Source organism: Carassius gibelio, chromosome B19 (assembly GCF_023724105.1).
Source record: "Carassius gibelio isolate Cgi1373 ecotype wild population from Czech Republic chromosome B19, carGib1.2-hapl.c, whole genome shotgun sequence".
In the NCBI taxonomy this organism is placed as follows: Eukaryota; Metazoa; Chordata; class Actinopteri; order Cypriniformes; family Cyprinidae; genus Carassius; species Carassius gibelio.
This window is the reverse complement of record NC_068414.1, coordinates 17,554,832-17,676,991: the sequence shown is the minus strand read 5'-3', so window position 1 is coordinate 17,676,991 and position 122,160 is coordinate 17,554,832. Positions and strand designations below refer to the sequence as shown.

Here is a 122,160-nt window from a genome sequence, read left to right as displayed (position 1 = left end):
TTTTTTTTTATGATGTCCATACCAGACAGAGATTTTGTTTTTGGTAACCAACATTTGAATAATGCATTTCAATTCTTTGTATTATTATTATTTGTTTTTTTATTCAGGATTTTCTGTGGGCCCCCCACATGGACAGTAAAGATATAAAACAGCAGAATCTGAGTTTACGAGAGGGGAGACAGTGTCTTAACATGTTCGCCTGTTTTGGTCAATCACAACTTCAGTTGTTTCCAAATCATTTTATTTTATATGATTGCTGACGAGCACAGACATCACTTTAAAAACTGCCGGTCAGATGTGACATCATCTGATGGACTTATTAGAATAATAGACCAAAGAATTTGTTAAATGAATGCCAGCAATTGAGTAGCCTTAAGAAGTTCATGCTAAATAACAGAACATCTTGCCATTGCTCTTGTATTCTGTACACCAGAACTTGATTCCATGCACACTTCATCCAAAGTCATATCCAAAATAAGTCCATCCAAAATATTTTCCGCCATGAAATTATTAATTACATATAATTCTGACCCAACTCTGTTTTGCAGATGGTTGTTAGGTGTTAGTCACCAAAACAAAATATTGAAATTTGCATCATCTTTTGTTCTGTGATAACTATTCCATCCGTTTTTCCTTGTGTCATAAGTACTGTATGGTTATTAAAGCAGTAGTTATTTTATATGGCTAAATGATCAATATATTGTGCAGAACATTCAAATATTCTACATAGTCTTTTGAGAATTAGTGTTATAAATATATGCTCTTTTAAATGTTCTTCCATTCCATTATGTTTTATGTTCATTTCAAGATTGTGTACCATTTTGTTGGTTGTTTTTATTTTTTTCATAGATGACAAATTGTAGACACTATGACAATAAACAAGACAAATAGAAACCTTTGTTCATTTTACTATGCAAGGATCCATTCGTGCTACACACATTAATGAAACCTCAAGTTATGCAACTTGAGTATCATGAAGGTAACATCTTAGCAACACATTTAAACAACAAAACAGCATGACAATCAAGTGTTGGTGACTTGAACAGCCCATCACACAGTCTATGTAATGGAGAAGACCACTAGAGGACGACATGGGACTACGTCTGCTTTATTCAGCATCGTGTGCCAGATCAGAAGACATAAGTTTTGAATGATTTTTTCAAATTGAATTAGACTGAATTAGACAAGGAAATATTAATGATTTTAATTAAAGTTTTGTAAATTAAAGTTTTCCATCTAATATTTGTATTCAGCTGTACTTCAATAACTTAAAATGATTTGTTTTACGATTATTTTTGTTTCAGTTAAATATAACAACACTTGAGAGTGAGAGCCTACACAAGATCACACAAACACTAATGAGATACATTAGCCAAATACAACTTTCAGGTACACAAAGAGAGTCAGAGATATAGTGCATGTACCCTGTCTGGTATCTAATCGCATCTTTTGTCCGAAGATGACTAGAATCGTGTTTCAATTCAATTGTATGTGTGTGCCCAGATACAGGCCATGGATAGGTGGTGCTCCCCTCGACTATGTGTCAGGGCAGCAGAGGGAGTTGAGTTCCCCTGACTCATGCATAAAATATAGATCTCAGGCAATGCAAACAGACTTGTTGAGACAAGAGATACGCAGCCAGAGAGAGAGGAAAGAGGCCACTTTGATAACTTGACAAAGACCCTCAAAGGGTCCGAAGTTTGCTTTGGATATGAGCTCATGTTTGGGGGACAAGAGGAAGAGTTTGGGCTGATGCCGGTCGATGACGTCCTGTGGGCACGATCTGGCGCACAGCCATGGAACTGTCACGAAAGCTGCACTGGATCCGCGAACGGCCCTGGAGGGCTCGGGCCCGTCACAGGAAGTTCAACAGTGAGTGTGATATCTTCATGTGTGTGTGTGAAAGAACATGCTGGAAGGGTTCATGAATACATCTTTTCTCAGTGTAAATGGCCTATTCTTGTATACTTTTAAAAATAAAGGTTCTTTTTGACATCTATGGTTCCATGAACAACCTTTAACTTTGATGGAGACTTTCTATTGGTTCTTAAAGTAGAAAAAGATTCTTTAGTTTTAGAAATGTTATTATCACAAAAGTTCACTGAAAGGTTCTTTGCTGAACCAATGCCATTACTTTCCTGATGGTATCGAAATCATTCACATGTGTCTGTAATTTCCCATATGTGTTTTGTATGGGCCTGTGTTCACATTTGTGTGTGAAGACGTGGAGGGAGAGCATGAAGTGAGTGTGAAGGTACACAGTGTCCACTTTCTGCTCAGAGATAAACACCATGGGTGTTCAGGATCAAGTGTTGGTCACACTCTGACTCATGCTGGGCTCTGATTGGCTGAAGGCCAGCGCTGCTGATTGGTTATGTGTTCTTCAGATTAATGTGTAGTCACTCGGAAGTGAAATAACAAGGAGTTTAATGTGTCTTAGTTTTAGCTCCACTTCTAACTCATACTGTTGGCCTTCCAATCACAATGTTCCCCTTGCTCACAGATTTCAGACCACAAGGGATCAAGGTTTAGATGCTTAGCTTAAGTAGTTTCTATCGGTAGATGCCACAACTACACCATTATGCAGCCAGGAAAATATATATATATACATATATATATATATATATATATATATATATATATATATATATATATATATTTAGAGGGCTCTTAAAACTTGGAACTTCATAATGGACTACTGGTCAATGCTAACGAATATTAACTGATCGCTCAAGGCTGTAGTGGAACAGAAGTAGTCCTTCACATTTTGATAGCCTGTTTAAAGAATAAAACCTTTCTCTTTTTGAATTAAAACCACTAGTTATCCAACACACTATATGTCTTTTGTATAAGCTGTAATGTTTGTTCCAGTATGTTCTGCTGTAATTAGACAAAGCAGCTGGTTTTTAAAACGTTTTTATCTTCTGGAATCACAAAAATAAGTGTGTGATTCAGAACTGTGTTCATTAAAACAATAGAAATTGCAGGAAAATAAAAAAGAGGTCTTAGGCCTTGTCATGGCTTGATAAACAACTACCCTTTTGTATGTTGGTTGACAGTATCATTCCTTAATTTAGTCTCTGATCTGTACTGGTGGATCTCTAAATATCTAATAAAGAACAAGCTTTATTTATAATTATTTAAAGTTTGAAAGGATTGAACACCTTGGGATTATTTTGTATTACACATTACATTAAGGATAGCTTTTGGTTGAAGGCATAGACTAGTTTAAATGTAGTTATTTGTGTAATTTGGTGCCATCCAAGTATTTAGAAATGCCTTAATGTCTTTTATTGTGACATTTAAGCATATGGGTGATAATTATGGCATCTGGACTGTGTGTCCAGACCTGTGTTACTGTGTTTTAACTGCATGGTTCGCCACATATTGAACCTAACAGTCCTGATTCGAGCACAATCCGGTAAAATTAATCAGATGTTTATTAAATAGCACATGATGCTGATTCACTGGTTCTTTTGTCTGGCTCTCACCACCCCCATGTCAGAATGAGTACAGCGCTAATGGTGTTTGTATTACCGCCAAGGAGAGGAGAGAGAGAAACGTGTGACAGAACAGATTTAGTTCAGGCTCATCAGCTGAATGCCCTGTGACAACAGAGGGAACCCATGTCCTCTGAATCCCTTTGCATAGCTAATTAACAACAGTCATTTTTTAGCTCTGCAGCTAAGGTGCTAATCATTCCTCTACAAAGCTAAACATAACAGCTACAGCTGCTGCTGCTCTGGGAATGTTGACCATGTGTCATGAATTCTGCCTCAGTCGCTCCCAGATTGGTATTCATTTCCGCCTGTTTTTCATTTGGGGAGCGTCTGATCTGAACAATGCTATTTATCTCAGACATGCTACGTAAGAGTTGGCTGTCTATTTCACAGATGTTGTCTCAGAAAAAGTGAGGGTGCATTCGAAATTCTGAATCTGAGTTCTGAAGTGTTATTTTAGGCCCTAAACATACTTCACACAGTGTGAAAATAGCCTGTGTGAACCCAGATGCTACTAGCTATGCTATAGTTATGGTGAATCACTACACCTTGCATTATTGCTAGATTAACCATACAATGTCTTTTTTTAATGGACAGTCTTAGTAAGGTTTATTTCTGTCATGGTGGAGCAATAGTTTGCAAATAGTCTAGCTAAGCAAGTCAGCTACAATCCAGATGTTTTTCAACTTTTGAGTCCTGAGGTTTGTTACCGTAAGACCAACATAGGAGCACACGTTACACAGGCTCCTAAACACTTGCTTTCACAAATGCATGTTTTTGTAGTTTACACAGAAATAATCACAGTACAGTTCTTGATTTTTTTTTACAACGTTTTTAAAAGTATGCATTTTCAGGCATGCATGATAATTGTATTGCCAAAATACATAAAAATGTTTCCAGATGTGGTTTGAAAATGGTTTTATGTTAATGACACCTTTCTGTTTCTATGACAGTGATTATCTCAGGTATTAATTATGTGCTTTATTTAATGTTGAAAGGGTTGTGTTGGTGCTGATAGCCTTGTGGGCAGCACACCGACATAGTGTTCATATTGTGCTTCAGGCGTCCTGAGTTTGAATCCCAACTTGAGGACCCTTGCCGAGCCTGCCTTCTTCAATCTCTGACACTTCACTTCCTGTCAGCTCTATGCTGTCCTGTTGTAATAAAAAGAAGGCAAAAATGCCAAAAAATCTAATTAAAAAAATTATCTAATGTGAGTTTGAATATCATTTTGTGTGATCTTCATAGTCATACTGAAAGTAACACTGGATCATTTACCTCTTATCATGAAAATAAACATAACATTTAAAACTCAATATGAATCAACAAGAGCATCCCATGAAAAGATTGTATCAGTCGATCAAATTGTATTATTATTTTTTAATTGGCTTAATATTTATGAATAAGATTATGTGCTTATCCATTGCACATTTTAAAGAGAGTATGTTTGGTAAAAGTTAACAAAGATAAGGTAGCAAAGAGAAAATATGCTTTTCATTACAGAGTTGTAAGCAATTTCATTAGTTTTGATAACTTCTGCTATTTTTACTCCAAAACCCAGATCCCCCAAAGATGTATCAGCCCAGCTGATGTTGCCAATCCCAATGTACAAAATGATTCATAGACAGACAGCATTTCTGATTGGCTAGGATTTTTTTTTGTGGAAAAACATGACACAAAAAAAGTTTGTGAAGCATTTGCATTCACATACTTTAGTAGAATATGCTACAGGCATACGGTAAAATGTTTGGTGATATTGAAGTGCTTGGCAAAAACTGTTGACAATTGGGTGGAAGCTCCCATATCTACTCTGTTCAGTTGCTTTAGTTGAGTCTAACTGATTTCACAGTGCATCTGTATTTCTTTTGCGTCCCAGGCTGAAGGCTCGCCTTGGACTGTAGATAAAAAGATAATCTGAGTGAATTGAACCCCACTCCACCCGTATTAAAACCAATTGTCAGGAACGTGCTGTTTTTTGAAGGATGAAACACACATGCATGCACACATCGCTTTGGGGGGCCTTATTTCATTTCAAAGATTCCTTTCATCTCTGTGAAGAGTGGATCTGGGTAGTCTGGACCATTATTTCTAGATTCACATATAGACATGTTGAAGAGGTGTTTGTACCAGCTAGACAAAAGGCAGTGCAGCGTGGGGAGTGAGGACTCTGTCCTCTCCACATGAGGGGCTTGAAGGTGTCTGAGGGGTGGGGAAGGACCCCTGAGCTCTAGCCTGTGGTGTCTCTGGGGCAAGAGCTGTCTGCTGTCTGACTTTACCTTCAGAGACTTGGCAGAGAACAAAAAATACTGCGGAGGAGGGACGGAAAAAGGATAATGGATGAAACACCAGCGGAGCATCTGATTATATGGAATCTATTGTTGCTTGAGTTTGGTTGCCTTCAATTTCCTCCAAGGCTCTTGCTGAAGATACGAATAAAGCCACTGTATTGATCCACGCTTGAAGCCTTTGTGAGCTGTAAAGCCATCTGACAAGACACCCCAAGTCTCCTCAAAGAGATGCCTGATTACAGTGATTTATCGGATGTGCTCACCATTGATTTTGCCCCTGGTTGTCCCCTGAGACTTCAAGGTCTTGATCAGTCTTTTAGATAAGTCAGGCAGACATGCTTGGTGATGACTTTCTCTAGTGTCAATGTATAGGCCTATGTTAGTCTGGCAGTGGCAAATATCAGAAAATGGACAATAAATTAAAGTTCAAGTTAAATATAAGTTCAGCTCTGTTAGTGGCACCTGTGGTTTTGGCTTGTCTTTCAATTGGTCAAAACAAAGGGATAAAACTATATCTGAAATCTTTAGCTTTGCTACATACACTTTTTTAAAATCACATACTGTACCATTCAAAGGTTTGGAGTCAGTATTTTTCTAAGTCTCTAAAAGTAAACTTTTATATCTTTATACACACACAGAGGCATCACAGGAATCATTATTAAATAAATAAATAAATTCTATAGTTATTCCTGTGATGCAAAGATGATTTTTCAGTATCATTGCTCCAGTCTTCAGTGTCAGACGATCCTTCAGAAATCATTCTAATATAAAACGTTGACATTTTTGAATGGTAGTTCAAAAACTAATATAATAAATATACTAAAGTACTAATATAGCAAAATAAATTAATAAAATGTCAGTAATTCACAGCATCAACCAGCAGGGGCTGACTGAGCCACGTTAGTCAACAAAACCAAACAAAAATGATTTGCACTTACATTGTAAGTCTAGAGGTCAACGAGTATTTAACCCTAAAAAAATGTTTTACAGTGACAAACTGATTCTTTGCCATTTTTCAGCTTTAAGCATAATGAACTCATTGCTCTCTCTGATTCTTTTAGCAGTGACATCTGTTTCATCAGAGCAGCTGTGATGAATCACTGAAGAAGTTCGATGCCAAAAATAGTCCTCTTTCTCCTTTGATAACCTGGAGTCTGAAACAGAGAGCGTTATTCTTAGAGTCCTATTTGACATGACTGTCTGTCTACAATCAGACAGATTAGTGCTGTGATCAGAGCCTGAAGAGTGTTTCCTCCCACAGAAACACTCCAGAGACTGCAGTGTGTCCACCCACTGCATGGAGCTCTTGCCCTGCTTGCTTGATAGTGGACAATATTTCGATAGCTAATCCTTAGCTGCACAACAATTACATGTTATGTTTTGTTAATGCTTTGTACGGTTAGGGTTTGCATTGGTTATCTGTTTCTGACCAGATGGGAGATTCATAGTGTCCGAAGATAATTCAAAAGTTCACACACACACACACACACACACACACACACACACACACACACACACACACACACCCACACCTACTTCAGGAAGGTCCTTTCAAGCAGCCTATGTACTGCCACATGGCAGCCGACTGTTTAACACTAGCTCGCCAACAATGACTGTTACTTAATATTGCCATTTGAGAGGCCTGACAATGAGGCACAAGAACCCCTAGAGAAATGACGCCTGAACATTAAACATGCCGCAGTGAAGTCTGTGGTGTTGCTAAGTGTTATTGTTGTCATATCAATATTCGAAGTGTCAGGTTTTCCACATTGTAAGGTTAGATTGCACTTCAGAGGGTGATTCAGTCAAAAGCCTGTCACTTTCAGAGAAAACAACATTTTGCAATGTCAAGATTGCACTTTTTAACCACAAAACTTCATCGAGGAAATGAAGAAAGCTTCCTGTTTCCTTGCACTGTGACGACGGCATATTTTGGTCGTTTTGAGTGCAATGGAAAAGGAAGTGCTAAATTGTATTATACAACAGTTTGTTCTCGAATTTGATTGGCTGAGAATGTCCCAACAACACTATGACATTACACTGTTTGTGTCACTGTGTATTTTTGTGTATGAACCCCTTTCATAGACCGTGAAGACGAGTAAATAGACAAGTTTTTATTTGCTATTGGAATACACGAGAACACACACAAAAAAAATCACATTTGTTGTAGCTTCACCACTGTAAAATTTTACCCGTCTATGATGGCTTTAGCTTCTTATAAACGTAGAAATATGAAAGATGTTAATTAGCTGTGGAGATTTTCAGTGACGCTTTCTGTCATTATGCTAGTTGGTGAACACAAGTGATTTTATGAGCAGGTCAGATTCATTCAAATAACACGGATTCATTCAGGAACCAGCATGCTAACTTAACTCTTCTCTGCAATATAGGCCTGTCCCAGTGACCACACTTGCAGTTTTGGGCTCCAAAATTGCACAGTGTTGAAGAAAACCTTCCAGTATAAGTGAAATGAATGAGATATTACACATAATTTGGAAGTAAAATGTGTTGAGATGACAAATTCTGTTATAGAAGATACTGAACAGACGTTTAGAATTTATTTCAAAGTGAACAGAAACTTGAAATGTGTAAATAAAACTTTGAGAAAACATAACTTGCACTTTGTTGTAAGTGTGTCCCATCAGATAATCAAAATACAGGAAATATGTCATGTAAGTACTGTAGACGAGTGGTGAAGTGCAAGTTGGGACAGGTCCATTGATATGGATAATATTAAAAAAGTATGCTAATATGCTAATTTGAACACAACAACTGTCTTTATGGGTGAGTCATATGATCATTCATTAAAATGAATTATTCAGGAATTATGTAACAACATAACATCATCTCAACAAATAAAAATATTTTACAACAAATAAAAATAGAAACAACATTTCAAAAATAAATGCCAATATTGTGTCTAGTACAGTAAGTTACTCTGTATATTGGTGTTTAAAGGAATAGTTCACCCTCATGTTATTCCAAACATGTATAAGTTTATTTCTTTTGTTGAGCACTACAAAAGTGAATGGGGAGCATCAACCGTCTGATTACCAGCATTCTTCAGAATATCTTATTTTGAAAAAAGAAACTCAAACAGGCTTGGAACGACTTGAAGTAAATGATGACATCACTTTCAGTTTTGTGGTGAACTATCCCTTTAACTGTATAAAATCAATATCAGTGCTGTTGGTGTGAATATCAGCAACGATGTGTTATCTGCAGCCCTGTTTTTATGGTAACCCATGCATATCAAACTTACACTCTAAAAAACACTGGGTTAAAAACAACCCAAATTGGGTTGTTTTTAACACAACTGCTGGGTAAATATAGGACAGAACCCATATGGGGTTAAACTAACCCAAGAAGTTGGGTTATTAATTTTAACCCAGCAAATGGGTTGTTTTTTCTACCCAAAAATTGGTTATTTTTACAAAAATAATAGGTTAATTTGATTTCATAAATGGGTTATATTTTCAAAGGAATTTTTATTCCTTTTAACATTAAATATACCACATAATAAACAAACAGGACAACATTGTATTATCTTTATTTTTATTTCAGCACATTACACTTTTTACACTTTACCTCAACCAAAAATTCAAGAGATCATACAAAACTAAAAAAATAAAATTCCATTTATAAACAGTATTTAAAACAATTTCTTTCATTTTTATGGTTTGCCTCTGTAACTTTTCTAAACTGTAAATGTTTAGAAAAAAACATTTGAATTCATAAACTCCAAAGAACCACAAGGTTTAGTAATACATTTAAAAAATAATTCATATTATTTTTAATCCATATGCTCATGAAATTCATGAACTCCAAAAAACCTTTTTTTTTAAATATACAAATAAATACTTATTTTTAAATAATCCATATGCACATGAAATTAAAACTAAAATACTTTACCTCAAGAACTGTTTGTTACAAAGCACATTTGTTTTAAGTCTACATTATGGACCTGTTGTTTTAAGTCTACAAAATGAACACAAAAATAAATCTATGAAATACAACGTATTGGCAGTAAAAGATTTCTACGTAAAAATGTAATTGATAATCATCAGTACGCATAAAGTAATACTCTTCCTCAAGCAATAAAACAGTTGTTTATACAAAAAAAAAAAAACAGAACAAAAATCTCATGTGCAAATAAAACTTAAACTAAAATGCTACCTCGTGTTCTTGAACCACTGTTTGTTCAAAGAACCTCTTATAATCTACTTGCAAGAATGTAGTGCCCAGTGCAAAAATTTCACTGTTGGGGATTCACTTCCCTCCAACTCAAAAATATTATGAATAAACTCCCTAATATAGAAACAATGTTTCGGTTAGTTTACATCAAAAACATAAAACGATTTGAAACATACATTTACTGTCCCAATGAAGTGAAAGTAATGTGACATTCAGCCAAGTATGGTGACCCATACTCAGAATTCACGCTCTGCATTTAACCCATCCGAAGTGCACACACACAGAGCAGTGAACACACACACACACTGTGAGCACACACCCGGAGCAGTGGGCAGCCATTTATGCTGCGGCGCCCGGGGAGCAGTTGGGGGTTCGATGCCTTGCTCAAGGGCACCTAAGTCGTGGTATTGAGGGTGGAGAGAGCACTATACATTCACTCCTCTCACCTACAATTCCTGTCGGCCCGAGACTCGAACTCACAACCCTTAAATTGCGAGTCCAACTCTCTAACCATTAGGCCATGACTTCCCCTTAAACAATAGTTCTTTGTTCCAAAGCTTCTCCTGCGAGGATGACAAATGCCCGCGACGCAATGTGTCCATTTTCAAGTTACAGGACATAAGGGTAAGGTCTTGATGCTTCAGCCTGCTGGAGGTACTCCACCATATTTGTTCCAACCTAAAGGACAGATAATGCAAATGAATAAAGGTGAAACAGAATGGGAGTGTCAGGGGTGTGGGTATGGGTGGTGGTGGGTTGGGGATTCATTCGAAACTGTTTATTCAATCAAGCAGTCTTTAGAAACAGTAGGTCTTGTATAGCCAGAGCTTTGGATGAGGCAAAATACCTGAAAATTATTACAGCTTGATCTGGCCAACTTTGACAAAGACACTGACAGGGATGCAAAGCAAGTCAAAAGAGTTTTGGTAACACTTGAAATACTTTAATTTTACTTAAATTTAACACTTTTAATTTCTACATTTAATATTCTGCCCTACAAAAGCAAAAGACCTTAACTTGCTAGAGTGTGAAACTGAAACTTTATTTGTCTAGTAAAATGAATTATAGCTAGGACACTAGAAATTTGCCAGTAAGATGTTTTAGTAATGAAAATTATCTACAGAAAAAAAAAATTGTGAGCTCAGACTTATTTATCCAAGATACATTATAAATTAAATTACAAAGTTCTTATGGAGCATATCTTGTCAACATGTTACTATATATAAGACTGGAATAACGATGTTGGACATTCAGCTTTGATCACAAAAAAAAATGTTCTTAATATATTCAAATAGCAAATATTAATTTATTGTAACAATATTTCACAACATTACTATTTTTGCTGTATTTGGATCAAATAAATGCCTTTGTAAGCAGAAGAGACTTAATTTAAAAACATTTAAAAAATCATACCGGTCCCAAATGTTTGAATGGTAGTGTATTCAACCTGGTGAAGTCATTAAATGATTGAAGTAAATTTCTGTAAGTCGTACTTACAGGCTGAATGTCAATGAAAGCTTTTTTGATTTCATCAATGCTGGGTTGGACTGTTTTTCTGCCAATTTTGTAGGGTGGAGGTAGAAGCAAAACAGGTAAATAGCTTTAGTGCAAGATTTCCCTTTGCATCTGTAGGAAAATAATATTACATTCATCAACACTACTAAAAACAGTAGCGAGTTGTCATTGAGAATATAAGGCCAGATTTACTAAACAGGTCAAATTAGCGTGAGTCCAAAATCCCATAAAAGTGTAGACTGAAGTGTAAAGTTGTGCTATTGATCCAGATTGCAAATAAAAAAAGACACATAATGACCAACATATCCTACCGAGAGCAGCAGAAATTAAAAGCAACGTCATAACATATTTGTCTGGCATTCTAAATAAATTAGATGAGAGGAGAAAATGCTGCATTTTCTAGCAGCAATTATTGCCAAGCACAAAAATGGGTTAAAATATATAAACTACCACAAATATGCAGTAATGTTAGTTGCAAAAAAAATGTGCCCAATTTTTCATCACTGCATTTCTTTAGTAATCCTGACAGTACTATGGTGCAAGCTATTAGTAAATCTGGCCCATAATATCAAAATATTGTAGAAACATTTTAACCTTCTGTCATTTCTTCAGCTGTACATGAAAGCTTTGCTTCTCGCTCACAAAAAGCAAGATCCTGTCAGTATACCAGCCATTTTTCAAACAGTTTTGGGGCTTCATCTTAATGTAAAATGTGAAAGTCCTGTGCAATCTAAAAGCAAAAATTACAAAAAAAAACTTCTCAAAAAAGACTTAATATAACTCATGTTACCATATGACAAAGGCATTATGTTAACATACCATGCCTGAGGTAGTTAGCCGAGGAAACTCATGGAGGACCTCAAACATATTTTTCAGATGTACTGTTCCACCTGGCTGATGGGCTGTGTGTTGTTTCTCAGCCATTGTTTAATTTCCTCAGCTCTCTCTTCAGATACGGTTGATTCTACTGGACAAAGAAATAACAATGCTGTTAATCAAATAGAGGATTATGAACATTTTTTACATGTAAAAGGATTAGTTTCCATAAAAACAGAAATACTCTTCAGAGCTTTTCAACACTTTAATTAGTAAATCCTGGATGTTTCTAAACTCCATGCAAACTGATTCCTGAATTATACTGCTTAACATTTCACTTTGCTCATAAAAAGTTGTTCCAAACCAGTAAGACCTCCGTTCATCTTCGGAAGACAGTTTCACGGTCTCAGGGGTTTGGAACAACATGAGGGTGACTTATTAATGACATAATTTTGATTATTTGGTGAAGTAACGTTAACCCTTTAACTAAACGGGTATAACCACAATAACGTTACCGGATCTTTTTAATAATAGTAACAGCTGTTTTTTATGGTTTATGGTAATTTTATTATGATCAATGTATGGCAATCATTCAAATTAGATGAGATAAAAGTGTCACCTCCAGCGAAAGGCTGTGGATTTGCCACCACGGACAGTCGAGAGCAGGTCTGAGGGGAAAAAACAATATATTTTAGTCCAAGATTAATTGACACTTACCTGGATTTCAAATAATAATACATTTATTAAATGAATAAATGATTAGAAATGTATTTTTATTGTGAAAAAAAAACCCGAAACGCATCAGACAGAAAAAAAATAGGTAACGTTATCTCTGGTGCTCGCAAATGCAGGATGCTTTATGATCTATCATATAACGTTAAGTGATATTTTAAAATCAGAATGGGACATTTTTGCCAATCGGTAACGATTCAATGATAAAAAGACCAATACAAACCTTTATTTCACCAGAAAAAAAAGGCTGAAGTCAGTTTGTTTTTAAAATATTTTCTCCTGTAACGATCCAAAATATGCCCGCGACAGATGACCCAAAAATTGGGTTGTTTTGACTTAGCACTGCATGCAGTAAGATGGGGGATAGGCAAGGCAAGGAATGCACGTTTACATCACATTGATCTCGTGGCATTGAAATTAATTTAATTAATGGACTTTGAAGTAAATTATGTCATTTAACAGTTAAGAAGAAACGTAAGACTTTGACAAAAGGGTCGTTTAACACATAAAAACTGAAGAAAACGTATTTACTATCCAGCAGGCATTACCAGCAAACCAAAACGAGCGAATCTGGCGGTGCATTTAATGACATGTAAACGTGACTGTTGTCGCACATTTCTTTGCCTTTTTATCGCTCGTTCGCTCATTATTATGTTATGTGTGTAAATATGTTTAAAAATACATGTCAAATGTATAAATATATTGATACGAACCTTATTTCTCCAAATATTACAGCGTGTGTGTGGCATCCACCTCCACCTCGAATTCAGTCAGCCCGCGCTGCGCTGATCCTGCGCGGAGTTGATTTGACCCAATGAGCTGGGTTATTGCGTCCGAGTGGGGGAGGGGGTGCATTGATTCAGCTCTCAGTGAAAACGACCCAGAAAATAACCCAGTGGTTGGGTTACATAGAACTACCCAAAAACTACCCAAGACTGAGAAAATAACCCAAAAAATTTACCCAAATGGCTCAACCCAGCACTTGGGTAGAAAAAATAACCCAGGATTTTTTAGTGTGTATGATAATTTAATACAGTTTAGATTAAGTTGAAAATATGCTTCATCTTGAGGACTCATTTGTGGAGCAGCAGCATTAAACAGATGAAATATCATAACGTATTGAGACCTATAGGTGTTTGGTTTGGCTTTATTTTCTGCTTTTCTTTTTCTACATTTATTGCTTTACTATGAGCTTTGGAGGCAGAGCAGCATCCTCCCACTCCATGGCAACACGCCTCTCTGGAGCTAATACAGGATCCTTCATATGGAGGTTAAGCACCTCAGAGAGGTTTAGGTTACAGAGATGTGATTCTTTTACACTGCTATTGCTGTTTCGTTTCCTACTCTTTATTTTCACCGTCTTGCTGTATGGCTCTAATTGGGTTGTTCTCAGAGTAAAGCTATTATATGAGGGATTTCGACATCCAGTTATGTCACTGGTATTCACCAAAGACATAATGACCACATGGCCCTGATATTATAAAACAACAGGGGCCGTTGAAGCATGCTGATGCAGGTAAGGGCCCTCGAACAGGGTCACAGCACCATCAACCATAGTGGGTCCTCTCAGGATTGAACAAACTCACAGTGTTTGATCACCATGTCAGTAATCCTGAATGCTCCCTGCTGGAAAGGAATGCATGTGCCTGCGTGCAGCATGAGTGCACCAGGTTCAACAACATTTAAGAAACATGGTAGGACAAAAAAGGGTCCTTTACCTTGTTGGCCTCTTGCTTGTTCAATTTTTCTAAGGGTTAGACTGACCTTTGTGTGTAATGAAGTATTCTAGTTTCATTGGTGGACATCTTTTAAATAATTCAGGGGCTTTTGAGTTGTTTTTCTCTGCGCAGTAGATGCTAATTCCAAAAGAATCAGCTGGAATTGAGTGAAATTAACCCGCAGATACAGTATGCTGCAGAGTTCATGTAAACAGGAAGTACAGGGAGGTGGGTGGAAGCTAAGGGTTAATGCTCTAAACACACCATTAACCCAAAGTATTACATTTCAGCATGTAACTCACTTTAAGTAACTCAAGGTCTATAATACCATTTGTGTGGCTTGCTGAGGCAAAAGAGTGCAATTATTTTTTTGTGATCAGATTATGGTTAAAATATGAAGAAGAAGAAAAATGCTATGGCCTTCCTGTGAAGGAGGGACCCAAGCCAAATGTAAAATATCTAATACTGTAATAGTGTAATACTTAAAACATGTTAGCCAGTGTTATTTTATTTATTTTAATATGTGTGTGTGTGTGTGTGGGGGGGGGGGGGCATGTTTTTGTGACATATCAGGACACGACTCTGTATAATGACATGGGTATGACACAGGAGGTATTACAATGAGAGGGTGACTTATGAGGACATAACCCATGTCCCCATTTTTCAAAACACTTATAAATCATACAGAATGAGGTTTTTTTGAGAAAGTAAAAATGCACAAAGTTTCCTGTGAGGGTTAGGGGTAGGGTTGGTGAAGGGCGATATATAATAAAAACCATTACGCCTATGGGATGTCCCCACTTTTCACAAAAACAAATGTGTGTGTGTGTGTGTGTGTATGTATGTGTGTGTATATATATATCTATATATTAGTTTATGTTTTTACTCATTTTATGTGCTTATGCAACTTTTTACTCATGTAATTTTTCATTATTTTTACTCAGCTTAAATATATATTTACTTCAGTTTTAGCTATTTTTTAACTTAAACATATTTGTTTCAGTTAGTTGCCAAGGAACATTTCTAACATTTTTTCTATTTATCTAATATTTATATTTCTTTTTTTTTTTCAGCTTTATTTAAAAAGGAGCTGAAAAAAATTAAACAGTTTAAGTTAACAATAACAACACATATACAACCATCCAGAACACTGTAATGTAATTGATTTATTGATTGATTGATTTTTATGTAAAATTAGTTTCGCACAGTTTTTGGATGCGTCTGATGAATATTTATCTGTGTTAACCTTATTAGCCAGACAACAGATGGCAGAATGCTGTGTCTTTAACAGTTTCATTTTGTCTCCAAAAAGCTGACGATCACAAATGAGTCATTCTAATTTATAAATTCGTAAAGAAACCAGCAACAGCCCACATGATTACAAAACAACCCTGACACATTTGAAGCCCATAAATCATGCACCAACAGGGTGACGATGCCTCATTTAACATTATGTTGTATTACAAAAGATGCTTCCCAACAGGTACACATTACTGGAACAGACGGGACAACAACATTGTGCAATCCTAAATGAGGGGTTCTCAAGAGCTCTCTGTGAGGCCTGGGGGTTTGGGGTTGGTGTTGATGGATTCTGGGATGTTACCATGGCTCATCGTTGTTTTAGAAGCAGGATGTGGGCCCAATGAGGAATGCCAAGATCCCTGGGTTGGCTAGGCTGAATGAGCAGAGGGTGACAGCCTCGCCAGGCATGCTGGGAAAGAACATTCTCATGTAGATAAACTGGAAAAGAGCTCCTTGTCCGGAGTTCTGGAACTCCACATGGGAATCTCACACTCAGTACTAGGATATAAAACTAAAAGCCCAGCACCAAGCAGTTCTCAGCATGTTCAGGGGTAAAGAGAATTACATTTTCAAACTGAAAAATTATTTTTAATAAGATAACATTAAATAAATAATGAATACATACTTTGTGGTTGTCTAAAGTTGTGTTTTGGGGGTTTTGTTGTGATTTTATTGTTGTAGTAATAAATAATATATGGAATTATCTATTTTTGTAATCTTACTAATAGCAACCAATCACTAATATTTGTATACAAATATTAACATTCAAATATTAAATTAAATTAAAATTATTTTATTTTCGTAAGGTCACAAATATAGCAAATCAATAACCAATCACTAATATTTATATTTTAAATATTAACTTATATTTATGTAAATGCTTATTTATTTACTTAAAATAAAATAAAATAAAATAAAAAATCAAATTAAATTATTCCTTTTGGTAATCTTACCAATAGCTAACCAGTCACCAATATTTACATTTAAATATTAAAGTCCTTTTTTTTGTTGCATTGTTTGTTTGTTTGTTTTGATAATCTCACCAAATACCAGAACAATCACTAACATTTTATTTAATCACTAACATTTTATTTAATGTATATATATATATATATATATATATATATATATATATATAGTTTGCTATAGTAATTTTTTTTTTATTCAACTGTTGTACTTAGTTTGCTCAACACCCCCCCCCCCCTCCCCTTACAAAATACTATACTAACCATATCATCAGTCATACAATACTAACACTGTTCCCATTTGTCAAGGCACATGATCAGGAATGAACAGATCATGTGTTAATAAATCTAATGGAGTCTAACAATAGCCTAATGGAGATATTATTGGTCTGACCAGCATTAATTCAACTTTGCTGTAAGTTTACCCCAGGTGCGCCATTTCACTTTTCTAGCTGTCCCTGAATTGCTTGTTTTTCAGGAAGTGGTAAATGTGCAAACTTCTGGCACAACTAAAGCATGACCAATATTGCTCTTAACCAACATCAGCATGCTAGAGATTATCTAGAAGGTGTGGCTCTTTTCCTTCCCTCTTTCTCTCTCTCCACCCCCTGTTGCAAACACATCCCTGCTCTCTGGTCACCTGTTTGTGTGGGAACGGATGTGATGCAAACCACAGAAGCTTCTCCACCCATAGCTTGTCCTGCTCATAAGACGATGTTGTATTGTTGCTTAAATGTCCCTTTAATTATCCACCTCCCATAATGTTTAGCAGTAATTCATTAAAGTGCAACAAATTGCTGATGTCAAGTACTTTGCATAAGATGATAGTAGATATTATATCTTCAGTGAATACTGAATTGTGATGGGAGCATTATGAGGATTTAAGACACGTGATTATTTATGAACAATATCAAACTAAATAGGAGTTCACTTGTATTTTCAGAGTCATTTTTGCATCATGAAATTACTGTTTGATACTATTATTATTAAACATCGTATCAGGAATATTGTGAAAATTATGCATTCAGTTTCATAAAATGAAGCAGGTTTTCGACTCACACTTTTTGCATTTGTCCTTTAAAAGCCCTTGGGATATGAAAAAGAGTTTAGTGGTAAAAACAGAAGTTATATTGAAACTGGCACAGGGTGTGGTTCAGTAAAACTGTTTGTCACATTGCTTGTGCCCTCTTTCCCATGCCTTCTGAGTAAGCAGTGGGGCTTTGCAAGTGGTTTTGGGTCACTGAGAGTTTAAAATCAGAAAGAAAGCAACACTCCTCCCCTTATGGTGGAATCAGTAACCTTGTTTTGAAGCTTTACTGTTTTGAAGAGCTTTTAGGAAGGAAAACTATCCGTCATCTACTGTTATTTTGGACAAATAATCCTCCGCTCACAAGGGTGCTTCGTATTGACTAATTGAATTTACATTCCCTGAACTTCCTCCAACATCCCCTCAAAATGAATCTGCAAACAGACTCAGCAAGCATTAAAGGCAGACCAGTCATACTCTTAAACTCATTACTGAGACTGTAAGAACAGCATGATGATGATGATGATGTTTAGACCATTAATCCTCTTTTTTTACTGCCGTATGTTTCTTATTGTCTCTATGGCGAAGCAGCAGTACCTAGCAGATGCTGATATTATAATATATGTTGGCAGTCTTGGTGGAAAGAAAAGAACAAAGTGGCACAATAAGAGAATTTCCTTAGCTTGTTTCAACGTCCTTCCTTGTTTTACCATCTCTTTGAGTCTTAGTACAACCTGTTTTTCAAGGTTACACATTCTTGCATAAGTAAAGCACATTGCCGAGCGATAACTGACGCGAATTAAGATTATTCATATCCGCGCTTATGCAGTTCTCTGCACTTTACCAAATCAAGAACAAGGCCCAGAATGCTTTTATCTGACTGACTTAAAAATGACAAATGGATGAACTCTTGAGAAGAGACACTGGAGCGGTGTTAAGAAAGTTAAAGGTGGTGTGAAAACTTTAAGATAAGGGAATAAAATGTGAACTTAATGGCAATAGGCATTAAGATGTTCCCATGAAATAAAGGCAGCAGAATTAAAGTAGAAATATATTTCAGCTTCTCTATTAAACTGTTTATCGTGCAGATTACTCTCTTACCCAAAGGCTTTTGTTTGATATTTTTCATGCAGTGTGTTTCTTGTTTTTACCTAGGGAAGCCTGTGGTGCGTGGGATGTGCCGATAACAGCAGGTGTGTGTGTGTGTGTGTGTGTGTGTGATAGCTGCTCATTTTCAGTGGTATGACTAACAGCTAACATTACAGCACAACAGACTGTTGATGAGTCTGTAGTGCCATAAAAGATTTCATTTTTATACAATTAAATGACTGTTTTATTGTGGAGCTTGTATTTCATTTTATGTTCAGTAGAGAAACACTTTAAAGGTTTAAATGGCCATCCTATATACAGCAATAATCACAGCTCAGCTGATTTAAAACAAGTGTATTCACACATATTCAAAATTTACTTTTCAGAAAGCTGCTAGGGTGGTACCCTTACAAAAGGAATGTACCATTCAGTTACTATTATGTACACTTTAGGTACAAATGTGTACTGAAAGAGACTAAAATGCAACCATTGGGTGTAAAAGGTTGCGCTTTTTGAAAGGCTGTCATACCAGTGACAGCTTTTGTGACTTTTTTGTAACAAAAAGAGTTTAATGGTACCTCTCCAACATATTTCTCAATGATAACTGCATAAGAAGGATCTTAACCGAGATTTTGCGTTAGATTTCAGGTTCGCACTAACAAATACTTGTAGCCAGGCATATTGTGTGGTCTGGTCTAGAAAACAGTTCCTCCTGGCCATCTCAGGGGTCTTATTACTCTCTTGTCCTTCATTATTCATGATCACAGACCTGAAAGGCACCACCAGGCGACTGTAGGCCAGGGGCAAGTCAGTCTATCTCCAAACAAACAATTCACTCATATATCTCTATATAATATTAGGTTATTTTGCTCCCATAGCTGTAGAATCAGGCAGACTTGTGGGGGTATTAATTAGCTGTTAGTGTTCATCTAGCCCCATCTTTTAATCTGTTTACCATAACAAACTTTTAACAAATGAAGAAAAATAGACCTGACCCATCTCATTTAGATTCATTATTATGAGAAACGTGTTTAAAGGAGTCATATAGTGCTTTGAAGCTCTTCACAGAACAATAGGTTTCTTTCACTTATAAGCATGCAACTGCATGCACAAAAGACAAAGTTAGCTGGACTGAGAGGGACGTGAGGTGGTAAAGAAAGGCCTTATATGAACATGATTTGGCACGTTTCATGCTATTTAGTAGCTGTGCACACACACCTCATTGTTTTGAGCAAATCAGATTAATCAACTTTTCAACGAAGGTAGGAACAAATCTATGCAGATTAATTAGTTCATAGGCTGCAGGGTAGTTGGTGTATTAGGTAGTTGGTAAGTGGAAGGTAGCCTAATGTAAAAGCTATATAAACTAAAAAAATAAAGAAAATACTTTGGAGTTAATTTGCTAGGTGTTCGCAAGGTGAAAAGCATGTCTGGTTGTTTGGAAAAGCATAATTTGATGCATCCTTCATGCCCATAGCACACATTGTTAAGGATGAGTTACAATTTACAGTTTAATACTGTTAATTTTTACAAATTCTGCATTTGAATTATAGTAATAATAGTGATTCTTGCCTTAGCAAACACCAGAAAATGTGAAAGGATGGAGCAATCACATCAGAATGTTTCCTGGAAACGTGACAAGTGTGGGTGGATCTATTTTGGTTCCTCTATTTAGGACATGTTTTTAAAAGAGTCCTGAAGTGAATAATTGCTGTTATAGGACTGTGAGTGTGTGAGCTGACCCCTCCGTTAATGAGATTGTCATTAGGTCGGTTCCACAGAGCTTTCATAGGAGGCACACCGAAATGAAAGAGAAAGACTTAAATCCACTGCAGCCCAGTTACTATTTCAGAAACACTTTAGATGTCAAGAACATGATAGAAACTTTCAAGTGATTAACCATATGCACCTTAACCTTATGAAGCTTACTATATCATATTTGAGTTTCAACATGATCACGACTTTGCTGAAAAATACCTGTTGTTCACGAGCTACTGTATAAATGCATTTTGCCATCTGATTGATCGTTTATATTATTAAGTTTTGGCTTTTTAAGATGCTTCGGCCTGACCTCCACTCAACACACCAGGCTTGGCATATTTACCACACACACACACACACACACACATCTCCCTCATTCTGACACTCACACAGGAGATTATGAAATCATCCTGTTGATGAAACTTGGCTTGGATGATGTGGGCTCCCACACACACACACACACACACACACACACACACTCGACGCGGTGCAGTGAGTAGAAGCTCAGAGCGGTCCACTGCCTCTCGCCTCTCTGCTCAGGCTCAAGCTGACAGAGGGCTTCACGTCCGCCTCGGGGGGAGACAGTCCGAGCGTTGATTTAATTTCACAGTATAGTTACTGCTCAGACGCTTAAGCGAAACAGAGGATAAAACCGAATGGCCTTTCCTGACATCACGGAGGTTGACCTAAATGAACTGATGCATGAGGAGGCAGAGGATGTCTTTGATGATGACGGTAGGGTCACGCTGGGACGGGGTGGGAAGTTTAGGCCGTGGTTGTGTTGAATCCTGTGGAGATGTGGTTTTCATGTGTCATATCTCAACAACAGTGTCGAGTGGGTGTTCACTCCTGGTTGTGCTGAAGTACATTAGTAGATCTGTTTGATAACTCGGATGAGCGTGTAGCTGTAGAGCTGAAACGTCGCAGCTGTTTGCATTTCACAAGGTTGTGCATGATCAGACATGTCCCTTTGAGTGATATCTGCTGTTTGATATGCCAAAGCAGAGAAACGGGATGCTTGTTGATCTTCTGGAGGGCAGAAATTTCCCCTCTTTGTGAGATTTGCATAAATTAACATACTGTAAGAGTTCTGGAGAACATTTACTGTAAGGGTACTCCTAAATGACTCTTTGGAGCAGCACAAACAGAATGTAAAAAGATGTAATGACTGCTTTTTTATGTAAATGGAGTTTCAAGTAGATGAATGTTATATGACTTTCTCTCCATGAGCATTAGAAATGTTGCCAACAAAGAGCACAACCGCTGTGATTTGTGCTTAGGTATTATTACAATTTAAAAGAACAGTTCTCAGTTTTAATATATTTTAAAATGTCATGGTAAAGCTGAATTTTACTCCAGATGATCCTCCAGAAATCAGTCTAATATACCGATTAAATACTATTTTCAGTGTTGAAAACAGCTGTGCTGCTTCATATTTCTGTGGAAATCACAATTCAAGTAAAAAAAAAATGCATTTATTTGAAATAGAAATCTTTTGGAACCGTGTAAATGTCTTTACAGCCACTTTTTGATCAATTTAATGCATCCTTGCTGAATAAAAGTATTAATTTCTTTAAAAGGTTTTAACTGATTGAAGTGCTGTTAAACCCTTTTACCTGCTGCCTCTATGAGAACAAACGTTTGTCTGTGTATGATAAAATAGAGAGAAAGAATAGTATGAAAGTGATTTATTTCACTCAATCCTTGACTGTAAATTATGACTAAGATCTTTGTCTTTTCCCTCTAGGGGTTTAAACTGAAGGAACAGCATGTTCCATGAGTTTGGATTGGGTGGAAATGTGTTGATGTGATCTATTTATAGACTGGGATTGAGTGAATGTGTTGGACATTACCCATCACTTTCACATGCTTTTAGACAGCACTGTTTAAATGCAGAACCATGTGCCAAAACAGATAGTGTATATAGATATTTAAATAATTATAAATAATTATGGTATCACCATTGTGCATTATTGTGTTGCAGAGAGTAGTTTTCATCTTATATACATTTGTGATATTTGAAATATATCAATGCACCCATGTTTTGGGGGACCTTGCTGACTTTGGTGTCCTATAGGCATTATAAAACCTAACCAAAGAAAACCTGTTTCTTATTTTTCAGATAATTGTAAGATTTGTTAGTCTAGTGCTACAACTTTTGCTAAAATATTTTTAGTAAACCGCCTAAATTGACATAATATTAAATTAGTATAAACTGATAATTGAACCCCTGTTGTCCTCTCACATCAACATCCACTGATGTATTTGTTAGTTTTGGACTGTTTTCACTTGTAAAATGCGTTTGATCTTTGCATATTTCGCTCCTGATTCAGACAAGACAACTTCTTCACTTAAGAAAGCAGTATTACGGACTCATATTTAAGTTGGATGCTAAATTTCACTTCACAACACATTAACTGATGGACTGGAGTGGTGTGGATTACTTATGGATTATTGTGATGTTTTATCAGCTGTGTGGATTCTGACGGCACCCATTCACTGCAGAGGATCCATTGGTGAGCAAGTGATACAATGCTGAATTTCTCAGAATCTGTTCAGATGAAGAAACAAGCATATCTTGGGTGGCCTGAGGGTGATAGCAAATGATAGAAGGTGTTACTTGACTGGACTGACCCAATTTAGATGTTAATATTTCTGCCACAAACATCAATCATCGTGCGTTTTATGTGTTTTCTTTTGGAAATTCAAAATCCAAGACTCAAAAATCCTCCAGTATTTAACCTCCATCCAATAAAACAAGCTCATGAGGGTCCCTCAAATCTTTTCCAGTTCATTACAGGCCATCCAACTTTCTCCAAAATCTTTTACACTTCGGCTGTTAATTTTTCTTTAACCTAATTCGATCAAAAAGTGTTTGTGGAAACCAAATACACACTCGTGTCCTTTTGCATGTGCCTCATGAGTTATTGAGAGAGGGTTTTCATGTGGCCGCCTGCAGCCCCTTCAGTAGAGAGTGAAGTCTGTTCTCTGGTCCTGAAGCAGTATGAGTGCTGAGAATAAGCTCAGAATACCTGGGTCATGGTGACTAGTGGAGTCTTGGAAAGTAACATTCATTTACATTAGTCTCCAATATGTCTGACTAACCTGACTAACCAAAATAAGTGCCACCTAAAGCAGTTACAACTGGGCACACTTAATATTATGACACCTAATTAAAATTCATGAGACTGTTTTATAATTATGTTCGCCCACACTTGTCAGATTGCTCCTTCTCTCCTTTTTCATCAATATACAATTACAGTTGGTATCATGACTATATTGATTTTGCAGTATTACATTTAATCTCCTACCTAATTGTTAAAAGCATAAAATAAATAGTCAAGGAAATGTTTCTGTATTTTTATTTAAAGGTCTTTGCAACTTTATGATTGGCTAAGAGCTCATGCGATATTGCTTCAGTGATATTGTAAGGTGGCAGAAAGCTGCTGTATATGTAAGAATTGCACTTAAGCTGGATTTAATCATGTTTTCTGTCAATCAAATCAAGTCTGTGTAAAAATCAGTGTCAGATTACAAGTGATTCGTACACCCCTCATCTATGGCACTCAGGCTGGGGAAACCGTATCCCCTCTGGGGTTTCAGCAATGATCGCTGTGGTGGCATTTGATTTCAGCCCTGATCGGCTCCATGTATTGATTCATGCAGCACAAGAGATTTACGGGTGTAATCGGGCTTTAACTCAGCCGTTGGTAGAGATGTTATCTGCAGAACTACACAATGTGCTCGGTCATCATCACATCACGCTGTCCAAAGCTGCCAGTGAAGAACTATGATGTCAGTGTCTATGTCAGCAAGGCAGGATTTATAGGAACAACAGCATCGACTGATATCTTCTCATTATCAGAGGCTGATTTACAGTGAGAGAGAGTGAGTGAGTGATGTAGCACTGAACGTTTCACACAGCTGTTTGAGTCATCACACCAGACACTTTATACAATAACAAGATGAAAGTAGTTACCATAGATTACAGAACTGATTATAAGACTACTGAGTCTGAAATGTGACTGGCTGAGCCTTGTTTAAAGTATTGGGGTGCATATTATCTATAAATAGTTACCCACAGTTAGACTAACTGACTATATTATTGCTGGAAGAATTTGTGTATTATAATAATAATAATAACTTATTATTAATGTTTTTATTAATACATCAGATTATTTATCGCAGATATGTTATTATGTAATATATAATATTTTATAATAATATATATTGCAAGTCTTTTATGATTTTACCACTTAAGTCAGTTTATGAGTTAGTTTTCTTTTTATTAATCAGCGTTATCTTTTTTTCTAGTAAATATCTTAAAATATACAAAAGATACTAATACAATTAATTGACTGCTTACGCAAAGTCAAATATTTTAACTAACAAATATTTAATTAATAAAAAACAAAACAAACAAACAAACTTGACTGCTTTTGTTGGATTATGCTCTGAAAAAAAGTAAGGAAAATGACAATGTTATTGATGCAATAACAAAGTAGCATAAAATAACAAAAAATTATTAATATTTTCTGCACTTTATCTTTTTTTTAAAGTCAACATGCAGTCAAAGTTGAGTTATTTTTCTTTCTTTTTTTGATGTAATATTTCAGTATTTACAATAAAACCATGTGCTTTTGTAATCTTTAATCAAAATAACTTCCCTACCCCTTTGCAACAACTTCTCTTCTCTTCTCTTCTCTTCTCTTCTCTTCTCTTCTCTTCTCTTCTCTTCTCTTCTCTTCTCTTCTCTTCTCTTCTCTTCTCTTCTCTTCTCTTCTCTTCTCTTCTCTTCTCTTCTCTAATGACTCTGAGTATACTGGTGCAAGGGTGGAACAAACCGTCACTCTTGCAGCAAACAGCAACGATCCAATCAATTCCCAACGCACAAAGTTCAATTACTCTATATTTTTCGAGTTCAATCATTTTCACCAGGTTATACATCTCAACAAGGATGAAAAGACAATCACAAGTCCTGTTTCATGCCAACTTAAAGAATATATTGGAGTGCAAGAACATTTTGCACTGCATTCTTTCTTTTTAATTTCATTTTTGGGCTATTGATAGAGTTATCGATAGAATAAAAGAGAAGTAACAGGAAATTATTGGCTAGTGAAAGAGGGAGTGAGATGTGAGGTTTGTGTGAGCACCCAAGTAATTTTTTTTTCTCAGAATTACAGCCATACTTTGATTTTTGTTTGTAGGTTGGTTCAGGCTTATGCAGATTGGAGGCATTAGCCTCTCCCGCTGCAGCTTGCGTGCTTACGGTTTATCCATCCTTGTAGCGTGTGATGCTCAGGGCAAATGTGTCAGAAGGAAGAAGCCATGACCTGGTCATAGCAACTCAGGACACATGTCCTCGAGCGCACAGAACAACATGTACAGCCTCAGGAGGAGAGGAAAAGTACATGGAACTGCTGATTGCTTCTCTTTCTTTGAGCAGCCAGAGTAGTGTTTTTAAAGACCGCTCGATTGAGAGATTCAGGTGTTATGTGTACAATGACTGTTGTGTGGGGGGGTTGTGCATTACGGTGTGTTTTTTCCTCAACGCCACATGACGGAGGCCTCCATTGACCTACTTTAGACCAAACAAACAGAGCTTTCCACAGACACGAGTCTACGACTGTATTCTTGTGCTGCACGGTGGGTGAAAACACACAATGTGGAGAGGTTGACAGATGAGCACTAACACTTCCTGGTTTGCTCTGAACCACCATTCAGTAGGAAAACATGATCCGCCATACCCTGGATGATTTTGTTTCTTTATGTCATTTATCACGACAGTACTGATCTCAATCTTACCGTGAACCTATTATGAAGACAGCAGCTTGCCGAACACCTGGAGGCCCGGCTGTCCACAGACAGCTGTGTGGGTTTGGCACCGTGGGCTGCTACCTGCATCAGAGTCTGTCATTATAGGACCAAAGGCAGGAGATTAGCCACAGGGCACGGCAGCCTATAATCTAAAAACCCAGGCTTACTGAAGGCCTTCAAACATCATGAAATATACACAGTTTTGCTGTGCTGCAGTTTCAAAGGGTTTAGGGGGGAATTTACGGCCTGACAATTTACTTAGAACTAGATTAATACGTTTTACAAGAATATGTGAGTGGTTCCTAGACATGCAACACTTTCTAAAAAAGAGCTTTCTACTAGTGGTTCTTTACGTTTTTTGACCCAAACGATATTTGAAGTTCTGAAAATCCTAGTTTCTATTTTGTTTCTATTATATTTCTGTCTTGACTGGATTTTTATAAATATTTTAGCTCAGTACTCAAAGTGTTTTAAGATTTTATTAATTTAAATAGCTTTTCTAGGTCTAGAAATCATGCGTTTAAAATTGGAGAATTAAAATAAGAAATCTCTTTATTGTTGATAATTTAAGCTTGTTTTAATATTTTAAATATAATTTCTTTATATTAAAAACAATTTTTCATTTTTTTATATATTATCTATCTTATTTTAAGTCATGTTGAGGCCACGCTGGAAGTTTGTAAATATGTAAATACATAGAAATTAATTTGTAATTCAAATGTAATTCATACATACAATGACGTGAATACACATTTTCTATGATGTTTTTAATTTAATTACATTCATTTTGATATTTTTGGGGGGCCATCACAGTGTGAGATACAAATTAAATCATGAAAGAATAAAATAATCATTAAAATAATGACATTCCTCAAGAGAAAACCTTAGTTGGTAGGTTGACATAGATAGATGGATATTTTTGTTTCTCAAGAGAAAAAAGGGAAAAACATTTTCATATATATATATATATATATATATATATATATATATATATATATATATATATATATATATATTGTAAAATATTATCAAATCAGGTGATGTAATGTGACGACATGAGAAAACATGTAAAAAATTACATTTAGTGCATTATTATGATTGCATAGGGAGATCTAAGATAGTCCTTTATAAAGCTAGTAACAGAATACTTCCAAATTGTTAAAGTGATCATTCTATCAACAGCTTCACACATACTGATCTTCAGCTGCGCTTGTCTGGCTGCTTTTCGTAACCTCTTGACCCCTGTGGCATGCTTTAACCTATTTCTGTTTGTCTCTTCCAGTGGAAGTGATTGCAAATACCTGAGCTCATGTTTGCTGAACAGAGCTACATAGACGTGTGAATGATTCCTGCTCAGTCTATATTTACAATAAGGAGCAGCATTAAATACCAAGACTGAGAATGAGTGGACTGTTATGTTTAAGTGCATGTCCAGTCTTGTTTATCTAAAAAAGACTTCTAAGAGATGAGTGTTTCCTTCACTGCATATTGACTCAGATTATTAGCCTTCTGTTTTCATTCATATTTCAACAGCTAACCTGTTTAAGACCAGTTGCAAGTGAATGGAGAAAGCTTTTTCTTCTGTATCAGGCTCCTGTAAGCCTGAGAACTGAGGCTCCAGTAAATATAGCTTCTCATCGGGGGCTGCTGATGACAGCCATAATTACAGGATGAGGTGAGCAGCAGCTGAAAGAGAGGATGCATGTGGAGGTGTCTGTGCTGCACTGTCCAAGCCTGTCTGGATGCACTCAGCCTCTCCGACTATTATACAACACATCGCACCACACCATATGAGAGTGATGTACCTCCAAGGTCAGGTGTAACCACAATGAGCTCAGCGGGAAGACTGGGACATAAAGAACGAGACATGATGTAAAGTGGCTTGCACAGTAACAGTACCTAAATCAGCTGCTCAAACTTTAATGTGGTCATGCTGATTCTGCTGTAAAGTGCAGCGCCTGCAAGGCACATTTCTTCCACCTATAGCAAAGACTTCAGCTCGGGGAACAGATCTGTGTGTTTTGCTGATAAAAAGATAAATGAGAGTGATACTTCATGCATAATTAATCCTTTTAATTGATCTCTTATCTGCCCACATTGTCTTTGAAATAACATACTAATACAGTAATACAGTCCCAAATGTTTTGGTTCCAATCGTTCCAATTCAAATAAAAAGTCAATCATTGAAATTTAAATGACTGATCCTGACATTAATGTTGATGAGGGGTATGGAAGATTAACAGTTTCTTCTAGTAGGACTGCATTTGTAAGATATAAAAGTTTTATTGAATGTATTGATCACCACAGCTGCATTTACTTGAAATATAAAAACAGTAATACTGTGAAATATTATTTCAATTTTAAATAACTGTTTTACATTTGATTATATTTTCAAATTCAACATTTCTGTGATGGCAAAGCTGTATTTTAAGAGCCCAAAATGCTGTAACAGATGTTACTTTCAGTGTTAGTAAAGCACCACAACTGGAGCATAATGTCATTGTTTTACTCTATATTCAAAAAAAAAAAAATAAATAAATAAATAAATAAATAAATAATAATAATAATAATTTTTAAATTTTCAGATGGAAAAGTTTTATCCTTTGCCCATTTTAAAATTCAGTAAGGCTACTAAAATCTCTTTGCTTTATAAAGAACAACAGCAAAATTATTTTCTTAAATATTATGTAAAAAATATGAAGAAATACTTAAAACGCCAGTAATTAGGTGCATTTCTTCTTCATTCTTCAAATCACTGACTGTTCTTAAAATATTACTAAAATTATATAGTTTATTATTAAAAATGGTAGTTGTGCACCTATATGCCTGTCCTAATTATAACAGTAAAAATATATGGTACAAGACTTCATGTATAATCATTCATAATCATAATCATGGTGCAGTTAATGAACCCGTTGTCCAGTACTTTTAAGCTTAGCTTAACACTGATACCCTGCTCTTTTGTTAAGACAGTATTCCAGCATTTACGTGGGTCAGTGGTCAGGCAGCTTGTGCTCTTTTCTATAGTGTGCAGGTTTCATGTTGCCTAAAGGCACACTGAGCTATTTTAAATATGCAAAACTCCTACAGACACATAGTTTAAGTAGCTTAAGATTCACTCTGACAGCTGAGCACATACCCCATTAATGCCAGCCCCTGATGTGGCACACTACAAGCCTCAAATCAGTCAAGGGTGAATATGACAAAACCGTGAGGCTCCGCCCACTACTACAGCGCTGCCTTCTGATTGGCCCGTGGCGGCTGTGAGGGAGCGCTACAAATCTCTACGAGTGTAGGCTACTACATTATGATTTTTGATGCGCTTCTGTTCTGTCGTGCTGGATGCGTTCCGTCGGCGAAGTCTGAGGAGCTGTCATTCAACACGTTTGGCTGTGATAGTTTTTATTTAGCACACATCAGCACATCGAGGCACAGAAAGGAGAAGTGCTGTTTTGTTCGCATGGATGGAAGTGCTCAAAACGAGTCAATAACATTCACTGGGAATAAGTTTTCTGTCTCGAGCGGTGAGTACACTACATCATTTAAATGTGGATATTACAGCTCATTGTGGCGACATACTGTTTTACAGCGTGCGTTTGCTGGAGGGCTTTTACAAATGACAATTTTAAGGCATAACGTTAGTTGTGGTTGCCCACGAATTGTCATTGTTTTTTAATGCATTGTGCATGTGATGAACTAATTAACTCGTTTTTAACTCTGCATTTATCTTCTCATATTTACTGTTGATATATCTATGATTCTGTATTTTATACGTTTGTAAGGCACTGCGCAAGAAATTCTGCAGAAGCCGGTCTGAAAGCAATTTTATATTATAAACTATATGTAATCAATCCTGCACTAAACTGAATCGGACTTTAGTTCGCTTCTCCAACGAATCGTTCTTTTGAATCGGATCTTTTCAATGAATCGGGTGGACCGGTTCAAAAAACACAGTTTACGATTAGAGCTTCACTGGAATCTGTCTTAGCGATTTAGCATTTCACGTTAATTGTTTGTATGAACGTTTTTATCAGCACACAGTATGCAGAGCTGCATTTTTAAATGTCGCTAGGTGTAGATTAATTGTCGTATTGTTTAAATGTAAATTAAAATTATTGGTTCTGATTTATTTGTTTTATGAGCAGAATCTTTGCTGAATCAAACTAAGCGGGTACACATGAAATTATAATAAACGTTATTATTAATAAAGCGTAATAAAAACAACATAATTGATAGCACCATGTGTATGCTTTATCTGAACATGGATTGATTCTTTTATAACCGGTTCTTTGAAACCAACTGGTTCGAGAGAACTGATTCGTGGAAATGAATCTTACGTGCCATGGCTAATAGCTGCACTTTGTTGGCTCGTGCAAGTGCGATTAAAACAGATTGTGTCATGAAATAAGACAAGCTGCCATCAGAAAACCAGCCTGATGTCTGTTTGAACCTGCTGGGGTATAATTTGGCAGCTGCCAGCTCAATATTTCATGAGTTCATATGGATGACACAGTTACATATGTTTACTTCCAGAAGGTGAAATTTAAGGTTACTTTTCTATATTTGGAAGCTAATGTGACAGTGGTTTGAGGTATTTGTTTATATATCAAAATATTGTGCAATAAACATAAAATATATATTATTATAATTTGCAGTGCTTGAATGAATCAGTCTTATACTTTCATCTCGTTTCCAGTTGTCATATATTTTTTGCTTTGGATCAAAGTTTTTCCTGTTGTGATTTATCTCAGAGCTGGTTGTTTTGGTTGAGAACTTAGAACTCTTTAATGAGGATTTTATTGAAATTCCTCCAAAAAAAAAAAAAAAAAAAAAAAAAAAAACGCTTCCGAAACCAAGACCACTGAAAAAGTGGGTGGTCACGCTCTATTGGAGGGGGGTGTTTAGAGCCTAGAGCTGCCAAAGCAGTGATAAATGAGCATCTCTCCAAATTTGATCTTTGAAGTTTGTTTTCACTGAATAAAGCCAGCTTTCCCTCCCTATCATCACTCCAGCTCCCAGCTCTTTTTACTCTTATCTCTTCAATCTCAGCCTTTCAGAAATGTTGTTTAGTGTGTATTAGATCACATTCTACTAACTGTTCTCCGTTTGACTTTTTTTTTCTTTCTTTTTTTCACCGTTTTATCTCAGAGTCGGTGGGATGCAAACTAGCAATTGTTTGAGTCGGACAGGCAGCATTGTGTGTTTGAATACAGTACATTTATGGCCGTATTTATTTATACAAGAGCTCATTATGGCAAACTAGACAGTCCTTGATTCTTTTCTAAACTCTCAACAATGAGAAAAATGATCGTATGAGTGGTAAAGTTGATGGCAAAGTTTATGATTTCAGCAGAGCGTGTTATTTCATATTTGTGAATTTCGCTGGATAAGGAAAAGCTCAGTGAAACTTGGCAGGCGTTCAGTAAGATGAGGCCGCTTTACTGCAGGCTCTTTAAAAAACATCCAATCTTATCTCTGGAACGGCTTTGAGCACATCAGCTTTGTGAGTTGCTGTTAAGCTGTTTACAGTAATGTTTAGTCCTGGTGTTTTTCTGTAGGCTTTAGATGTTTATGTTTTCACAGCTGATGATAATCATTGAATTTTCCCCTTTGGGCGGTCAATCATCACTGTATAATCCTGCTCAGGAGGCCTTCTACCATTGCTAGCCCAACTTGATTTAGATGTGACTGTGAACTGGCTTCCATTTGTCTATTTGGATTTATCTTGGTTCACATTGAGCTGAGGTATCTCTACACAGATATAGGTTAATTGGGCTTATGGGGTTCATATGTGTTTGAAAGGCTCTCTCTCTCTCCAGTGATCCTGTACAGACAAATCCCTGTCCCAAAGTCTGACCCCTAGGGCCTGTGGAAGGTTTTTAAGAAAACGTGGAGGTAGAAAAGAAGTTTGAGGAAAGAGAGATCTTAGAATCTTTTTTACTAGGTGGAGAAAGCAGGATGGAAGAGGTCTGGGTTTATTTATTGTCACTTTGTGTGTATGACAGGGGGCAGTGAGAGGTTTGGACTCGCGTCACGGTCGTAAAGGGAGCTAAATCAAATCAGCGCGGTCATCAAGAGGCCGGCAGAGCGTCAGTGCTACTATAGAATCAGTCTCCACTGACATATGCTCTTTGTTGTCCGCTAACACTCAGCCAGTATCAATCAAACAGCACTCTCAATGAATATATTGCTTCTTGTAATGTTAACAAGTACATGGTAATGAAATCGCATTGTCTACATCAAGTGGGACGTAGGTTTGTGTGGCTGATACAACATTTGAATCAGGTTTATAAATGGTGTCCAGTAGTGTTATTTTCATGTTTTTTTTTTTGTGTTATCATTGATATTGATTTGTTTCTTCCATTCTGATTGAGTAGTTTAGCTCTGTTCCAAAACCTAGTGAACCACCTACGCAGCTGCCTTCTAAGTGGGATTATTTGCTGCATGATATTGAAGAAAAATGTGATGTTAAATAATGCAGTACATATGATAAGAATAAGATAATGTCTTGTGTTTAAAATTAGTCAGCTATAGCAAGCCGTTGCAATATGCATATTGCGATTTGCACATGTGCAGCATTTTATAGCCCTAAAATGCAACATAATAAAGAATATAATACATTTCTGTACAGCTGTCATTGGTCGCTGTCGACTCGTTTTCCGTTTTGGATGCTGTGCATTCTGGGCTTGCCTTATCCAGAATTTATAAATGCGCTGCTGCCTTCAAAATTGACCAAATGTCTTCTTTTAAAGGTAGTGTAATATCGATTTTGCATTACGAGTGTGTCTGTGGTGCCTTAAAATGCTGTCTAGGTAGGTGGCTGACTAGATTTTGGAACGGAGCTTGTGTTTTGTTTGGTTTCTAGAGAAAGGCAATATGAAGTGAATGACTTGGCTTCTTCTGTTCTTCACTCCCTCTCTTCCTAAACAGATGACATGTGCTCTTAGCTGTCATCAGTAGGGATACTATCCCATAATCCCCCCTGATAAACAGTGTTTGAATTTTACCACACTGAGGACAGGACACCCCCCGTACATCCGTTTTGCAGACAGTTATTGCATAGTGACACAATCTCTCAGCCCTGTGATTAGTATTACGGTGGTTTATCCCATAAACATAAGCTGATGAACTCAGTGTTTTTGTTTTTCCTTGTCTGTTTGCATAGCAGTTAGAAAGTGAGCGTAAATCTGATTGGTTGTGGTGGTTTCTTCCTGAAATGTCATTGGCTGACTCAATTGAGGTCCTTGGATGTTGTCGTGTATGACTTATTCTCCCTCAGATGATGACTGATTTTTTTGATTCTGTCAGCTGTGACATGTAATCTGCTTTGAAAAGCCAAATCCTTATGCCTTTTAAAGGGTGCGTCCTCCTCGGGGTCTGTCCTGACATACAGCTGTGCTTTAGCAGAGATGAAGTCAACGCCCTCCCGTCAAACCCAGAAGCGCTGTAGATAACAGGAAAGCACCCTCATAAACTACGGCTGATTTTTAAAGCCAACTATATTTTTACATCTTATAACCGAAAATGCCGGAGATAAACCGACCAAGTACCTATTTGGGTTTTTCCCTCAATGTTAATTGATGAGATTTTCTCACAGGTAAAAAGTGTAAATATTAATTTTTTATTATGACGTTATTCAACATTTCCATTCATAGCACAAAAAAGTTACTCTAAAGTTTAATAGGGTTAAAGGTTTTTTGGTTTGTTTTTTTACACCCCGAGTATGTAATATTAATGATATTTGTCTTCGTGAGCACCACTAATTCAGGATTTGGCTTTTTGCCTGACCTAAATGCACCACATCAAACCTCTGATTGGCAGATTTCATCATCTTCATATTTCATTGTATTTTTAGTACATAGTTTAATCTTCAGTCTGCAAGGGTTGTGCATCAAGAGTGTGTTTTCTTTCTTGCTTAGATGCTTTGAAGTTGAAAGCGACATGTCATCTTTAATTTAAAATGTCTTTTCAGTCCTCAAAACAAAAAAACGGTTTCATTGTTTCATCTACATATGCACAAGTCAAAATGTTGGCGTCTTTTTTTAGCGGTGTTCTAGTTATGTCCAGTTGGCAGAGTGCAGGAGAGACAGAAATGAAGAGGCAACTGTCTTTCTCCATCTCTGTTCTTGTCTTACTTATGCATCTAGCACACACACACACACACACACACACACAATAATCTTTGGCTGAAATGCTGAATCAGAGATCCATCTGCAAGAGTCTGTGTCCGCATGGATCAGTGACGGCTTTATAAATTCAGTCATTTTCTATTTTCCAAATCTAACAGGACTGTTTTCCACCATAGCCATGTCTTATGTGTGGTATTGGACTGGCCAGCACTGTCTAAATAAAGAGAGACCAAATGAAGTGAAACTTAGTTCAGTGGCTTAACAATTGTAGGAGACTGGCATAGCCCCTCAGTGACCATCCACATTTACTGTTGAACTTAGAAATATGCATCTTATTTTAGGACAGCTGTTCCTTGGAGTGCAGTTGCTTAAAGGGATAGTTAACCTAAAAATGAAAAATCATTTCAAACCCATTTTTGTTTTCTTTCTTCCTTAGAATACAAAATAACATATTTTGAAGCATGTCCAAGCTACTCATTTGCATACGGTGTTATTTTTGTCACAGGGAAGAGGATTCACATCATATCACATTTGACATTTGATCTGGGTTTGTGTTGGTTTTTAGCCAGCTGTGTGCTATGTTATCCTCAGATACTCTCACACAGTAAAAAAAAAAAAAAAAAAAAAAAAGTATTATTATTTTATTCCTAGGCCTCAAGCTCCTGTCTCCACATATAAGGATGTTCATCATTCTAACTCTAGTTTTGCCTGGCCTCTGTTTTCTCTTTTCTACTATGTAAATATGGTTCAGTGTCTAGTATTACAGCAAAACATCCACATATCCCTCAGAATTGTCCCTCTAGTCTGGCCCAATTTCAAACTAATTTATTTCTCAGTTTATGTATAATTTTTTTACGTGTGTTTTCCTCATAGCTATCTTCAAGTCCGTTTAAACCAGTCAGTGCTCTGCCTATGGACCATGTTTCCATGCACATAATTCAATTCATATCACAATTTGATCATATTACAATTAAAAATGTGTGATGTAAATGTGTTACCCTAATTAAACTAATATACATTATTGCTAATAAAGCCTGATTTTCATGGAAATGCCTTATTTAGAATTCAGAAAAAGCAAGAAAATGTTCAGAGCAAGGAGGGAGATTTTAGTGTATGTCTTAATTTATTAATTTAATATGAATGGTTATGTATACAAGAATATTTCAATAGTCTTTTTCTGAATAAAGGCTTTACCAGAATATGTACTATAGTTGAAAAACCATGTCAACCTGTTATTTTTCTTCGCTGTGATATTTGAAAGAATGCTTATCATAATTTTTACTTTCAGAGGTTATCAACTCCTATGGGCCTCCTAACATGGTTTCTTTCTGTCTTAGTTCAGACACAGTAAAGATGAAAATAGTATGACATTTTAATATTTGCCGTTAGATAACATTCAAATGCTCTTCAGTCTTATGTCTGTGGATTAAATATGAAATAAATCATCCATTAATACCAAAGTTGGGCCAAATGATCCTGCTGAACACACTTTCCTGTTCAAATATTGACCCGTTTAGTAATAAATTAAGTAAAGAGGTTTTTTTTATGATAAGAGATTGATGTCGGTGGCTTAAATATAAATGCCTGTGTTTGATCATCAGAAGAATCAAAAAGATTTGACCATAAGATTCATGAATTACTGTTTGTATTTTAACACAGCTTAGCATTTTAGCTTTAGGCGATATTAAATTTACATCCTAACAAAACAAAACTTGATAGGTTAACTTGTCAGCTTGATCTATATCAGTGTGTTCAAACTCTTCAGCTTTCACATTCCCATTATATGACCTTATGACCTTTAAGCTGACAGAAATGAGGAAAATATAAGGTGTGGCATATACCGCACTCAAAATAAAGATCAGTTCATTGATACTTTATTAAATTGTTGGAAACAATCTAACACAATTGTTTTTTCTTCCCAAACGTCACCAGTAAAACCATTCCGGTTGACCAGCAATAAAGCAGTTATGACTAAACTGCACAAGCACTTCGGTTCTCTTTGCATGTAGAAAATGTGGATTTCTTTTTGGTCCACTTCAGTTTGGGTCTCTGTTAACTTTCAGTTCAATTTTTAAGGTTAGAAAGTTTTCAAGAGTGTTTCAACTGACTTGAATGAAGTTGAATGGAACAAAGCATCACTGACCGTAGTGAGAGGGAGTTTTTGTATTGTCTTTGTATTATCCCTCCCCTTACATTCTTTGCACAATTTTTTGTTATTTTTAGGCAAGCCTGTGTCACATTCTATTGTGTGTTTCTGTTTTTTCTGACATTGGGAATGTTTCACTTGTTTGTTCTTGCTCTGTCAAAAAAGTTGTGCTTATCTCATGTTTGCATTTTGGAGATATGATCAGTGTGTGCAGCAGCTAACCCTTATTTAGTTATTTTTGTGAAGGCTGCTGAAGTTTTTTTGATTACACTGTTTGAATATTTTATACTTGCACCTCCTATAATGCCTTCTTCTTAAGGCACTATAAACTTGAACAGTTTGTCCAAATAATGTTCATGTGTCAGTAAACTTAAAGTGCCTCCCAATTTCAAGAAGAATGTTGGATTTTTTAGGACCCTTTTAAACAATAGCAACCAGTGTTATGACCACATGATCTTTCGGTCACAACACAAGAGCATCCATTCAGTCATCATACGCCTGCTTTAGAATCATCTTTCACTGCGTTTATAATCTTTGTGCTTATAATAAAGACTCCTTTCCTGTGCAGCGATGTAAGCCAGTCTTATGACACATCTGGTCGTTGAGTCAACCAACAGACTTGTTGATTTTGAGTGTATGTGGTTTTGCAGATCCTTGTTCTGGCCCATTTGGAGACACTGCCCAAAGCACACATTACTCCAGCTTGAGTAGAACAGGGTAAGTCGGTCACTGCCACATGCCTGACAGCTGGCATGGGTGTTTGAAGTGAACTCTTCGCTTTTCTAAGGCGTAGAGGAGAGTGTGGAACAAGACCAGCATCACACAGCAGCTGGGATTGAACTCCTACCTTAGAGCAAAAGACCGGGGAAGACAACGGGTCCTCAGAGCAGAAGGACAGGAGGAGGCCTGCTGCGGGGGATCCATGATAACCGTGTTCTTTTACTGGACACATTGTGCATTGTCTGCTGTTTCTATAGAAACTATAATTTAAACCGCCTTTAGGAATCGTGCTGCTGCTAAGTTGCAGTGTGGGTTGAGTTTGATGATATTCACGCGTGCAGATAGTTTCCGCTTGTGCATGCGGCCGTGCACACGTGCTTGCACTGGAAATAAAATTACTCTTACAGAGCGCTGAAGTGCAGAAAGGAAATAGAATCTATAAAATCCTGATGTTATTTGTTTGATTTTAATCGCATCCATTTTTGGTTTTTCAGTAAAAATACTCTAACAAACTTAAAAAGATAGTTCACTGGAAAATTAAAAATTGTGTCATCATTTACTCACCCTCAAGTTGTTCTAAACCTGGATGAGTTTCTAGCCTCTATTGAACAAAAAAGGATATATTTGGAAGAATCTTGGGAACCAAACAGTCGATGGTCAGGTTTGGGACAATTTTCAGGTTGGGCGACCAAATGATGACAGAATCATTTTTGAGTGAACTATCCCTTTAAAACTAGAGTTGCACTAGTGATAAAAGTGTCTGAAATGTTAAGCTAATCATTTGTATGTTATGGTTGATAACCAGTCAATTTAAGATATTAAAAGTCAATATTTTTCTCTGCAGTTGCTTTCTTGTTTTAAACCGCTCTCTAGATCCACTTAGATTTATGCTTAAAACAACAAAAACACTAGTCAGAATTCATAATATGGGTTGTTGGGAGGACACGAGGGACCCCCTCTGCCTCACACACATTTTTTATTCAGCACTTCTCCAGCCCAGCTTCAGGACCCCCTCATACCCTCAACGAGCCAGACAAACATGGTCCCTGCTGGAGGTGACAAATTAATGAAGCCCCCCTCTCTGGTTCTTTTGTCCTCCTCATCCGTCTCTCACAGTGAAGAGTTCAGAGTTGGGTGCCAGGCAGCTGTAGTCAGAATACTTATGAGGCGTCGTGCCCAGAGGGACGGGGATGACGTAGCCCACATCAATGGTGCTTCACGAGTGCCTGTGAACCGAGACGACTAGGCCTGAATAGAATGAGTGGAACAATCCCAGCATGCACTGGGTGGCACAGTGTCACTTTGTGTTTTTGAAACTGAAGTGGAACCTTTGTTTGTTGGAATAAGCAATTGGTTATATTGGTTTCCTTGTGTTCGTTTTGTGTTTTGATAGATTTCAGTATTAACCCTTGCATGCATAAATTCAGTTAAAAATAAATAACATTGCACTATTTAAATTCAATTAAAAATGTAGTAAACAAATGTAACTGAAATAAGTTAATATACTATACTTACACTATATGCACAGTAACACATTTTATGTATAGATATATACAGTTGTGCTCATGGATCTCAAAATCATACAGTCACTGTTGGAAAGGGTTCAAATATGCAGAAGATGCTGGAAAAACAAAGAATGTGCAGGAGCTGGAGGATTTTTCATTTGAACTGCTCAGGACCAACGAGGGACTCATGAACAACTATCAGAAAACAATATCATGTCATGGATCATACAGGAAATGACACGCAGTATTAAGATTCAATTTTTAGGAACTCTGAATTGTGTTGTGGAGTATATGTAAACATCTGTGAAATCCTTTATTCTGCACAGTACTAAATAACATGCAATTTTTCATGATCCCTCTTATTTTTACACTTATGAGCAAAATTGTATATATATGTTATATTGTATTAAATAATCCTAATACAATGAAAAATGTATATGTATGCATATACAGTATATGTATACATCTGTATTTTATTTTAGTAGATTATTTTATTTAGCTATTTTATTAGAACATATATTTTTTTTATTTTCAGAACTGAATATTTATTCTTGAATATTAATAAAAAAAATATTTATTTAGAAAATCGTGCCGTTTTTAAGCTAGTATAGTTTTTACTTGTATAGTTTTGATAACATTATGGACACCAAACAACAAATGGGACAAGTATTTCGAAAAATATGGAAATTTAATATCGCCATCTAGAGCAGTTCTGTGATTGGATGGGTTATTTTAGACTTCAAGAATTGTTTGCTGGTGTGTATTCTTTTAATATTTCTGCCTTTTTATTTTCCCGTTTATGACGATGATCTGAGTGTTTGTCATATGATCAAAATGTACAGAACATTAGTTCATTCTAGAGGCAAACCCAATATAGCATTGCCTATAAATAGCCTGTTACACAAGACTCTATTTCAGAGCTTTATTGGTTTGGGGTAGCTTTATATAAGCAATTATGTATCTATTGCACTGAGCACAAACCCACGGGTGTATGGTTACCTCCGACAAACAGCCCCTGGATACAGTGTGAAACCTCAACTATGGAGAGAATCTCAACTGCAAAACCCAGATTTTCCCGTTTTCTGGTGTAGATCTCAGTGTCAGGCAGGGTTACGAAGGTTGCTTGTTGATCTGGGGTCAGAATGAGTCTCTCACATCGATGATCCTCATTACCCTCCGATCAGCACTGTCATTATCCCGCTTTGCTCTGATGAATTATGGGAGGTTGGATAAGCTATAAGGAGATCAGGGATGATCTTGAAGTCTTTTTTGTAAGCAGGAGATTTCTGTGATCATTACACTAGTGATGACGTTGGTCTTTCTGGGCTCCATTGGGCCGCCTCATGCTTCTAAGTGCTTTTTCTGCGTCTTGATCTGCGGTGGCCTTGAGCGCGTTATAAAAACCTCTGAATGTGCCCCGTATGGGGTCTTCTCACCCAGCAGTGCTATTTTCAGTCGCGTATACACAGGAGATTAAATGACTTTTTTTTTTTTTTCAGCCAGTTTTATGTACTTTGATCTAGAGTCACTGTTGTCAGGATATCTTTTCATTAGAAAGCCAGTATCTCTCACAAAATAAAATCCGGTGAATGTGTCCTAAGTTAATCACAGCATTTGTTGTAATATCGGTTACCACATACACATACAAAAAAAGCAAAAGCAAAAGCAAAAACCCAAACATAAATCTGTGACATGGATCAACTTCATTTCATATTGTTTTGTACATTTCTGCATTTAAACCCCTTATCTTCAGTTATAATTGCATTCATGTAATCACTGTTGATTATTCATTATTTGTGTGTTTTAAATAATTTAATGTCATTAAAGGGATAGTTCGCTCAAAATCAAAAAGCACTGGTAGGTTTAACAAGATGTGGGTGACTTTTATTCTTCAGTAAAGAAGATGTTTAGCCGAAACTGTGGTCTCTGCTGATTCATAAACTGCAAGTCAATGGCTACCATCACTTTAAGAGTCAGAAAAGCATTTCATTGTAAAACAAAATGAATATATATGCTCCTGATTATACAGTATATTTTGATCTTATGAAGCGAAACAATTGGTCCTTGCAAGAAACGGAACATTTTTAGAACATTATTGCCTGTGATCCAAACAGGGACATTTTCTGGGTGAATTTTTGGGTGAATTATCTCTTTAAATGGAGTACTGGTTAAAAATGTGCATTTGGTGAACTCACACAACCCTTCCCCCATCTGTAGCACTGACTTCTCTCTTACCCAGAATCCTCTCTGCCCTCTTGCAGGAGTGTCCTCCCGCTTCCCAGACATCATGGCTGCTGGCACTCACTCTCCTGGAGGGCCCAATGGCATCATCAGGAGCCAGTCGTTCGCCGGCTTCAGCACCCTGCAGGAGAGACGCTCTCGGTGAGGTTATGGGAAGACTTTCCACTAGATTTTTGAATGTAAAAATAAACTTCAAAATTGCAAAAGCGCCACTCATTGCGTTCATGTAAATCAGTGGGTGCAGTAACGGCATTAAAGAGTGTGTAAAGAGTGTGTTTGTTCAGGGCACGCTAGCTTATCTTAGCTTGACGGAGTGCATCGTGAGTGGATGAGCCTTAGGCAACAGAATGTGCTCATTCTACACAATGGCCTAGATTTACTGTAGCACTACTTGTCGTGCGTGTGACACGTTCAGACACGTTCATGTCAAGCAACCAACTGCCATTGTGTTATTATGAAACGGTGAACTGTGACATCAGAAGTAGGCTAATAAGTACCCTGTCTTTTGACAGATGTCTTAATGTCAGGAAGCACTGAGGAATTTGTACAACACTACAAGCTTTATCCGCATGTGACATGAATCCTTGAAGCCTCTCAAAAGAGAAGAGGCTGGTTATTTGCATGGATATTACAGCGTGAAGTGCACTAAAATGCCAACACTAGACTACAGGCTTCAAGTCTGCACTAAGCTTTTACACTGGAAGACTATTTCACCCCCAATTAAAAAATGTATAAAAATAAGAAATTATTTATTTTAATTATTTCTGTGTATATACTGCAATGCATTTTTTTTTTCAATTGCAAATTTTTTTTTTTTTTTTTTTACATTTTTTTAGATTTTATTTCTATTTTCTATTTTCAAGATTCTCATTACTGTAATGATGAAGTGATTTATTTTATATATTTCATAGAATTACATTTCTATTTAAATAACAGTAATAAAAATGTTAATTTGTAGTAATTTTATTAGTTTTTTGTTAGCATTTTGCAACTCAATTATTTATTATCATGTTTACAGAAATATCGTCACATGCAAATAATCTTAATACTTGTTTACTCTGACAGCAAAATAAATAAAAAAATAAATAATAATAATTTTAAATTGTCAACTGGTTGAGAGCCAGCAACATTTGATGCAATAGAGCTCGGTTTTAAAATCAGGCGAGCCGCAGCACAATGCAGCAACTTTGATTTAATAAACTAAGGCTTTTTTTTTTATTTTATTTTATTTTTTTTAGAAAAATATAATTTCTTAATGCAAGCTGATTTTGTGGTGGCAAAGGGCCGTTTTCTTAAGATTCATTCACATCTGTTTCCAGGTGTAACTCCTTCATGGGGAACTCAGCAGTGCAGAAGAAGCCCATCTCAAAGCCCAGGAAGCCCCATCTGTCCGGGCACAAGTCCAGCAGCAGCAGCAGTTCACGAGAGCCGCAGCCCAAAAGAGTGGAAGAAGTTTACGGAGCCCTCAAACAAGGCCTGGAGTGAGTGCTGCTCAGATGTTTCCTCTGATTCACATTTCTCTTGTCACGTAGATCTTCTCTCCCACTACAGTCATATTGAGTGCATGAATCACTGCTGCTCGGATGGCTGTGATGAAATCTTTGTGTGCAGTCATTGTTCCTGCATTAGTCTGAAGTCTTTGTCATTTTCTCTTTCTGTCAGTGAATATCTAGAAGTGCACCAAACAGAGCTGGATAAACTCACTTCCCTCATGAAAGACATGAAGAGGAACTCTAGACTGGTGAGACTGGATTTGACATCATCAGGAATGTTTTTTTAATAGGAGACATTCTGGCATACTGCAGTGGCATATTTTTATTTTTGTGTTATAAACAAATATAAAACAAGTGAAAAAAGTACAAAAAGAAATTAAAAACTCATTAAAAAGTCATTAATTGCAGTGCAGCATGTGTTGTGTGCTGGAGTCAGACTTCTTTACTTGCAAAAATAAGCGAGAAAACCCTGGTGAACTATTTTCAGCACTTTATCAGTTCAATTTAGTTGCATTAAACAGCATAAACCAGCCTGGACCATCAAGCTGATCTGAGATGGTCTTTTCTGCAGGGATTTTGTCCAAACATCAGTTTTGTTTAATGATAAAATGTAGCATTTCCTCTGAATTCACATATCTTTTTTTCTCCCTCAGGGTGTGCTGTATGATCTGGACAAGGTAGGGTCCCTAAACACATTAATGCTTCTTAACCTGTCTTAGGTGACCTGTGTTAACCTTTCTAAGAAGTTTGAGGTCAGAAACATGCAGCAGGAAAAATAAGCAGCTTAGCATTAATGATGTGCTGCATTCCTGCGGCAGTGATCTGTTATTGCGACACACTAATCGCCGCAGGTGTCAGTCGTGTTGAAAATCAGGGGCTCTGAACTTAGATTCATCCCTGTTTGAAGAACTTTCTTCTCTTTGGTCTTTTCTTTTTCAGTGAATAATATAAATGTTTGACATTTTCTCTTCTTGCTTCCTAGCAAATCAAGTCCATAGAGCGATACATGCGACGACTGGAGTTCCACATCAGCAAGGTAATTTTTTTAAATATATTTATGTGTGTGTGTGTGTGCGCATTCATTGTCTGTTTAATAGATTGGAAAAAGTAAAGGCAGTACAACATGTGAAACAAGTTTTTTTCTGAGAGCGTTTCGGGTTTCCAATAGCCGCATTTCCACTGTCGGGCCAGTGCGAGCCAGGGCTTAAAACGGCCCGGGCGGGGCTCATAGCCTCGGGCCAGTAGCACCGAGGCCAGAATAGCGCAGGGTTTCCACAGTCAGGACCTGAAGCTCTGCTGCGCTTCACTAAAACACACCCTTTACACGCCTCTCAGAACAACGTCACAAAACCCCATCATTCACCAACAAAGAGAAGTTATCAGAAAACTAAGAAATAAGTCACTGGAACTAGCGCAATCACAAAACGAACATGATAAAAGTGGCCGTGTGTTTGTATGCTTTGTTACATATTCAAATCGCATCAACGTTTTACTATCGATTAAGTTATGCATTGAATTAATTTCTCTAAATTCAACATCTTGAAAAAAGGACTCAAAATTAATCACACAGAAAAACATTTATTTATATTTTATTTTATTTTTAATGCTTATGAAAATAGCCGCAGAGCTAAACTCTCGAGACGAGATTTATGACAGATAATATAAGTTACTAAATAAATACACCATTGTGATATAGAATAAGAAGCTGACGTCTGATTTCTTCAAGCGGTCATATTTACCATGTTTACTATGGTAATGTTAATGTCTTTTACATCGCTTATAAATATGTTTGCCTTGTTCAGTGATTATAATCCACACCAGATCAAGTTATTTCAAACACTCGCTGCTGACTAAGAGTGAGTTTTGAGCTCAACTTATTTTAAAAAGTCTTTAATACCAGTGTTAAAGCTGTTATCTTTCTGAAATGATCCGCAGTGCTGAGCTCTCTAGACGCGGTGAAACTCCGCCTTTGTTCATAACCCCTCCTCTAGCCCCAGCTGGCCTGCTTTGGCCCAAGGTTTTCGTCGGGCCAAAAAACCCAGGCCGTTGGCCCTGAGGAAGCCCCGACGAGGCACGATCAAGCCCCGGAAGTGACAGTGGGAACGTGACTGGCCCTGGCACACGCTAGCATGCCCACTTTAATGTCCCGACTCATTTTGAGTCTTCCGGTTTGACATTCTCCAGTGTCTGGAGTCCTGCTGTGTCCCCTTCTTCTAGCAGTGTGTTTCAGTGACATTACAGGTGGGTGTCTGCTGTAAACTACGGTGCTGACTGGCAACTCAGCAGCACGTCTAGTCCCAAAGTAGCCATGGCAACCTGACGACAGGAGCTTTGAGGCAGTCGAAGTGCAATTCATAGCTCAAATTATAGCCCTACGCACTTGAAATTAGCCCCGCATTCAACTAGCTCACTGGAACTCTCTGAACTGTGTGGTAGTGTACGGATCTCAAAAACAACAACAACAATCGCCCTTATAAAGAACATTTTGAGTGTGACTCTTTCGTTTCCCCGTGTGTTTTATGCTGTTTATGGTTGCCACTGGATCTAGGTCAAAGCAATTCCCTCGAGTGATGAACAAACCTCTGATGGCTCGATCCAGGGTGGGAATGAGCGTGTGCATGTCTAAATTGGGGGAGATGCATTTTCTGTATGATTTTGGTGAAGTGAGAAGGGAAAGTTTATGCTGCCCTATTTAGTGCACATGGATCATCAGTCTTGACATCCCAGAGGAAAGAAAATCACAGATGAGATCTCTTCAATATCTCAACTATTTCTCCCAGGCAGAATTAATATAGAGTAAATGAACAAGTCTCCTACTTCTCCTAATTTTCTCCTGAGGAAAAAGACCCTAGTCATTTCATATGTGTCTTCTCTGAAGCTTCAGAAGAGATCTCAACGCTTGCTTAGGTTTGCCAACATACTTGTGATGGCCAGTTCGTGAACGAATTATTATTATGAGATGGTTCTTTTAAGAGAACCGTTTAAACCAGTACAACAAATCAGACTGAATCTTTTGTAAAATTAACATGCGTGACTTCAATAACACCCTGGACTTTAGAGCTGCACGATTAATCGTTAAAAGCTCACCATGTCTATCTAATTTCTACATGACAACGATTCGTCTGTGTCTATTTAACCTTCGAAAAAAATCATACAGGAAATCATACATTCAAATCTGGCACAGAGATTCATAAAAAAAAAAAAACCTGATTCATCCAGTAATGAAACAAGTGAAATTTATGAGTTGTACAAGCTACAGGTGCATCTAAAAAAAACTGAATATCATGGAAAATGTATTTATTTTTTGTAATTTAATTAAAAAAAAAGCTAACTTTCTTATATTATATATGAATTGCACACAAACTGAAATATTTCAAGAGTTTTTTGTTTTAATTCAGATGGTTACGACCTACAGCTTGGGAAAATTTAAAATGTAGCATCTCAAAATATTTGTATATTTTTCAAAGATCAATCAAAAAAAGATTTACTAAACAGAAATGTTCAAGATCTCCAGAGCAGGTTTAAGTATGCACTCAATACTTGGTAGGGGCTACTTTTGCAAGAATTACTGCTTCAATGCAGCGTGGCATGAAGGCAATCAGTCTGTGACTCTGCTGAGGCATTATTGAAGCCCAGGTTGTTCTTGAATCCACTTTTCCTGACAACCTTCACAAGGCTGTGGTCATCCCTGTTGCTTGTGCACCTTTTCCTACCACACTTTTTCCTTCCAGTCAACTTTCTATAAATTTATTTTGATACAGCACTCTGTGAACTGCCAGCCCTTTCAGCAATGACCTTCTGTGACTTTCCCTCCTTGTGGAGGCTGTTGATGATTGTCTTGTCTTTGCCAAAATTGGTTGCATGTTCTAAACCAGCTCAAGAGGTACACCGTATTTATACTCAAAATTGATCAAACTTATCAAGCTCAAAATGGAATATTGAAATTTTTTGAGATACTGAATTTTTTCATTTTCCCAAGCTGTAAGTCGTAACCATCAGAATTATAACAAAAAATCTCTTGAAATATTTCAGTTTGTGTGCAATGAATCTAGAATATAAGAAAGCACTAAATTACGAAAAATAAAGACCTTTTCCATGATATTCTAATTTTTTGAGATGCACCTGTATTTATGATTGAGTCACTGAATGATTAATTCAAACTACTTTTTTTTATCCTTTTTAATATAAAAAAATGTTTTATATATATATATATAAATATATCCGGGGTCGCTAGATTTTGCACTTTCACACTGCCAGTGATGACCCGGTATATGTGCGTGCTTTCACACACAACCCTTGAAGATCCCGTAACGACACGTGACATCAGCGCGTGACGTGTAATGTATGAGTTGAAAACGCTAGGCACGTTATACTTTCACTGAAGCAAGCAAACGGTCTCGGCGTCAGTGCGGAAAGTGAGGAACTAACTGATCTCTGCATCATTAGTTTGCACATATGTTTTCGTCGCGAACGTTGATCTTTCTTCAAAACAGCCGGTAAAAGAGTCGCGCGATAACACGCGTCATCACTTCGACACGGAATTAGATTTGGCTTTTGTTCACACAGCGCTCGTCCCGGGTCGAACCCCGCAATGTTACTAGGTCCCCGACCCGGGTTCAATTCGGTAGTCGATCCCGGGACGTGGTTGCTTTCACACAGAAGGCGACCCGGCAATGTTCCGGAAATATTGCGGGTCCGACGTGCAGTGTGAAAGGGGCTTATAGCACCTTCTCTAAGAAGTTAATTCTAATAGGTTTGTTCCTTCCTCTTTGTTCCTTCCCCTTTAAAGCACCCAATGGCTTAGACAATTTTATTTTAGTTTCATAGCCTCTGTTGAAACACATCAGCAGAATAATATGTGGCACATTGATCTGTGAGAGCTGTGGCAAAACTAATGTCTATAATTATATCATTATTTTATGTCTCTCACAGAAAGGATATTGATAACAGCCTTCAGACCTCAGCAGGGGTTTGTGCTTTTAAAAATCAACTTTATCACAACCATAGTTGTCCCGCTTGCCCATAGGAAGTCAGGCAACACCAAGAGGAGGTTTCAAAAGGCTTGCAGTTTATGATCTGGCTTTGGACCCCAAAGATGTTTGATGTGGGTGAATTATTGTAGGTTTAATCTCTGTTTAATCAGTCTGGCATCCCCCCCGAGTAGGGGTCTAAATCCTCTGATCACAGCTGATACATGCCTGTAACTTAAGAGGATTTTTCCACTTCATCTGTTTAAAATATCCTCATTGTGATACATATTAATAGGGCATGTATGTGTGCACTCTTGTCCCATTCCTTCTGATGTTTTTGCCGTGTGTGTGTGGACCAGCTGTGTATTCTTGGCTTGTTATTTGACTCAGTTTCAGGCCTAATCCGAAACTGCACACTTGCGATGGACAGAGGGCTGACAAACAGCTGCTCACACACACACACACACACGCACACGCATGACTGGGTTGAGTCTCCTTGGACCTCTGCTGTCAACCAAAAAGAAGTTGTGCCCAAGTAGATCAAACACATTCCCAGTGGGAACGACTTGTTTGCAGAAATGCATATCTGGGTGTGTGTCACACAGCTTTCCCAAGATGCAACATTTTCAACACCAACACACTTCTACACACCACACCAATTATACACTAACACATTATTATATTATATTTCATTACATGAATTTGAACTTGTTTTCAGACACTTAACTGCATGTTAATTCCAATTAAATAAATAAAAATTTATGAACTTTACAGTGCTCTTTTGACACACTTTAAGGACTTAATTACATCTAAATATGTGACCCTGAAGCACAAAACCAGTCTTAAGTCGCTTTGGTATATTTTGTAGCAATATCCAAAAATGTAAACATTGTATGGGTCAAAAAATATATATATTTTATGCCAAAAATCATTAGAAGTAAAGATCATAGATATTTTGTATTTCCTACCGTGAATATATCTTAAAACGTAGTTTTTGATTAGTATTATGCATTGCTAAGAACTTCATTTGGACAACTTTAAAGATGATGTTCTCCATATTTAGATTTTTTTTTTTTTATATAAAATGTGTATGCTCGCATGTATAAGAAAAATATTTTAGAAATCTTTAATTATTACTACTTAATATTTATTTGTAAATGATGGTTACTCCACATGATATTTTATGTAATATTATATTTTATACTTTAGACATTTTATTTGAAGTTTTCTTGAAAACAGTATAAAAGTTTTTAAAAACCATACAAAACCAGAATGAATACAAAGAGTTAATTTCTAAGAACTCAGAATCTTTTGAAAAATAATTTAAATCAGCCTTTGTTGTTGTTGTTGTAGTTGTGGACACTCTTATTCGTCACTGACCTATCTATATCATGAAATTCATAAATTTTTCAAGTGTGGTGCAAGTGTCCAAATATTTTTTGAGGCCACTGTATTTGGAGGACTGTTCAGAGGAAATGGTCTTTTTGTGGCAGTCACTGCAGGCCTGTCTGTTTGTGTCATCTCGGGCAATGCCTCTGAGAACAAATGCTGTGGGCACAGCAAATGAGATAGAAAGCGGTCATTGAGTGGACATGAATATTTAACAATATCAGTCTGGCAAAGTATCAGCCGATTTTAATGGCTCAGTGATTTCTTCAAACACAAAGTTTGCCCTCACTATGACAATAATGATTGGTTCTTCTGGCTTATATGTTGTCACATGATCATTTGTTTTGAGGCATGATTGAATATGCGGAGGTGCCAATGCGATTTGAAGGAAATGTTTTTTAATGTCCTAAAGTTCTGTTGTCATTCACTCATGTCATTCCAAATCCATAAGACTCAAGTTTATCTTTGTAACAAAAAATTTAGTCTCATTTCATGCTTTAGGAAGTTTAAAAACATACATAGAGCTCATCAAACATAGCAAACGCATATTTACTAGATGTTTCAGAACAACCCTCATTGGTTCTTGTGCATCCAGCACATTGGTTTGCCCTGTTTGATGTGTTTTATTAATGTCCATCAATTAATGCTTCTGTAGTATACATGAATAAATAATGTTTATGTTGTATATGTGAATAAAAGTCTAAACTAAATCTTTTTTGGTTTTAAACTGCCCAATTTAAAGGGATGAATTAATTTATTTGTTAAAATTGTCTTTGAAATGTCAAAGTCTGCTTGGAAAATACTTTTTATGGAGGGATCTGTTGCGTTCATTAAAAATGTCTTTTAATTTGTGTTTTGGAGTTGGTTTTGGAATGACATTTGAGTAAATAATGACTAATAAATTATAGTTTTCTTTTTGGGTGAACATTCCCTTTAAATGTTGGTCTTTTCAGCTGTCACATGGCCTCAGAAGATGTTAAATCTGGTGAACTACCTGAATGCTAAAGATTGGGGGGTTTTATTCTACCAAAATGTGTAATTGTGAAATGAGTTGTATGGACTATTTCATGTTACCTCTGGTTGCTGAGTGTTTTAATTTCATGGAAAATTCCCTCAAATAGGACACTGGTCTGATAGCTAGAGTCAAGAAAAAAAACTGTATTTTTCTGAAGGCTTATTTATTGTCAAAATGCAGCTCATAAAAATTCACCCAGAATGGACCGGGCTGGGGGCGGTTATGGTGATTCATTTCCCATGCTGCTTCGCTGCTATGGCAGATGAGAGGAGTCAGACAAGGGCTTTTGTGAGGCCAAATAAACAGGCAGCTGTGTACCACATTAGAGCTGTGATTGGTGACAGTACACGTGTGTGTGTGTGCAGTTCTCCAGACTTGGGTGGGGTCTTTCGTCCCAGTGTAATTAAACCCACAGGACCACCGTCCAGACACTCCATCTCCACATGCGCACAGCTAACTGTTTGTCTAATGCATGTCGTTTATCATGAGCAACCCCCACACATCATAGCACACACACGCACATCCATCATACACACGGTTAATATACCCCACCACACACACTAATTGGGTTAGATTGTCCCGTTTCTCACCCTTTCCTCTTAATGAGAGACTTCAAAAAGCCCTGCATCAATATTTCAGGTCCCTCTGCTGCATGTGTTTGAATATTTCCTTTTGATTTAGTATCTTGACATGTTTTGTTTTCTCCTATAAGCGAAGAATCTGTACGTTATGGATTAAATCTGCGCACAGACTTCCTCGCAGAGCGACGCTCAGTAGGACACATCCTTGGCATCACAACAGGGTTTCCTACAAGATGTTGTACTTCCAGTGTTGTATCACCCGAAAAACATCTTACTAAACATTAACCATTCTATTTTCTCCAACATGTAATCGCTTTAGATTAAAATACCATTGTAACAGAACTCTCAAACTCCATTCTGCTACACTATTAACTGAACACACAAATATTAAGCCGTTTTTATCATTAATAATAACAAGAAATGTTTAATGAGCACCAATTCAGCTAATTAGTATGATTTCTGAATCATGTGACACTGAAAACTGGAGTAATGATGCTGAAAATTCTGCTTTGCATCACAGGAATGAATTAGATTTGAAAATATATTAAAATAGAAAGCAATTACAGTTTCGTTTTTGTAGAAAGTTTCGCTTTGTTTTATAAATGAACTGCATTTAAAGAGTTTCCTCACAAACGGACGCTCCGCTAGAAACAATCAGTTCAAGTCAGGTCGAAAGGAAACCGTTTTAATGCGAAGTGCTTAAAATAACAGCTTAAAAAAAACAAATAATGGCGTATCAACGCCTTAACATTCCTAAGTATAATTTAGCTGTGGCACTGCAGATTGAGCAGCGGTGGAGGAAACGCTGGATCAGAGGAAATCACTGCTGGATCTCGTTTAGCTCCAGTGTCTTTCCCTCTTCCTCCCTACTCTATTTTCTCTCCCCCATCATTCTCTGTTCTTGCTGGCCCTTTTGGTTCACTTGTTTCTGTCGCTCACGGTCCATCTCCGCATCCTCATTTTGCCCCTTGCTATCTCTCCATCCCCCTCAATCACTCTCTCTTAGCATAGCTAATTTGAGGCGGCCAATGTTCACTGAGTTGTGAATGTGCTAAATGTGCATTTCCATGATAAAGGCCGTGGCTCCGAGCTGCTCGTCTGTCACACAAGTATGGCATTACTATTGTCCCCAGGGCTGTTGAGCTGCATCATTTTGTGTTTGCTTTTGAAGTGTTCAAATTCATTTTCAGTGCTTGGTACAGTACGCCGCTCCATTGTGCTGACAGAACGTTACAGTAGATTGTAAAAGCCACGTTTCTCTGCTGAATGGGGACCCCCAGGGCTCGGTAATGTTGGATGCTGGCACTTTAGACATCAAAGCTAGCGTTTATGCAATCTTTAGTGAGCGCTAGCATGTGTAGTGCTGCTTTCGTGTAATATAAGTCTGTGTGCCAATGCGGTGTGTGTGTGTGTGTGTGTGTGTTTACAGGTCGACGAGCTGTACGAGGGCTTTTGTATTCAGAGAAGGTTGCGTGATGGTGCCAGTAAGATGAAACAGGCCTTCACTGCTTCACCCTCCACTAAAGGCACACGTGAGAGTCTGGTGGAGGTCAACCGCAGATACAAAGAGTATACAGAGGTACATTATTAATGTTTGCTTGTCTGACCAGTTGGCCATTTTTTTTATCGCTTTGTTCGCGCTCAAGTAGAGAACATATTTGGGATCAGCTTGAGTGTGGATCATCTGAATGACTAATTGACTAATTGGTCTGTGTAATTAGGCTGGTTTCGGGTTCATTTGTATCTGAGAGGGCATTTACATAAGACATACGGGTCTCAAGATCAGCTTTTAAAGGTTTAAATATTTTCAACACAGTATTTTAATATTGCCAGATAATATGCAACAGCCAAACATTTTTGAGTATGTATGAGATGTGTATATGTATTGATGGTTCTTTTTATAATTTTTTTCAATTGATCAAAAGTGACATTAAAGACCTGTATAGTGTAAGATTTCTGCTTTTTAGAACTTCTTATTCATTCAAGAATCTTATTCATGAAAAAATCACTTTCCACAAAAATATAAAACAGCACAAGTCTTTTCGACTTCAGTAATAAGAAGAAATGAAATTCAGCTTTGTCATCATAGGAATAAATATATTTTTTTTTATATATGAATACAATTTAATTGTAATATTTTCAAATTATTATTTTTACTTGATCAACTAAATTCAAGCATTAAAGACTTCTTTCAGAAACAAGCTGTAAATGGTTAGAACAGTATTTGAAATATTTCTTACAATAAAACGACTTAAATATGAGGAACAAAATCACAATTTGTTTCAAACTTTTGCTAGAGTTATATTTAATATAATTAGAATTATACATAACATATGCAAACAAACTTCCTACAAAAATTACACTATATAATAATAAATATATCATAATACACACTTTGATTTATTTAATAACAATAATGCAGATTACTGCTTATAGTTTGGTCACACTTTATTTTAAGGTCCAGTTCTCGCTCAATAATTTGCCAGTTGTTAAGGTTAGGTTTTAAGTATGATTAGTGATGATGAATATGGTCATGCAGAATATGTGCTTTATAAGTATTAATAAAAAGACAATATGTTATTAATAAACAACTCGTTAATAGTGAGAATTGGTCCTAATAGCATAAGTTCTGGTAAGAAATGTCTCAGTAGCTAATTTCTCCTGTCATTCATGTTACCGTATGTTCCTGTCTCCTCAGAACATGAGCTCTTTTGAGGCCGAGCTGGAGAACCTGTTGGGGGAGTTTCATATCAAAATGAAAGGTACTGGATTTTTGCACAAAAATGTGAAAAAAATCGATAAAATATGTTTTGTATTTCAATAACAAACTTTTGCGCTCCTTTGCACCCCGTCTCAGGATTGGCTGGTTTTGCCAGGCTTTGTCCCGGCGATCAGTATGAGGTGAGTTGTTTGTAAAACCAAGAAACAGAAACTCATGCATTCTTTTTTTTCTGTGATAAAGCCAGATGCATCTTTCTTCTATCAAGTTACTAAACGCTTGTAGTAATTGCCTGCTGTTCTGCCAAGTACATCCAGTTCATTCGTAATCACAGTTCTCTTAGCAACGTTTTCTCTTCTGATCCACAACTACATACACCCGCCGAATCCAAGGCTGTATAAAACGAAACACTGAAAACTCCCATTGCTTTACTGCTCTGTTTACAATTCTGTGAACTTGTGTTGGCAGTGTTTTCCTAATTCTGACATTTGGTGTTCTTTTCGCCTCTCTCTTTCTTTTTCTGGCAGATTTTCATGAGATACGGCCGCCAGCGGTGGAAACTGAAGGGGAAGATCGAAACTAACTCCAAGCAGAGTTGGGATGGAGAGGAGATGATCTTCATGCCCCTCATTACAGACCTCATCAACATCAAGGTGGGCTCCAGTCCACACAGTCATCCATTAATTAATAGGACTAATTCTGACAGTGACACATACTGGGTTGTCACCACCAAAGACATTCAAAAAGAGACGATTGATTCTTCAAATGTTACATCTCGTACCCTCTATCTTGAATTATTTGGTTAGATCCTCGATGAATGCAAGAAAAAACATACTCCTATAAATTTGCATGTATCTGCTATTTGCAATGCATTTATCTTGAATGAAACCGTTCTGAATGGACGATTCTCAGTTCATTATCTCTGTTCTACCAGGTGACAGAGTTAAAGGGGTTGGCCACTCACATCTTGGTGGGTAGTGTGATCTGTGAGACCAAGGACCTGTTCACCGCCATGCCTCAGGTGGTAGCAGTAGACGTCAACGACCTGGGAACCATTAAACTTAACCTGGAGGTCGCCTGGTTGTAAGTGAAGTTTTCTAATAAAACAAGATGAGAAGTTAATGAAAGTGATGATATACACTGCCCTCCTCAGGACAGTCATGAAAGTCACACAGAATTACTTCTGCCTAACAGTTCATTTTTTTTTTTTCTCAAATTGTGTTTTCTTTCATTAAATGCTTAAGTATGATATTAGATTGCTGTGCATGAATGCATGTCTGTCTTGTTTTTACAGTCCGTTTGACGTGGAGGATCTGACACTGTCTTCAGGAAACGTGAGTAAAGCCACCGCCCTTCAGAGACGAGTTTCAGTGTACAGCCAAGGCACACCCGAGACGCCCACTTTCCAGGACACGTCTTTCTTTGTGAGTGCAATTCTAAACAAATCCTCTCAGTTTTGTTTAAAAGTCCTGCTTCTGTCACCAGCTGCATCCTTACACACTTAAATCCTGCCCGTGTGAAAAAGAAGTACACACAAACATTCTTTCAAATTAAGTACAGAAATAAGAGAATAAGTTTTAAGACACTTGCCTATTGTTTAAAATTAAGTGAAAATGTATTGTAGTTTAAATTTGTTTAATGCAACTTTATATGACATTTCATAATTAACTATATTGTATTTGGACATGTCATCTCTTCTTTGTATTTAAATATATTTGTAATTACACATTTGCAGTGATAAATTTGCTATTAAGAACATTTTAAATGTGTGACTCTGAACCACAAAACCTGTCATTATTTTTTAAAATTGATATTTAAACATCATCTAAAAGCTGAATAAATATTCTTTGCATTGATGTATGGTTCGTTAGGATAGGACAATATTTGTCCGAGATACAACAATTTGGAATCTGAGGGTGCACAAAAAATCTAAATACTGAGAAAATCACCTTTTAAAGTTGTCCTAATTAAATTCTTAGCAATGCATGTTACTAATCAAAAATTACATGGAACATGATCTTCACTTGATATTCTAATGATTTTTGGAAAAATCTATAATTTTGACCCATACAATGTATTTTTGGCTATTGCTACAAATATACATGTGCTACTTATGACTGGTTTTGTCATCCAGGGTCACAGATACTAACTTTATATGTAATATCAAAGCATTTCAAGTAAAAATATAATCAAGTACTTGCAATTACAAAAGATTATTAAAACATAAGATTTAAAATACTTAACATTGCATTTTTTAAAAGTATACTTAAGTGTGAAATATAGTAATGAAAGTGTAAATTCAATTTAATAATTCTCTTGATTTATTATTTAATATTTTACTATCTGCAATTACAGTTAATAGTATGATTGAAATACGGGACGTGCACATTCAGTGCAGCGGAGCACACTTCTTTTTACAAGGGTACACGTACAGTATGAAACGGGAAACTGTGGTTTTCAAATGAGGTGTTAGATCACACTGTCACATTTCCCACCTTAAAAGCGGAGTACTAAACTAAAAATAACACTACGGAGTCTGGCCAGCTGTTCTGGGTTCAGTGTTTATTATTTTGTGTGTATTATTGAATATGAAAGCACTTGCATCTTGTGTGTGAATGTTCATGTTTAGTCTGTGCTGCTGTGTCTAATTAATTGTATTCACCCTGTGGCACCATGTTGTGTGTACATGTGTGTGTGTGTGTGTGTGTGTGTGTGTGTGTCAATGGCAAAGAAGTGGCATCCCCGGCGGTGGGAGGGTCAGGGTCTCTCATTCTTGCACACGCTCCGAGAGACGCTCTTAGAGAAACTCAGACGCAGTCGCTCTTTTGGCGATCTGGCTGTGCTGAGACCTCGCTCAAGGTCCAGTCTGGAGGTCTACGTGAGTCAGGTCACCATGTGTCCTGCTCTTCTGAGTGAAAATCTGTGTGTGGCTCTTTTCTTTGCTCGCGTTTTCTGCTTTTTTTTCACACAAAAACAAGTTTCTTTTCACTCACACATCCACTTTTCCACACCATAATATTAGATGTTCAAAGACCCTGTGAAATAAAAATTGTGGCTTTTAGTTAATGTTAGCTTTTGTGTGGTTAATTCCACTGTGGCGACTCATAAAGGGAGAGTTCATGTTAGCTTTGAGTCCTTCTGTGTGCAAACAACAACAACCAAAAGAGTTTTCTTCCAGGAAGATGGTTTTAAAATATCGACTAATGCTATTCACAGGAGCAATTTTTGTTCAGTTACAGTAATCGAAAACCTACCTAATAGACTGTCTTACAGTGAAATAGACCGTCTTAAGTTACATGTTTAAGCCACTCACATGTGAACTTTGACAAATCACAAGTGCACAAATGGTCAGCCTAGATTATTTTAAGCAAAGGTTGTTGTAGTTTTCACAACTGCTTCCCAGTTTTATGTGTAGTATGTATCTGACGGTCAATGAGCAGACCGTGAGGATGTCCCACCACAACTTCCTGGAAAGAACATTTGGATATGTTAAACCAGGGTTTCCCAAAAGAAGAAACTGTTGGGGGTTCCTGAGTTGATGAAAAGCTATTTTACTTAATTTTAAATTAAACATGATTTTAAAAAGACACCAAAATGTTTTAGCAAGTAATCTCTTATGCTCATCAAGACTACATTTGATCAAACATACAGAAAAACCAGTAATAATGTAAAATATTATTATCATTTAAATACAGTTTTCAGTGTCACATGATCCTTCAGAAATCATTCTAATTGAACTGATTTGCTGCTCAAGAAACATCAATGTTCAGATCAGTGTTCAGTTCAGGTCAAACTGCTTTAGCTGACAAAACATTTGGGAATCCCTTTGTTAAAAAACATTTCGTGGAAGTCTTTAATTGTTCTGCTGCTCTTTAGTGTGCTTGACTTTTGGACAGAAAATATTGTTTGCTTCTTTAGATTACTATAACTACTATAGATAATAGTGCTGATAGGAATAAATGACGTCAGGGAGCCATATTTACAATATTTTCTTTCTCTTTCCATCAAACAGTCCACTTTACCAGACGACGTCTTTGAGAACGGAGGCTGTGGTGTGGCCGAATGCAAGCGCCTGTCCTTCACCTTCTCTGACACGCCCATCTCAAGCCCCGCCCCCATCCAGTCAAACCCCGAGATCACAGTCACGCCCCCTGAGATGGACCCTCCCTCTGATCCAGCTCCAGCCTCTGAAGACCAGCCGGTTGAGGAGGAGGAGTGTGTGGAGGAAGACTGCGGCAGTGTCAGTGATCCAGATCTGGAGTGGGACCAGGCTGAGGCCCAGGGGCACACCACAGGTTCGCCGGCCCTCTCGCTGTGCTCCGAGAGTCAGCTGTCTGCGGTGGGACCCGAGGATGTGGTGTTCATGGAGCCCAACGTGTCTGACGAAGCCCTGGAACTGAAGCCGGTGGAGCTGGACGGGGAGGAAGGCAGTCTGACCAGGCAGCTGGTGAGGAGGCTCACCTCCTCTGACATGCTTCCCGAGGTCGGCGCTGTGAGCTGGTCTGGAGAGAGCAGCAGGACCTTCCAGGAGAGCAGCCTGGAGGAGGCCATTCAGTCCCTGTTCCTGCGGCTGGAGAGCTTGGGCCAGCGCTGCGGGGAGCTGCAGGACTTGGAGCAGGAGGTCATGAGACTCGAAGATCTGCTTAAGGTCAATGAGTTTTCTGTGGTCTTTAACTAGAAGAGTTACTGTTGAAATTTGATTCAGACCTGAGTTTGTTTGATCATGACGCTTGGTTCGTTTTATTAACATGAACGTAGGTATCTAAGATCCACGGTTTGCAAGAAAAGGGTGGTCTGGGGTTCAGATAATGCAGTTTTGTAAGACTTGAGGGTGGATTTGGTCTCGAGTCCAAATCCAAGACCATATTTTCATGGTATTGGTCTTGTCATGGGTTCAGGAGCATTTGGACTCTTGGTCTTGAGATCAAGTCTGCATCCAAACTTGATTGTGCTTTCAGAGCTGCACGCTCTCATTTAGATCTCACACCTTCGGTACCATTGGTACTTACGCTAATGTAGAAAAAACGAAAAACAGCAGGATCTTAAAATGTTTATACCAACTTGGTACCACAGAATGTAGTGTGATTGGATTACATTCATACTACACACATTCATTACTATATAGAACATACTTTTTAAACAGTTGTTAAAGGAATAGTTCACCCCAAAATGAGTTTTCTCACCCTCAAGCCATCCTAGGTGTATATGGCTTTCTTCTTTCAGACAAATACAATCAAGAGTTCTATAAGAAAATGTCCTGGCTCTTCCAGTCTTTATTATAGCAGTGGAAGGGGGTTGAGATTTTGAAGCCCATAAAAATGCATCCATCCATCATAAAAAGTGCTCCACGAGACTATGGGGGTTAATAAGGGCCTCCTGAAGTGAAGCAATGCATGTGTGTAAGAAAGATGTACATATTTAAAACTTCATAAACCGTAATCTCTAGCTTCCGTTGTCATAAACACAAGTGGCGTTCCAGCGGATGACGGAGGCATAGCGTAAGCTCTGGTGAGAATATGCTCATATGTCTCATGAGAACCAAGTTTTGTTTACAACAGGAAAACCTGTCTCCTCTTGGCTTATTGAAAGGGTTTTTTTTTACTTTGAGCATCACGTTTTTAAAACGTCCTCTCATGCGCGAGAAGACTCCTGTAGAAAATAATTGAAAAGCAGCAGATTGGAAAGCAAGAACTTGTTGGGTGTGAACAAGCACCTTGTCTCAGATGATCTCAGTCTTGAATGAAGGTTGTTGCTTCTCCTCCTCAGTGTCGGGTCCCTGCTCACAGGAGCCGTTCATCCAGTCTCAGTTTGACAGTGGAGAGCGCTCTGGAAAGTTTCGACTTCCTCAACACCTCGGACTTTGATGACGATGACACAGGAGATGACGCTGCCGCCCTCTCACGCGCGGTCTTCTTTGACATGGAGTCAGAGAGAATCAGGTGAGTTGGACATTAAATCCTTTGGTTCGGTCCGGTTTCTCTGAGGAACTCAACTACATGACCTTGGTAGTTGTGCCCTCTGGTGGTGACAGTATGTCTTACACGTTCATCAGGTCGGGCCAACATCCAGAAGCAAGAGGCCACCTGAGTGAAGCCCTCACTGAGGACACTGGTGTGGGGAACAGTGTGGCCGGCAGTCCACTGCCTCTCACCACAGGAAACGAGAATCTAGACTTGGCCATTGTTGTTCATCTACAATACTGCAGTCATCTCATTCAGGTGATTCTGTTTTTCCACCGTTGCAACGTCATTTTCTCCTTCTCAGATTCAAAAATAGTGTGATTTTTCTTTGTCTTTTACACCAATCATGGTCGGTAGACAGCGCATTTATGGCATAAACAGATTGATCTGTGCCATTGTCTTTTTTAATATAAAATGCTGAAGTTTCTCTATGTATGGGATGCAGTTGTTGACCTCAGGAGGAAGCCAGTCGCAGCACAAGACATGCCTGCACAAACTAACAACTCAAACACTTCTGTTGGAGGATCTCAGTGAGAAAAACTTTGACAGACCGGGCAGCTGCATTTTAGTGTCTGATGGTGAGTATATCTTAAATATTTAGTCGTGAAGTATTCACGTTTACTATTCCTTCTGAAGGAATATTTCGATGTTACAGTTACTTTTCACGTGTACTTCAATGCTTGCATTTCAAAGAGTTTTGGCTGTTGAATCATGATATTTGTTTTATTAAAGTGTTTTATTTTGCACTATATTGAGAATGAAAAGCAATTTCATGGCACCTAAGAAATCTTTATGACTGCTAAACTTCCTTAATTCACTTGTTAGGTGTGGTGGAAAGTTGTGTTTGTGTAACAGTCTCTCTTGGTTCTCTAAACAGTGTTGCCTGGGCTGGTGGAGCGTCCGGCGCTGATGTCTCTGTGGTCTGACTGCAGCGGTGGTCTGTTTCACACTACACTGGACCGAGTGCTGAAGCACATGCAGCTCAGCTTTGCATTACCACTGCAACAGATTCTGCCTCACTCTCCTGACTCAGGTAGTGGCAATGACAACAGTATTAATCTGCAGGAGGAAACATCAGTGAATGTAACATCAGAGTTCATCTGCCTGTGTTTGCATGTGTTTCCAGTGATCAGGATGGTTCTGCGTGAGATGATGGACAGCAGCGAGCTAGCCTCTTCCTTGTGTCCCTCACTGCCCCCTCTGGCACAGGATATCCTCACTGTGTTTCAGTTTCACCGCTACACTGTTGAACATGATGTCACGGACATGGAGCGACACCTGCTGGATTTAGCCAAAGAGGGTAAGCCGCTTAATTGAATAATGAGTTTCAAGTGTTATATATATTATTAACACAGTTTTAACATAGCGTAACACTCTCTTTTGTTTCTGAACCAGTCATGCTTGAAGAAACCCTGAGCTGTGGGGATACAGAACGCTGTGTGAAGGAACTACAGGAAGTGTCCGTCATGTGTCTTCAGCCCCGCCCTCAAACCTTGTGGGCCGTGGCTGGACTGTTGACCTCTGATGACCCTGATGTGATGAAGGCCGCTACAGCCTTCCTCTCCTCTGCTGCCTCACACAAACCCTTCAGGTCAAAGGTCAGTCTTGTACCGGGCTTGTACAGCCCATGGTTGGCTGTTGGTGGAGTTGATAAATGGGTTGGTCTTAAATAGCCAGGTTTAAATCTACATAAGCTGACATTAAAAGGTTTTAGGTTAAGATTTTTTTTTTTTCAAGCTTTTGAAAAAGGTATTCAAGGCTGCATTTACTTGATCAATACAGTAAAAACTTGGTAAAAAAAAATAAAAATGCATAAAAACTGATGGAAACAATTTTAGATGTATATCTCATGATTGCATAATCAGGTAATACGGAAAATTGAAAATTGAGGAAATAGAAAAATAAGAATAAAAAGAAACCATAAATATATGATAAAATATTGAAAAATGAAATGTGCAAATTTGAATCATCATAGTAGCAGCAGGACAGCTGTTTGAGGAGCCCAGGAGGTGATGAAGTTAAGCTTGTCTGTGTGTTTGTCTTCAACAGGCTGTTGATTGTTACACACAAGCCTTATCAGAAGCAGACCGATCAAGAGCTGCATGTGCCGCTTTGAGCTGCCTGCAGGTCAGTCCGTCTCTCTGATTGCATCACACGTCACTTACACTGAAGATTAAATCATATCTGCCAGACGTTTCATTAAGCTTCTCTGTCTGTCGGGGGTTATTTTCAGGCTGTGGAGAGCATTGATGCTGTGGTGTTACTGTGTGACTCAGCAGATGAAGATCTCTACCAGATTGCCATAGAAACCCTCCTCACCTTCGGTAAAACATCCAGTGATACATCCTCTGCACTATTACTCCGTTTCTGCTCTTTCTGCTCATTAGTGTAAATCTGACTGAGACCCCTTTTTTTAAGACCACACATTTTATTAGACAAAAATATGTATTCTATGAAGTCACCAATATTTTTGGCATGTTTTCCCAGAAGAGAACAACTGTATGATTGACTTTGAGAAGTATGCTTGCACCAGGGTGCCTACAAGTCTCAAAGAGATAGTTTTCCCAAAAATGATTTACTGACCTTTAAGCCGCTCTAGGTGCACATGACTTTCTTCTTTCGGATCAATACAGTCATGTTATATAAAACATTTTTGTGGCTCTTCCAGGCTTATAATGGTAGTAAATGGGATTTACGTTTTTGAAGTCCAATAACATGCATAAATCCATCATTAAAACAGTTACAGTACATGCATTTCGTTAATATTAGCACTATCTGTTAATTGCTTTTAATTAAACACACTATTATTGTATCAGGAAACTTTTATCTTCAGTGTTGAAAACCGTTGTGGTGCTTAATATTTTGTGGAAACCATTATACAGTGAAAATCCTTTTTTTAGATCACTTTTGATCAATTTAATGCGTACTTGCTGAATAATTTCGTAAAGAATTCTTACCGACCCCAAACTTGACTAAAGTAAAAGACAATTCAGTTTGAATGTCAATTTGATTTGTGCAGGTCTTAAAAAAGGTCTTAAAAACTGACATGTACATTATACATGGTTTCAGCACTTGTAAACATCACCTGAAAGTCTTCCTGTGTCTTACGGAGCATGTTTGTGTGTTTCTGTTCCCAGGTGAAGACGGGCGGCTGGCATACGAGCAGTTGGACACCGTGCCGAGGGAAATAGTGCGGCTGGGGACTCGTCGCGGTAACACTGTTACCACTTCATTTTAGAAAAACCACTCGTTCTCCCCTTCCTGTGATCCTGCACACTTCAGACGTGTAATACACACCACCTGCTAACAAGAGGAAGGTGAAGCTTGGCCTTTGATCTTGAGACCTTCATCACAGAGTGTCCTTATCTGCAGGATGTTTGCTACTGGTGTCACAGTGGTCCTGAGTCATCGTTGCTGATTGAACAATAAGAGTGTTATTATCAGAAGTTAGTTATTTGCAGATTGCAGTTGCACAGTTGGAGCAAGGAAATCCTATTTTAATTTTGTTCTGGGATATTTGTTTTTTTTCACCTGCGTTCCATTTCAGGGATTATAAGGGACTGTTTTAATGCTCCCCGCTTAGTTTATTTTTTTGACCTGGGCAGAGTGAGATTTCTGTGACCTCTGGGAAAGGAACGATATTGTTTGCTGTTTGAACCCAGCTGGATGTGTGGACTACTGAAGAAAACAGTGTGGGTGCTGGACTGCTGATTAACACATCGCTTGCTTGCCTTCACTGGTCAGAAGAAAATATTTCTATGGACGGAGCCTGTATTGAACACATTAACACGGTACTAATGCCTGAGCACATGGGCTCTTACAACAAGCGCTGTCTGGAATCCGTCAGAGTATATGAAAATGCACTTTTACACTATATTCTGTCAGAGAAGCGTGATTCATTACTGTGAATTTTTGGTTTGTGCGTAAATGAAGACTGGAAGTTTATTTTGCTCTGTGATCCGAACTTGCTTCTGTGCCTATTATTACTGTACTACTGAGTCATGTGACTGTAATATCATTCGTTATGTTTATTTATTTTTCATTTCTCTTCACTGTAAATGGTTAAGATGCTGATATCACCCTATTTTATTTGTTGTTGTTGTTTATTAAAATACTGAGAACGGATCGTTTTAATGTACTAAATATCGGTTCACAATATGATTAGGTACAGCACAGTCAGGATTTTGGTATTATCGAGGGGCTATTCACTATGATTTTTTTGTTGTTGTATATGTATATAGTTGACATTTTACATATATAAAGATGTTTTACTGATCAGTCTTATCTTTTAACAGTGTATTAATGGGGTTATACAGTATTTGTGCTCAAGGGAACCTTTCCTAAATGTCTTTTCAGTATGCTAATGCACATGACCAGAGAAAATGCTCTTTGCTAAACAAAAGCTTGCCTCGTTTTGACACGTTTACACACCCTGTGTTGATCTTTAACGCTCTCAAATGTAAATTTATGCTTATGGCGGCAATTAAAACGCCGTTTTGTAGTTCACCCGACCTATTTTTGCAATATTTTCTATGACATTGAGAATTGTACGGAAGCAGGGGCTTAAATCTATCAAAGGAGCACATTTCGAGGAATGTACCAAGTACAGAAAGGTTACGCAAGTATATGCCTCACAAGCACAACTGTTTTGGTAAGATTGTTTCTTAACAAGTTATTTGGCATTTACCGCACAAACGCCGAAAGCCATAATGATACAGAAGTCAATATATTTAAGGCCATTTTGTGGTTTCTATTTATCAGAATTATCTATAACAGACGTTCAAAAATAATACTTTTTTATGCTGTGTTTCTGTATTTAGTTGGCTGTGTTTTCTTGCTTTCTTTGTCTAATGATAACCATTACAGTATTTAACCCTGGGCATTGGTGATCACTCCTGGAGATATCAAAGGAGGAGGATGAATTAACATTTATTTCCTCGTACTCATCTCAGACAGAAGCTCAGTGAACTTCAACTGCATTTATTGTTCAACCCTCATTCAAATGTAAATTAATGTCCTTCTTGATAGGAAAGCTGTTGTTAATATGGTTTTGTGAGTGTGTTATTGTATGTGTCCAGAGCTTGAGCACACAGCTTGCAATAGCTTTAGCAACTATTGTTTGAATGAAAGCAGATTTCACTTAATGTCACAGTGCTAATGTTCCCTCACTGTTTCATTTTTATGAGTTTACTGTATTTCCTCTGCTGAAAGTGGCAATAAAATGTATTTTTACAAAATTGTCAGATATGGAATTGTGCTGTTTTTAATGCCTGTAGTGCATGGTAAATGTTAAACAGTTTTTACTACATGCACAATATGAGAGTTTCAAGAGCTGCGGATGTGCAGACATTAGAACAGCTGTTGCTCATTACAGTACAATACATTATATATATATACACACACACACACACAAGTTCAAGCTGTTTCATGATCCAGTCCATGGCAAAGAACTAAATTCACATTCCATTCAGGTAATAAAATTTTTCTGAAGCAAATGGACATGTTTTTCTTAGTGTAGAAGGCATTTTATGAATTCTTTTGTGAAAACGTACTAAATGGATGATGTCACGATACCGAGCTGCATGAAATGAAAACAACGTTCCGTTTTGAAAAAAAACTTTTTGCAAAGTGTTTCGAGACAGGCAGACGCATGCCTCGGCTCCTCTCCTCATTGTACGACAATTACATCAAGCCTTATTTTTCCTCTGGCCTGGAAAGACCAGACAGAAGCCACAAAAATAAGATCCTCGAGGCTGGTCGACTGATCCGGAATACGCTGCTGCCCGTGGCGGTGAGAGCAGGCGCAGCTCGGGACATCGGGATATTAAGTTACACAGGTGATGAAAAAACCAAAACGTTTCTATATTACAGGAGGACGCCTTTTTAATCTTATTAAGTGATATTATGAAATATAAAACCAAAACCGCCAGCGGCTGGTCTTAATGAAGGGGTCAGTGAATCGTTGGAAACAATGCGTTCAAAACAAAGCAAGTAATAAAAGCTGCGCATTGAGTAACGTTAGTCTATGGTAGTTACCAATGGCTGTGGTATGTAACGTTACTACATTCATGAACCTGTACCACAAAACCAGAAATAAGTAGCACTGGTATATATAAATCATACGTTGTATTTGTTAAACTTTATGCCAAAAATCATTAGAATAAGTACAAATCGGGTTCCATGTAGAGGTTTTGTAAATTTACTATCGTAAATATCTCAAAACTTAATTCTGCATTGCTAAGAACTTAATTTGGACAACTTTAAAGGTGATTTTTAACATTTTGATTTGATGCAGCCTCAGATTCCAGCTTGTCAAATATAGGGTTTCCACAGGTCCTTTCAATACACACACAAAAGGTCCTTGAAAGTGCTTTTTCTACAAAGTTTTCTGGAAAACATGTCTAATATTTCTAGCTTGGAACCATTACCACTGATGAAAGGGAGCAAAAACAGTCCACATGGTAAGTGAAACACAGCAAGGGCTTTTATGGTTCTAGACCCTACTAACTTCTATACTGTTTTAGGAGGTTATGAACATGCAGCTCAAGCAGCAGACAACTACATGGCAAGCATGATGGAGCTCCTGAAAACACCAGGCCTTATGGATCAGCACGTCATTCAACTTCTTGAAGGCCTCAGTGCAATCTGCTATCTCCACATCGCCAACCAAAACAAAGCACAAGCACTTGGGCTCCCAGACACCCTGCTCGAGTTTGTAGCTCCAACCAGCAAACTCTCCTTTACATCACAGCGCTGGAGCTGCTACCTTCTCAACATCCTCTGTTGCCACAATATCCCAATCATCTGCCACCTCAAGGACTCAGAGGCCCTGCAGTCCAATCTGGAGAAACTGGCGAGTCTGGACTGGGAGAAATGGCCATTAAACTACGCTCAGGAGCTTATCAGGGCTTTAGGATTCCGGCAGAGCTCGATGAAAGATGCTTTGCATGAGGAAGATGAGCTGAAGGGCCACACTTCCACTAAGAGTGGTCACATGTTAGGTAAATCATTAAAAAGCATGTGTACAAAATATGAGTTTATTTCCATTGTATGCATTCAATTTTATATATGTACACTGGCAGTGAACATGCACATTAACTACAGGTACTGAAATAAAAATTAAATAAAGCTAGTTTACAGCAAAGGTAAAAAGTATTAAAACAAAAAGGTGCAAATCGGTTCTCAACGGCAAAGAAATGTTCAAATAAAACCAGACAGGTTCATAAAGGTTTTTTTCAGTTGGCATAATTTCAGCTTTCTTCTGTTGCGGAATTATCCTTATGTGGCACATTATGGTCATGTGACGGTTCGGTCCCATGTTCAACACTGTCCTGGCTCTCATCTGCTTCGCTCTCATCCCCATGTTGTTCCTCATCTTCCTCTTCAGCATCAAACGCTATTTCACGCAGCTCCTCTAGACTGTCTGGACTCTTACCAGTTAATCTCTGAAAGAAATAAGACTTTGATTACTTGGAGACAGAACTCAGGACATTGAGGTCACACACTAATGGCAGTTACACACACACTATCACCACTATGCTCTTGTGACACAAATACGGCTTCCCAGGTCAAAGCAGTAATAATACTGCTATGGTCACGGTGTAAACTACAAAAACCCATCAACTTCTGAAAATGGTGACCCACAACTTGTAGGTAAGTGCGCAAATGCCTGGGGTCTCTTTGCAAAGTTGTGTCACCCACTACTGGCCTGGCATGAATAAAACCGGTTTAGTGGTTTCCAGAGACTTGTGTGAATTATCAACAATAGCTGCATTGCCATGGAACAATTTGATTTTATAAAAGGATTAAAAAAAAAAAAAATTATGTACCCTGAGATTCTGTATGTATGAAGATAAGAATCAGGATTCAGTAGGACTACTGTGCAGATTAGTTGGTTTTCTTTAGGCATCTTAAAACACTTGGACCTAGAAACAGTGATGTCAGGCTTCAAGTGGATTAAGAGCTGTACACGGAGCACTTACTTCAATCATGTCAGCCATGTGTTGTACATGCTGTGCCAGCTCCTGCAACTCCTCATTTTCACTCTTCAGCTGAGCAATCTGTTCGTCTTTGGCTTCAATGTCTTTGTGCAACTAATTTGGAAATGAAGTTCAGGATATCTAGTCAAACGAGCGGAGCGTTTAAGAGATTAAGAATCAAAACTATAGAAAGCCGCTTTTAAGCGGACAAAAGAAACCCCCCACCACCACAAAACCTTTACTATAGAACTTCAGCCCAATAGAGACAAGAAAAAAATAAAATGAAAGCATTCTCATTAATTTATGTAGATTAACAGACCTTTTCATTCTCTTGGAGAACACTGAACAGGGCTTTTCTCCTCTCTTCTGCTACCTCCTTCCAGTAGGATGACCCTGGAGTTTCTGAAGAAAAAAAAAAAAAAAAAAAATATCCCATGTTACAGGAACAGTCAATCACCCTTACATTGCAAACATTAACAGTGACCGTATTAACAGGCACTGCTTTTGCATTAATGGAAATCAACTTTTCCAAACTGGACAGGGCATCATTTACCTTGGATCATGAGCTCATAGGCCTCTTGCGTGACCCCCTCAGGCTGGTTTTCATCCTCTGGACTTGTGGACTTGACAGCCACCTCTGCTTTAACCCTCTTCGATCCCTTCGCCTGCTCAGCACTCCACATCTTTCTCTTTGGAACTGCTTTGCCATTCTAAACAGGATGACAGTCTTCAACATTACCCCTCCAACTAAAGCGCTTACACTTCGTAACATCCAAAAATGGAACCACCAACAGGTACCTCAATACGACCAAGGTTCTTATTGACAGCAGACGGCTGAAGGACTTTCAGGGTCCTCCTCCCTGATCCCACTCCAGATGTTGGTACTACAAAGAACTTCTGAGAAAAGAAAAGGGCAATTTCGGTGAGAATGAAAGTTAAGCAACTCTACCAAAGCACACAGTAAAAGGCTCCATTCACCTGCCTCAACAGTCATTCTTCTCCTCTTACACCAGTTAAGATGTCAGTAGGAGACGGCAACAAGCAAGGTATCAGAGTAACTCTGCAGATCAACATTTCTAACAAGCGTGGGAAAGGGGCAGGCCACACATCAGCTGCATGCTGTAAACACCTCCAATTCCCACGAGCAGCTATTGGGCCGTTTGCATTTTTATCTTGCTACAACATTCTTTAACCTGTAATTACCGTGGGAACTCACCACAGAAGTCTCCTTATGACCAACTGCAAGTTTGGAGTTAGTTAATGTTTTCACTTTAACAATACAGTGGCAGATGGATGCACGGTCACTGGATTTCAACACATGGGCAATGATTAATTTAAAAACAGAGCTAGGTTGGAGAGAAGTTGGTCCTAAATGGGGATTTTTATCAAGTTAAAGACATGTTGCAATGTGTTGACCGCATTAGTTCCTTTTTTGACAACACGCCAGCAGATAATAAGTAATCCAAATGAATTAAAAGTATCTAGGAGGTCACTACATGGCCACTATAAGAAACACGAATGCCTAGCTTTTTATCTGACATTAATCAGTTAATGGTTGTGTTGCCAGTTTCTTTCAAAACCCCATTATTTAATCACTCAACGGGACATTGGTTCAGCAGTCAGAGTTTTGTGTAGTAACTGAAATAATTGCATCCAAGGAGCCTAAGGCAAGACATGGTCACATACCTTGATGTTTTCAGAGGAATTCTCTGCATGCTTGGGTCTTCTGATGGAGCTCATGTTTTCACCTAGAAGAGTTCAGTAACTTCAGTGAGTTTCATAAATTGAACCATCACATTTGGCTCGAGTCATTTTGACTTGGAAATAATTTAATCTCCATTCTCCTACACTTGTCTTCTGGTTTACTGATAATTGCTTTAAAGATTCTCTTGATGAGAGATTACCAGTTTTTTGATTAAGCACAGGTTTTATAGCCCTTTTCTTGGAAACACAATTATGCTAATCGTTTTCAGCAGAAGTGAAGATACAGTCTTGTGTAGCTGACACACCCATTATCCTAATCTATCAGTTAGTCTCTTTAGATTTAACAAGACCTTTTTAAAATAAGTTACAGCACCTTACACAACAGCTGAAACTTGATACAGTAGATTACAAATTAAACCGTTGACTTTATAACACTCATTTATATCCAAAAGTTTTTAGATATCGGTTTTTAGAAAAGGGGCAACCATAGATCAAAAGCGGTGTAGGCCTCTGTTTGTGTTCAGACGACGAATCCAGCAACTCTCGTAGAGACTACATTTAAAAACACATGGCCATTTCTTCAAAATATTAACAAAAAGTATCAAACAACTCAACTTAAACAGAAACCAACATAAAAGACAAGATAAAGAGAATACTTACGAAAATTACAATAAACACACTGCTCTCAATAACCCGAATCAGCTCATCAGTTGGAGAATGAGGAGCGCGCCACTGGCTTAAGTACTGCCTTCGTACCGTCACGTGACTCCGGGACTCGCGCGGATAGAGAGGCTGACGTAAACAAACAGCCAACAAAGGGATTTTTTTTGTTATTGTTTTTATTAAGGGGATATTTGATTTCACAATAAGAATATTATAATTTCTATCCACTTCAAAAATAGTGTCCGTTTTTAAGGTGAGTACTACGCAATTATTTGTAAATTATGTCGACAATAACATTTTATTTAATTGGTTGAGAAATTATATCCGTATCTACACTCAACTTGTCTATCCTCCAAGTTTTCACAATTTAAGTACTTTTTAATAATTGAATCCTCTTAACAGCTACAACCGACTCCACCTACTGTTTTTACTCGGGTAAATTCGGGTAAGTTAAACAAAACGGTGAACACTGGCCTTCATGAACGCAGCTGACAGCAGCTCGAGCTCCTCCTCCGTCACGTGCGCGCAGCGGCCATCTTGAGTTGTTTGTTCAGCGAGGAGCGCTTGTTATTTTCCAGACAAACGCAGATAAAAGGGCTGAAACAGTCGAAAGAATCGCTCGAAAGACATTTCACACCTTTCTTCCATCATTATGGGTCCACCGCGACGCAGATGCCGCCGTCTGTTACCTGAGAGAACGGAGGACTTCGGTCGGTTTGTCACTTTATCTTGACATGGCTTACACGCGTGTGTGACGACTGTGGAGAAGATCGAAAACAAACGGGAGACCATCAATATAAACCTCCGCCTAGGATCGATCTATCCGGGCCGGGGTTTTGAACCAAGCTCGGTGTATTAAGACGCGTTCGAATTGTTTTGAAGTACTTGCTCGGATCGCAACGGGCTTCGAAGTCAACTCTAGTAAAAAAATAAATAAATATGTCGAGAAACAATAGTTAGCCAGTTACGTTAGCCAGCCACTCATCGAAGCCAGTCTCTGTTAACATCGCGATAACAAACAGAAAACAGGCAAAACGTCCCCAAAATGTAACAGTCGGTTTAATGATGAATACTAGCTTTGAATGCTCTCCTAGATCTCATACTGGATAAAAAAGAGATGTAGCTCCCTGCAACCAGGTTATTTGTATTCAGCTTAGCTAGCATTAGTTTGCTAGCCAGCCACAAAATAAAAGCCTCACAATGAAACTCAACCGTGGCAGGAGAGCTAGTGGGCCAATTTTATGCCCTTAAATTCCAAGATGTCCAGCAAACTCTGTGTTCTTCCTCTGTGCCAAGATCTCATGGCATCTGCATTTCTTTGCCATGGTTGTCTTTCTCACCTGTCATTCAGATGTGCTTTTACGAGACCGTTTATTCAAAGACATGAAGACAAGTAAGAGCCCATCCAGGAAGAGACTTTCCAAAGTCAAATCTCTAGGTCAGCTGTTTAGATAACTTTAAACCAGATTTATTTATCTGAAGACCGGGATCTTTCCCCTCACACACACAGAGACAAACACAAAACTGTCTGTCCTTTATTTAGTGATAAAACGAAAAGAAGAAAAAAAATCCTAATTGATCAGGTCGTGTTCTACGAGTGGTTTCTTTTAGCTTACACTTAGCCTTGGCTTGATTGTTTGTTTTAAAAATGGTGTAACACATCAAAACTGGCCCAAGTGCACTACCCACATTGATTAAAAATGGCTTGATCTGGTTTTGCTATCTTTGTTCGTTAATTCAAATGAGTATGTACTGCAGGTAGTGCTTGGTTACAGCTTATTTAGTTTTTAAAAGGGTTTGTAAACCACATAGTCTACTGTCAAGGAAATAAAAAGCGAAAAAAGAAAATAGTCTGCTTAAGGAGAATAGTACTGTCCGTAACAATGGGAGACCCAAATTCTCGCCGGAATCAAACAAGAAACCGACTCCGCGCCCAGCTGCGGAAGAAACGGGAATCTCTGGCCGATCAGTTCGACTTCAAGATCTACATTGCCTTTGTGTTTAAGGAAAAGGTACGTTAAATGATTCCGTGTGAAGCTGAGAAATGATTGACTGTTTGTCCAGGATTCTCACTTTTCCAACGTTTACAGAAAAAGAAGTCCGCTCTCTTCGAAGTAGCTGAGGTGGTACCTGTGATGGCCAACAACTATGAGGAAAATATCCTTAAAGGCGTGAAGGATACGAGCTACTCCTTAGAGAGTTCTCTAGAGCTTCTCCAGAAAGATGTGGTGCAGTTACACGCGCCTCGTTACCAGTCGATGCGTAGAGTAAGTGTTGGCACACAACACGGCTCACTCTCAACATTGTCCGTTGAAGATTAAGCTGCTGTCAGCTGTGTTGCAACAGTAATGGTCTCGTCTAAAAACCCATGTGTCATCACACTTTTTGTGTGTCTCACTGATATTTCTAAATCTGTACAGGATGTGATCGGTTGTACCCAGGAGATGGACTTTATCCTTTGGCCCCGCAATGATATTGAGAAGATTGTCTGTCTCCTGTTCTCCAGATGGAAAGGGGCTGAACATGAACCATTCAGGCCTGTTCAGGTATGTATATATAATTTCTACCAAAACAAATTGTGGTACTTGCTTATCGTACATTGTATTTGAGGATATGGGCTTGTTCAAACCATTAAGGGGTTAGTTCATCCAAAAATGAAAAATTATGTCGTTAATCACTCATCCTCATGTCGTTCCAAACATGTAAGACCTCCGTTTATCTTCAGAACACAGTTTAAGATATTTTAGATTTAGTCTGAGAGCTCTCAGTCCCTCCATTGAAACTGTGTGTACGGTCTACTGTCCATGTTCAGAAAGGTAAGAAAAACATCATCAAAGTAGTGTGACATCAGAGGGTCAGTTAGAATTTTTTTTAAGAGGCATCAAATACATTTTGATCCAAAAATTGCAAAAACTACAACTTTATTCAGCATTGTCTTCTCTTCCGTGTCTGTTGTGAGCAAGTTCACAACACTGCAGTGATGCTGCTGACGTGTTATCTTTGTTATTGGGCCTGCCAGAAAACACGTGCTTCAACAAATTCTAACATTTACTTTGAATATTTCCAGGCCAAGTTTGAGTTTCATCATGGAGACTATGAAAAGCAGTTTTTGCATGCTGTTGGTCGGAAGGACAAGGCTGGGATGGTTATGAACAACCCCAATCAGTCCGTCTTTCTCTTTGTGGACAGACAGCACTTACAGGTAGGTTCTATAAAGTCCATGGGTAATATTTACTATTTTATTTTAATTTTTTTTTGTAACAGTATTGTACATTTATCTAATTCTCAATCAAATTAGGGGGTTATTTATTTTTATTTTTTTTCCACTTAAGTGTGATCTTTAGCAAATCTCAATACTACAAAGCTTTATATTATAGAATGCTTAAATTTACTTGTAACATTAAAAGTGATTGTTTGTAGGTTTTAGTAGGAATAATCTTAAATTTATCTGATAATGAAATGAAAAATGTTTATATTGACATTGATGCTTGTGAAGTGTTGCTTTTCATTACTACATTGTTGTTACTATGTTTATTATTATTTATTTTCTTAAATAATACATTGATCTTGCCATGAAAATAGCCATAGATGCTAGGATGGCAATGAAAATAAATACATTTAATATAATTTGCACAGTGGCCATTTTAATTGGTTATTGACAATAACAACATAATTTTTTGGTTATCAGTAGTAACCAGAGTTTTTAGTGATTCTCAACTAATTATACACTGTATATTAACATCATATTTATTGTATAACTATACTATTAATAATATACTAATAATTTATTGGCTTATCAACATTGAGCAAAATATTATTATTGAATTCCTGTTAACTATACATCTTGCAATTCCAGATATTTATTGCATCATATAGTATTTAAGAATAGTCTAATATTATTTTGCAATTTCATTCTTCAACAGACTCCAAAAACCAAGCTCACAGTTTTCAAGTTGTGCAGCCTCTGTCTCTACCTGCCACAGGATCAGCTCACCTGTTGGGGGGTTGGCGACATTGAGGATCACCTCCGTCCATACATGCCTGACTAGGTGAAAGGCACGGAAGACACCCCTCGAGGCCTCGAAGCAAGTTGACCTCATCTACACATCCCTCAGCTGAATAAATATGAACTTGTGCTTGGAACTCTCCATTTTGTTAACCACTCATTTTCATCGTGAGATTTAATTTAGCTCCTTTTTTTGTTTTTAAATCCTTCCCCCAACCAGTCTTGCTTTGGTTCATCCCATCTCCCCTCTCTGATCAGTTTTTATTTGAACCTGCATGAACATTGATTTTGAGTGGTTGTTCTCTCGGAGCTGCACCATCAACAGTACCAGTCACTGAAGGAACTCTTTGCGTTACCAAAACAAAACATAAAAAAAAAGGAAACCAATGACAGAGGTTTCTCACATGTGGTCCTGGTGTGTTGGCCTGGCCTTAACATCACTGTAATGAGGAATCGTTAACATGTCTGTCATATTAAGTAGGGATTTCATGAGTAATGACAATCGGTGACTGAGGACATAAGAGCCTGCGTAGTCTTCCTCAAAAGGCTTCTGTTACAAGGTGAACAAAACTTGTTAACTCGTTTGGTGTAGGCATTGCTTCTCATTCAGTTACTGCCTTAGTTTTTGCTGGACATTTTAATTTGAGTGTCATTCCTTGCCTAAAATATTACAAACCTTGTTTGCTTTATCATTTCTGGAGGAGTGGTGCCTGATGGGACGGTGGTGCAGTGTGTGATTGTATATTTAAAATGGTTGACAAACTGTCTTTTTGGAGGAATTCTGATGCTGTTTTTCTTTTCTTGGGATTGTTGGGATGGTTATTGTCACCAGTTGAGCACTAAATATACATATGAGCTACTGATACCCGGATGTAATCATTGGTGGTGGGTATGTGATGGGAGACTGATGTTCAAGCTTCTGTACCTAATGAGAAATTTCGTAGTGAAACTTGAAATGGATCATTACGGATTTGTTTTTCTTTTATAGACCACCCTGTTCTGAGAGTACTAAATATTGCAGTGCTTGGGACTTGGTATCTGTAAGCCATCTTTGTCCGTTCTGAAGGCATAAAAATTCCTTTCTTTTTTTTCTCCCACTTTTGAAATTCTGAGTGAACGTCGAAGGGGAAGGTGGGTCTTTGTCTTTATTTCGATGTACCCATTGTTTGAATAATTCTGTTGAAATAAACACAGCTGAACATATCCGAGCAAATGGAGTTTATTAATGTTACAAAGAACATGTTTCATGTCAGTTACACGGCATGTACATAATCAGCTACCGAGGTGTTTAGTGTGTCTTCCCTGAGCAATGAGCTTTCCGTTCGCCTTGTTGGTGAGATCTACTGTTGCAAATGCCAAAGTCCGTCCTTGTTTCAAAACCTGAGCTGTTATCAAGACATCCTCTCCAATTTTAGCTGCATTCATGTATCTGTTAAATAGAAAGCAAACAAATTTAATTGTCAAGAGTACATTTTAGATGTTGAATGGGTGTCATTTTATTTTTTAATTGTGAGTAAGACTATTAGTCACACTTATTTCTATATTCACACACACAAGAAGCTATTGGAACATTTCTGTCATTTATTAAGCAAAGGAAAATGTATAGTATGTGACAACATGCCCCAATATGTCACAGTAGCAACCAGGCATTAAACAGCCTAATACATTCATTATGAGTACATATGGCAAAAATATGAAAACACTTTCCAATAAAGGTTATAAATAAAAGTATAATTAGACAAACAAACAGTATAACACTGCACAGCTGAATATGGTATGCTGTTGTGGTTTTATGGTGTTATCACTTGTTTATGCAACAGTTGTAGGATATTATGATATTGAAATTATACTCTGAAGAACGTAACTAAAAATGTAAGGGCTGTTTTGAGCAAGGTGTTTGAAACCATTTATGTAACTATTATGGTAATTTATATTTCGAAACATATTTTTGTATTTCACAATTTAATTTGTTTTAGCATTTTTTCAGTTTTAATTCTAGTAATGTTAATAGTATCTGGTAATCTTAGTAGGAAATTGCAAAAAAAAAAAAAAAGCATTTCTATGTTTTCATAACTTATATTGATTCATTCATATTGCGCAAACAGCTCGTTTTGTTTAAGAGTAACAGCACTGATACTGAGGTCTTCCCCGCGGATGACGCAGCAGCCCTGTACACAGGTCAGGCAGAAGCTCACGTGATGTTCATGTCCACGCTGACCCCTGGAGCTCCTCTCTCGCTGTACATGATGGCGGTGGTGGAGATCATATCCACCAGGGTGGCTGTCAGTCCTCCGTGAAGAGTGCCTCCTTTGTTAGTGTGCTCCTCCTCCACCTTCAGTTCACACACCACTTTCCCGGGGGCTGCAGACAACACCTCCACCTGATGACCACATGAACGTGTTTACTGAGAGAACTGCTCTGGGGTGCGTTTCCCGAAAGCATACTTGCTAACCTGTTAGCAACTTAGTTGGTTGGCAATGGGAAATTGTATTGCAACCAACAAAGTTGCTAACAAAGTTAGCAACTATGGTTTTGGGAAACGCTCCCCTGGCTAGTTTACATATCAATGTGTGGGTATCCAAGGAGAACCATTGAACTAATTTAATCAACGGTTTTACTTTACACGTACCTTACTTAAAACCCGGTCAAATCCAGGACTGTCCGCCATCGCTCTCATTATCTGTTTTATTGTATTTAGAGACATTGACGCCATCGCTGACAGGGCAAATACCAAAACACCTTGAAGGACAGGATCACTCTTGAAGAATGTTTGAAAGCTGGCCCAAGTGTTGTACAAATTAAGAGTTTCATTATGTACCTAGGCAAAGTCCATAGTCCACAACGATGAGAACGGCAGATAACTAATGTAAAACTGCACTGTATTCTTCTAATTAGGTTAAATAAATCTAATAAGTCAGTCTATGAATACTAATAGGAGCTAATACTGACCAATCGGTTCTGAGGACTTTTAATATGAAACAATGGATAACCACGATTCATTTGAGTCGTGTATTTTCATTGAATCGAATGAACGAAACATACCTGAGCGATTCATTCAAGAACACGACTGAATCATTTAAACGTAAGCCCCCATATATTTTCAATAGTTTAATGCTAATGCTAACTATTTTTAAGTTTGTAATTTATTCTCTGTAACATGGATTATTAAATCAAACTGAACAGGCACACACGTGTTTAGACATTATTTGACTTTTAACGATGCAGGGACCATAATTGCGTAATGCTGAATCGTTTAGTTTTGAAAAACGAACTGTTCGAAAGAACCGACTCTTTCAGCACTACATTTAAATGCTTCCGAAAGACTATTACTATTTGAGTAATAACAATTCATCAGCTCGGCACTCTCTGGTTGTAGCGTTTAATGTAAAAATTAGGGTAATATATTAACGACGTGATTTATACCATAGTGTAAATAAATTAGGTCCAGCGACCGCAAGGATACGTTAATTATTAACATTGTCTCCGTGTTTTCGCGGGATCCGCCCGGAATGTTTTTGTAGCTGTACTCGTTCATGTCCCGCCGTTTACATGTCGTTTGAACTGTTTACATGTCCAACACTGTAATGTCAGATAAGCACACAGACCAACAAATGTCTGCTCTAGAGGAAACGAGGACGAGTCTTTGCGATCAGTTTGCCTATGTCTCTGGATCGGATAGTGCTGTGGCGCAGTGTTATCTAGCAGAAAATGAATGGGATATGGAGGTATGGCACTATTACTGCACCAAGTTTCCATAAACACAAAAACAGTTGTATTGAGTAACGCATGCTTAGTTGACCACTGGTGTTCTTATAAAACGCTTTTTTATTTCTTTGTTTCCGCCAGAGAGCACTCAACTCTTTCTTCGAGGCTCATATGGACTCAGTCTTTGATGTTGAAGAAGCAGAGGAAAATAAAGATGTGTCTGGGAATAATAAGAGAAAGGAGGTGCATTCCTCAGACCCTGCTGATTCTTCAGGAACAAAGAAGAAATTCAAGGTGGATTGGTAAGGTTTTCTCCTCTTTTTATTAGAAATTGAAAACGGCATTTTGTCTACATATACTATATCCTCTTTGTACAAATCCCAAATAATATTTCATATTGTTTGTGGTGCAGCATTGACCTGACAGCGGAGGAGCCCTCCTGTTCCAGTGGTGTGAACCCCCCAGAAAGTAAGATTGAAAGTGCTGTCCCCGAATCTAATGCGGAGGACCGCAAGCTCTCCTTCATCAGCTGGAATGTGGATGGTTTGGACACATTGAGTCTTGCGGAGCGCGCCAGGGGCTTGTGTTCGTATCTAGTTCTGTGAGTTACACGTCCACTATTTCGTGTTTTATTTGAGAGTAAAGTTGTTTTGTTTTACCTGTAACTCCTCGTTGCATATGATCCTTGGTTCTGTTGTAGATATACACCAGATGTGGTTTTTCTTCAAGAGCTCATTCCATCTTATATTCAGTATCTTAAGAAACGGGCGGTCAGCTACATGTTTGTTGAAGGTGAGAGAATGACCTCTGTGCTCCGACAGGGAAGCTGTGTATGAGTTATTTACCGATTCATGAAGTTCTGTGTTATTAAAGGAAGCGATGATGGATACTTCACGGCAATAATGTTGAAGAAATCAAGGGTAAAACTTCTGGAAAGTGAGATCATTGGTTATCCTACAACACAAATGCTGAGGAATCTATTAGTTGCTCAGGTGGGTTTGTGGTTTTATCCAAAGATCTTGTTGGGGTATAATGAGTCAGGTCTATTTCTTAAAAGAATCAGAAATGCACTACCATTCAAAAGTTTGGATTTTTCAATATATTTCTGTATTACAGACAGTTTACCAATTGTGTATTTATTTGATAAAAATAAAGTGAAAACAGTAACATTGTGAAATGCCGTGACAATTTAAAGTAACAGTTTTCTATTTAATACATTTTAAAATGTATTTTATTCCTGTGATGTCAAAGTTGAATTTTCAGCATCATTACCCCAGTCACATGATCCTTCAGAAATCAATTTTAATATGTTGACTGACTTCTCAAGTGCTGAACATTTTGAACAAAGAAATTTCAAAAGAGCAGCATTTATTTGAAATAGAATTTGCTTGTAACGTATTAAAAGTCTTAACTGTCACTTTTAATGTACCCTTGCACAATAAAGTACTAATTAAAATAAATAAAAACTTTCAGACTGGTTCTAATTATGCTTCTAATTATTTATGCACACATTAATTTTTTTTTACTCTTATTAAGGTGAATTTCTCAGGTCAGAAGCTATACTTGATGACATCACATTTAGAAAGCTGTAAGAACCAATCAGAGGAGAGAATGAAACAACTGAGGGTCGTGTTTCAAAAGATGACGGAAGCTCCAGAAGACGCTACTGTAATATTTGCCGGGGACACCAATCTCAGAGACTCTGAGGTAAAAAAAAAAAATAATTTTTATGAAATACTGTGCTAATGATCACAATAACTCCAAATACGATGGAGGAATGAGAGCGCAGTGAAAGTCACCATTAGTGCAATGAATGCAGTATTTCTGAAGACCGTTTCTGTCCGTGTAGGTGGTAAAGGTTGGAGGTTTGCCTCCAGGTGTGTGTGATGTTTGGGAACAGCTGGGCAAGCAGGAACACTGTCGATACACCTGGGACACCAAAGCAAACAGCAATAAGACTGTGCCTTACATCTGCAGATGTCGCTTCGACCGCATCTTCCTTAGGTCTGCTAAAACCGGCCCGAGAGTCACTCCTGACCACATGGTCTTGGTGGGAATGGAGAAACTGGACTGTGGCCGTTACACCAGTGATCACTGGGGAATTTACTGCACTTTCAAAACATGAGTATTAAATCCCCAGGGACTAAAGGTCTGTCTCATAGAAGATAGTTTTAAAGAGTGTTTGTACTAAAATGAAGAATGTGAAGAGTGCCTACAAATCCAGACTACAGATCAGCGTAAGATACAAAGACATACAGGGAATAATAGGATCCATAGCTGGATATAAAATACTGCAGAAAGAGATCTTATTGAAGGGTTTGAATAGAAGGATTTACTTCTTGTTATTTTACAGTTGTTGTTGTTGTCTTTTGTAGTTGTCATGCAAAATCTATTTCAAACCATGATTTCAGTCAGTCTCTGCTCTCTCATAATCTCTTTTCTAAAATGTGAAAGTGTTGACTGAATTTAAATGATTTTGTTTAAATAAATGTGACCTTGAGTTATTGTGGCACGGGTTGTGTGTTCTATATTACACCACAAGTGGTCAGTATTTCTCAAACGTTATGGCCATTTATATAAATCAGCTTTTAAATGTCATTGGAACAGAGCCCTACACATACTGTAGCATGTGTCTACTGTAAAAAAATTAAAATGGGGTAAAAAGATGATATCAAAATTGTGCACATAGAACTACTACATATACACTTGCGTATAGTATGTTGTTACCGTGCACCAATCAAGCTGTCATTTTGCACAAAAAGTGAAAATATGATTTAACTGTGCATTTTAAATACATAAAATTCTAGCTTTAAAATAAGCCATTTTATTCGAAACATTTTTTCTACACTATAATTTCCATCACAGATTGCTTGAAAGCAATACATTGAGATGGGGAGCACTGAAATAACACTGTGGTGGGAATTTTCAAAAAGTGGACATTGTTAGTAGACAAATTAAACTAAATATCTTCCTCCACAGCCTGAGCTCACTGGATCTATCTCTGAAATAATGTGGTCTTCTCTTAAATGTCCTGGATTAGCTGAAAGCATATGAGTGTCAAGGCAGCAGCTGTCTTAAACAGGGTGGACACGTGACTCCTAAAAACCTTGAAAGTCACCCCACTGACAAGGCTAATAAACCTTTTGCTTGGTCAGAAGAGTAAATATTAGATCTAAACCAGGTCAGACTGCCAAAGATCTGCCTTCGGGGTCTGTATGACTGACTCACAGAGGTCTGCTCGCAACGCAAACACACTCTCCTTGCCCCTCTCTCCAGGATAACGTCCACTCACTTAAAGGGCCAGTCCTGTCATAGGTTTGTTTGAATATCGTTATCCTTGTAGCTCACACAAGACTGTTAGAGGTTGTTAGAGGCTCTCATTGTCCTCAACAAGACATGGTAGTAAATCGCAATGCTCTTCCCCTCAGTAGACATCACTGTAGCACATTGAATTGTTTTGACACATGGCCAGGAGCACATGTTATTTCAGGGAAGGGTAATAGTGGGACTTTCAGATTAGTCCTCTCCACACGTTAAAGACAGCGATGTCAGTATACTAGACTAAACATGCAATCATTGGTAACATAATGACAAGAACGTAATGTGTTTGTTTGGTCAGCACTTTCCAGGAGGGTTTTCTCTTATCAGGGACACACAAGGTTACAGTCATGGAACAACTCCAGCAGGGATCTTCCAACGCAACCTCAAGGCAATTCATAACTACAGTGAACTGGTGGATATGTTTAGGATGGACCCTTATGAATACTTTTTTCTTTCAAAATTTTCTATGTTTCCTACTATTCACATTATACAATGTTATAAAATTGGTAATATAAAATATTCATACTTTCCCATGAAATTGGGGCAGTTTATTTTGTTTAGGGGTAGACCCTTTTTAAAGGATATAGTTCCTCTAAAAATGAAATTTCTCTGATTAACTACACAAATTAATATGACTGCACAGATAGCAACACAACTGACAAATTCAATGCCCAGAAAGGTAGTAAGGACATAATTAAAAAAAGACTATGTGACATCAGTGGTTCAACTGTAATTTTGCGAAGCTATGAGAACACTTTTTGTGTGTGAAGAAAACAAAAATAACTTTATTTAACCATATTTTTCTCTCTTGCGTCAGTCTTAGATGTGTGACACGTGTTCTGATGTAGAACCCGGATGTGCTGTGCCTTGTTTACAAGCAGAGGAATGCACACACGTGTCACGGTATTGTTGTGAATGTGCATCAAAAACTGTGATAGAAGAGAAGCAATTGTAAAGTTATTTTTTTTTGTTTTCTTTGTGAATAAAGTATTCTTGTAGCTTCATAAAATTATGGTTTAACTAGGGATGTCACGTGGACAATTTTAATAATGTCCTTGCTATCTTTTTGGGCCTTGAGTGTGTCAGTTGCATTGCTATCTATGCAGTATCAGAAAGCTCTCGGATTTCATTAAAAAAATGTAATTTGTGTTCCGAAGATGAACTTACGGGTTTGGAACGACATGATGATGAAATTAAAATTTTGGGTGAACTATCCCTTTAAACATACTTTCACATCATAAAAGTGGGTTTGTTATTTTTTATATATATTTATAAAAAAATATTATATTTATATATATTTTTATGATGGGAGTCAAACATACTTACGGTTGGGGTAAATGGTGGACCTTCATAGTTACTTATTTTCAAAAAAAAAAAAAAAATTCCCATAGAGACTGCATTGGATCTTCCACATTTCAGATTAGATAATGGTGCAGTCTGAACCATGTCACTGCAACTCCAAGATAACAGATACTGAAACAGGAGGCAACCATGTGAGAAATTAAACCTCAAGTAATTACATTATCAGATAATATAGCACTGTCAATCTGTAACTAAACTGAATTATCAGCAAACAAACCATCTTCTGTTAAGAGCCTGTTCTAAGACGTGTCTCCTACACTGAATTAAATGCAGAAACACTGGGCTATTTATGTAGACTAGAGAGCACAGCACAAGATGCTCGTGTAATTTTTCAACAGTTTTATTTCATAAATAACACTGAACAAGCATGGTACAGCGATAAATATTTACATTGCTAAATTCTCTGTATAACAAAATACAGTGTATGTAAAATGCACTTGTCAAAGGGGTCAAGAGGTTTCAGTATAGTACCTGATGTGCCCTAATCTGAAATTACATTTAATTTTTTTTGCTTTTTAAATGTGTTGTAATCTTCAGATTAAGGTTTGCCAAGAACCTCACATGACCCCTTTGCTGTTATATATAGCACTGTTGCATATCCCACTGTTATTTGGACTGGAAAAATAAGACAAAAGCACTAATACATAACCTCAAATTGTCATTTATTATTGTTGTTCATTAAATTTTGATTCTTTTTGCATTTTACACGCCAACAATCTTCATCTTTTCAGTTATCGCGACCCCATGCCTGCTCGAATTAAGAGTCTGAACACACCGCCAGGAAGTGTCCCGTTTCGGTGTCTTAGGCAGCAAGAGGTACAAGGCAGGTTGACATCGTAACACAAGACCAGGATTGTTGGATCTCTACAATGTAACTCAGATGGTGAGTCAGCATGTTCAGTTTTTATTTATTGCTAAATTCAGAAAACAGAGGGGCTATTCCATTTCCTTTGAGAAAAACAAACAAACAAAAAAATCGTCCCATTTTTAAGTTAAGGAATGTGTCCATTTGTGCCTAGTAACACCTGCACGTTTCCAAATAAATGTAACAACTTGTTAGAAAATCTATTTGCACACTCTCCATGTATGAAAAAGCGAGATGGTCTAGATCACTTAATAAAATTGCAATATTAATTCGAGCCCTTGTCAGCATTTCACTCAGACCCTACAGTCTAAGTAGCAGCAAAACTATAACTGGAGACGTAAATACAGAGTAAGATGAGATGGTTTTTCGGAATGAGCAGCGCACCAGTGCTCCACTGATTGTCAGATTATGGTGACGCTCTAGTGTTGATGCTGTAAACAAAACAGCAAGTCTCAAATGACTCGGAGAATGAAGTCACTACCCACCGAGTGTACGTTTCAGTTACTGGGAAATCCATCATTGAGAGCATGCGTTTCTTATAAAATAAAAATACAAATGGGGATAAAAAGCTCACAATGACAAAATCAAACCACATCAAAGTCACCTCCACAATGATTTACAGCATGAACGGCTGGATTTACAGTATCATTTCATGTCAACCAGCCCGACAAACAAACTAAGCCTCAGGATTGTGTGAAATCCCTCGCACGTTCCCGGTGTGGAAGCAGTGAGTTCACCCGTGCTAAATGATAGAGCCAGGACCCGAATACATCAGTCAATGCTCAGGAGTCTTTTGTTTCTAATTAGGTGAATCTCTAAGGAGGGAAGGACAGACATTACCATGACTGGAGTCGTGTAATAACATTTCAGTTGTAGTTCGCAGTTTTTTCAGTTATTTGTAGCTGATCTTGTCGCGCCTAAGTGTGCTGGGGAGCTGAATTTTCACTAGTGGGCATTTTTGAGAAAAACTGCCAAAAGATGCATTGTAGGCAACTGTGAGCCATTTTAGCCCAGTGCCAACAACCCATTAGACTGATGGGAATAATGTTGAACTTCAGCATTCATTACATATTAATAACAAAGTACTAACATATGACAACGCTTCCCTTTATATATCTCTCTTCCCCTTATTTAGGGAAAATGTTTATATAAATCATATCTTTAAATAATTATACAAATGTATTAAATATATAGAATATATTCATAGTAATTACTTTCCCCACTTTTCTACATTTTGTCTTTATCTTACAGATTTCAGTTTGTTCAATTCCATATGTGCAAACGTTTTTGATTATGATTCTAACAATGAAAAAAAAAAAGAACAAGTGTTATCAAAAATGCAAACAGCCCTATAATAAAGCATTTGGTTACACGATACAACAAAGAAGGCAAAGAATTTTAGTCCTCTCAATATGAGAAATCGAACGCGTACGGTCACACCGCTGAGCTAATCAGGCTGTACTAAAGACTCTTGGCAGGACATCCTTAAATATCCAGCTAAGAAAATATCCTTCCCTCCCATCTGTTCCTTACAAAACTGCAGAGTAGCAAAAGTGTTCCCGGTTTGGCAAGAGCCAGAATTTGTACGCAGGTGGTACTAACTGATAATAGTTTTTCTTACTCTAGACATAATACGAAAAGAAACGATCCATCAAGCAATACCTTTAGATGAATAAAAAAAAAAAAAAAAAGTATAAAAAAAAAAAGGAAACAACTCTGCACACACACACACATCTTAAGCATATTAACCTGATATATTAGTTGGGCCCTCTTTAGTAACTAACTACAATTCTATAACATTTGCTTTAATTTACCCATTTCATGCTTTAGACCGCCTATAAAGTTTAAGAATTTTATATTAGTATCATTAAGAAAAGAAAATGTACCGCAAAAACAAATATATCTCAAGGCAATCTCATAAACGTCTCATTTAATACTGGCCCTGGGTCCCAATCTTTGGGCAATGTTTCCATCAAAGCCTGATGATCTCTCTGACAGTCCAGTGTCACTCCACATGCACATCAGACCTCCATCAGAACCAGAACTAGCTGAGCTAGCGAGCTAGCTGGGACTGTAGCAGCTCCCGAGACTCCCTGACGCAGGCGAGGCAGATCTCCATCCGTCCAGCTGGATAAAGGATTGAAATATGTTCATTCAGACCACGTTGATGCCCCCTCCCGCCGCAGCCCGTTTGCTGCAGTAGGTCGAGCCGCTGTGGTTGGCCGCTCCGCCGTTCATGCAAGACGTCTCCAGCTCCAACTGGCAGGCTGCAATGGCGGCGTTCAGTTCCACTTGTGCTCGATGTACAACATAAAACATCAGGCCTATGCTGATGAAGATCTGATGAGAGGAACACAGAGAGTGAGTCATTGGGTGGATCTGCTGACTGAGCTGATACAAACATCCACATGATGGGACTTCTTCAGTGTGCTTGTACATTTAAGCAAGAATTCCTTGGCTGATATATCGAAACATCCTGTTTCAGTCAAGAATTCATTACTGGCATCTAACTTTACTACACACAAGGGCAAAAAAGCTCTTCCAGTGACCATCTATAATTATGGTTTACTACATGTTCCACAAGAATCTAGACTAGACATAAATATTTCATGTCCTCATATGGTTACATATCTATTGCAGAATCTGCAAAACACCATGTACATTTTTTTTTTACTATAATGTTCTTTATACATCTAATTTTTAGTGCAAGAGAACACAAACAAGTATATTCTACAAGACAAAATTAATGAAATTACACAAATGAATTGGTTTAAGTTGGGTTAAACTCTTTAGCATTAATCATCGTTTATAGCCTTTTGTGATCATCGTCTAGTAGTCTCTCAATTGTCCAAGTAAGTGGCAGAGCTACATCTAAACGCCACTGAATGTTCCAGTGGATTCTGAGAATTCCAATAAGCAAAGCATACTTGGAAACCAAAGAACTTTGCAAAACAATGAACAGGTTCAAAGACAACCTCATACTGTGCACCACCAATTGTGTTTAAAAAAATAAATAAAAAAAGGTAACAATAATCAACAGTGTTGTATTAAGCTCTGTAAATAAACATGAAACTAAACAACCAGCCTAAAATAATTTGAAAAGTCCTTTACATTAATGAAGACTGCCTTACAAACAAGGGTCAGTTCAGCACTGGAGTAGTGCAAAGATTGCTTCTGAAAGAGGGATCGATAACGACACTTTGTGCGCAAACATCCAGACTACAAACAAAGTACCATATTTTCCGGACTATAAGTCGCACTTTTTTTCATAGTTTGGCTGGTCCTGCGACTTATAGTCAGGTGCGACTTATTTATCAAAATTAATTTGACATGAACCAAAGAAATGAACCAAGAGAAAACATTACTGTCTACAGCCGCCAGAGCGCCCTCTCTCGGCTGGAGACGGTAATGTTTTCTCTTGGTTCTAAATAAATGCGACTTATAGTCCAGTGCCACTTATATATGTTTTTTTCCCTCATCATGACGTATTTTTGAACTGATGCGACTTATACTCAGGTGCGACTTATAGTCCGAAAAATATGGTAAGCATCAGGCATCTTATTTTGTTTTCCAAAAGAGCTTCTTGGCTCTCCATGCCTGTTTTCACTGATGCTCCCTTCATGTGCAACCAGAATGAACATGAAAAGGAATGTCGCAGTTAAAAACTGCATTTGGAAGCAATGTGAGGTCATTAACACCAGTTAAACCACCATAAACCACCAGTTAAACCATAACACTGGTATACCCGCGAGTGTGAGCTACTCAAAACTAGTCCAATCACTAGCCAATACCAATGTATTCTATGGCACCTTTAATATAACTTCTTGAAGATTCTGCAAGGAGTATGTCCACTTGTATGCCAACCTGTACATACAGGGTTCTTGCTGATTTTCTTTCAGATCTTTTCCGTTTTTGGAGGCTTACCTGTAGACTGAACACAAAGTATCCACTGACGCTCTGTTCTGCAATCACATCTTCCATTGTGCGCAGGGTGGTGCCCAGATACGAGTTAAGGAGTTGTGTTGGGAGAAGTCCCACTGAGGAAGCCACTAAATAATTTGGCAAGGACACATCTGTGATCTGTCAAAGAGAGCAACAACTAGAATTGGTCATAGAGTTGGTAAATACAACAGAATGCACAGATTTGTTCCGGCAACACATGTAGGATGTTTTACTGGTTGTATTGCATTGCTATAATGCTTTGAAAATTAAATATTTAAATATAAGCAAACACACCCTAAATAAACCCATTAAAGCATTGTATAGTTAAATTGCATCACCTTCTTTGGGTGCCAGTTGTAAAACATGGTGTAAATCTCTGTCTTTGTGTGCTAAACTATGAACCATGTTGTAAAACCCTTCTATTTTAGCTCATTAGACTGGCGAAGATGCAAGCATTGTTTGATGTGGGTTGCGTCGTCCTATTAATATTCATGAACCAGATAAAATGACGCATTCTTGTTCTAAGAAGTGACTTCATTGTAAATTGCTGTGAAGCAATATTTAAGTATGCACTATGCAGACGCATGCATTGTGTTGGGTTACCTACATAACACATCACACTCTGCTTCAGCAGAAAACGCAGGGCACATTGAAATACGGCCCTTTCTATAGAACGTGCTTACTGAGGATGTGAAACATAATTCCAGTGTGACCCGCTTAGTGCCGACATATATCACACCCTTGGGCTGTGCTCCCTCTGTTATGTAAAAAATAAATGAGGGTTAACACAATTAGAGTCAGTGGCACTTGCTTTGTTCAGTACTTCCCAAATGTAGACTGAAACAAACTGAATAACACCCTCAGTGATATTAGGATTATAGTAGAGGGTGGCAGGGTAATGGAGCGAGAGAACGGATTCACATATCGGGTTCAATCCCATTTAAAGCAAACCCAAAACTGAAGAGTTACTGAGGTGACCCAAGTGCTGGATCACTACAGCGTCCTTCAGAATGAACAGAGACTTACGTTGCTTTAAGGGCATTGTGCTGTGCTCACAACTGCATGAAAACAAAACTGTTATTCAAACGTGTAATTAATTATACACAGAAAATGAATGCCATGCCAATACTAGAACACTCCCATCCTGACCGTTGTTGGTTTACACAATTTCACACAACAGTCCGAGACCAGACAGAGTTTGGACTCTGTAGCTACGCAACAGAATCAATATTTTATTACAGAATGTTTACGGCTTGTTGATTATAATGGGAGTATTCTAGTTTTGATTACAGTCCATATTGGGTGTTGTACAAAATGCAAAATCGCAAATGGAAATTTACGAAATAACTACCACTTTGGTTTAAAGCTTTTTTTGTGTGCCAAGCGGTTTCTTCAGCATCCAATGTTTAACAGCTGCCTTTATTAAGAAGTATAATATCCAAATGTTAAATGCTCCGATTCATCTCTGCATTCATGCACACAATGTTACAAATGTTTAACTGCTGCAAAAAATATTGTAATTGACAATATTTACAGTTATTTCATTGCAGCAGCGTAACTGTAATTTTTAATATTTTCAATTAACTGTGCAGTAACACAGCTGTTCAACATTAAAGTGGTTTGTTAACCTAAAAAAGACAAATTCCTGCTGTAACCAGGTGTTAAATGTTCATTTCCAGCACTCCTTAAACCCAGTTACCAAGAGGAAGTGGTGCTAAACATTCAACTGGTATTAAAAAACTCCTGCTCATAAGCATCACCATCATAAAAAAAACAGTGAATAAATTATGCAAGAAATAGTCAAATTTGTTCCAAAAAGCCCACAAGTTCATATAAAAAAAAACAAAAAACAAATCAGCCTTAATCCCCCAGAAAGTCTCTCAAATCTAATTCAAATTAAGCAGATGTAATTGTTCTTTGTTTTAAGAAAAAACTTCTGAACGAAGAGAACAAAACACAGCTTGCTGAGTGACCAAACTAAATGATTTACATAAAATTCAAATCACATTCAGGAGCCCAAAAAGCTGTTTAACTTTTTCGGTGAATTATTTAAATGTTGCTGTATATTTACATGCGTCACTCACCATGTATTTATCAAAAAGGTTAAAGAAACTGGGTTAGAAGTAATTGTGAGTAAGGCTAAAAATGCTGTTAGACACTTCTGCAGTAGGAATGTGTCACTGATCTTCACTGTCCTCTGTCACTGTTAAAGCTTGCAGTTTCTTTCTCATGTGTGTCAGCTAATTAAAAATGTATAATGTTGGTTGTGTAAAGTGTCTGAAGGTAATATTTCAATGTACAGAGAGACCTGTCTTTATACCCTTGATCCTGCGTGAAGAGCAGTTATGTTTGATTTAAATCTGCCTCTGAGCTGGAGCTCTTAATTGTTTAATTCCAGCAAAGCTGGATAAAGCCACCTGGACGTCCCTTGAAGATTAACAGCCACTTCAATGCTATTAATCAGACACCTTTCTGTGCTGGGTGTCTTTTTACTCTGCCAAAATAAATCAATTAAATGAATTAATCAATTAAAAACACATGCATAAATAGGGAGAATAATATGTCTGACTCCAGTGAATCAAGGTTTGTGAAAGCCTGGATGTCAACATTTTGTGTTTTTTTGTGTTTTTTTCACTAGTGAGTACACGGAAAGGATTTCGAGCAGAACCCTTTTAGTGGGATGGGAAATCTCTATCACAAACCATACGTTGATCCGGATCGGCTTTTTAATAATTTCAGGCATTTCATGATAACAACAAAGCTAGACCATTTCTTCATTTGGAGCGATTTTCAAATATATGAATTTGTCTGAAAGGAAAATGTCACAGTATAAGTGATCTTCTATTACTTTGGCTATCTATTGCTTCTGTATAAAAGCAATATCATACTGTACTTGCAATTGATGTTGAGTTATAGGGTTAACTAAAACCACTTAACAACTTTGTTACTTAAAACAAAATAATCTTAAACTGAAATAAAATATTACATATCTTAAACTAAAAAACCAAAACAGAAGTAGAATAACTAAACTAAAATAAAAATACAAATATCAAATAATAAAAAAGAAATATACTAAACCTGTCAAATAAAAGTGAAAACGGTTAATATATATATATATATATATATATATATATATATATATATATATATATATATATATATATATATATATATATATATATTGGCATTCTACCAATGTCACTAAAATAACACTGGTGCGAAATTGGTTACACGAAAACAACAATAATGTCAAAAAACAACAATAATGTCAATAGAATAAATGGTCAAGAGTGACTTACCGAGAAGACCGCGTTCTGGAGGCCGAAAGGGATCGGCGTGAGTCTCGCTAAGGCCACGATTTTGAGTCCACTTCCCCCCTCCACGACCCGAATAACAGCACTCAGCTGTTCACTGCTGCCGATCTTACCCAGAACCCAGTTCGTCAGCAGTCGCTTACACACCACATGAGCGATGAAAGTCCCGATCAAAACCCCCACCATCACCAGCCCCATGCCCAACACAAACCCGTACAGGTACCCCGCGGCCACGTTCAGCACGATGTAGCCCCAGCCGCAGGGGAACGACACCGTGATCAGGCCCACTATGAACAGCAGGGCTCCCACGAAACTGTCCAAACTCTCCACCCACAGCAGCGCGTCCTTCAGGTACTGACGGACCAGAGCCACCGAGGAGAAGCACACGGCTGTCAGGACGCACGCCAGCAGGGCGCTCTTGAAGCAACAGGTGGTGATGCAGCACGGGTGTCTGAACTCGGGAGCGAAGGACGCGACGGGCTCGGTGTGACCCGCGGGGTCCGCCTCCGGTCTCCCTCCGTTCCCTCGCTCGTCAAACACGTTACAGATCAAGATGTCGATCTTGTCGCAGTCCAGTGAGTCCGGGGTCCGCTGCAGCCAGCGGCCGAGCTGGACGTGTCCTCTCCCCGCTGCGTGCTTCAGGGCTTTCAGCACCCCCTGCACTGGCCCCGAGCTCCACAGATTCATCCCGACTTCATATGACTCCAATGAATTGATCGACTGGACCAGTCCACAATGTTGACCCTTGAACGTAGGCTACACGTTGCCCAACCCGGGCTGCTCTGGCGAAGCGATCAGCGACGATTCCCTGGAAAGAGTCCAGTGATTTATCATCTAACGTTAGTGATTTATCTCGGAAAGACTGATGTGGAGTCGAGCCACTTCAAGGACTTGAGATGCAAGCACGTCAGCTGTCGCTCGCTTATGAACGCCATACTCTCGATCCCAACATCAGAAGAATACACCTCTCTCAGACCGCTCCTGTCTGACCCATAAATCACACACACGCGCGCAACTTTCCCGAGTCCAGAGTCCCGCCGCTCAGACTGTCACATCTCTTCGCTCAGCTGAGCACGGTTATAAACGCTGTGGAAGACGGTCGCTGCGTCTGCCGGACTGGTTGTTTGCTTGCGCTCCACGAACTCTTGCACACACAGGTAACGGATGTTTACGCCAAGTGTTATTCATACCACTGTTTGTTTCCCAGCATTCCGTGCGACGTCGTCACGTGATGTCAAGAGCGCACGTCAGCGTGAGTATCGCGATGACACAAGGCTGCTCTCTGATTCACCTGAAAACGCTGTTCACTGTAACGTTTTAGTGTAAAGTACAATCACTAGTAGAAATATTTCACATGTGGTCGGATGATAGTGTTGGATAATCCAGTATACATACATATAAACTTACTAGAAACACAGCTTTTTTGGTGTTACTGAATAAAACACACATATTGGACACTAGGCTATTTGTGTAGACTCTTTGGATAAAAAGTTATATGTGCTGTTCAAAGTAGTATATACACACACACACATAATTATTTATATGAATAATAATAATAATAATATTTTTTTCATTTTTATTAAATAATTGGTGGGCTCCAGCCTGTATGGAAGCCCATTCCTGTCTCATAAAACAAAAGTAAATAAACAAAATAAATAAATAGAAATACATACATAAATACATGCATGCTTTGGTATACATTGTGTCTCTTTTCAAATGTTATTAAGATTTAGTAAAAACTATATTTTGGGGAATACTGAGTGACAACAAAGATTGGATAGTATTAGAAACTCTTTGAACAAAGTATTATACCTTTATTGTTTTCTTGTTAATTATTTTTTATACTTTCTAATACTTCCTTTTACAGATACATTTAACATTAAATCTTAGACATATAAACTTTAAATTCTATAAATATCTATAAATGTTAAGATTAAATGTCAAGAATACAAGTTACACTGATAGAATATTCAGCCTTTAAAAGCCACATGAAAACAAAAAGACGCATGTTGATTCTCATGCTCAGCCAATGAAAAGGCCCAAACTGAGCATTGTGAAATGAAAACACAAAGCTGCTCTGATGTACAGGCGCTTTACATTTGTAAAGCATTAAAGACAATCTTTTTAATGCTGCAAATCACTGCTTTTCATTTAGGAAATACAAATCTAGTTTGTTTTGTAAATCCACTGAAGCACTTTGACGGTTTGACAAATCTAAATTCTCCCCTTCCCATTTTCTGTTTTTAAAGTTCTTTTGACATTTTTCAAAGAGGCATGTAGCCTCTACAATATACTTAGTTCAATAGCTAGGTTCAATAGCTAGAGTAAACAAGAAATGGCTTCAGCAAACACTGGGATTGTATTTAAAATAGAGAATATATAATAATAGCCAGCCATAGATCTCCAGTGTAATCAGTGTTCATAATTTTGATATTTGACACCCTTTACCTTTATAACAGATTCTGTCACTCCTGGAATCCTGCCACACAAGCTCTTAACTGTGTAGTTACACACGAATAACATCTAATCATGAGAAGATAAGCGCTGGTTCTCTCCCCGATGGAGCTGGTGTCCTTTTTTACACACTTCACACTAGCATGAACCATAAAAGATGATCAAGAATGGATAGAAGGTTATGGACATTGGACTTTACCCTGGTTTTTTTACGAAACCACTTTTGAATTATTTAATCAGCATTTGTGGGAACATGATCAGACTGGAATATGGGACTGACTTGAGGGCACAGGGTTTGCATCATAGCCATTCATTTAGGTTTTACCACACTGAGCAATCATCAGACCTGTCTGCCATGTCATTACAGATCATCTGTGATTTCAGACAGTGAGGGTTGAAGGCAACAGTTGGCTTGTTCATGAATGTAGAGACCTGACTCATCTGGCCACAGTGCATCTATAAGCACTCTGCTCAAGGGTAATGGTTTTGTTCTTTTTACAACAGATTTTGAGTCTTTGTGCATTGCACACAGTCTTTTAATGTGGCTGGGTCAGTGAGTTGCTTATTTAATTCTGTGTTAGTTTTTGTGGGTGTGTATTTGTGTGATTTAGCAGCGGCCCTAATGAGCTTTATCTCGAGACTAGTAATTGCTACCAAACTAATGTAACCTAATATTTCAATTCTACTGTACTTATTAAGTAATCAGTGATTACACTGATTCATCTAGAAATTGAAATGGTGCCGGGTAAAAGTTTGGGACATGTTTTCTCTTTAACATGGTGCTTCTGTTCTTGGCATGTTTTACCACAAGATGTCGCTGCTGTTTCACCTTTAATTCACGGAAAGCGCTCTGTGCTTCATTTCAAGGGAGGTAGAAATGACTTTACAAATGCTTAATTGGCGTATTACTTTTTTCTGTAATAAAATTGGTAGGCTACTGTGTGTGAACATAATCCTGCTTAACGCGCGCGAGTGTATTTAGAACTGTGCTATGATCACTAAAAAGAATCTTTAAGAATGTAAAATCATGTCATTATTTACTTATCCTATCGTTGTTGGGAAAATATCAGTGTGCATTAACGTTTATGATACCGTTATTACTAAACAATTTTATGCTGACATTTCTACACTGTTTTCATTCATTCTCTTTTTGCAAGTGAAATAAAGCAAGTCATATTTAGAAAGACATGATGAGAGAGTGATACATAGGGACATGATGACAACATAGTTGCCTTATTGTACTCTCCTGTTTGCACGAATGAACTTAATGGCAGGCACACAACCAATTGAGATACTTTTTGTGTGTGTGTGTGCAAGTTTTCCATTATTCTGTCATTTGCATCCTAACAAACATGAGGAAACACATCATAAAACATCAGAATGGTTTCTCCCCGCTGAGACAGCTGAGAATAATGAGTAGCGTGCTGCCCAGCTCAGAGCGAGTGTGATTGGTTCTCCGCGCAGCATCAGGAGACCTGTGGCTCATCACTGGACCGAGAACAGCGGGAGATTCCTCACAGACACAGAGCAGAACGCACGCTCCTCCGCCTGCACGCGCACTTGTGTCGACACATTAAGCCTTATTACTATACCTGAAGCTAAGAGTTTCAGTTAGAGAAGGAATCACTATGGATTGCTCTGAAGAGGTACAGTCACTCTCAGATGAAGCCAGCACTCCCATCGAGTTAAAGAAAGGAATGTCAATATTTTTGGATGTGAGTATTTTAAAACATTTTTAAAAAACATTTTCTGATATGTTTGTGTGTGTGTGTGTGTGAGAGAGAGAGAGAGAGAGAGATAGATCTCTGGACCAAAAAAAAAAAAAAAAACAGTCATAAGGATAAATTGAAATTGAAATGCTGAATAAATATTCTATCCATTGATGTATGGTTTGTTAGGATAGGACAATATTTGTCAGTTATACAACTATTTGAAAATCTGGAATCGGAGTGTGTCAATTTTTTTTTTTGTGAAAATCGCAAATAAAGCTGTGCAAATTAAATTCTTATTAATCAAAAATTAAGTTTTGATATATTTATGAGTAGCACATTTCAAAATATCTTCACGAAACATGATCTTTCCTTGATATACTAATGATTTTTCCCATTAAAAGAAAAAATATAGAATTTTGACCCATACAATGTATTTTTGGCAGTTGTTACAAATATACCCTACTTATGACTGTTTTTTGTGGACCAGGGTTACACACACACACACACACACACACACACTAAATTTGATCTCAACTTCACTGATTTCAGGTCTAAATGTTGAAGTGGTTTGGTGATGTGAGAATGACATCCTTCATAGATATTAATGTTATGCTATCATCATTTACTCTGTTTGTAGTCATCATGCATGATGTTAATTAGCATATTATTAATTAGTCATTATGCATAGTTTATGCACATTCAGTCATTAAATCTCTTTTCTGCTCTGTAATAAAGACACGCTCTTAAGAGCAATTGTAAGTGCTGTTTTAGCTACTAATTTAATTGTAGTGTGCTGTCTAAAGAGCTTCCCCTGAGACATGAGGTGTGTATTGTTAATTATCATACAGGAATAAGGAAGCAGCGGTCCCTGACAGATTGGTGGCATAGTTTTTCACTCCTCTGAGGAGGAAGCTATATTCAGCATAGTCTTGGCATGCCTAGCAGAGGACCATATTTAGAGTGTGAATATTCTCGCTGTGAATTGGGACTTTATTTAACAGACCACTACAGCGCGGCTGGGTGCTCAAAGTCAACACAGCCATCATCACTTTTTCTTTCATCTCTGCTCTTTTTAGGCCTCGACCTAAATAATTTACAGTGCTAAAGTCCCTTTACATGATCAACGCAGCATGATTTTTCCATGGCCCCTAGTTAGCAACTGATATTGTCCTGTTTGCTTTCAGATATTGAGAAGAGCTGATAAAAATGGTAAGACATTGCCTTTCTGTGCACTTGTTGTTACCCGCATTATAAAGTGTTTGTTTTAGTCTCGTACACATTACTCTAACTGTGCATCAATATGAATGAATGGTTGTCCATTCCCTGTTGTCATGGAAACACTATGTCCATACGTTTCCTAATGTTAGTCAATATTTTAGTAGAGCGATGCAAACAAATGTCACTGCGATCCTTCTTAACATCTCCACTTATAGTTCAGTTTTGGCAGCCATGGGATTTTAAAAATAGCATTGATTGGATTTCATATGTGAAGTTCAGTAATTGTGAAATCAAACTCAGTTTTTTATTTTATTTTTTGCTTTAGAATGCAAACAGTGCATATAATAATTTGAAGATTTAACTTAAAGTAACTGGAAATATATGGAAATATACACACAATAACTAGGTAAGATTAAAATGATGTTCATTGCAAGTTTATGTGTTAAGAATGTTATGTCTAATTGTGCATATTGAAACAAAATTCAAATAAAAACAGTTTTTGTATTAATATTACTATTATTAGAAATGATAGGATAATTGAATACATTTTATGATACTTTAATCAGTTTAATTTGAATCGTATCTTTCTGTTAATCATATTAACTAAACTTTATGTTAGAGATTTTTTTCTAAGCAGCTTCACAGTAATAAACATGTAAAAATATAATTAAGGATGCAATTTCTTTTTCTGCAAATTTTCAGTTTAAGCCGTAAAGTAGCTCTAAAAAAGGACAATAGTGTCATTATTCAGCTTCAGTCAGTTCAGCATTAATTCAGTTTTGTCAAAGGTCAGTTCTACAGAAGGTTAGGCCGTCATTCAGCTCAAATCCAGTTCAGTGTTGTTTCAGTTTGGTTAAAATACAGTTTTGATATTGCAAAATCAAAATCTGATTTGACTATAAAGCAGCTAATAATGTCATCATCGAGCTCCGTTTATTTGATATCAGCGAAGTCAAATTGATTATGCTGCTAAATATTGTGTCTTTTTAATCCAGATATTATTAAAATATTATTTAACATCACTGAATCAACCTTGATACATAAATTTATATAAACGAAACACATTTTTTTATTGGTTAAATTATGAAATGTCTCTTTATGGTAATAGTTGCAGGTTTTTCAGTGTATAATGTCAGGCACAAGGGTTTCTGCATACCTCTTTCTCTCGTCCTCATTTTGTGTTCTTTCTGAGGCTCTTTCACTGCATTTGATTTAATATTGTATATTAGTAGGAGTGTAGCACGCAGCATGTGCAGCAGTACATTTCTTCTATTTTGAGTATAGGCTGGCATGACTCACCTGTCACTGTTTGTTTGAAAACCTCTGGGCGTCTGCTCCAGCTAACACAAGCCCTCAGCCCTGTCGCAAACATCGTCTCACAGCGTGTTCATGTTTTCCCAAACACCTGAGATCTGACGTGCATGAGCTAAATCGCGTGAAGGATGATGAACTTTGCTTGCTTTTTTTATATATATATATAGATTGAACACTTTAAGTCTTTTTAAAATCTGAAAAACGTTTATGAGTTAGATTTATTTATTTATTTTTGATTTCTTTGAAGGCAACTTTTTAACCACATTTTCCTCTCAAAAGATGATGGGAAGCTGTCCTTTGATGAGTTCAAGGCTTATTTCTCAGATGGTGTTCTGTCAGGAGATGAATTAAAGGAGCTCTTCCATGCAATTGACACTCATAACACCAAGTAAGTATCGCTGCTCTTCATTCACATACATACTAATGAAGGCACCATTTTACGTTCCTCAGATGATTCCCACACACTGATTGAACCCTTTGGACGTCTTATAGGCAACCTTTCAAAAATGGTGGTTTTCTGAACATTGAAGTGCCCAAATTCAGTGATCAGATACAATCACATATCTGGAATCTCAGTGTATTGACTCAGGAATATATGTGTGCTAGAAACAGTGTTGAAGTCTAGGCGAAGATCTGGAGCTGGTTGCACCAGCTGTGTGAAAGTTACAACAAGTTACAGCTTACGCATTAACATGTTAGCTTTGCACCATTGAACTTAACTAAACATTAATGTGTAGAAACATTGATCAGAGTAACGGACACAGTCAATTTACCAGAGATTTAGCTGAGTTCACCTAATGCTTCTGAATCAAAGAATCGATTCTTTTCGGAATCGACTCCCGTCCTACATATGAATAAACACTAAGGAGATTAAAACCCTAAATGATGCCTCAAGTATCTTTTTCATAATTTTTACAACATTTTTGTATTTTGCAACATACTTCCTGTATGATTCTGTCACAAAAAAGGCATGACTTTGTAGCAAGCATGCAAGAGGTTCGTTTTAACGCAGAGCTGGAAGCACCGACTTGCACCCAGCAGCCTCTCTGTCCTGATGATGTCATCACAGCGGCGGTGAGAACGAGGGTGTGCTGTCTCTCAAACACGACACACTCCTGTCACACTGATGCTTATCGTGCTTCTGGCTCGTTAGACGAAGCCATGTCAGTGGTCCGTGCTGATGTGTGTGATTGTGCGAGAGAGATAAAGAAGTTAGCTTTCTTCTGAGATTTTCTTGAATGGAAATGAAAGGCTTCAAAATTGTGCAGAAATAAAGCATGACAAGCTAGAGGAACGACATCGCACCTCCTCGCAGAATGATTCCATGTCACTTAAGTCACCTTGGTTTCCATAGCAGCAGCTCTCCTGGCTGGTGCATGCTCTCTTTGTAGTAAGTGTTTGATGTGGCTGGCCGATATGGTTTGATGTAGTATTTCAAAGAAAAAATTGCTTTCGTTTGCCAACATAATGATCGCCTCTTCCCCTTAGCATGAGCATGATATTGTTTTGGGTCAAGCATCAATTATTCATTATGATAGATACGTAGTAACGATTAAAGTGAGAACCTGATGGTTTCTCAGGAAAATGTCTACAAAGTAACTCCACTTGTTATACAGTACAATACATTTCACCTGAAGTATGATCCCCAAATCACATTTTAAAAACACCAAAAAGAAACCTACCAATCCCAATAAATAAAGGGAAGAAAGTAACTTACGAAAAATAAAGCAGTAAAACATGACAATGAAAGCTATGTAAAAGCTATGTATTAGTTATGTAAAATTAAGCATTATCTAAAATTAACCAGGTATATAAACACATCCGTACATAAGTCATAATTCGGCATAGTTTGTAGAGCTGGCAATCAATTGATTGCAATAACTATTTTAGTTATTAAACTATTTTGTGCAAACTTTTTACTGCATGATGTCAACGATAAACAAAAAAAATTATTATTAAAATTTTATTTGATTTGATTTTTGTTTGTTTTTATCAGTTTTTTAAAACTGTATTTTAGACCTTAAGGGTTTTCTGTCTTATTTTGTACTCTATTTGTGTAAATATCTATAATATATGGGTTTGACATATCTGAGAATGCAATTTAAAGCATGACTTCAAGTGTACTGACGAATGATTTTATGTACACATATCCGTTCCACCATCACAGATCAAATTGTCAGTATATGGATTATCCCAATTCACTAGTCACAGACAGAGATTCCTGAAACGAGGAATTCATCAATCTTTCCTTGAAAGTGACCTAACCATTAAAATCTAATCTATGGGCGTGAAAAGCTCAGGCTTTTCTATGTCTACACTGAAAAAATTCAACCCACTAAAACTGAAAAGGCATAAACTTAATGATAGTGATTTCATCCCATTTTAATAACAGTTTCAATCCCTGTAGCCAATAATGCTTTAACCGGTTGAATTTTGAACCACTCTATGATCTGAGAGCAAACAGTTATAGATTATTTAGTGTCCATTACACTGAGGTCTGTCTTTCTCTGGTGTAATGTCTGGAGGTGCAGGTAGATATGACATGAGATATGAAGATTACTAGGTGCTTCTTGAGGCCAATTGATGTGTTGTTTTTGTCTGTTTATTGAAGGTTTTACCTTCCGCTACGAGGTCTAGCTCAGTCAGTTAACAGTTCAGCCAAAACGCAAAGCCCCCTGTGACTATGTTTTATCCAGCAGGTCTAACAATACTTATTTTTTGGTGTGCATCCATCCTTTAAAGTCTAGACAACCAATGAATGCATTGCCTTCCAGACAACTGCCAAATGCTGCAAATCTTCCGCCCACTGTGCTGCGAAAAGGATTAAACGGTTAATCACTGTCACTCTGTGAGGCAAATGGAAATTGCTGTTAAATTTGGGCAAATTTCTCTCAATAAAAACTGTTTGATGTTCAGTGCGAAAGAAGATTATAAACACTAATAAACACTTTATATCAAAATGTTACAAACTCACAACTCACCACTACATTTTAGTTTTTAACAAACAGAAAACATAACATTACATATTGTGTATTCTGACTCTTATATTGTCATCCGGTAAGATGATGACTTTACCTCACGGCGTTGAGCCTCTCATCAGAGCAGGGCTGAGACATGGACTTGTCAGTGGACTCAGTGTTTGCCTGCTGGGTGTTATTCAGGGTTAGAGATTAAATATGACCCTCTCTCATTAGACAAACATCACAGTCCCAAAGGACCTGCCTTTGAGCGGGATGCTGTCTGCTTAGCTTGAAATCAGCACAGAACATGAGATCACGTTTAGATGCAGCTCACATGTCTCTTTTAACATGTTGTGGAAATAAATGAACATGTCTGCTTATGGTCTGTTTACAGCAACGTGGACACGGATGAGCTGTGTGGTAAGAGTTCACACTTGTTATTGTCACTAATACTGGTTCACTGTGATGATGACAAGATGCTTGAGGCTGAATTTGGGGTTCTTCTGAACCCTCTGGAGACGCACTTCAGAAATGACAGTAAACCAAGGAGGAAGCCATGAGATCCTTCAAGAAATCTAAAGACTGACAGTGGTTTCACCAGTAAAAGTGAAGCACTCACAAAAGTTTCTTGAATAAACAATAGCATATTTAAGGCATCTTTACAGACTGCCTAGAGGTTCTCCAGGGTTCTGCCTCAGGTATCTTTTGATTTTATTTATTTATGTTTCTGTTCAAATTATATTCGACTTGAAATGTATTACACTGTTTTATATACAGTAAATATGGGTTATATTTATATTTATTTATAAAAAATAAATTATATATATATATATATATATATATATATATATATATATATATATATATATATATATATATATATATATATATATATATAAGGTTTGGTTTAGTACAATTTAAAAACACTGTACTTTTGAACTATTCATTAGAGAATACTGAAAAAATAATATATATATATAATGTCACATGATCCTTCAGAAATCATTTTGAGAACTCAATTTAATACTGGTTCTCATTATTATAAATGTCATTATAAGTAACAGTTGTGCTACCTAATATTTTTGTGGAAATCATTATACTTTTTTCAAGATTATTTGATAAATTCAGAAGAACAGCATTTATCTGAGATAAGTTAATTATTCATTTTATACTTTTTTTGTATTTTTATCTTTCTTACTCCAAACCTATGAATGGAAGTGAATCACAGTTTCCATAAAAAATGTTAAGCAGCATGCTTTCAACATACTTATAATAATAAAAAAAAAATGATTGCGCAGCAAATAAGCATATTAGAATGATTTCTGAAGGATCATGTGACAAGACTGGAGTAATGATGCTGACAATTCAGCTTTGCTCCACAGAAATATATATATATATATTTATAAAAAAAACAGTTATTTTATATTGAAATAATATTTCACAATATTACTATTTTTACTGTTTTTTTTTTGTTTTTTGTTTTTTTTGCGCAGCCTTGATGAGCATAAGATACTTATTTAAAAATGTGTTTAAAAAACTAAAAGAAAAGAAGCCTACCAGTCCCGATAAATAAAGGTTAGAAAGTAACTTACGAAAAATAAAGCAGTAAAACTTTACAATGAAACATATTTTACGGTAGGTCTTAAATTATTGTATTCAACTTTGAAATTATCCATACATTCTTATTCTATGTTAATGCATATAATTATTTCCATTATATCAAATGACGTTTGAAATGTGTTTTTATGAAAAACATTGTTGCATGTATCTTAATATTTTAAATAGTATAGTCTCTCTTTCTGTTAGAATACTTCTCTCAGCATCTTGGAGAATATGAAAATGTCCTCGCAGCCTTGGAAGACCTGAACGTATCCATACTGAAAGCCATGGACAAAACCAAGAAGGTGAGTTGCCTTCATTGCCTTTGTTCACCAGATGGACTTGATATCAGTCACATACTTGACTGAAACCACGTCTATGAGAAAAGAGTATGTCTGGCCATCCTCCAACTGGAAGCGATGTTAGCTGCATACTTACGTAACCTTTGTGTATTTATGTGGCTGCAGTCATTTGTTTCCACTCTCAGTGTTTGTGGGTGGGGGGCAGATAGATGTGATACCTGTAAGCACTAAAATTAGTATTCTGCATGCATTCCTGGAGGCTTTCAGTGTCTTATCTTAATCACACGCAGCATGTTCTCTGGCCCCTAATGCGGCCGTAGGTGTGTAATTTTCTCAGAGTCGCAATAAAGCTGTTGAAGCTGTGCACTCTGGGAGCTCTGAGAGTGGATGAAGGTAGATCTGATCTAGTTCAGACACACATCTGTCTGACACACACGCACACACACAGACACACACACACAGTCTGTCCTCAACATGCTGCTGGAGAGATTTAAATATGATAAAGTGCTTTAATCATTTTTAATTATTAATGTCGGTTTTTAGATAAATGGATGTTATCTGTCAAGAATCAAAATCAAACTATTATGTGGCTACAAATCACAGCCCTTAAAGAATTTGTGTTTCTCACACATACAAAATTGACTAATTGTAAATTGTAATCACTGCAGTGTACCCATGGTTCTTCACTCAGGGGTACACCCGAGTTTGAATTAGCGGAGGACTGATGTCTGACAACATTTGGACGTCACCCACTCAATTTTGAGTTACCTACGAATCTTTTCACTTGTATGACTCTATAAACTATGCTCAAGCTATCATTTTATTAAAGACTGCTACACCACAGTCTTCTAATAAAAGTAGCTTAATATTAGATGATTTAATACTTAAAAATTGTTTAGAAAAAATAATAAAAACAAATGTTTTAATTAGAGTAAACCATGGAGTTATTATCATAAACTAAAATGTGAAATATTACTTGAAAAAAAATACAAATTAACTGAAATAAATGTATATATAAAACCCTAAATTGAAATTAATACATACATACATATACAACACCTAACTAACATATATAAAAAATAAAAATAAAAACCTTGGAATAAAATGCATCAAATGCATTAAACAGGTAATTTTATATTTAAAATACAGCTAATAAATATTTTCATTCATAGTTTATATTCAAAAACAAACATAAATATTAAGTAAATATGTAGTATATATGTATTTCACTATAATAAATAACTAAATAAAAAAATAATTTGAGAGTCAACACTCTTGTATGGTTTGTAGCACAAAGGTTTAATATTACTATATCTGTTTTAATATTACTATCCAACTATCCCTATGTGCTACCAACCATGCAAGAAAGTTGATTTTCATTTATTTATTATCTTTTTATTCTACTAGTTATTTTCCTATAACAGCTAATGAAATAAATCTCGCACATTGACAGAAAATAGCTTTTTCCGCATATAAAAATAGGGTGGATGGTGATAAACTATGATAAAAAGATATTTATCACATTAAAGTGGTATTTTCTAAAAACTACTAACTACTGTCACATATTTGAAAAATGTATATAAAAATCTCAATACTTTAGGGTTGTTACTCCCCAACACTGGCCTCAATTTCCAACAAATGTTCATGTACAAACATTTAACAGAGGTCTTATATGTTTAAACTGTGATTTATGGACAATAATGAATATTTGTTAATACGTGATTGTCACAGTAATTAACTCCAGTAAATAACTTTAACGTGCTTGGTTATTGCACCACAATAATTATTATCTTTCAAACAGTTTGTGTTTTCGACAGATGTATTGATTGAGTTATTGGCCGCAGTCTTGCTCGTATAGATGTGCAGTGTTGTCGGTGGTTATCAGCACTGACATTCTGGTCTGAACAGTGGCGTTTATCATGCTGAGTGTCTGATGTCAGTAATGGGCACAGTCCACACTGACCATCAGAGGAGCGCGCAGGTACGAGTCCCCACCGAGCCATTTAACCCAGACTGTCTGCTGCCTCGCACAGATAATGAATTAGCCAAGCGCTGACTCCAGGCCCAGCAGACATGCCACTTAATGCATGTGAGCCTCTCAGAAATGAAGTCATCGGAATGAAGGGCAGTGCTGTGTCATTTCATTATGCCGCTTGATTAGTGAGGCAGACAGAGGACGTGAAACACAATTAATGAGTTCAATGGGACTTTTTTTTTTTTTGTAAAAGACTTCTGACATTTGCTTCTGTGTTATAATGTATATGCTTAAAGCTTCAGCATTACTGTGAGCAAGAGAGCAGTAAAAACAAATGCGGCCGTCTGATGTGCAAATTGTGATTGATTATTTTATCACTGCATGGTTTAAAGGTTTATGTATGTTGACAGGTGCTGTTTTTGTCCAGACAGAGTTCTTTTTGATTTGATACTGTTGTGCAATGTTCAAAGAGCACGAGGAATAACACACTACTCATTTAGAGGCAAGAGCACAGTTCACAGTATTAAACCTCAAAGAGAGGAACAGAGCAAGACGGAAAAGAACATCATTTGAAAGCCTGTGCTTAAAATATTTACACAGTGGTGTCATTTTTTTTAACCTCCAGTGTTAAAATTATCCACTAATCATAAAATATGTAAGGCAAAACACATTTCTAGGCATTAAAGTAATATTTAATTGTATTATATTTAATATTATAATTATTGCATTCCTGTATTGCAAAGGTGGATTTTCAGCATCATTACGCCAGTCTTGAAGGTTATTTGATCCTTGCCACTCAAGAAACATTTATTGTTTAAAAAAATTTTACTGCTTCTTTTGTGGACACTGTGAAATATATATATATATATATATATATATATATATATATATATATATATATATATATGTATTTCAGTATTTTTTGTTTTGTTTGTTTATATAACGAAAGTTCAAAAGAACAGCATTTATTTGAAATCCAAATCATATAATTTGTAGCAATGATGAATTTGCAATGAAATTTAAAATGTAGAGTTTTGTACAAACTTTTGCTATAACACACATTAAATATAAATAATACTGACACGAGCTAATGTAAAAGTGAATAAAATTGTTGTTTGACCACATTTAACATGTACAGTTCTCTCTTTTGAGAAAATGGACCACAATTTTGGACCAACTGGACCACTCTCACAGTGAATATTTATAATGTATTTGCTTATTTATTCATTGAAATAAAAGGGTAAGGTCTTTCGTACCTGAACCAATTTCTTGTTTTAATAGGAAATGTTTTCACAATGGAAAGAAAACCATGCATCTCCATATTTAAATGGACAGTTCACCTGAAAATGAAAATTATGTGATTAATCACTCACGCTCATGTCGTTCCAAACCCATAATACCTTCATTCATGTTCAGAACACAAATTAATATATTTTTAATGAAATCCAAGAGCTTTCTCACCCTCTATAAACAGCAACACAACTATCACGTCCAAGGCACAGAAAGGTAGTAAGGACATAATTAAAATAGTCCATGTGACATCAGTGGTTCAACCTTATGTTTATGTAGCTCCTAGAATATTTTTTGTGTGCAAAGAAAACATAAATAAAGTAATAAGTGGCCAAAACATGCTAATCACACCAGGGCCGGCTCCAGGCATGGGCAGGGGTGGGCTGAGCTTACCCAAACGACTGGCTTTTTTTTTTTTTTTGGCAGAAAACTAATCTGAAGTGGACTGTTAAAGTTTAAGCTATAGATTGAGACTGCCCAAACAATCATAAAACAACAACAGAAAATTGCAGCCCTTTTCTTTTAGTAGCTGAATGCAAGTCGCACTGAATTCACAGAGTTTCAGTCTGTTGCAGAAAAGCAGAGGCTGTCAACGTGCAAAAATGGACAGAAATATTTGCACGCTATCATGGGGAGTTTGGGAGTTATGAGGAGTTTAATGCACGAATATGTATTATACCATACCAATGAAATTACCTCAGCAGTTTTAATGTTCTAAAAGAAGAAGAAGAAAAAACAAACATTGCATGGGGCACGAGCATAAAATCATCTAAAATGTATGTAGGCTATACAGTTGAAAGATTACCCCTTTTGACTTGCTGTTAATGTTGAACGTATGAATTAGTTACAATAGCAACAGTCAACTCGACTCTATTATCCAGTGATGCAAATTATTAAACTTTTTTTTTGTCAATTTTTTAATTGAAAGTCGAGCTGTCATTTATAATTATTGTGATGACAATAGCATTTCTCTGTCTTGCGTTTTCAACATAATTAGGAATACAAATAAAATTGAATGGGTGCATGCATATCTTAAAATAAAAATATTATTTGCAGTTCAGACTGATCACTTTACCAAAAAATATTTTATTTTATTTTGTTTTGTATTTATTTATTTAGTTCCTTTACCATTACCATAGTGGTCTGGTCTTAATATTTTCCTCAAAACAATAGTCCCCCTAATAGTCCAGATGTGATTATGGCATGTTTGGTATAAATAGAAAGTTAGTTGAAAAAATCACTCAATCACAAAAGATCATTGTTGTAGAAACAATGATACAGAGAAAGAGAACAAAGAGGTTGTATTTATTATTATTATTCAATAAAGAAAAAAAGTTTAATTTGATGTGACAGTGCATGATATTCTAGGCTGCCCATGAAAGCGTTTTTTTTCAGTGTACATATAACAGCCTTTAATTAATATACTACAGAATATCTAGACTTTTTCCCCTTGCAAATCACCCCACCACACATACACACCCCATAACAGGAAAAATGCCCACCTAGGATATCTGCCAGCCCACCCTTCTCTAGCTGTCAAGAACCGGCCCTGAATCACACTCTGTCTTGTGGTGAGAAAAAATCAAGGTGTTAACAAAGGTGTTTTCTTTGATCTCTTTCTTCACACCACTTGGGAATGTGTACGTCTCTATTGCATGAGCTCCAGTAATCATGAACAATAACAGATAGTGATGCTGTTTGGCAACAAATAGTGTTGTGTTTATTGCATAGGGCACGAGTGGGTGTGCATACCAGCTGCTGTGATGCATCTGGTATCTGCCCTCAGGACAGGACGCTATAAACAGCAACCACACTTCTGAACATCCCACTGTGAGCGCTCATATCATCCAGCCAATATCTCTTGCATTCAGGTGGAGCCATGACAGATTTATAGCTCAAATATTAACAAGAATGTTTTTATATTGGTGATTTGATCTCTAAATGGTGTTTTTTTAATAAGAATAGTCCATTTCGGCTTCACACTTATGTAACAGCTTGTCATTGAAAACAATGGAATATTATTTATTACTGGATTTATTTGGATGACTTATTTTCAGTCTTAAAAAGCACTGAGAGCAAAATGAATGTGCATGCATTATCGTCACAATCAGTGTGATTATTCCGAAGAATTTAATTGTGATTCATGAGGTATCATTTGCATGCTGCAGACACTTTGTATTGATTGTCTGAATGTGTGTTTACGTGATTGGCTGCTGTGTAAAACGTTGTCCTCGAGCTTCGACGCTGGAAGGAGAGATTGGTGATGTTTGCTGCTTGTTGAACAGCCTTATGCAGATCTTGGTTGCAGTGATTCATGCTGAGGTTATTGTAAAGGTCTGTGTGTTTAACCCACTTTGTAAATACACATGTGTTGGTGGATCTGTTGGATTTGTGACTTGTAAACATCTTGAGTCAGTTCATAATAGACATGTTGTGCTGTTTCATAACTGGATGCTCAGAAGAGTTATGTGTCCTGTTAGCTGGGCGATGTTCTTGCCTTAATAATGGCTTTTCTTTGTGACAGAACACATGTTGCTTTGGCGTGCAACATAATTATAGAGGCGGCTGTTGATTTCTAACATTGAATAAGCGATGTACCATGTGCAAATAACATACCCGTGCAGCCTTGCCTTTGAGACTGCGAACGGGAAACAAAATCTCATCCGAAAAGATAAAAGAGGCTGATTGAAAGCCGTGATGCATGGACTATTTCAGTCATGTACCTGGATTGCAAGTATAGTGCAAAAACCTACACTGAGCTGTCTGATTTTATTTATTACAATTTGTTTGGGACAGTCAATTTACATCCTGCTACAGTGAATGAATGTTACTTTTATACTCTTAATAAGATTCATATAAAAATTCTACTGTAATGTAGTATATCCATTCAAATGTTGGGGTCATTGCGATTTTTATTTATTTAGTATTATTCAAGGATGCATTAAATTGATTGAAAGTGAAAGTAAAGACATTAATACAGTTACAAAATATTTTAATTTCTAATAAATGCTGGTTTTTAGGAACTTTATAATTATTATATAATTATCAAATTATCCTGAAAAAATATATCAATTTCCATCAAAATATTTTGACTGTTTTCAGCATTGATTGTAACAAATGATCAGCAAAGTTTTAAAATATATTATAATAGAAAATACGTATTTGAAGTTGTAATAATATTTCACAATATTACTGTTTTTACTGTTCTTTAATTAAATGAACGCAGCCTTGGCGAACACGAGACTTTTGGTAGTGGATAATAATTATTTTATGTTGTTGTTATATTATCTATCTATCTATCTATCTATCTATCTATCTATCTATCTATCTATCTATCTATCTATCTATCTATCTATCTATCTATCTATCTATCTATCTATCTATCTATCTATCTATCTATATATATATATAATTATAAAATACACATCAATAAAATTATTAAATAAACTATTCATATTTTAGTGCAACTGAATGCAATCTTTGCCTTTAATTTGCAGGACTATCAGGAGGCCACACATCTGGAGCAGTTTGTGACACGTTTCCTGTTGAAGGAGACCACCAGTCAGCTGCAGTCTCTCCAGAGCTCTCTGGAGTGTGCCATGGAGACCACAGCCGAACAGACCCGGCAGGACAGGCAAGCCACCCAGAACACACGCGTACTTTTATTTAAGCATACAGTTTCTACCATACATGTGGAGTGAGCAGGAGATATTGCATATTTTCAGTTCATTGTCTTCAGAAGCTGAACGTCAGGCTCTTTCAGGAGATTGTCTGTCTGTGTGACAGCAGAGCAGGACTCGCAGTGGTATTATCATAACATTGAGATATGTTTGACTTGATACAAATCACACATTGTAGTATTATAAATGCCGTTTGGGTTCTTTCAATATAGCTAGACTGTGACAGAATTAATGATGAAATATTAAAACGACACTGTATGTTTATGTTGGACACTGACAAAGTATGCATTCTTTCAAATCTAATCAAACATACACTTCTGAAAAAAAAAAAGTGAATAATCACATTTTTGTACAAAAATAAAATAATAATCTCTTATTCTCAACAAGACTGCATTTATTTTATTAAAGATATATTTAAAACGTAATATTGTGAAATATTATTACAATTAAAATTAACATTAAAGCAACTTAATTATTCCTAGCCTTTGGCCGGTAGTATGTGAAGACTTTATTGACTGTGCACTAAAAGCAATCACACTCCCAAAGCATCAAACCTCTAGCATTTTAAGTGATATTGAGTGGATTTCTTCTGCACCAGTGTACATGTAGTCTCCACAGATCTAAACATACACTGTTGAAAATGCATGTAGACAGCAATTGTGCACTGACTCGAGCAAAGGGGATTCTGTGCACAGCCATCCTTGCTATTGAATATCTAGAGCATCAGTGGCATTCATTGTTAATAGACCAGGTGACCAGCAGACCATTGACCCAGGCCTTTGTTTTGGTGCAGAAAGGGGATGGATGCCAGATTAAACCGTCACCGAATCAACAGAACCTGTGTGTGCATGCGTGTGTGTTGTGCTTGATTAGCAGCTCATTTTGAGCTCGTGCGTCTCTGACTGCATCTGTGTGCTGAAGAGGTTCTGCTGCATGGTCCACAGTGGGGGTCAGCAGATCTTTATAGAGCGCAGAATTTGGAATACAAAATGAGCTGATTTGTTCCAGCACCTGAATGACTGCATGCTAGAGAGCGCTGCGTCCCTGAGATCGTATATTTGTGTGTGTGTGTGTGTGTGTGTGTGTGTGTGTCACAACGTGCCCACTACCTCTCCTCCCTCTCAGTATGCAGCAGCTGTGCTGCTCCGATCACCTTATTATCTTAAGAAAATTAGCTGGAGCAGCTGGCCTAAAGAAATGAAGGATGCTGAGGTTTAAATGGAAGTGCTTCCTTTTCTTTTTCTGTCTGTACTTAAAACCACTCTGGCTCTGATACAGCCAATCGCTTCCTAATTAATTGGTAAATGTAAATTACCTCATTATCGCCTCTGCAGGCGGTATGGTGTGTCTAACTTAATAACTATGCACCACTGAAATATACAGCATTTACTGCAGTTATTAGTAAAAACAGAGGCAATTACAGACACTATTTAGGGGGGCTCCAGCCTATCCTGTGTTTAATTTCAGCTCTATTATTTTATAATTTAAAAAAAATATATATATATTCTTCAAGGTACTTAAAACAGTTTGAGGATATGTAACACTGAAACTTATCCTACTTTTTTTTTATAAAACTTAAAGGGACCGTTCACCCAAAAATGAATATTTTGATGAACTTAAAAAATATATATATAGTTTAAAGAATGTTGGTAACCAAACAGTTACTGGTAGATATTTACCTCCATAGTGTGAATAAAAAAATAAAATAAAAAATTAATAAATAAAATAATAATATGAAAGTGAGTTGTCTTTCCTGGTTAAATAAATAAAATTAAAATTAAGTTTGGTTACCAACATTCTTCACAATATATATATATATATATTATTTGTTCATCAGAATAACATTCATACAGGTTTGGAACAGTTTAAGCGTGAGTAATTGATGACAAGTGTTTTCAGTTTTGAGTGAACTTTCCTTTTAATTTTGTTACATTAGGTTTTATCTTCCTTATTTTCAGAGAAGGATTCTGTCACCATATTTTCTTATTTACAGTGTCATAAATTATAGTCAACATAAAATACAGGTTATGATAAACTTTTGGAATCTACAATAAATTCCCAGTTGTTAACATTAGTTAAATATATTCTATAATGTGAATGAAAAAGAAAAAGAACAATACTTTATTGAATTTATTAATCCTATAGTATTTTTTAAATATTATTTGATCTATTAGAATTATACACTGTAAACTACCATTTACATTTTTTTTATTTTATTTTATAAGCTAACAAGTGCTAAGTTTAAAAACACAGAATTGATAATATTAGCTAAGCTGTTAATTAATGTTAACAAGAGACCATATTGAAAATGTTACCAAAATATGTTTAACTTCACAATTTTTACATTAATTGGTAACACTTTATAATAACTGCACACTATTAATCATTAATTAAGCATTAGTAAACAGATAATTCATAATTTATAAAGCATTAATATACAGTAATAATCAGTTTATAAATACAGATATAAATGCTTTATTCTTGATTTAGAAGCATATCTATAATGTGTAATTTCATACTTTATTCATGATAAATGTATCATTTCTCAATGAAGTATAGCATTATTTGTGATTCATAAGATCACAAGAAATGTAGTAAATTCAGGTAGTTATAAAGCATTTAGTAGTGGTCAGTTAACTATTTATGTGAGCTCATCTAAAGTGAGTACTAATTATGCCTTGTAAAGCATTTATAAAGGGTATTTAAAGGCTCTGTTATTTTCTAAACAAAAAACAGAAACAAACACAACACAGTGATACAGAACATAGAAATATTAACAGCCTTTGAATCTCATTTGTAAAAGCTTTACAAGGCATAAATAGTCCTCACTTTAGATGAGCTCACAAAAATAGTTAACTAACAACTACATGATTTAACCCTGAATTACAGTAGAAATACATGTTAATAAACCATTTATTAACACTATAAGTAACTATTACTATATGTCTGAATAAAAAGATGTATGAATGCACATTTAAATAGTTTATTAATAATTTACTTACAATTTCTAAGTGATCTTATGAACCACTGACAACTCCTTAATAACTGGTGTGTAAATAATGCTATACTTAATTTAGAAATTATAAATTGATCATTAATAAAGTATGAAAAAACAATTATTAAATACATTATAGATATGCTTTTAAATCAGGTATAAAGCATTTATATCTGTATTAATAAACTGCTTAGCATGCAGTTATTATAAAGTGTTACCCATTAATTAAATGTACTTGTTTAATGTTAAGTCATCAGATAAATTAATGTTTAAACAATTAAGAGATATATCATGATTTATTTGTACAAATTTAGTACAAAGTGATTTAGTACATTTGAAATTATTTCACATTGGAACATGTCTTTATATCACAGTGGCTTTGGTCCTATGTCTCCATCTCTCATCCTATCACAGATCTTGATGTTGCTAATAAAGCTGAACCAAGTCTGCAGCCTCACTCACAATCCCATGAGCAGAGCACACTCAAAATATCTTCACTCCTGCCATGCCAAGTCCCCTCTGACCTTTATCTCGGTTGAATGAGTTTTGACAGAGCACATATATACACAGTTAAAGGGACAGTTCACCAAATATGAAAACTCATCATCATGTCAACACAAACCCTTTTTATCTTTCTTCAATAGAAAACAAATGGAGATGCAATGCAGAATGCTCACGCTGCTCTGACAAAAACTGTCAGGATCCAAAATGACACTTGGTTACACTTTATTTTAAGGTGTCCTTGTTACAGTGTAATTACACATTTAAGTACTGAGTAGTATTACATGTTTGGCTTAGGGTTGCATGCATGCAAAAATACAAAATGTATTGTCATTATAATAGTAATTACATGTAACATGTTTAACAAGGACCCCTTACTAAGTTGTTACCAGGCACTTTTAGTTACATTTAATTGCATGTTATTTTAAGTCAAGTTAAACTGTAATTTATAAAAAAAAAAAATATATAAATTTTGATATTTAGAGTGCTTTGTCCTTACCTACTTAAATATTTATATGTGACCCTGGACCACAAAACCAGTCTTAGGTGTCTGGGGTATATTTGTAGCAATAGCTATAATACATTGAAAGGGTCAAAATGATACATTTTTCTATTATGCCAAAAATCATAAGGATATTAAGTAAAGATCATGTTCCATGAAGATATTTAATGAATTTCCTACTGTAAATATATTAAAACTTATTTTTTGATTAGTAATATGCATTGCTAAGAACTTCATTTAGAAAACATTAAAGGCAATTTTCTCAATATTTAGATTTTTTTTTTGCACCCTACAAGATTCCAGATCTTCAAACCATACATCAATGGAAAGCTTACTAACTCAATTAGATGATGCATGAATCTACAGGGTCACAAATTTAATTTTATAATTATTTCTATTTTCTATAAACGAGACGAAATATTAATAACATTATAACATTTTGTTCCGTCTCGATTTGGTTAACGAAAATGAAGACACATTTTAGCATTGTTTTTATCTTGTAAACCACATTTAATTTTGTTTTTATTTGTCAACCATATTGTATCATACATTTAATTATAGTCTTCATCACATGACCAGCAATTACCTTGCGTCTTGTCTCGTTTTTGTCATGTGATAAAGGTTCGTTGACAACAGTATTTAGTCATAATTTTCGTTGACGAAGCAACACTATTCGAATAGTGAACGAATAGTCTCAGTTTTAGATGTCACGCCCACGGACCGTTGGCTAAACGTCTGATGCATATGGGACACAAAAGAAGAAGCACTTCAGGAGTGTCGAAGTTGTCATCGGACTGGGTGAACTATCATAGACAGTAAAAGAAATGGACACAGCGACCCCATTGGAACTCAATTGAGACAATTGAAGCCCATTTTTAGCGTTTTTTTAGCACTTCCGTTTCTGACGCGCAGACTCAAACGAAGCTTGACGACATCAGCAACCTGTCTGACAGATGTAAATCTGCTAGTAGCTGTGTGTGCAAACTGCCATCGTTAATCTTGCAGAGACGGCGAGCTTGAGCGGGGAGTTCTTTGTCGTGAGTGAGCAGGAGTAAGTATTCTGATTAATTATTTTGTATAGTATTTTAAAATGTACCGCCAGTACGCCATATTAAGTTAATTGCCTACGAGCTTCTCCTCCTGTCTGTACGGTAATGCGACAGAGAGTCGCGTGGTTATGACACAATCGTTAGCCTATTTTTTACAAAAACTGTTTCTACTGGGCCATAAAGTAACATAGAAGGTAGTGGAGCCCTTTATACGTTGTCTATTTTTAGAAATAAATAATGGACAAACTGAGTCTTTAAACGCCTCAGATGTAAAGTTATTCGCTGTCAAAGTGACGCCAAAATGAATGGGAGTCAATGGGAATGCTAACGCAAGTGAAGTTCTGCTACAAGATGGCAGCCCCCACCCGACTTCAACTTCCGGTCGACTTCCTTGCCGCCTGTGAATTAAACAGGATATCTGGGAGACGTGTGTGTCGCATTCTTTAACGTTCTACCTGGAAACAAAAATGCTGTGGTGCCAAACCCCCTCACGAAAGAAGAATGCCATAGTGTTAAAAACTGTGACGACGAGCTCTTATCAGGATCAACTAAATGCTGGATATTTAAAATTATGTCAAATATTTAAAGGTTACGCCATAGAATCTTTAAAATATGTCTGAGAGTTTTAATCACTGATAATCACACTGTTATTGTGGTGACATCTCCACGCCTCGAAAAGTGACGATGAACAGAACTATATGTGAACCTTTTTTTGATATGTCGGTCAAACGGCCTCATGGGTGGGCCTTGGCCAATGAATGCTACCAAGCCTGCACGTCTTCAGCAGAAGTGAGAAGTGTTTATCACGTTTGAAATCCGGATATTTATCATACAAACACGCATGGATTCACTACAGGGGGACTTTATTCACCCCCCAGAGCCGTGTCAGGGATGTTTTATTATAGATTTGCGCACTTTATTTCACGTCTTCTGAACTGTTGACAACAAACACCGCTTACCCCCACTTGAAAGGCTTGGAAGAGCAAGTACAATATTTAACATTATTTAGATTGGATTATCCTGAAAGAGGAAAGTCACACACACCAAGGATGCTTCGAAGGTGAGTAGAAGATGGACAAATTTTAATTCTCGGGTGAACAAATCTTTTAAAAATAAAATCATTCACGGTTGGGAACAACATGAGGGTGAATGAATGATGACAGAATTTCCTTTTTTGAGTGAACCATCCCTTTAAGAAATGTTTTCATAATTTTTTTCCAAGCACAGAGCAAACCTGTGCTACACACATGGCTACACACGCGCAACCTCTTATGTCACCATGCTTTTGTGTCACAGTTGACAGTGTGGAGTTTCATAACATTAGTGTTTTTTAGACAGCATGCATACACATTTTGAGCCCAAAGGCTCTGAGATGGCGAGGCCTGGCATTATACGGCAAGCTCATTGTGTACTGGTCAGTGTGGATTTATTCCCACTGCGTTAGATGTGCTGAAAGTGGCTGGTGGCCAGAACAAATAGAAATAGCGTGGTCCATTCTCTATTCCGTCTGAAGCGTCGACTCTCTGAGAAGCAGCACCGCACACAGGGATGAAACAGGGATGAGCTTAAATCCGAATCCAGAGCTCACAGGAGCGCTCAACCCATTCACAGCACAGCTTTCATCTATGTGTGCGAAGCAGACCATTACCAGCTATTAGGAAAAAGCACTGTTGATGATGTACCTCCATTTTTGTTTTTCACACTGCTTCATTTCCATATAATTTCCTGTATGAGAAGAGGCTGGTCTCTGGAGAACAGATCGTTGGGTCTGTCGGTTCAGATCCATGGGTTCCTGCAGGTGTCTGGATGTGATTCCTGCTGAGTTTTAATCACCTGTGTGGCTCTAGCTGATTCATTTGCTTTTGATTTCAGTGTGCTGATGCAATTGTGAGCCATTTTTAACCACGGAGGGTAAGCTTCCCTCAGGACGTGCGTTGTGCAACAGTGTCTTTAGGGATAATGAGCAACCAACTGAGCCTTAATTTTGACACCTGCCTGCCTACATTTATTTCATTGTCTCAAGAGTTAAAATAGATGGAGCATTCCTCTGCTGCTCGAGAACAGCTGAACAATAGATACAATTAGATTGCACTTAATCATTTTTCACTCCCACAACTGAATAGTGAAATGGTATTCAGTTCATAACATATAATCTTTATGAGTGTTTGATGGCACATGATTACTTCCTAATAAAAGTTAAAAGTACTAAACTGTACAAACAGGTCCTTATAGCAAAATAAACCCTAACCGGATGACCAGGATTAAGTCTTAAGTCTAAGTAAGAAAACTGCTGACTTATTTTGTACATTTTAATTGGTAGCAAAAGAGAGCAGGGCAGAAAGATCTTGTGCAATCGAAGAGGCATCAGTGAGGTTGTGATGTTTAACCTTGTGCGGCCCTCATTTGGGAGTCACACTCAGGGTCTTCACGGTCATAAGTGACCGGACACCTAAAATGTAACTTTTTTGCCCCCCAGTAAAATCAGTGGAATATATTTTTATTCAATAATATTTTTTCTTTTGTATTTTGAGAAAATTTTAAGGTATTAATTCATATTTATGCAATAATTATGAACAATTTTTCTCATAGAAAATAGTACATAATTTTTTTTTCTAATTTTTCTAAATTATTTTCGAATTAATGTTGTATTTCAGATTAAACCAGAGACTAGGCCTTTCAAATACACTTTTTTGAAGATTTTTTAGCGCCACCTGGTCAGAGCAAAGAAAGAAAAACATGTAAGTGCATGGTGCAACCACTTATTACCAGTATAGGAATCTATAGAGAGGCTTGTGAATTCCCTTATTGTTTTTAGACATAATTGCTTACTCATATTAAGTAGTGGACTTGAATATATATTAATACATTCTAAAGAGTACTTTTTGTATATTTTTTTATATTTCTTCTGTTATAAATAATGATTTCATGCATTATTTGCATTAAAGTTTTTGCATTATGATTGCAATCAAACCTGAACATATTGTTCAGTGGCACACAGCTCCTGCAAAAAAATAAAAAATAACAATCCTCAGAATGGTGCAAAGGACCAAGTCTGAGTTTCTAAGTGCACTGACAAACCCAAGAGGCAGCGCTTGCTTCTCATCGCTGTTTTACAGACAGCAGGTCATAGGTGTGTGTGTGTGTGTGTGTGCGCGCGCGTGTGTGTGTGTATGTGATTATTTAGAGTGTCATACCTTCACTGCTGTTAGATTTTCTCTGCATTATGACTGAATTATTGAATGGATTTCACATTCTCAAAACTTTGCTCCGTGTTACAGACACAGTAGTTCATAGGTGTCTATGTGTAAGTATGTGTGTGTGTGTGTGTGTGTGTGTTTGTGTGTGTGTGTGTGCATCTGTGTGTGATTGGATGTGTCAATATCACACTCTTGATGTTTTATAGTGTTATCCCTTCACTGCTGTGCACTTTTTTTCAGTTTTGTGATCGATTTGTAGATTGTGTACACAAATATTCTCTGAATTGTTGTATTTTTGTCTATTTCCCATTCATTTCCTATGGACGGTCATTTTTGACCGAAGACCATGAGTGTTACTATTTTTTTTACGCCCACTTAGACTGTTCGAATCATGCCCTCAATTTTTTTGTGTGTTCACACCCCAAATGCCATGAAGGTCACCGCATTTCATATCATTCCGATGAAGCTGTGATTTTTAACATTTCAAAACGTAAAATATTCCGGTCAGAAATGGCCGAAGACCGCACAAGGGTTAAGAACTGTTTTGATGCCAGAAGAAAATGTTGAAGCATTTGCATGTGAATAGACGGTGTTTTGTTAATGCAATTCATTTAGATGCAATGAACAAATGATATTAGCATAGGCATTTCAGTTTTTGCTGCAATGAAAAGCCCTACATAATGTAAGAATATAACATGTTTTAAAGGCAGGAATCACTATTATTATTTTTTATATGGGGTTGGGCTATTAAGAACGATGAAATAAGTTAAATAAACCTATAGACTTAGTTATAATGGGACCTGAACCATCTTTGGAGGAGCTGTTAAGAATCCTCTCAGAACACTACATCTTTATTGATGTCCAGCTGGGCTGTGGGATTTTTACTATATTTCTTGACAAACTCTGTCACTTTTGACTCCATGCATTCTTCTAGCAATTATCTGAACTCACTGTCTGTCCATTAAAGAAGTAGCTACACGTGTTTAAATATAAAAGGTCATCTTATAGTCTGAAGAACCTTTTTGTGCAATGGAAATATTCCATGGATTTAAAATATCGATGCAAGGTTAACCTTTATTTTTAAGACTTAAGTCCACCTTTCTGAAATTTCCCTGTAGAGGTCGTTTGCTGGAGGAACACTTAACAAATCATAGTTATATAGCTGAAGAGGTTTGAGTCATGTTAAGCGAGAAGCTCCTTCCAGGTCATGGCACCAAAAACTCAGGATAGTCAGAAGTAAAGACCAGGATTTTCACTCTTCAGCGGGATTCTTTATGGAGAACCTGCTGTTTCAGTCTAAAGGCCCTGATTTACTTGAAGGAAAATCAATGCATGGTACTGGAGGGATGCCATTTCATACAAAATCAGGCCAAAAAAAAAAAAAAAACAGCTTGGCAAAGTGAACTTTGCACAAAGGTTTGTTCCAGCTGGTAAGAACATATGAAGTACCACTGGTCTGCACGGCGATTACAGAAATCTTTTCAGGTTCATTTCTTTTGTTCAGTCCATCAAGGTCAGTCAAGACTAGAACACACTGGAGAGCTGCTTTAAAGTAATTCTCAATGAAACAATGTTTTTTCATGTTTTATATTATTTTAATATTATTTGTTATTTTTGACCTCCCATTCCAGAATAATCAGAAGCTAATAATGAGCATCTGCTCTGTGTGATTGTGTGTTCTGTCTCGATCACAGACAGGGGCCTGTGAAGCCAGAGGTTCTGCCCATTCAGTGGTCAGGAAGGAGATCTAATAGAAGACTTCAAAGGAATAACAGCTTGTCTCCGAACAACCCACTTCTGAACCTTGTCAATTCAGGTGATTATTCTGAGCCTCAGTGCTCTGGAGGAAGGAAGGGGCACATAACACACACCCAGTGGGCACGCAGCTGACAGCAGATCTGGAAAGAGGGATTATGGGACAGACTCCAGAGAAAGAAGGGGACAGTGAAGGTGACAGTGTTAGGTGGAACACATCTGTGCTTGTGTTTATTGCTGGTAGAAAACATGGTGAGATTATCAAATTAATAATTGCTGGCGAAAAAACGCTCCCAGTACAATTCGATTCCAATTCAATTACATTCAGCCAGAGCAAGTTGCTCCTAGAGCCATATGTTAAGAGAACAAGAGAGAGCTGCATTTGTGTGCTGAAATGTGTGTTTCTGCAGGTCTGTATGAAGAGGACAATCAATGGATAACTCAGATCAACAGACTGCAAAAGCTGATTGACCGTCTCGAGAAAAAGGCAACAGGCTACACAAATGATTTCTGTTTTTCTCATTATAATGCTTTCTCTGTGTCTGTCATCACTCTTCCTTCTAACTTTACAATTCAATTGAGGGTAAACGTCATGGAACCTGTCAAGAACATGTTTCAGTCATATGGTCATATTATTAAGATATAAAATAATATATAAAGTCTATTTCATAGCATCACTGAAAAGAGAACTTGGTAATATTTATTTTACTTTCTCTAATTTATACTTCTTAAACAATTGGCTAACACTTTATTTTAAGGTGTCCTTAAGTTACATGCATTTTCTATTATAATAACAATAAATTATGCGTAGTTACATGCAAGTAACTCTAAGACAAACCCTAATTATAACCCTAACCATATAATAAGGACATGTAGTTAATTAATATTACTCAGCACTTATATGTGTAATTATACTGTAACAAGGGCACCTTTAAACAAAAATTACATTACAGTAATGAGAATCTAATGAAAATCACTGATGAAAATAATGGAAACTGCTGAATAAATAAACATATAAATAAAATAAAAATAAAAACATACAAAAAAATAAATAAATGCCCAGATGCATTACTGTAATGCCAATGAGATGCATACTTTGATAAGAATGATATTTGCATTACGGTAATATTAATTTTTAGGTAAAATATACTCCATAGTCATGCAAAAATTATTATCTTAAAAAACAGATGGAATTTTTTTTTATGCAATATATAAACACTCATATTTTATTTAGATTTTTGTTGTCATGAGATTCAAACAGCGATGTGTGTTTTCTTCACAGGAACTGCGTTTGGAGCCGGTGGAAGAAGAGGTGTTGGAAAGCTCAACCAAATCAGTAAGTCATTTATGGTCTTCCTGTATGTCACCGTATTCTCAGAAAATCACTCACGTCATTCACCGCAGAGGCCTGTCGTCTAGGAAACAGGATCGAAAAACTAGTCCCAAGTTATTCTTTTTGATTTCCTTTTTTTTCCTCCGTCTATCACTCTTCCTCTCTCATTTGGCATCAGGACTTTGAGAGAGCTCTTCTCTGAGGCTCACAAGATGCTGTTGACAGACTTTAAATAGGAGGTTTGTGTGTCTGTGACTCGGTGCTTGTGAACGACGGGGAGAAGAGTGGTATCCAGACCCCTGCGGAGACTGGCTGTAAACACAGTTATGCGTCACTGCCGACAGAGACACAAAACAACATCATATTGGACATGCTGAAGCATAAAATTACACACAAATGAGTAGCTTCTTTTTCAAATAAGACTCCCACAAGGCTTTTTTGCAAACATCCTTTGCACAAACGAATGTGTGATCTAGCAGTCGGTTTGTTATGAGTGATATTTCAAGTCTGATTTGTTGCATTTGCGTGTATCACATTCTCAAACGTCCAAATGAAGACGCATTTATCTCTCCATGGGCTATGAAACTCTATTTCATGGCTGAAGTTAAATAGTCTCTCATCAATTTGTCATTTGTCGGTTACCTGAACAGACCGTGATATTCACTAGCATGGACTATATGCATGGAATAACAATTTCAGCATTGCTAATGCGTCTGTATTTGTGTTCATTTCACATTCTAGTCTGTGATTTATGTTAATAGGACTGATTATGCTCAAAGCAGATCTCCTTGATTTGAGGATACTTATAAAGGACAGTCTTTCTGCTTGACATTACATTTATTTGGAGCAGATAAATATGGGAATTTAATAGTTTGGGATGCATTGAGCAAAACCAGCATTGAAACAAAATGCGGTTTTCCTCTGTGTGTATTTGTAGAGAGAGTTAGTTTGTGAAAGATGGGAAATGGAAATAGCACAGCGCCTGTGGAGAGGTCACTATGTCCCGCAGGGTACAAACTCTCAGTTCCTGTTCTCTTCAGTTCCCATTCACCTGTCAACAGCCTGTTTTATAAAAAGTAGCTATTATGACGTGCGTCTTCATGGCTTTACCTGATGCTCGAGACCTGAGGGGTTTCTCTTGATTCTCACAGCGATCTGAGTCACAGCACCATAGGTGGGAATTTTGATGTTTTAGTCATGTTTTAATTCGACCCCATCAAGCCCTATTAGATTCAGAGCTCTATAGTGTTGATCTGACATCTTGTAACTATGACTCAAAAAGCCCTGTATAATTAATACATACAATTATTTTTTTATAATAAATATATATATATTACACACACCTTACACATACTTGTTTGGGGCCTGTGAATTTTCTTTTTTCTTAAAGACATTAATTCAAAAGTTATTCAAATCAATGCTGTTCTTTTGAACTGTATATTCATCAAACAATCCTGGAACATGACAAATATAATAAGCAGCCCCTGATTGTTTTCTACACTGATAATAAGAAATGTTTCTTGAGGATCAAATAACAATATTAGAATGATTTCTGGAATTGACTGGAGTAATAATGCTGAAAACACACCACATAAAATTAACTACTTTTTAATATATATTTAAATGGAAATCCAAATATAATATAATATAGTTATAATCATTTTTACAGTGCCTCTCACCTTGTCTTTTTGATCCAGAGTCAATTTCAGCTTGTAGATACGTTGCATATTATCTCTATCTTTTATAGGGAATATTTACAAAAATGATCAAATATATTGTCATAACAAAATCTTTAAAGGGTTAGTTCACCCACTTAAATACAAATTCAGTCATTATTTACACACCCTCATGTCGTTCCGAACAAATAACAC

The 122,160-nt window shown here is 37.1% G+C and overlaps 8 protein-coding genes and 1 long non-coding RNA gene across 12 annotated transcripts in view; 5 read left to right on the top strand and 4 right to left on the bottom strand.

Annotated features, from left to right (window-relative positions):
* Positions 1 to 9,341: 9,341 nt before the first annotated feature.
* LOC127979460 (uncharacterized) lies at positions 9,342 to 14,063 on the bottom strand. Of its 3 annotated transcripts, none has more exons than XR_008158795.1 (6): positions 13,759 to 14,063; positions 12,933 to 12,981; positions 12,317 to 12,464; positions 12,092 to 12,227; positions 11,480 to 11,608; positions 9,342 to 10,660 (listed from the first exon to the last, which is right to left on the bottom strand). It is a non-coding gene; the product is annotated as an uncharacterized LOC127979460 (long non-coding RNA). The 3 variants fall into 3 exon arrangements; XR_008158794.1 differs by having other exon boundaries at positions 12,317 to 12,461; XR_008158796.1 differs by lacking the exon at positions 12,933 to 12,981 and having other exon boundaries at positions 12,317 to 12,461.
* A 7,313-nt stretch (positions 14,064 to 21,376) lies between these two features.
* On the top strand, positions 21,377 to 64,829 carry ripor2 (RHO family interacting cell polarization regulator 2). 2 transcript variants are annotated; one of them, XM_052584935.1, is made up of 22 exons: positions 21,377 to 21,642; positions 41,486 to 41,606; positions 42,785 to 42,946; positions 43,128 to 43,206; positions 43,612 to 43,635; positions 43,941 to 43,994; positions 52,343 to 52,492; positions 53,612 to 53,675; positions 53,771 to 53,814; positions 54,160 to 54,285; positions 54,567 to 54,715; positions 54,927 to 55,056; positions 57,645 to 58,280; positions 59,399 to 59,571; positions 59,685 to 59,850; positions 60,038 to 60,170; positions 60,470 to 60,625; positions 60,719 to 60,892; positions 60,988 to 61,190; positions 61,642 to 61,719; positions 61,826 to 61,916; positions 62,730 to 64,829. In XM_052584935.1, exons 1-22 carry the CDS (start codon positions 21,564 to 21,566, stop codon positions 62,828 to 62,830), a joined length of 3,093 nt encoding a protein of 1,030 aa, XP_052440895.1. In that variant the 5' UTR covers positions 21,377 to 21,563; the 3' UTR covers positions 62,831 to 64,829. The 2 variants fall into 2 exon arrangements, with proteins under 2 accessions (XP_052440895.1, XP_052440896.1); XM_052584936.1 differs by lacking the exon at positions 21,377 to 21,642 and adding an exon at positions 29,982 to 30,248.
* Positions 64,830 to 65,141: 312 nt separating this feature from the next.
* On the top strand, positions 65,142 to 66,703 carry LOC127979610 (armadillo-like helical domain-containing protein 2). Its single transcript, XM_052585192.1, has 3 exons — positions 65,142 to 65,429; positions 66,117 to 66,593; positions 66,675 to 66,703. The coding sequence occupies exons 1-3, from the start codon at positions 65,180 to 65,182 to the stop codon at positions 66,701 to 66,703; spliced, it is 756 nt and encodes a 251-aa protein (XP_052441152.1). The 5' UTR covers positions 65,142 to 65,179.
* Positions 66,614 to 70,040, bottom strand: gmnn (geminin DNA replication inhibitor). Its single transcript, XM_052584931.1, has 7 exons — positions 69,936 to 70,040; positions 69,258 to 69,319; positions 68,370 to 68,468; positions 68,125 to 68,281; positions 67,891 to 67,973; positions 67,575 to 67,685; positions 66,614 to 67,037 (listed from the first exon to the last, which is right to left on the bottom strand). Exons 2-7 carry the CDS (start codon positions 69,309 to 69,311, stop codon positions 66,843 to 66,845), a joined length of 699 nt encoding a protein of 232 aa, XP_052440891.1. The 5' UTR covers positions 69,312 to 69,319; positions 69,936 to 70,040; the 3' UTR covers positions 66,614 to 66,842.
* Positions 70,041 to 70,044: 4 nt separating this feature from the next.
* Positions 70,045 to 75,147, top strand: cb19h6orf62 (chromosome B19 C6orf62 homolog). The gene is made up of 5 exons (XM_052584933.1): positions 70,045 to 71,950; positions 72,029 to 72,205; positions 72,359 to 72,484; positions 73,006 to 73,140; positions 73,862 to 75,147. The coding sequence occupies exons 1-5, from the start codon at positions 71,822 to 71,824 to the stop codon at positions 73,985 to 73,987; spliced, it is 693 nt and encodes a 230-aa protein (XP_052440893.1). The 5' UTR covers positions 70,045 to 71,821; the 3' UTR covers positions 73,988 to 75,147.
* Positions 75,148 to 76,914, bottom strand: acot13 (acyl-CoA thioesterase 13). The gene is made up of 3 exons (XM_052584934.1): positions 76,574 to 76,914; positions 76,140 to 76,324; positions 75,148 to 75,373 (listed from the first exon to the last, which is right to left on the bottom strand). The coding sequence occupies exons 1-3, from the start codon at positions 76,655 to 76,657 to the stop codon at positions 75,217 to 75,219; spliced, it is 426 nt and encodes a 141-aa protein (XP_052440894.1). The 5' UTR covers positions 76,658 to 76,914; the 3' UTR covers positions 75,148 to 75,216.
* A 264-nt stretch (positions 76,915 to 77,178) lies between these two features.
* Positions 77,179 to 80,154, top strand: LOC127979455 (tyrosyl-DNA phosphodiesterase 2-like). The gene is made up of 7 exons (XM_052584930.1): positions 77,179 to 77,669; positions 77,791 to 77,951; positions 78,062 to 78,250; positions 78,350 to 78,441; positions 78,523 to 78,641; positions 79,186 to 79,356; positions 79,499 to 80,154. The coding sequence occupies exons 1-7, from the start codon at positions 77,514 to 77,516 to the stop codon at positions 79,772 to 79,774; spliced, it is 1,164 nt and encodes a 387-aa protein (XP_052440890.1). The 5' UTR covers positions 77,179 to 77,513; the 3' UTR covers positions 79,775 to 80,154.
* A 2,502-nt stretch (positions 80,155 to 82,656) lies between these two features.
* LOC127979454 (transmembrane protein 64-like) lies at positions 82,657 to 91,869 on the bottom strand. Its single transcript, XM_052584929.1, has 3 exons — positions 90,439 to 91,869; positions 87,122 to 87,277; positions 82,657 to 85,537 (listed from the first exon to the last, which is right to left on the bottom strand). Exons 1-3 carry the CDS (start codon positions 91,138 to 91,140, stop codon positions 85,352 to 85,354), a joined length of 1,044 nt encoding a protein of 347 aa, XP_052440889.1. The 5' UTR covers positions 91,141 to 91,869; the 3' UTR covers positions 82,657 to 85,351.
* A 1,125-nt stretch (positions 91,870 to 92,994) lies between these two features.
* necab1 (N-terminal EF-hand calcium binding protein 1) overlaps positions 92,995 to 122,160 on the top strand; it is a 32,801-nt gene continuing 3,635 nt past the window's right edge. Inside the window, exons 1-9 of the mRNA XM_052584928.1 lie at positions 92,995 to 94,622; positions 95,804 to 95,828; positions 97,431 to 97,539; positions 100,506 to 100,531; positions 101,918 to 102,015; positions 108,775 to 108,911; positions 118,896 to 119,017; positions 119,367 to 119,443; positions 120,239 to 120,292. Coding sequence (XP_052440888.1) covers positions 94,536 to 94,622; positions 95,804 to 95,828; positions 97,431 to 97,539; positions 100,506 to 100,531; positions 101,918 to 102,015; positions 108,775 to 108,911; positions 118,896 to 119,017; positions 119,367 to 119,443; positions 120,239 to 120,292 — 735 coding nt within the window. The 5' untranslated portion in view covers positions 92,995 to 94,535. The remainder of the gene's footprint in view (positions 94,623 to 95,803; positions 95,829 to 97,430; positions 97,540 to 100,505; positions 100,532 to 101,917; positions 102,016 to 108,774; positions 108,912 to 118,895; positions 119,018 to 119,366; positions 119,444 to 120,238; positions 120,293 to 122,160) is intronic.

Bases quoted from the DNA above. Each gene is read 5' to 3' on its own strand.
- cb19h6orf62 (XM_052584933.1), top strand. From the start codon at position 71,822: ATGGGAGACCCAAATTCTCGCCGGAATCAAACAAGAAACCGACTCCGC. The intron at 72,485-73,005 runs GTATGTATATAT...GAATATTTCCAG, and splicing joins AACCATTCAGGCCTGTTCAG to GCCAAGTTTGAGTTTCATCA. The intron at 73,141-73,861 runs GTAGGTTCTATA...ATTCTTCAACAG, and splicing joins TGGACAGACAGCACTTACAG to ACTCCAAAAACCAAGCTCAC.
- gmnn (XM_052584931.1), bottom strand. From the start codon at position 69,311: ATGAGCTCCATCAGAAGACCCAAGCATGCAGAGAATTCCTCTGAAAAC. The intron at 68,469-69,257 runs GTATGTGACCAT...TTCTTTTCTCAG, and splicing joins ATTCCTCTGAAAACATCAAG to AAGTTCTTTGTAGTACCAAC. The intron at 67,974-68,124 runs GTAAATGATGCC...TTTTTTCTTCAG, and splicing joins CTATGAGCTCATGATCCAAG to AAACTCCAGGGTCATCCTAC.
- acot13 (XM_052584934.1), bottom strand. From the start codon at position 76,657: ATGGCGTCAATGTCTCTAAATACAATAAAACAGATAATGAGAGCGATG. The intron at 76,325-76,573 runs GTACGTGTAAAG...TGTGGTCATCAG, and splicing joins TTGACCGGGTTTTAAGTAAG to GTGGAGGTGTTGTCTGCAGC. The intron at 75,374-76,139 runs GTGAGCTTCTGC...TCTATTTAACAG, and splicing joins AGCGTGGACATGAACATCAC to ATACATGAATGCAGCTAAAA.
- LOC127979455 (XM_052584930.1), top strand. From the start codon at position 77,514: ATGTCCAACACTGTAATGTCAGATAAGCACACAGACCAACAAATGTCT. The intron at 77,670-77,790 runs GTATGGCACTAT...TGTTTCCGCCAG, and splicing joins AAAATGAATGGGATATGGAG to AGAGCACTCAACTCTTTCTT. The intron at 78,251-78,349 runs GTGAGTTACACG...GTTCTGTTGTAG, and splicing joins TTGTGTTCGTATCTAGTTCT to ATATACACCAGATGTGGTTT.
- LOC127979454 (XM_052584929.1), bottom strand. From the start codon at position 91,140: ATGAATCTGTGGAGCTCGGGGCCAGTGCAGGGGGTGCTGAAAGCCCTG. The intron at 87,278-90,438 runs GTAAGTCACTCT...TCTCTTTGACAG, and splicing joins TCCAGAACGCGGTCTTCTCG to ATCACAGATGTGTCCTTGCC. The intron at 85,538-87,121 runs GTAAGCCTCCAA...TCCTCTCATCAG, and splicing joins ACTTTGTGTTCAGTCTACAG to ATCTTCATCAGCATAGGCCT.
- LOC127979610 (XM_052585192.1), top strand. From the start codon at position 65,180: ATGAAAACAACGTTCCGTTTTGAAAAAAAACTTTTTGCAAAGTGTTTC. The intron at 65,430-66,116 runs GTGATGAAAAAA...ATACTGTTTTAG, and splicing joins CGGGATATTAAGTTACACAG to GAGGTTATGAACATGCAGCT. The intron at 66,594-66,674 runs GTAAATCATTAA...GTACACTGGCAG, and splicing joins TAAGAGTGGTCACATGTTAG to TGAACATGCACATTAACTAC.
- ripor2 (XM_052584936.1), top strand. From the start codon at position 30,032: ATGATTTTTGATGCGCTTCTGTTCTGTCGTGCTGGATGCGTTCCGTCG. The intron at 59,851-60,037 runs GTGATTCTGTTT...TATGGGATGCAG, and splicing joins ACTGCAGTCATCTCATTCAG to TTGTTGACCTCAGGAGGAAG. The intron at 60,171-60,469 runs GTGAGTATATCT...TTCTCTAAACAG, and splicing joins CTGCATTTTAGTGTCTGATG to TGTTGCCTGGGCTGGTGGAG.